Here is a 141,413-nt window from a genome sequence, read left to right on the forward strand (position 1 = left end):
GAGTGGGGGAGGGGGGAGGGAACACTGGGATGATCGACACGGGCCCTGGTCTGGGGGGCATGCCTGCTACCAGTGGTACCATAAGGCATGTACTCAAATATGATGGGTGTAAGATAGCTTGGGGAGATGGCGTGAGAAAGTGCTTGTGACACTACTGAAAAGGCATACGCAGTTGGTGCAGATGAAGGAGAACTTTCTGGAAGAGATTGCAGTTGAGCAAAGTTCAGGAAGGGTCTTTGTGAACTGGGAGGAGACTCTTAACTTGAAAGGGTTATAGGGTGAGGGGCTGGAAGGGAGGACTAATATGCTCTCATTTAAAATGTCAACCCTCTCGCTGTGACTTCACTTTTTCGCCAATGTCTTTCAACTGTCCTGACCCTTTAGGAAACGTCCCCAGCCAGTCACAATCATTGAAACTGCCTCATTATCACCTTTAAGAACTTGGCAAGATTTGAAGGGCTTTTGTTATTGTTGTTGGATATTTTTGTTTCCCATAAAAGCACATGATTTCAACCCAGATCTGTGTCCTTCCGTTGTTTGCAGAGTGAGTGGAAATGAGTGACATGGGAAGAGAGAGAATCATTTACATTTTTTCAGAATAAAAGAGTCTACAGAGCAGATCGCCCTTGGCCTCAGTTTCTCCTATAAAATAAGAAAAGTTGACGAGGTATCACCCAGATTGGTTCCTGCAGAACACAGGGCCCTGCAAGATGGTAGAGGATGGTCCCGCAACAAATAAGATTCTGTGATCATGGATTTGGTCTCTTTGACTAATCCCCAAAAAGCAGCCAGCTCAGCCAGCTTTATTTGTGAAGCAAGGAAATAAAGGCTTCTCTTTAAAAAAATTTTTTTTAAATCTATGATCACAAAATAATAACGATGATCGTCATAGTTCCTCATTATTAAGTACCAACAACGAGCCAAGGTCTATGCTGAGGACTTCACACCCACCATGTCATTTAAGCTCCTGTAACAACCCAGGAGGTAGCCATATTCTAATCTCCATCGCATAGATGAGGAAGCAGCTGTGAAGAGGATACATAATTACCGTGGTGAAGCCAGGAGCCAATTCCAGCCTGTCAGACTGGGGAGATCAGCTTGTCTCTCAGTCAGGATGTTTTCAGCTCCAAGTAAAGAGTGCCTTCTGAAAAGTGGCTTAAGCAACGAGAACACCCGATTATCTTGCACAACCGAGAGTCCAAGGTGCAGGGCTAGACAATTAAGCAGCTCAGGGATGCTATCAGGAGCCTAGGGTTTTTGCACCTCATCATTCCACCATCCTCAGAACATTGGTTTGTGTCCTCAGCTGTGACTCCTCACGTTTACGAAAGGCTGCTGTGGCTCCAGCCGTCATGTCCTCACACAACCACACCAAAAAACGGGAAAGAAATTTCCCTCTCAGTATCTCTTTTAATCAGAAAAACTTTCCCAGAAGTCCTCAGCAGACTTCTCCACAGGTCCCACTGGACGGAACTAGGGAATAGGCCCATGCATGACCTTGCTGCAAAGAAGTTGGGAAACTGAGTGGCATTTTCAGCCTCGACAGTGGGAGGCAGAAGCCCTACTGTTAAAGAACAGAAACAGGGCAGACAAGGACTAGCCTCTAGGTAAGTGGATCACAGTGTCTCTGCCACAGCTGCGTCCCTCCTATTAGAGATTCACGATGCACATAGCCAAAAGTCCTGCAGTACCCTTGTTTAATTCTTGCTTCATAAACTACTTTGACAAAACTGCTGAAGAAATGTTAAGACTCACTGGATTTCATTTATTCTAAAACACATATGTTTTTCACATTTTGACATCTCTGAAGATGAGATGTAGCTTGAAAGTGGCTCCTTTCCTGACCCCACATTCTGATTCTTCTAAGTAGCATCTCCACCATGGCCCCTCCAGACAGGCGGCTCAAATGTGGAAAAGGATACTCAACAATGTTCTTTTGCTCCCTGCCTATACACACACACCCAACAAATATTTCCTGATTCAGCATCTGCTGCCAGGCAGGAGCACTGAGGACCCAGCAGTGTGTGAGGCAGGTGTGAGCGCTCACGTAGCTCTGGTCTCGAGGAGAACACAGACTGCAAATAAATCAACAGAAAAGGAGATGGCAAAGGAAGATACCTGCTCCAGAGACAACAAATAGGGTGCTGGAGAGAGGAGCAGAAAGGAACGCACTTCGTATAGTCACTGAAGAATGAAAACAAAGCACCTAAGGGGAAAGTGTGGGTGGGAGCATTCTAGGCAGCGAGAACAGTATATGCAAAGGCCCTGGGGTGGGTAAGAGCTTGGTGTACTTGAGAACTAAAAGCGAAGACAGAGTGAAGCAAGGGAAGGGAAGAGTGATATTAGAGGAGGTAGGAAGGCAGGCAGGGACCAGAACATGCAGAGGGTCTAGAGGACACCTCTTATTCATTCAGACTTTGTGGACATTGTCTGGCTTGCACTGTGGTTGTTAGCATACTGGATACAGGCAGAATCACCCTAAGCCTTGTTTCCAAAGTGGGGTCCCCAGCCAGCAGCACTGGAGTCACCTGAGAGCTTATGAGAAATGCCTCACTCCCAACCTACTCAATTCACATCAGTATTTTAATAAGACCACCAGGTGATGCACACACATACTGAAGTTTCAGAAGCACTGCTCTAAGCCATTGTCCTTTGAGGGACAGACACATTTTGTGTCAGTCTTTCTGAACTTCTAGAAAGGAGCCAGCCCCTTCCCCATGCACATAACCTTTTTGGACACTGGGGGGCAACCTTACATTAATAAAACAGAACACAACTGGGGGGTGAGGCCCAGAAATCACAGAAGGTGAGAGCATAATGCCAATACAACGGCCACAGTTTGCAGCCAAGGAAACAGACCCACCGAGCATTTGAGCAGATAAGGACAAGCAGCCAGCTCTCCTGCACCCAGAGCCACTCGTCCTCACCAGGCACCTGGCGCAGAAACATGGGACCGTCTGTGGAAGGTGTCAGCAGCTGCAGCTAGCCACTGAACAGAGCCAAACGTGGAGCAGAAGAGCTTAAAATGCAAGGGGAACAAAACACTGCTAAAATTCATTGCAATTAACATCACAAAATTATGCCAACTCTGTTAATGCCCCATGTAGAATTAAGTTTGAAATGCTTCGTTCCACAGCAGACTTCGAGTTGCTAAAAACCTGACTGCACAATGATAAACACCTGCTTTTATGTACACAGCTATGAACTGCTGCCAAGCCATTCAAAAGCTCTGGAGCGAGACTCTAAACAAATAAAACCCAGAAGCCGTGAAGATGAGGGTCAGCCTCTCATTACCACCCAAGAGCCCACTTGCCTCTTCACTGGGCCTGGTCCAATTGTCACAGGGGCACAGGCAGGAGAAACCACAGACCTGCAGTCACCCCCATGGTGAGTCCCTGGAGCAAACCGGGGCCAAGTGTGCAGATGAGTCGGGTCCAAAAAGTAAGGTAACATCTGTGCCCACGACCAAAAGTGTTTCCCTTTAAGGGGGGAGCTATCCCAGTGTTTCCCAAATTTCAGTCCCTCAAACACTACCTTCACAACTTGCATAAGATTATTTATTCATTCAGTGCTATTTACATAATTTTTTTTCTATTAACTCATACCTGATATTTTTCTTTTAAGCAATATCAGTGAAAGTATGCATTTGTAAAGACTGGTTGTATGTTTTAAATACAAATTCAAACAAATTCATCACTCTTTAAATATGTTGTTGGCCTGTGTAACACCTGAGTTTAACCCGCATATTCAGCAACATATTCCCAAGAGTTCCACACACTGGGAAATGCTGTTCTCTTTGACAGAAGTCTTAGGGGAGGAGGAGACGAGTATTCCCTCAATTCCTTCATGCTGACGGGTCTTTGGGAAACCAAAGGGGAAAGTAGCTGAAGAGGCTGCAGAGAGAAGCGAACACAAGCTACTCTGACAATCACGCAGGACCTGGTTAACCCCGCCTATCTGGATGGTTCCTGGGGCATCACACCAACAGGGAGTCCCTGGGCCTTGCTCAGGTTCTCACTGGACACGGTGCCTTCCCTGCTGCTCTGGCTTGTAAAGCCTTTGCCTTCATAGGCACCACCCTGCGCTACAGCAGGGACATTATAGCACAGGGGCTAGACCAGCCTCACCATTTACCAGGCACAAGTTATGGGCTGAATTGTATCCCTCCCCCCACCCCCCAAATTCATTTTGAAGCCCTAACTCCCATTACTTTGGGATATGGCTGTATTTGGAAATAGGGCCTGTAAAGAGGCGATTAAGTTAAAATGAGGCCACTAGGATGGGCCTTAGTGCAATCTGACAGGTGTCCTTATAAGAGGAGGAGATTAGGAAACAGAGAGAAAGAGAGACACTGGGGGTGCCTGTGCACAGAGGAAAGACCATGCCAAGAGGCAGCAAGAGGCTGCCAAGTCAAGGAGAGAGGCCTCAAAGGAAACCAACCCTGCTGACACCTTGATCTTGGACTTCCAGCCTCCAGAACCGTGAGAAAATAAATTTCCATTGTTGAAGCCACCCAGTCTGTGCTATTTTATTATGACAACCCTAGCAAGCTAATACACTGGGTGCAATTAGACTTGCAAAATAGGAATCAGGGCACTGTTTCATAGGGCGGTGAGGACAGAATGCTGTGCTTCAGGGACAGGGGAGGTGTTTGTCTGACCCCTTAGCATCTCCCTCATTCTTAGGTCTGGTGGTTTACCCAGACTATCAGTGCCCCCTCGGGGCCAGTGCTGGAACTACAGGGAGAGAGACATGCCTCTCCCGCCCGCCATCGCCCCTGGAAAGGCATGCAGGCCTGGAGCAGTGCACCCCTTTCCCACAGGCTGGGAGAGACCACATGAAGATGCAGACGCAACAGAGGAAAGTGGAGTCCGAGATGGAGAGACAGTAGTGGCTGCTCTGTTTGCATTCCTGAGAATCTCAGCTTTCACCCCTTCAACTCCCCATTAACCTCAGAGCAAATAAATTTCCTTTCTGTTTAAGCTGCATTGAGTTGTGATTCTGTCACTTGCCACCAAGGAGTCGTGACAAACACACTGGCTCTCCCGAGTGAATTAATATTGACAGTGGAGTTTCGTATGTGTGCCTTTGCTCTCCGTGTGAGGAAGAGTGATGACAGTTTAAATAGGACAGACATCTGCAATTGAGGGGGCATCTGATGGGACGTGGGGCTCAACAGGGCAGCCAAGCAAACACATATGAAGGGGTCGAAATCTGCCTCAGTCAGTCCCTGCAAAGTATTTGCAGGGCCTGGACCCAAGGGTCTTTTTGTTCCTGAAGCCTTCTTGTGGATGAAGAGTGTGTTGTCATACAAAAGTGTGACACTGGGTCTTGCCACCTGGATCAGGAGAAATTATCCCAAGCAATGAGTCCTTCTGGCAAAATAACAGCACTATTGTACACACACACACACAATACCACCCCTAAACAGACTAGGTAACAGGAGCTGGAAACTGGCTAGCCCTCACATCTAAGAGTATCAGGTGTTCCTGCAGAGGAGGAACCTGGCAAAGCCTAAGGGTTCGATTTACACAAAGCTCCCTGCAGGGGGCAGCCTGGGTGCGTGGTTCTTAATATTCCCATAAGCATCTGATATCTGCAGAGGAAACCCACATTGAGTAGAATAGTAACGCACACTTCCGAGGGTGGGTCAGGCCCCATGCTAAGTGCTTTACATGTCTCATTTCATCCTCTGGGCACCACTTTTATCCTCTGTAAATAGTCTGTAAAATTTTAGTCCATTTTACAGACTACGAAATTGAACCTTTGATAAGTAGCTCATTCAAGGTTATTTTGTGTGTGTTTTTAAAGATTTTTTTATTGGGGAATTGGGGGATGGGAACAGCGCTGGGGAATTGGGGGAAGGGAAACAGACAAGTTGCTGTCCTTTTGTTCTTCAGTCTAATTGTAGAGGACGTTGCTTCACTGGTCCAAGTTGGCACCAACATTGCGCCGATGCAGGTCAGTTGCCGGCTTCTGGACGTCTGCTCAAGGGAGCTGCTGGCTACACACGGTAGCCCATGGCAACCCACTGCAGCAGGGGCTGCAGCCTATGCCGTCGCCGCAACTCACAGCAGCCCAGCTCCAGGTTGAGCTGTTGTTCAGCATCTTAGCTGTAGAGGGCAGTGTCACTGGCCCTCATATGTGGGATCTGAACCGGGGCCCTCTGGCATCCTAAGCCAGCTCCTAACCAACGCACCACTCGGTCAGCCCTCATTAAAGGTTTTATAGCTGTATGTGGCACCGCCTGAACTTGAACTCAGGGATGTCTCACCCCAAAGCCCATGCACTTGGCCACTGCACAACAACAGCCTACCTAAATAGAGGGATTTGGAGAGTGCTTCCTGTGTGCCAGGCAAGGCATCGAGCACTCTGCGTACATGGTCACATTTAAGCCTCACAACCACTGTGTCAGGGAGGTGTTATTAGCCCCGATTTTTAGATGAGGAATCTGGGGTTCAGAAAGGTTGACGATCATGCCCTTGACTGGGTATCAAACTCAGGCCTATCTTGTTGCAAAGTTGTGCTCTTCCCTAACGTGTGCCACAAACTAAGAGAGTGACACTTGTGGAAGCGGGAGTGTTGTTCTGGTGACATCAAGTCTGGGGTCTTGGAGCTCCGGGCAGCACTCCTGGTTCTACCACTAAGGTATTGTGTAATTTCAGGCTTACAGTTGGCCTCAGTTTCCTCATCTGACAAATGAAGGGAGCAGACTGGCTACTAATCTCTCAGGCTCCTCCCAGCAATCAAGTTTTTCTGGTTTTAGGTTTGAGAAACTCACTTTGGACCTCTGCAGCCTGGCATCCGCCTGCACCCTAGAGGTGAGATGGGGAATGCGGCCCAGCCTTACAGAAGAGAGTTAGACCATGCTGCAGTGTTCAGGGCTGGGCATCACCTCAGCCCTCAGGGTGGAGGTACCCACTCTGGACCGTCTCCCCAGAAGCCTTCATGGGTCTATAACTTCCCTCAGGTTTCCACATGGGGAGCCTGGAGCCCAGACTAAACCCACAGGGGAGTTTTAGTTGGCTCTTACAATGTTTAAAACAATTGGAATCAGTTACCAGTATTTTTAAATCAAAAGAGATTTTTACTAAATCTAGACTTATGGGTTCTCCTGATCATCTGGCCACGCCAGGCCCATGTTCTCATAGTCTACACTGGTCCAGGTTGCTGGCTACTGGCCTTTCAGATGGGACCAGAGTGCCCTGCTTTGCCACGGCCCCCAGTGCTCCCATGGCCAGCTCACACCACTGCCCCTGTCTGGACCTGCAGGTCTTCAGCCTGTGAACCTCGCTTAAGGAGCCAAGGGTGCTCTTTCCTTGAAGAAGGACCGAAAGGGAGGGGAGGACTTCATGCAGCATTTGAGCATAAAAACAAAAGCTCCTTTTCCTTCAGACACAACCAGTGCGCTGGGCTCTGCTGACTGCTGGTGCTAAGCCCTGCAGCCTGGGTGCCGGTAGGAGCCCTGGGGCCCTGGAACAGAAACTGAAGGTGCAACAAAAGGAGGGGTTTTCATCCATCTGTGAAACTCTCTCTCCTAGTAGTGGCCTCTCAGATCTCTATCTGCTTTCCGGGGTCCAGGGTGGACCAGCAGGCATGTGTCATTTCCCTGGAGAGGGGCTATAATAGCAACATTGTGCTGAGCGGAACAAGAGAGGTTTTCATCCAGCGATCAGCATTGAGCAGACATTCAAGCAAGGGGCTCTGGGGCTCACCCTGCACAAAGGAGCTCGGGAGAGGGGCCCTGAGCCAGGGAGAAGCCCAGTGGGCTGGGCTGCATGTCCACAGCAGCATGCAGTGGGGGTGGGAAGCACGGGAATTGTTCACAGAACACCTCATTGCAATCTCATTTCCCTCTACAAATAAGCAATCCCAGAGGCTCAAAGGGACCCTCATGACCATGCCCTCCTGAGTACTTGGGCATCTATTCACTGACTCGCCGTAAGATTTATTACCACTTACTAGGTGCTGGCGCTGCACTAAGGTTCTAGCAAGGAGTTAAGACACAGCACCCACCCTCACACTGCTTGCAATCAGGAGGCCAGGGAGCGGCAAGGAGAGAGGTAAGGAGGTAGTTCTGCACTGACTACCCAGTGGAAAAGCGACGAGTCCCGTAGTAACAGAGGCAGCTAAGAACCCAGATCTGAACCCCCATCTGTGGTTTTTCTTACTCTGGCCAAGGTCTCCTAAGATCGCTGCCTGTCTTCTCTGAGGCATGATGGCCGGGGGCTCAGCGAAGAAGGCACCACGCATACCATAATAAGGCATTTGGACTCTACGCTGAAGGCAAAGGGGGAGGCATCACATATTTTTAAGGGGGATCTGACTGGGATCATGGAATGGTCACTCTGGTGGCCAGGGTAGAAGCAGACCTGGGGTCAGTGTTAAGAGGCTAGGGGTATGTTTCTCTCACTGGGACAAAGAACCTTTAGCCTCCAAATTTTTCTTTCCCAGGGCTTCCCAGTTCCACCTGATAAGCGAAGAATGAGACTGGGGAGTATCATTTGTTTTCACAAGACTGGGAGCTTGGGAGTTGAAAGCTTTCTTCCTGGTATTGTTCCCTGGGACCGAATTTGATATCTTTTTACAGAGCTAAAAGCTCTTCACACAGAATTCTTTAGACAAGCACCAGGCAAACCTGGAAGGCTTAGTACTGAGCAAGGAGGAAAGGGAAGCATTGAGGCAGGTCCTACAAACCCTTTCCAGAGAGCTGCACTCAAAGCGGGAAATGGAGAGAGGAGGAGAAACCAGCCATCCACAGCCTCCCTCCCATCCTCTGCCCCGTGCTTCCCGCCCGACACTCCACGGTCCAGCCAAACCAAACGCACTGCAGACACTTCCTGCACTGCTCCACCTCTGTGCCTCTGCTCTCACTGCTTTCTCTGCCTGTCATGTTATCTCCCCATTGCAGGCTCATCCAAATGTCTGTCATCCAGTGCTGTCTCCATGATCGGTAAGAAATTCTTGCTTTGTCTTGACGAACTCCACAAGCACTTTATCTCCACTCTGGTGCTTGTCACATAATAATTTGCAATTAAATTATTCTGTATATATTTATCTCCTCTACTAGATTGTAGAGTCCTTTGAAGACAGAGATTATTCCTACCTTAGCATTTGTTCTCCCAACAGGAACTTGCACAGAGTGCAATAAATATTCCTAAGTGAACTAATGAAAAGTGGAGATAGTTTTTTAGGGTACCTATAGACCTCACTAGAGGGAAAATACATCTAAAAAGTACATAATTATTCCTTGTCTAAAACTCACAAGTAGCCTCCTCATCCATCAAATTCAGTTATCCTAACAACCAAGCTGCAGTCAATTTAGTCAACAGTGCCTCCTAGTGGACATGATGGATAATTATCTAAACCATAACCACTACACCTTCACAGCAACTTAGAACTGTGTACGTACCATGTTCGCCCATTTTTCCACCTTTCCCAAACTACAGCTCAGTTAATGCATTCCATAAACTCTTCTATAGATACATATAAATCCTCCTTAGCCCTTTTGGCTTTTCTGTCTGATAAACCTGCAAAGTCCTTGACAGTTTCTGAATGTCAATCTACCCAAGCCTCCCTCTATTCTTGCAGTAGTTATGTTCTCTATTTTGTTAATTATCTCAAATGAAATATTACATTTTTAAGAGTATGAATGGGCTAGCCTGGGCCTTTAACTACAATTTATAGCCTTGACTACAAGTGTTTCAGAGTTCAGTGAACTTTTGGAACTTCATCCACTTTGTAAATTGTGGGTTTGTCTGCTTTAGAATTTAAACTGACATTTTTAAATTGGAAAAGTGGGCAGGAACAAAGAGGAGTTTGGAAAATAATAATGGCTCCCATTTTTATAGCTATTTATGGTTTATGAAGTGGGTTTGTATCATCCTTTCATTTGCCCTCCGAGCAGCCCTGTGAGGTCAGCACGAGGTTTCCCCCAGCACAGATGAGCACGTAAGCCTCATTGGCTGAATATTATAAACTTATAAGGAGAGGAGCAAGAGCTCACACACAAGTCTGACCTAAATCCCATCGTTTTTCTCACTACACCACATTTCCTCTGAGTGCTCACACACAGGCACACTAAACAAAGTGCCCACGCAATTTCGCAAAGCCAGCGTTAATGTCTACCTGTCCATAACAGCAATGGAGAAAAAATCCCCGGTGCAGGAAAAAGTGCAGGATGCTCTTTCCCAGGCCCTTCTTTGACTCTCTGCCTTTGCACAAGTGCTCTTCCCAGTGCCAGGGTTCTAAGTGAATGAGAGGCCTGGTCAAAATAAAACCAAAAACGGGCCCATCTAGTTCACAGAGATACCCTAATAGGGTGAAAGAAGTTGACATCCTTCGTACAACTTAAAACCTAAATCCCATTCCTGGACCACACTGGCCATTGCAATCTTTTTTTCTACATCCTGCAATTATTTTAGGAAGAGCACACTTAGTACATCACACTGTATTTTGTATGCTAACAGTGTTCACTTCCTCAAATTTAACACTCCGTTTTGGCATTTCTTCACGTTTTATTGTAGTATACAGGGAACCGCAATGTCCAAAGCCATTGCCCACCTTTTAGCAGTCTTGTCTGTTTCTCCTTTCCCTAGGTGGTTTTCTTTTGTAAGATCTTTGTTTATTACTATTATTACTTCTCTCCTCTTTCACACCATTACTGACACTACCATAGCGCCGGGTCCACTGTCTGGCACTGGAAGGTGTTCAGGAAAGACCTGTCAGATGGAGACGATAAACCCAAAGCCAGGAAATGAGTGGCAGCTGCAAGGGAGAGGGGTTTTGATTACGCTGGAGAAAAACACGTTCTAACAGTCTGGGCAATCTGAAGATAGAGTGGGTTGGGAGGTGCGATAGTGAGCCCCCCATCATTAGCAGAGTGTAAGCAGAGCTGAACTTCGCCTTGATCCGGGCTGGGGTGGGACGCGCGGCCGCGGGAACGAACGCGTGTGAACCGGGAAGTGGGTCGTCCGGGCCCCAGCGGGAGGGGCGTCCAGGGCATGCGGAAGGCAGGGCGTGGCGCGGGCGTGTGCGGGACATGGGACACCGGCCCGCGGCCCAGGGGGCGAGGCGTGCTCCGGGTCTATTCCGGGAGCGGCGTGGAGGGGCGGGCGGGGGCGCAGGGCGAGCATCCTGTCTGGGGGAGGGGACGTGCGGAGGGAGCTCCCGTGGGGCGGACTGGAGAGCGCGGCGCGCCCGCCCGCTGCCAGCCCCTTCGGAGCCACCGCGCCCTGAGCCGCACGCCCCGGGGATCGGCCGGCGCCATGGACCGAGGCCGGGGTAAGAGGAGCCTCTGCGGCCGCACTTGTTGCTGCGCGGGGCGGGGAAGGGAGAACCGGGCGATCTGGAGGCCGGAGAGGAGAAAGAGAGGGACATGGGGCGGGAGCGGGGGGGGGGAGTGGAAGGCCCAGCGCTGTGTGTGCAGGTGCCTCCTGCCGCCGGGACAGCCCGTGTCTGTTAGTCCCTTATGTCCTGAGGCCGAGTGGCCTCCTGTGTGTAATCCAGAGTTTCATACACTCAGAGCCTTAACTTCATAAAAGAATCCCCCACAGGATTCCTGAGTCGGGCGAGCTCTCCCACCCCATTCCTCAGGAAGGGTACAATAGGGTTGACATGTTACGGTCCACAAACACCCCCACACGTGAAGCCCCCACTGTGCGCCTGCCGAGAAGCCCCAGGAGACTGAAGTCTGCAGCTGCCTAGAGCGCTGGGAGGAGGAGAAGCAGGCGTATGCGCGCGCGTGTGTGTGTGCGTGTGCGAGTGTGCGTGTGCGTGTGTGTCTGAGCCCTGGCTCTGTTCCTGACAAACTCTGTGACCTTAGCCCAGTCCCTTCTGCTCTCTGGGCTAGTGACAAAGTTGGACTAGATGATGGTCTCCCAGGCCCCTTCCTGCTTGAACTCTCAGGACATGAGTGTATTTGATAGAAATGTCACAGAAGTGGTGGGGGCTTGCAGAAATTGGAACTGACTTGAGAAAAAAGAGCAGCATTCATAGGGGCTGTGCTTAAAAAAAGGCCGGGACATCTCAAAGGCATGTGCCTGTAAGGAAGCGGCCTGCCTGGACATGGGGACAGTGTCTAAGGCTGCAACACCAGGGTCCTAACCCTTCACCCTGGGATCCAAAGAGATCACAAGTGCGAATGCACTTGATAAACTAGTGAGTGCTGTGCCAACAAAAGAAACACTCTTAATATTAATATTAATGGAAACTTCCTCCCTGTCCCTACAATAATCTTAACACCCTTCCTCCATCTCCCTGTTTGCTGTGCTGAGGCCCCAAGAGGGGAAAAGGGAGTGACCAAGGATGTGGAAGCAGGTAGGAGGGCACTGGGGGCAGAGATGCGTGCCCGCCCAGGTGTCAGGGTAACCTCCCCTACGCTCCCATTATAGATGTGCTGCAGGGGACTCCTGGCTCCCCATTCAAGATGCTGGGGACAGCCTCCCCACCCACCCCATCCCCGGGACAAAATAGTACATTCACCCTCTCCTTTCAGGGCCCAGGAGGGCAGGCAGAAGATGGAGGGGGCTTCTGTTTGGCTCTTTGGGGATTGAGAATGTGATTGTAAAGCAGTTGTCACCTGTTAGCTGACTCCGGGACAAGTTTGCCAAGAGTCCACACACTTGCCTAGGAGGGAAAAAAAAGAGAAAAGAGGTACCTCTAACGTCCCTCAGGCCCCTGTCCCCAACTCCCACATCATAAATCTAAAGCAGAGCACCGCCCCCTACCCCATGACCCCCCCCCAAGTTGTCAAATTCCACCCTGCTTGGTCCCCAGTAAAAAAGTCCATACCTGGCGACCCAGAATTATGGAAAGCAAACTATGTCCTCCTTAGACACACCAAAGGTGACAATAATGCACTTAGTTTTCAATACTTAATAACCGACACCTCACTTTAAAAGGCTGCCTCCGGAGCACTCTTCCTAGGAAGCCGGACTTCCCGGGAACCTGTTAGGACCCAGAATGTTCTAGGGCTCTGACTCTCTCCCCTACTGTAGGCTTCCCAGGCCTACTTTCCTTCTCCGTCACAATTCTTGTCACAATGTGCCATTACTCTAAGAGTTAGTTACCCAACTGCCTGATAGTGTCTACCTCCCCAGCCCCAGTGTAAGCTCTGGAAGGCTGGGAATGGGTCTGCGTGGTCACTGCCGACACAATGCCTGGCATACAGTAGGAGCTCACTAACAGTGGTTCAATTAGTTAACTAGTAATATGAAACACTTTATAGTGCACCTCAGGTTCATTGTAATGCTGATTTTTAAAAAAGGGGGAAAAAAGATGTTATTAAACCTTCACGTCAGAACAGCTCTTGGTGACTTGCAAAGGCTTTCTCAAACCCGAGCAAACTTGGATGGGCACACAGGACCAGTTTACCTGTCTAGATTCTTAGGCGTAGTTGTCTACTACGATAGAGTATTACAAACACTTTATGAATTAAAACATGGCTAGATTATTATTAGAATGTAAAACCTGTGTGTGTGTTTAAGATAAAACAGGACACCTGAAAAATCCTTCCAGCAGACGTTTCCTCTTGTATCCCTGGCCCCAGGTGGGTGTGTGCACTCCTCCGTTGTCAGGGAAGGATTCAGGGGTACAGGTCTCGTTTCCACCCCGTACTACTCTGTCGGGAGTGGGACGGTCAGGCCCAGGATACTGGGGAGGACACCACACTTCAGTATTAACAACAGTAAGAGCTGAAATCATCAAGCTCTTACCAGCCGCCAGGCACCATGCTCAGATTGTCACATGGCTTCTCTTGGAACAAAGGATGGCATGGGGGCTAGAGCAGGTACTATCATTAACCCTCACCTCACAGGAAAGCAGGCTTGACAGGTGGATTAGGTGCATTTGCCATAACAAAATTCCATAGGCTGGATGGCTTAAACAGCAAAAATTTATTTTCCTCACAGTCCAGGAGGCTAGAAGTCCTAAGATCAAGGAACCATCAAGGTTGGTTTCTGGTGAGACCTTTCTTCTGAGCTTGTAGACAGCCGCCTTCTCACTGTGTCCTTACGTGGCCTCTTCTCTGTGCACACATGGAGAGATCGCCAGTGTCTCTTCCTCTTCTTAAAAGGCCATCAGTCCTAGGGGATTAGGGCTCCACCCTTCTGACCTCGTTTAACCTTAAATACCTCCCTCAAGGCCCTGTCTCCAAATACAGTCACATTGCGGGGTAGGGCTTCAGCATATGAATTTGGTGGGGGATACAGTTCAGCCCATAACATCAGGGTTAGGTCACTGACATTAACTTGCACCTCCATGGTGGCAGGTGACCTACCCAAGCCCTAGAGCAGGGCCTGGATGTCAAATCTTCCTGCTCCAAGCCTGGGCGCTTCTACCATGCTGCAGCTGCACTGTTCAGATCATCGGTAGCAATTAAGCATCAAAGTCAACTCACTGGAGAATGGAAGCAAACCTGGGAAGTAGGATTTCTCTTCCAAAAGGATATGTGTCTTCCCGTGAGTAAAGCAGGATTCATAAGATGCAGTAACAGACTTAGAAACCACTTATGTATTATAATGAAATTCCTTCTAGCAGGATTTCCTGATCATGAATATCATACAAAGAGAATCAGCCATCAGTGAAGGTAACACCTTTGCTATAGACTAATATGGCTAATACACCACCTTCTACATGACAAGTAATTAACTATCCTCATTGAGGATACAATATGGATACTAATAATACCTATTTTGTGGGGGGTTGTAAATATGAAGGGCATGGAAAATACTTCAAACAACACCTAGCATGTGGGACCCACTCAGTAAGTGCTGGCTACTGTAATAATTACAATCGTTTAAAATAAGATTCAACCCAATAAAATTGTTTTATAGAACTTTGCTTGGTCCCTCCACAAGCTGGTCTGACTCTGATGACATTTTTTGAGTCCCTACGCTGTTTTAAATACTGAGCTAGACAGCTGTTGTACAACTCAAAGACGGCACCATGTCAGAACCTTCTCAGCATCTCGGAGCTCCTTCATGGTACTTGTCTCTTGGAAACCCATCTCTGACCTTCAATAACTGGACCGCTGGCTGACCTACATTTCTGAGTGACTGATAAAATACTAATACATATGCCAATGTGTCCATTTTCTCTTACTCTGTTTATTCATGCCTGCCGACTGTGGCTGTGTCTTCACAATTTTGCTTTTGTGAACGTTCCAGTTTTCTCAAGCCATCTTGTTTTTTAAAATCTTTGGTCTAAATTTTCTCTGATTTTTTTAAATATGCCTTTTTAATGGCCAAGGTTATATCTCATCTGCCTGGCTCCCATGAAGTCACTGATTTCCCTAAGATTCCTTTTCTTTCTACTTCACAACTCATTCTTTTTCAACTAGTTGGATTCATCCCAAGATGGGAGTTTCTTTTGCTGCATTCTATAATCTTTTGGAGCTCATATTGTCAATTGGGTGACTCAAGATATGATTTGAAGCTCTCCTTTTCATTAAATGAAAGCTTTATTGTTCAAGAGGTGATGGAAGAACGTATTCTCTGTCTTGCTCTCTGCTGGACCAGCTTTGAGGTCCATATTAGGAAAGCCACATCTTCTCCATCCATCGCTTCCACTGGCCAAGCAGCCTGTAGCTACACCTATGATGAGCTTGTCCCCACGGCTATGAATTCCCATACCTCTTCCCTGACATCCAAGTTCATTCTTTACTCCTCCTATCAGTCACTGACCTTCTGAAAGGAATGCTCACCTATACTCATCTTTTCCATCCAAACATGTCCCTTGAGGTCACCTTCGCCATCCTGGAAACTCAGCACAGCTGACTTGGTTCAGAGGATGGACAAACTGGGGTTGTGGTTTGACTGAAACTTTCTGGCTGTGTGATCCTGTGTGCGTATGAATTGGGTGAATTACTTAATTTCTCTGAATTTCAGTTTCATTTGGAGTATCATGGGGAAAGCTAGCACTTAGGAAACATTCAATAAATGACAGATGTTATATTTTTCAAATATAATTACTTGGATTTTAGCCACATTCTGCAATGGGTGTGTATAGTCCTAGGGGGCTATGGTATTCAACCTCACTCTTCCCTGTAGAAGCTTCTGGTCACTCACTGGGCTCCGCTTCCGTTTCCTTGTCCCACTCAGCCTCCATAGGGTTTGGTTCTCCATTTTAGTCAGGGTGTTTTCTGCCTCTCCCTCAAATATCAGTTTCAAACCCCCCTTCTCACGTGGGTGAGCACACTGCCAAGTAAGTTCCTCCCTCCCTACCCTCTGCCAAGAGCCTATCATTACTCCATTCTGATCTTTGTTTCAGAAAAACAATCCTGTTTTGGGACACCATCAGCTTCTCATACCCTTCTTACCCTTAAAAAAAAAAAAACTTGCAACTGAACACAAAATTAAACACGCAGATACACACACCCCTGCCACCCCTAAGCATTTTCCTCCTTCCTTTCCTGGCCAAATTTCTCGAATAAATGGTCAGCACTCGCAGCTTCCTTTTCCTTGCCACACACGTCTTTCGCTCCCTGCGGTCTCATTTCCAATCGTTCCTGCTGCTGAAAGCCCACCCTTAAGGGTTACAAGGCTTCCATTTTGTCTAATCTTTCACCTCTTCCAAGTCCCCAACAGAGACTTCTCTGGAGCTCGGTTGACCCTCCGCTTTTTTCCATATATATTCTTCCTTGCAGAGATGGGAAAGGCATGGATTTTGGAATCGAGTAAGCCTGGGTTAAATAACCACTGCTCCATCCCTCCAGGAAGGCTCTGCCATTGCCCAATCCCATTGTTATCCATGTCATGGCCTCTGCTTCTCCTGCCCTAAGGCAAGGGACCCCGCTAAGTCTTGTTCCCTCAGTCTGGAAAGCAGCAAGAATGACACCCAGCATTGGCAGACTGAAATGTGCTAATATTTGCCCAGCACCCAGCGCCTGGCCCATGGTGGGTGCTTACTCATTGCGGTGTCCCATCTCCCCCTTCGGCTCACTTGTTTCTTCTTCTTTTATGGCTCTTGCTCCCCTCGCCCCTTATCTCCCCACCACCTCAGCCCCCTCCCAACACTCACTCCTGTAAGGACCCAAGCTCCTCGAGGACTCGCAATGTCCATCTTCAGCCATGAGCCGGGCTCCACGGCTGCATTACCTCCTGCCTGTGGTACATTTCCATTCGGAGGTCAACTCAACCTCTCAGTGACCCAATTTTGAACTCATCTTACTCACCACCAAATCAGATGACCCTTCCTGTTTCTCTTTTTCTGTTAACAACACAGCCACGTGAGGAGCTGCTGAAGGAAATGGGGGTTTGTGAACGAGACTCCATCTGAAGGGGGGACATGGGATCAGTCCTGTAGAGGAGGTAACAGAAGGCTGTACCAGACGTTCAACAGAGGCCTAACTGGGCTCAGTCGAGAAACATACAAATGAAAAGTATCCGACAATAGAATTGGAGTTGCCCAGGACATCACCAAACGCAGGTTGAATGTCCGCAGATCAGAGAAGCCACAGAACGGCTCCTATGGGGACCACAGTAATACATAAGTTAAGAACAGCTGTCACTTGTAATGACTGTCGCTTAACACTCAAGATGTTTCCATAGACATGACCCTTTTGCAAATTATAGAGAACAGGACACCTAGGAGTGTATACTTCAACCTAAAGCATTCGTCTTTTATGTAAATACGCACTCTATCATAGATTTTAACAGAACTTATGAATTATCTCTGCGTGTTTATGAAATTTGGCAGAGGGACTGATGCAATTAAAGACAGTTATTTAAAAACTAGAGAGCTGATTCTGCTTAAACCCTTCAGGAGGCTACCGCTGTTCTTAAGAAATACACTGTAATTCTTGTGGTGGCCATCAAGGCCCTGCACTGTCTGCCACCAACTTACTTTGGGCCCCTGTCCCTTTCTTACTGTGGGCTGTCCTCACACTGGCCTTTGCACCCTCACTGGTTAACCCCTGCTCGTTATGCTTGGACATTACTGCTTCAGTGCGGTCTTTCCCAGGCTCCCAAGCTGCATCTCCGCTCTAAGGTGCTCCTACCATCGATTGCCATTTTCACAGTTACAATTAACCGTGTGATTGAAATGGGTGTTAGTGTGAGCTGGCCGAGGGCGGGGCCCTTCTCACCTGTTCACAGCTCTTTCCCCAGCACCTAGTGGAATGATCGGCACATAGTAGGTACTCACAAAATGTCTGTTGAGATGATGAATAAATGAAAGGGAAAAAACCACAAAATTCACAGAATGGAAGATGGATATGGCCACTTTCAGCTCCAGGGTTCTCCATCTCAATGATTCTCATTTTAGGGACAGAAACGTAGACTTCATTGTTATTCGTCACTTCATTGCCTTCATCCCTTATACAATAAAACTCCAAATCCTGCTGACTACTATTGAAAGTGATATCATGGATGGCTTCTTCTCCTGTATCCTGCCATCTCCTCCAGGAGCTTCCTCTTTCTACTCTCGCCTTCTCCTGCCTGCCTTAAGGACCTCTCCTACTGTCTCTAAAGCAGCGGTTCTCAACCTTCCTAATGCCGCGACCCCTTAATACAGTTCCTCGTGTTGTGGTGACCCCCAACCATAAAATTATTTTCGTTGCTACTCTATAACTGTCATTTTGCTACTGTGATGAATCGTAATGTAAATATCTTTTTGTTTTCCGATGGTCTTAGGCGACCCCTGTGAAAGGGTTGTTCGACCCCCAAAGGGGTCGCGACCCACAGGTTGAGAACCGCTGCTCTAAAGCAATGGTTCTCAAATCCAGCGGGGCTCAGAATCATCTCCTATGGAGCCTACAGAAAATATACCTCCTGAGATCTAATCAGTGGGTATGCAGTGAGGCTTGGGAATGTGTATTTTTTGCAAAGCTCCCAGGTGAGTCTGATGTGCTCACTGTTGTAATGCTCTGCTTTTAGGGGGACCCTTGACCCTGCCCAAATACCTTCTGGGATCCCCTGTTGCTGTCTCTAGCACTGCCTTTCATGCTTTTCAACCAAGTGGGACTCTAGGGTCTGGGTCTGTTACCCAGAGTAGCTGTCTAAAATGTCTCATCCTTTTTATCTTTTAAAAACCAAGCAAATTTTTCTAGTATAGTTCATAATATATCTGCACACACCCCTGCTCTCCAAAACTCTTTGTGCAGTGGACCTCCAGAGATGCACTGTGTTTCTCCAGGGGCTTTTCCTTCCCTCCTCCGCCCTGCACCCCGCCCCAGCCATGAATTCCCAGGGTACGTGAACTCTAGCCTGAGAAGACGAACCTCCAACAAGTGTCCCAGCACACAGTGCTAGGGTGGAAAGGATTTGGACATGGAAGCAGAAACCCCACACCCTGGCCCTGGCTCAGCCACGCGCTTCTGCAATATGAGAACATACATTTTTATAAAGCTTTTAACTTCTAGAAGCATTTTCACATTCTCCGGTTGTGTCCGTTTCAGCATAGTGTCAGGGATGTTGAGCTTCATTCAGAGCCTGGCAACGTCTGGTGATATACATGCTCTTCCTCAGCAGGCGTTCACTGGGGGGGTCACTATGGGCAAGAAGGAACATGGGTTCCATCCTTCTATGAGGGATGGATGTTTAGACAGAGAATTGACCACTAAAATTCTTTCTCTGGGGACCCTTCCAGCCCTGAGTTTCTCTTCTGTGGCTTCGCTCAACTCTGGCAAAATCCCTGTCAAGTGGACAGCTGAGACATTCTCCCCATTGGACAGATGCAAAAACTGAGGCTCAGAAAGAATGACTCTGCTATTCCTCCCCCCTGAAAGACACCACTCAGCATCACCCCTTGTGAAAACTCCTCTGCCACATCCACCCTTCAACCTTCTCTCTGACTTTTGAGTTACTTCCACCCTCCTCAGTCTTGGCTTTTATTATAGAAGATTTTATTGCACTAATTTAAATGCCTCCTCTATGTATATGTGAGTCCTGTGGTCTGAAGCTGTCTTTTCATCTCATTTCCAGTGTCTAACACATAGCAGATGTTTAATAATATTAGCCAACGAGCGCTTACCATGACTGAGGCAGTTTACATGTAGACATTGAGTCATTTAACCCTCTCAACAAGCATGAAGTTGATGCAGTTTAGCCTTCATGCCCATAAAATATGCCGTTAATTTTATTGGGGGAGAAATTCCACCCCAAAATGTTGCCTACAGCTACGAATTCAGAGTGTCTGTACAGTGTGTAGCTTCTATTTTCTAAAATCACAGCTAGGACATGTATATGAATTATATAAACATGATTTTGTATTAAAAGTTTTATAATTTATGGCAAAAAACGGTGCTATGGTAGGCTAATGAGTACAGTTCCTGTGGAGGAGTGTTTGTGGCTCAGGCCAGTGTGTGAATGCATAGACTTTTTGAAGTTTTTTACGTATTTGTGATATTTATCTTCCTTCAGCACTGCAATCTCACCCCCCAAGAGAATTCAATGGGAAAGTTTATCGTGACTTTGTCCTCTGTTGCATTTTAAAGTTATTTCCTGTTATTTATTTTCATTACATAATTCCAAATTTTATATATATACATATATATATATCCCCATTTTACAGGTGAAGAAACTGAGGGTTAAAAAGGCTGATTTACTTACGCAGCCCTGCCCTCCTCCAAATCTAAGTTCTTTACCACTGCTCTCCACTGGGCCTCCATGAATGTTGGAAAGTCATTCCCAGTTATATGAATGACTCGCTATATAAGCCACCAGGTAAAGATTTCAAGGTGGGGGGCAGGAAGGCTGGAGAGAAACAAAGGACAGAAAGGGGATCTGAACTATTCCAGGGGAGACCCCTCCTTCACGGAATGGTATGGCCAGGCAGCTGACTTGAGATTTGATTTCTTACCCTTTACACTCCTCCTGGAATTAACAAAGAGACTGCACCCCCGGAGGGCCCACGCAGGGTTTGTTCTCCATCTAAAATTCCATTCAGGGAATCCCAGCCACACCCCAAGTGGGGGTGGAGGTGCAGAGCCGGCCAGGCCAGATCCTTCTCCCTGACACAGCTGTCAGGCTGCAGCAGGGGCACAATGTGGCACCGCATTGCAGTCATTCCAGCTCTGGGGAATTTACTGACAGCATGTCCCACAGGAAGCAAGCTCGGGGCTTTTTATAGCCCTCTAAGAGCCTCGGGGAAAACTGATCTCCTGAGAGGGAGAAGTGGGGCACGTGCCTTTTCCAGGCGCCATTCCCCCAGCCTTGCAGTCCCAGGGTAAGGGTCATGGTTAAGTGAGCAGCGTGGAGGGGTGAAAGTGCGCTCGCTGCCCGGGACACTGGGATCCCAACCAAACCCAGTTCTTGGAATCCCCACCTTGGGCTTTAGTTTCTTCACCTGTCAGCTCGAAATATGATAGTGCAGGGATGTGCACACCTCAGCCCATGGACCAAATCCAGCCTGTCATCTCTTTTTTGTAAGTCAAGTTTTACTGGCACACAGCCATGCCCATTCATTATGTATTGTCTATGGCGGCTTTCTCACTACAAGGGCAGAGGTGAATAGTTGCAACAGAGGTTATATATGGCCTGCAAAGCCTAAAGTATGTGCTGTCTAGTCCTTCACTGAAAGAGTTTGCCAACCCCTGGATTAGGCTGCAGAGAGCTGGGAGTGTCCGCCTGTAGCACTGTGGTGAGAAGGATTCTGAGGGTGTGTCCAGACCGAGGAATGAAACGCTCTCCTTAGACCATGCAAGAGTGTGTGTTCAAGAGTAGTATTGGACAAATGCCATTTACCAGTGTTTTTCAAACTACTTTTAGCCCCAGAATCCTTTTGCAAACAAAATCTTAAGCAATAGAGCTGCTTTGGGTTAAGTAAGAGTGAGCACACAGAGAACAGCCCACTCCTACTTTCCTACTCCCAAGGCAGCCTCTTAGGAAACTACACAGATCCACACCTCCATCCGAGCAGCACTTGAAAACTACTTACCGAATCCTATACCCCTCATTTTACAACTGGGGAAACAAGCTCAGGGAGCGGCATCTTGCCTAAGGTCACATGATTGACTTCCAGGTGGTTTTCCACAGACCCGCTAAGTGGTCATGAGGTATCAGCAGAGGACAGACATACGAGTATCTCTGTTGGGGAGAAAACCTGTCCATTGGCTTTGAGGGCCTCAGAGCTGCCATTAGTGCATGGGTGACCATGACGTGTCCTCACTGACCCAGCAGCCCACTGGGTTCAGGGCTGGGACGTGGCCAGGACACACTGCTGATACCTGCCCATGCTTCACAGTGGTTTGGTCAAGGCTTGGGAGCCTTCTTTCTGAGACCAGAGCCAAAAGAAGAAAGTAAAAATTGAATTTGACGCTGTTTTTTCAATTTCATTGATACCAAGACATATTTTGTTAAAATCAGAACATATCTTACCATTGATATATTCATTTGTTCCTTTTTCTCTGTTTCTTTTTGTTCAAAAAGCTATTTTTTAGTAGATAAAACATCTTAAAATCAGTGACACCTTAGAATGGAGAAATTATGATAATTTATACTAAAGCTTTCTTTTGAAGATGGAATCAGATTTATTCATTTGTAGAATAAATATTTATTCTTCCTGCCCATTCTTGTTGAAGGGTTTGCTGAGAGCAGATCCAGCTGATATGAAACCAGGGGGAATTTTTTTTAGCTCCACTTGAACCAAGAAGAAAACTGATCTAGGAGTCTGCTGGGAAGCCAGAGAGACCGGTCACATTTCCTCACCTCCAGCCAGCAACCAGGTGCAGCTCTGAAGGGTTGCGGAGGGGAAGCTCAGGGTGCCTGCACCCTGGAATCCCCCAGTGAGGCAGGGAAATGAGACTTGGTCATCAGTGCCTGTGACATGAGGTCCTTTCTGGTCATCGTCCATCTAAAAGAATACATAAAGGACCAGAGGGCTCCAGGGACACTTTCTAGCCAGGAACCTCACACACGGGGGACGGCACTCCAGGTGGGAAAGATGGCAGAGTGGAAGGAAGAAAGAGGCACAGAAAATGTGCAGAGGCGCAAATCGGGTCAGCTTACCTACAGCCCAGATAAGGAAGTGGAGGTTAAATGGAACCTGGAGACCTTCCCGAGAGAGAGGGGCCTTATCCTCCAGGCCCCCAACTGGATGTGTCCCAGCCCCTGAGAGGCTGTGTTGCTGGAGATTTGTAACTAATAATAGAGGCAGCATAATGTGGGAGCTGAGTGCACTGGCTGTGGTGTCAGGTTGCCGGGTTTGAATCCCAGCTCTACTCCTTCCACTTAATCTCGAGTCTGAATTTCTTCAACTAAAAATGGAGATGACAGTCTCCTGTCCACCCATGGGGGATAATTGGGTTCATGCAAGGAAAGCACTCAGCACTCAGGAAGCATTCAACTGGGTGGGGGGAGCTAATGCTTAAAATACAGGTTGGTAAATGATCGCCTTTCTTAATGAATTAGAATGGAATCCAAGTTCTCTGTAACGCTTTCCACTGGCTTCTCCTCTCCTCCCCATCCCGGGAAGGGATGGAATTACAGAGGAATTGGGGATAAGCCACGGGGAGTGCATGCGGGGCTCTTTCATCCTGTGTCACAAAGGAAACTGGTGTTCAGCCCTGGGGAGCTCTTGATGGGGTGTGAGCAGGAGGGGGTTATGCTAAGTGTTGCCATTTGAGGGAATTATTAAAGCCAGCAGTGAGCTCAAGTCAGAGTGAGAAGGGAGAGATTGCAGAGGTGAGATTGCAAAAGAGCTGCAGCAGATACTACAGGTGAACAGCAGACTGTGTAAGATTAATTCACCTTCATGTTTCAGTTAAGACTAGGGAGACATAAACCTTCAAACTCTGTCCATTTTCAATAGTGCTCATTGTGCCCAATGGTTGGTCGAATGAGGCGAGCAGAGAAGACGTTGAGCTCTTCAAGACCCAAGACATTCATTCCCAGGACCTTCAACCATCATTTTCTTGGTCCCCATCCCTAGTCCTGGAGGAAGAAATCACCCCCAGGGTCTTCCCAAATCACCCCAGGGTGGCTGGGCTCCCCGAGGGGCTGGATTCCTGGGTGCCTGGCCCAGAGCCAAACCCCGGGTTAGCACTACAAGGCTTTTGCAGGCGAGGGGAAGGAAAGAAGGGAGGGAGGAAAAAGAAGGGACTTCCTACCCGGGCAGAAGTCAGGACAGCCATTCTGAGCCTAACCTTTAGCCTCCCACCTACCACATCTAGGCTAACCCCTGGGTGATGCTTGAATCCCCTGGGACTGCCAATATCAGTAGTAATAGCCAACCTTTACGGACGGACTGTGTGCTTGGCACAATGCTTAACACTCCGTACATTATCTCCGTTTCTGCTCACCACAACCTTCTGAGATGAGTGCTCTCGTTATCTGTGTCTCAGCTAGATGAGAAAACTGAGTTGACATCACCTGCCTGGGGTCGCTGGGCGAGGAAGGGCAAATCCAAGGGTTTTTTTCTCAGTGTTTTTCACCCCAGTCGTCTAGTGTCTCAACTACGCACTGTACTGATTCACCTCTTAGAAGGGACACCTGCCTCTCTTCTTAGTTCAGACTTCTGGAACATTCTTCTATACGATGAACCTAATACTGTGGTCTTGGAGCTGCCACTCCCTGGTCCGGGCCTGCCTTGCAGGACCCGCAGTGGCCCAGGGCACAAGCCTGCTCCACCCTCTTTGTCCCCCCACCCACTGGAGCCCTTCTGCTCTTGGAGACACTTGTCATAGGCAGGATTTACAGCCCCCTCCCTTGTCTGTGGGCTTTCCTCTGAACTCTGGGTTGTCTGTTAACCCCTCCCCAGTTACCTGTTATGTGCCCATTATTGTCCTGGGCACTGGGCAACAGTGGCAGATATTAAATCAGCCATCATCTCTGCCCTCACGGGTTCACAGTTTAATGGAGAAGGACATTGAACAAGTCATCTGCTCTGGAGGGCGTAACACGATGACCTCACCTGTCCAGGAAAGCAGGACAGACTTCCTGGAGCAAGCAGTATCTAAACTAACTCTCAAAGGATGAGTGGGCAATATCTGGGGAGTGGGGGAGATTTTAAATAACAGTCAACTTGATATGCATCAGAAACGGCTCTAAGCACTCTCTATAATACCTTACTGGATCTGCACAACAACCCTCTACAGTAGGTATTATTATCCCCATTTTGCAGATGAGGAGACACAGAGAAGTTAGGGAACTTGCCCTAGGTCACACAGATAGTAGTGGGTAGCAGTGGGAGGAAAACAAGCCATGCAGAGGAAATACCATGAACAAAGAGCACTGGGATAGGGTCTCAGATATTGAAAATAGGTAAGAAATAATAAAAATAACTGAACATAACAAAGATAAATATATACAATGTTCCTATCAGTGTAGCCTGAGGCATGTATTGATGATTTTCTGGTGGTTTTATCACACGGAGGTTTCTGTGGGCCGACTGTCAACGTAACTGTTTGGTCTCATCTCCTGAATCCTACACAGGTTCTGTTGTTTGAGGAGAGGAGGAACAGATGGCACATACACTATTAATCAAAATATACCAATTTACAAAACGTCAGGGTACAGAGTGCTCTCATTTTTCACAGACATTGTCAGATTTGAGTCTCACAACAGGCCTGAGAAGTAGGTAGGGGAGCTATCATCACCCTACTTGAACGTTAAGGAAATTGAGGCTCAGAGACATGAAGCAACTTGCCCAAGGCCACACAGCCACTAAGTGTGGAGCTGGGGCTTAAGCCCTAGGCTTTTGACTATGGCTCCTGTGTTTTCTCCTCTACACTGAAACACAGCATACAGTGGGAGCCAGAAATATTTAAAAATGGCACCTGTGACCTCCAAAAGTTCCTTATCCTCTCTAGGCCCCAGTTTCTTGTCAGTAAAAGTGGGATAAGAAGAGCCCCTACCATATAGGGTTGCTACAGAGATTAAATTAATAGACACAGAGAATATTCCTCGGTGGAAGATCACACAACACAATGAATAAATCCAATGACAAGCAATGATATGGATAAATCTTAGCAGTATAATAGTAAAGAAAAAAGTCACAAAAGATTACCTATAGCATTATACCCTTTTAATAAAAACAACTAAAAAACTTGTATGGGTACATCTAGTTGAAATGACATTATATACACGGGAAAGAAAGCAAGGATGTGAAGAATACAGCATTCAAGATGGCAGTTAGGTTAGGTGAGGGAGGCAGAAGTGTGGGCTCATAGTGGGATGTAAGATATGGTCCAGATCTTGGCTTTTGCTTTCAGTGGTAGATTCGTGGGTACTTGCTACAGTAGCAAAAATAACTGATTACATAAATAAATAGCTAAATGAAAGTGGAGTATGCACAGACCAATGATGACAATGTCTCATGAAGCAAGAATTACGATTAACCCAATTTTTGTCTACCAGAAATCCTATGTATAAAAAGAAATAAAAGTGTCAGGCACGGTGCCCAGCTTGCAGGAAGTGTTCAATAAATGTTCTCTGTCATTCTTGGAGATCCATTATTATCTGCTTATCTGCATACCCCTAGCCAGCCCTTCTCAATGTCTGCCCCAGGCTGTTGGTGAGATGGGTCCTTGAGCTCAAACTTCTCAGAAGCAGAAAGCCCAGCCCCATCTAGGCCTCTGGCCAGACACCCATCCTATGAACGCACACCAGTGGGGAACGGTCATGAGGTGCTCACTGCTGATTCTAGCAAGCTTTGGGGGTATGTAACCCCTGTTGGAAGAAGGCCAGAAGGTATTATAATGCAGCAATGGGAAACTTAGGCTCTAAAGTTAGGTCTACATTTGATTCTTGGTTCTCTTAACTACATGCCTTTAGACAAACAACTGTGCCTCTGTAAGCCTCATTTGCTTCATGTGTAAAACAGACGGTAAAAACTGTACCTACCTCACAAAGTCACTATAAGGATTAAATGAGGTAATCCATGCAAAATGCTTAGCACAACAGCTGGAACATCACTTAAGAGCTCAAAAATACTACCTGCTTTTATCATCGGGTATCCCAGGCCACTCCCTGAGACTGCTTCTGTTTCCTCAAGCTTTAGGTGAAGGAGATGGTGCAGACTACTAAAGACGGAAACAGCTGCCATCTTGTGTGTCGGGGGGGTGTGAATGTGTGTGTCACAGTTTTCCACTTCCTCCTGGAACCGTTTCCTTTGTGAGCTAAACAGGGAGGAATCTGCAGACAAAGGAACAATTCTGGGAGAGCCCCGTCCCACAGCCAAAAGTGATTTCCTTAGAAGTCAGTGGCTTGCCCTACCCCCTCCTGTCTGGAGATGGCTTGTTGAGAGGGACCTATGGCTTCCCTGGGGGCCCAGGGATGAGACACAAGGTGCCCAGAACAGAACGAGTGCTCTTCTGATGATGACAGGACCTGTGCAGAACTGCTGCTAGAAAAGCCATTAAGATGCAAGGCTTCGCTGAGCTGGATTCCTGGGAAGAGAGTCACCCAGAAACAACCCCATGACCCACTTCCCCACTGGCCTATGACCTCCCTGACCTCTGGCCTCCCTGTCTTCCTGAAATAACACTAGATCAAAGAATTGTGCTACTCTACCATCCCTAATAATAATCCCCACGGTTTACAAACTCTCCCAACCATTCCCATTTCCCCTGGCACAAATCTACACATGGGGATTCTGAACCCCTCATTACAGACGAAGAAAACAACGCTCAGAGGGGTTAAATGACTCCCCCCAAATCCTACACTAGTAAGTCAGAGGAGTTAGAACCCAAACCAGATCCTCTCGTGCCAAATCCCAAATCTTCCCACTCTTCTTTACCACCTCCCTTCCTCAGGGCTCTATGTTTCTGTCCCGCACGGAGTCAAACTTGTACTATTCTCTTCGGCATAAAGGATATTCGGTTTCCTGCCAGAGCTGTAATTAACACACACAAAAGCCTTCCAAGGTGACCTGGCTCCCCCTTGTCCTCCCTCACACCAGAGCTAAATTTAACTCCTGGAAAGCAGTCTGCACTGAGACATTGGCTTTGCAGCTGGGGATTCTTTGCTACTCTTTTTTCATTCCTTTCCAACCCGCATGAACCACGGTCTTCCCTGCACACTCTGGGACAACAGGAAGTGTTTGTTTTGGTGATTGACAATGCTAGTCCAACCAGTGTGGTCCCCTCCGATGTTCTGCACGCTGTATGGCCTTCACTTGGATTCAGAGCGAAGTGCTTGTAAATGCAGAGGAAGGAAGTGGGACATGCCCATGGCCCCAGATGGGTAGATATGCAGCAACTTGGAAGAGACTGTGGGCAGGGCAAGGGGAGAAGGGGCAATTCTTCTGGCCTCACCTGTGTGGCTGGGGGCCTCTCCACGGGTTAACCCAGAGCTGGACTTAGCACCCTGAAGGAGCACTGGTGGAGGCATCACTGAGTAGCTCCTTGGTATTCTCCCCATTCTGAAATCCTTAGTTCCCACACCTGCAAAATGGGGCTAGCCCACCTCATCATCAGACTGAAATTATATAAATAATACATGTAAATTTCCTAAAGCAGGGTATGACTTACATAATAGTAATGGAAGAGTAATGTAAATAGCTAACATTTACTGAGTACTTAGTATGTGCCAGGCACTGTTCTAGGCACATCCCCATCTATTAGGGCCCATTCCCATTGATGAGGTGATATGCTCATAGGTCACCAATGATGTATATGAGGCATGGGGCAGTTATGTAATTGTCCCAAAGGAGCACAGCTACGAAACGGGGAAATAGGACTTGAACTCAAGTAGTTTGGGTTGCTCAATATATGTGAGTTATGATTTCCCAACTTTTATGTTAAAATTAAAATTCAACAACTACAAAATGGGCATCACTAACTAAGGAGATGCCATGTTCACGCGAGGGATACAAGTTCAACCAAACAGGATTGGGGGAGCTTAGCCAAGTGAGAAATTGGGCTGCTGGTTCCTTTCGTTCCCCGCGGCTTTTTGTTATCTCTTTTTTTTTTTTCTTAAGCATCTTTTTTCTTTTTCTTAAGCATCTTTTTACTATGCTGAGCCACTATAGGGACAGATGTGGTCTTAAAATCACATTAGCTGTTGCACTTTCTCAGCTCTGAAGAAAAATTTGCTTCCAGAATCCATTCATTCCACAAATACTTAAGCACTTATCTGAGTCAGGCACTAGCAAAATCTGGCACTTTTCCTGTCCTCAGGGAGTTCAGGCTCATGTGGGGGAAACTGATGTTAATCAAAGAAATACTGAAGTAAACCTAACATTTCACCATGACAAGTCCCACAGGGAGAATGATGCTCTGATAGCTTAATAAACGGGGGAATGGATGTGGTCAAGAGGACGAGGAAAGCTTCCCTGAGGAAGTCACGCGTGAATTGAGAGCTGACGGGGGAGCATTAGTGGTGTCAGAAGGGAGTTCTGATAGGCAGAGGGAACAGTATATGCAAAAGCCCTGGGTTAAGAGGCTAAGGAACTGAGCACGAAGGCAGCCTGAAAGGGGTCTCTTTGGAAGGGCCTGCTGGTATTGGAAGGCACCAAGAAGGTTCCTCTTCCTTTCCTTCCCCCCACACAAACATTGAGGTAACCACCTGCCAGGTCTACTGCTTTCCTTTCAGGGTGGCATGCCTCCCCACTGCTATCATGGGGCATACCTCATTAATGTGCTACCTTGTTAAAATACAATATACAGAAAGTCATCTCTAAAATCATGATCAAAAAATTTTTAAGTAATATGCTGGTTGTTTCTCCACATCAGGAGCCTTTATGAAATGGAAATTAGGTTATTTTGCTATTTGGAAATGAGAAAGGAAATTTGAGTAAACCAAAAGAAAAATTGAAGGCCCTTCATAAAACCACATTCTGACAACTTCCTATTTTCCATCTTTAAATTGTGCTGGTTGCATTCCCCTCTGATTTTGAAAACAAAGAAGGATGAGTTATCTTTGTCCTAAAGAGGCTTGTCTCATGATGAGGTGGGGAGAGGACAAATTGTCTTGCCTCCTACTGCTTGGCAGTTAATGAAATTGTAACTTTCAAGCTGTTTCCAAGCATTTTTGTAAATTCCAGAGTCTAAAAGGTGACTAGAAATGAGATCAGAAGTCAAAGTACCCACTGGGCTGACCTGGTAGGAGCCAAAGCAGGGTTGTTATTCCTGTAGTTTGCTGAAGTTTAATTTATTCACTTCTCTTTTGTCATGGAAATTAGATGCATTACCTTTGAGAACTCTAAATATATCTGGCCTTCCCCACAGTAGAACCCAGACTGGCTGTGCAAAACGCCTTTTGTTTGAAGGTTTCACTCAGGCCCTATCAGGGATGTGGGCTAGGGCTGTGGACCTGGGCTTAATGTTTTCCTGTAGCTTAATTTCTGCTCTATACTTTTATATTTCAATTGGGGGGTGGGGAGGGAAGCAGAGAAAAAATTGATCTTAGCCTTAGCTGGGTATTCACCAGGAACAATAAGCACTTTGTGCTCTAATCTTAGATATATTTTTCAATAGGTTTCTCGTTTTATTTGGCAAACTTTTTTTGCATCCCAGAGAACAATTATCGCCCATCTTGGGTTTCTGTGCCTGTCTGTCCCACATAGTGAAAGATTGAAGACTTATAAACAATGATTAAACCATTTCCTCCTGGTTTTTTTTTCCCCTCATTGGAATCCACTGTACCTCCCTAAGGCTCAACTAAACCAAACAAGATCAATGAAATTTATTCATGCTTCTAAATAAACTTCAGACATAAAAGAGAGCCCTGTCCTGATGCCTCAGTCTGTCCTCACAGTGCAGAAATGAACTCGACCAGGAGCGAAGATGGGAGGGGGCGGGTTAGGAATTGGCGAAGGAGATCTTTCCCGGTGGCAGGGACAGGATTTCTGAGTTGCATTACTGCCCCTCCAGCTGGACGATGTTGTCCCCTCACCTGACATGAGGCGGGTCCTTAGAATGTGAGCACCCTAAGGGGAGCGGGTCCACTACCTCCTACTGCCTACCATAAGCACCCCACACTTAGGTGTCAGGCCCCGAACTGTGACCAGTCCACATGATGGGGCTTGCAGAGTCCCATGAGTCCTCCTGCCCCCAGATCCCCGCCTCCCTTGCGCCTGCCCCTGCACCTGTAACTGGAGGGCAGTCACATATGAACAGAGTACCTGTCAAGCGCCCTGAGCGCCGTTACGCATCGTTTCACTACATCTGCACAATGACCATGGGAAACAGCTACTCTTACTACCCACGCTGTTTGCAGAGAAAGAGCTGGAAGCTTAACACAGTTAAGACATTTCCCCAGGGGCCCACAGCTGGAACATGGCAGAGCTGGGAGCGGGGCTCAGGCTGTGCACAGCAGGTGCTTTCCTATGGCTCATCTAAGCATCAAGTTTTGTGTGAATTTAACACTCGATACTTGGATTTTCAATTGGTTGTGTGACCGTAACTCAGTCAAATAACCTCCTTGACCCTCCTCCCTTTCCACATCTTGACATTGGAGAGTTGGAATCGTATTCATTGAATTAGTGCTCGTTGGGCTTCTGCTATGATTGAGACACACAGGTCCCGTCCTCACGGAGCTTGTTACAACCACAGCGAATCTCCCGCTAAATACTACCGATCAATACTCCGGAGTCTGCAGTTCTGGGGCGTGTTAGGCGCAGGAGCAGCAGCAACAACACTCCAGCCCTCGCTGAGGGAGTACAGCCTTCAGGCAGCGCACCGTACTAAGTGCTTCGCAAGCATGACCCGACCTAGTTCTCCCGGCCTAGGCGGTTGGGATCCTATTATTCGCATTTTACAGATGAGGAAACCAGGGCTCAGTTCTCTAACGTGCCCATCTTTGTACAGCTCAGAAACGGCCGCACAGGAATTCTGATTCGCCGGGGTCTGACCCCAAAGCCCCATCACTGTGCCCCTCCCTCTGTGTCCTCCTTAGGGCTCTTATTCCCACCTCACCTCTCAGGTATTTCAGAACCGGATGTCTCATGATAATTTGTTGAGCAGCGAGGGAGGTCTTCCTGTGTTCCTTATGCTCACAGACATGCCCCGGAGTGTGTTTTCTGGTGGAGTATTTTTCAAAGATTGAGCTTTGGACTGTCTACATCAGATCAAATGTAGATTTCTGGGTCCCAGTACGGGGTCTACTGAATCAGACTCTCTGGATAGGAGGTCCAGGAATCTGCGTTTCCAACAAAACCCCTGGGAGAGTCTGATTCTTGCTAAAATTTGAGGCTGCGGGTCCTGGGATTATGTATGAGCCCAGGCAGAACCATTTGTCATATGCATTATACGCATATGAGTTCTCTACAAATTAAATTCTCTGGTGGTTTATATCCCTGTGGTTTGAATTCTCTGGAGTTAAAGACAAAGCTACCATCAAAGGCACTTCTGTATTCACTGCACCTGAAAGCTCGCTTTGGGGGGCAGCTCTGCATTGTCCTTGAAGCGCTGGCTGAAAGCTTTCCTGTATCCATGATGTGTAAGGTTCTCTCTGGGATGAGGTCCCGCTGTTAAGTCAGGTATATGCTTTGAGGCGCTTGTTTTTCTTCAATAAGATCTTCATAGTTAGGGCTCTGGAGTTCAAAGGGGCCAGTAGGCAGAGGCCCACTGAGCAGGAACTTCAGCTTCATAATTTCAGTCTCCCACCCACCCAGTGAAGGGACCCGCCCCCAGATCAGCAGCCCCGGTGAAGTCATAGCCCAGAGCCCTCAGCAGGAGGGCTTTGAGGAGCTGCCCACCCACTCCCAACCCTGGCCTGGCCTCTGCCGTTCTGAGCCAAAGTCTTCTGCTGGAAGATTCAGGGGCAGGGGGAAAAGCTTTGAAGTCAGACAGACCTGGGCTCAAGGCCCAGGCTTACTGCTTACTGGCTGAGGAACCTCACTTCTCCAAGCCTCTGTTTCCTCCCCTGTAGATAGCAGCACAATGTACCTCTTGTGCGGCGTATGAGGACCAAATGAGATGATGCACAAGCCCTGCCCAGCACACTGTAACTGCTCCGTTCCGGGGAAGTGTTCTTGCCCGTTCACTGCCTGCAAGCTGAGCTTTCCCCCATGGCTCACTCTCCCTCTGCCATGCTGCCAGCCAGCTCCTTGCAGGCTGCAGAAACCACCACCAGCACTGGGCAGCCCCTCATGCCCCATCTGCTCCACGCACATCACTCAGCTCCCTCCCTCTCCTTTGCACTGTTCGGACTTTTGTGATCACATCTCAGCTAAACAAAAAACACTTAGAAGTCAAGGTCCCATGTTAGGAACCCCATCAAAGACCAAGGGGGGAAACACAAAGGTGTTACAAAGCTTGTATACTATAGCTCATGTTTTTAAATGCAGAGAAGTCACTCACCACCTAGAAACAATTATGACACCCCTTAAATTAGAAGCAGAAGAGTTTTAGAAGCAGGAATGCTGCCACACGTGGCACTTGCTGATAGCAGCAAGAAGAAATCTTTGGAACCTCACAACAAAGAGAAAGAGAGGACAAAAAAGGAAGGGAGAGGCAGGGAGAGAAAAAGCGAGAGGCCGAGGGGACAACTGATAGGAAAGTTATTTATCAGTTAAAAGGAATAAAATACTGATTCATATTATGACATAGATGAACCTCGAAAACTCTATGCTACCTGAAAGGAACCAGTCACAGAAGGCCACACAGTATTGTTTTTCTTTAACTTAATATGAAATGGTCAGAATAGACAGATCCCTATAGACAATAAATAGATTAGCAGCTGCTTAGGGCTGAGGATGAGATGGGGAGTTGGGGCTAATGCAATTGTTTTAAAGTTGATTATGGTGATGGTCTCACAACTCTGTGAATATAATAAGAATGTACACCAATGAATGTACACTATAAAAAAAAATCCGAAAAGTTTAGCAATCTGAGGTCATTCATTGAAAGCAGTAATTCTCAGAAATGTGTGGTTGAGAATGGAGGATGCGTAGGAAGTCCCCAAAATGCTTTCAGAGCGTCCAGAAGGTAGAAAGTATGTAGCACAAGACCATTTATGGCTCCACAGTCTCACTCCCTCACTGGTGTACAGTGGAGTTTTCCCAGAGGCTACATGACCTGTGATGACGTGTAGCTCTGAAGGCTAATGGGATGTGTGCCTGTGTGTTCTTGTGTTTTAAATTTTTCTCAGGCTTAATTCTTAATACAGTCACTATTAGTAGATGTATCCCATATAAAACAAAAGCTCGTTGGGGTCCTCAATAATTTTTAAAAGCGTAAAGGAGCCCTGAGGCCAAAGTTTCAGGACCGCTGGTGGAGGGATAAACAGCCACGGGCACCCCACAGCCTTGACATTCCTGCGTGACACAGAGCACTGTCAGGAAGTTTCTAGTATGAACCATGACTGCAGGCCACAAGAAAGGCCCCGTGGCACCCTGCAGTGCCTGCCTTGTAGCATTTAGCATGGCCTCCCTTGTGAGTAATTACCCGTGTGTGTTTGGGGGGAAGGGGGGAATGCCCATTGGAATGGTATTTTATTCATTTTCTAATTCCTCCAAGTGGCACATAATTAGTGCCCAGTAAGTATTTTGGAATTGAGTTAACTGACTTTTGATGTGTCTGTTGAGGGTGCCAGAGAGGTGTGTGATTCCATTTGAAAACATTTCCTTCGCAACAGCTAAAACTTGGCTAAAATGATTTTAAATGATTTCCTACTTCAAAAAGGGACCCCTACACACACCCAATCCAGAAGCCTCCACCACGTGGCATTGCAAGGGTTCAGGCCCTAGAGGTAGCAGGGCCTCCAGCCCCATTCACCTGGACTCCGAGGTGAGCGGTGCCCCCTCAGTTGTGTAACTCAGCAGCTCCAGGAATCACACAAACCAGCAATCAACTTGTGCAACCACCTCATAGCTTCTGTATCTTCTAGAACACAGGAATTCCCAATAGGACCTACTCACAGATGTGCTGTGGGGATTAGATGTGACATTGCAAAGAAAGCCCCTCCCTCGGTGCCCCGAGGTAGAGAGAGCTCAGGAAGTGGTAGCCGTCAGTATCACCCTTGAGCTCATGTCCAACAAATTTGAGGTGATGATGGAATGCCACAGAGAGACCGCGATGTCACATTTTTCCAACAAGTACCACTACACCTAAGATTTCTATTTTTAAAAAAGTCCTGTGTGGTCATCTGTTTATTCCCTCTCTCATCAAACCCACATAGAGCACCCACACTGAGCAGGGCCCCAGGCTAGATGCGAAGGAAGCTAAGCTTCACATGCAGTCGACACCTTCTAGAGCCTCACAGCCTGCTGAGGGGGACAGACGCTCACAGAGATCCACACAGCACAGACCAGCGCGGTAGACACTGTAATGACAGTAACATAGGCTGACCTGGGGTGAGCCTTTACTATGTATGGGGCAAGGCGCTTTTTGTGCATGGCATAATTTATCTTCACAACAACCCTAAGAGGCAGGGACTGTTATTCCCCTCTGTTACAGAGGAGGAAGCTGAGTCGCAGGCTAAGTAACTTGCCAAAGGTCCCACAGCTAGCGAATGATGGAGCCTGCACTTGAACCCAGGTGGTCTGGCTCCAGGGCCGGTTGTCTTACGCGTGATGTTCTAGCCCCTCCAGACCCTGTAGCTACAAGTGAGAGTCTCACCGTTTCCTCAGGGGGGCCCAGGGTGGGGAGAGGCACATGGCACTGAGAGTCAAGACACTGGAGCTGACACCCTGGCTCTTCTACTTGCCTCTGTGGAACTTCAAGCAAGTTACTGATCTTCTCTGAGCCTTAGTTTCTTCATCTAAAAAGTAGGGGTGATCGTGGGACCTAACTCGAAACTTGTTGGTAGGACTGTATAAAATACTGCAAGGCAATGTGCTATGGTTAAAGGAACACAGGGAGCCGGGTCCAGCCAAGGCTCTGCTTGCTGTGTGACCCTGGAGAAGTTATTTAACCACTCTGAGCCATAGTTTCATTCTTGAGGTAATGGAGATGATAAAATGCTTGATATGAGATTTAAATAAGACTATAAGTAGGAAAGGGCTTAACACAACTCACAATAACTGCTCAGCACGGGTTAGCTTTTATTATTATGCACAGCAGGTAAATACTGCTACTGCTGTAATGAGGCTGGTCTTCAGCTCTAAGGCAAACCAAGTCCCTGTTACTGTTTGGGACAGGGACACATCGATGACATCATGGTCTTAGTATGCTTGTCTTTAAAGGATTCTGTGCTCTAGGATTTTGCGACCTCAGTGGGGTGTCAAACAGCAGCAGCAGCTGAGAGCTTGTCAGAAATGCAGACTCTCAGGTCCCACCCCAGACTCCTGAGTCAGAATCTGCACTTTGACAAAGTCCCCAGCTAATTGCTATTTACACTCGAGTTTGAAAAACAGTGGGAAGAAAGAATGGTGATGCTAGTTTTTGGCCTGGGGTGGGAAGGGTTAATGTTTAGTTTGGCTCCCACCAAGGCACCGGAAACAGAAGGTTCCAGAGATTGAAGTGACAGGAAGGCTCCCATCCTGCCTGTGTCCTGGATGGTCTGGGGCTTCAGCCTGGGACTTGCACTGAGCCTGGAGCTGCAGTGAGGAAGGACCCCTGGGCCTGCAAAGCAGAGGGCACAATGGGACAAGGAGGCCTTGGGGCCTCTGCTCAGGTTACCTGGGCTCAGAGTGGCCAGGGTGAGCCTGGGAGGGTCAGTGCTCAGGCCAAGGCTATATGAGCTCTGAGGCAGAGCGGGAAGGCCCAGAGGAATGTCACGGCTAAGCGAGCAGGGCTCTCCCAAGGGAGGCTGGGAAGCCAGCACTGGGACAGCTGTGTGAGGGCCTCTGAGGTCTCCCTCTGGTCCCTGCTCCCCTGGCCTCTGCTGGGTGGGGGCAGGGCCAGGATCCTGGAAGCAGAGCCATGACGGTGCTTCCTCCTCAGTGCTGGAGCAGCTGCTCCCCGAGCTCACGGGGCTGCTCAGCCTCCTGGACCATGAGTACCTCAGCGACACCACCCTGGAGAAGAAGATGGCCGTGGCTTCCATCCTGCAGAGCCTGCAGCCCCTCCCAGGTCAGCCATCAGCACTTTACCTGGAGCCCCTCAAGAACCTTCCGTAACTCCCCAGCCTGCGGGCAGGAGGAAGCTAAGCCTCAGAGCATGGCATTTAGCACTTTGCATGGTCCAGCCGGTGTCCTCATCCCCTTAGGCCCTTCTCCACCACAACCCTGGCTATGCTGTATGCACGCCTCCATCCTCAGCCCACTAACACACACACACACACACACACACACACGCGATGCACATGCCACACACCACACTCAACGCACACAACACGTCCTCACATGCATAGCACTTCCTTCCATAACAAATATACACTACATGACACACAACACACAGCATGCTCCTCACCAACAGCACGCACTCACACACACAGCACATGACACACATCTCATCTCACACCCCACTCTCACATAACGCACACTCACATACACATCATATACACATAGCATGCACACACACACAAAACACTCACACGCAGTCTGACATACATCAGATAGACACACAGCACATACACACACACTCCTTTACACAGATGCGTGCACGTGCGCACACACACCTTGGCGAGTTGCACACCCACCCCACATTGTTACTCACGCCCCTCCCTCTACTTCCTACAGCTTCTCTGCCTCATTGTCTGCCCAGCAGCAAAGCCTCCTCATCTGCTCCAGCCTTTTCTCTACACCCTAAGTCAACCCACGAAATGCTATGTGTAAATCAAGAGCTCAGTGAGCTCTAGAGAGCTGTGTCCGTGTCCCACTCTATTGGAGGGGTCTGAGCGCTGTGGTGGGAAGTCCTACTGGGTGCCTCTCTGAGCCTCACTTCCAGTGACAGATCAGGTTAATGTCTTCGGCTGCCCTCACAGGACAGTGCAGGGGGGATGAAAGGGGCAGCGGTTTGCAGACCGCTTACCCAAGGCCATCTCCTGGCTTTCTCCAGGGCATCTCTGTATTGCTTTCTCTACTGGGCTCTGGGCATCCTTTCACTTAAAGAAGGAGAGCCGCAGTAATGATGTAAACATGAACACAAAGCTGGAAAACCAGGGTAGTCGTTTCAGTTGTGCACGTGCTCTGCAAACAGTGTGTGCCTGTCCAGTGGGAGATGGATGTCTGCGTGGGGGTGGGGGAGACCTGGCCCCTCCTCAGTCAGCAGGTCTCCTCCGTCCTCACAGCAAAAGAAGTGTCCTACCTGTATGTGAACACAGCCGACCTCCACTCTGGGCCCAGCTTTGTGGAGTCCCTCTTTGAAGAATTTGGTAAGTGACCCTCTCCCAACCTCAGTCTGTGGAAGGGAATTACCTGCACCGGGAACCGGCTCCAACAGTACAACATGGAGTCATTTTAGGCAAGTCCCTGGGTCTCTCTGGGCCCTGCCAGGCCTGAAAGTCTAGTCAAAATCTCTACAGTTATGGGAAAATGATCCCCAAGATTTGAGGAGAGGGAGGCATGAATGCGCAGGCCAAAGAAGGTATGGACATAGGTCGCTGCGTTGCCTGCTCCTCGCATCCATGAGTGGTGGCACCAGGGACCCTGGGTTGAGCAGTCCAGCAGCTCAGCAGAATATGGAGCTGTGGTGGACTAGCGGTGGCACCACAGCTGTGGGAGCAGCTGGGCTGGGCTGCGTGCAGGGTGTGTGCAATGCCTGCTCTGCCTCCAGGGAAGGCAGCACTACTGCACACGGGGGAAAGCTGCGGGTCAGGAGAGAGAGGGGTAGGAGCTGACAGACTTGGGGGAGACACTGCACTCTCGTAACATAACCCTGAAAATTTCCAAAGCACTGGACCCACCATTATCTCGTTGCATCCTCTCGATAGCCCTGGGGGATAGACAAGGCCAGTTCACAGATGAAAAGACGGAGCCTGAGAGAGATGAAGTCATTTGCTCAGGGTTACTAACGGGGGAGGCGGTGGAGGCCTTCTGACCCCAAATCCAGCCCTCTTCCCGCTCTGCCGTGCTCATCCTCGGCTTTCTCCGCCCAATGGCCTGACGCCCCATAGACTGTGACCTGAGCGAACTTCGGGACATGCCAGAGGACGATGGGGATCCCGGCAAAGGAGCCAGCCCTGAGCCAGCCAAGAGCCCGTCTCCGAAACATGTGAGTCATGGCCTGGGTTCCTACATCCTCAGGCTCTCTGTCCCTCTGGAAGGGGCAAGGGAAGCGCTCCCCCCGATGCAGGGGATACTCCTGGCTGTGCAGGGCCCTTTCTCTCTTCTATGGGGTGGTAAAGGGCAGAGACAACACCACAAGAACATTTCAGTGACTCATCTCACTGTGCCCATGCTGAGCAGGGCTAATGTGGTGAACTGACCTGTCCCTGCAGGCTCAAAGGATGTCCCCACCCAAACTTCTGACTGCAATAATACAGGAGGAGTGATGAGGAAGACTCTGGGCCAGAAGTTGGGTGGCCTCTGCTCTCCTCCCTGCTGCTGTGTGGCCTTAGGAAAATCACTTCCCCTCTCTGAGCCTGAGTTTTTCACCTATAAAATGAAGGTTTGGATCATACGAGTATCTAGGGTTCCCAGGCTTGGGGCCGTGGAGTCAGGGCAAGGGACCCATAATCACATCAAGCATTTTCTGTTGACTATGTAATTCACTGTCCACATCACCATTGACACAGTACTAACTGCTGACCACTTGTTATGTCCTTTACATGCTCATAGCAGCTGAGTGAGGTTGGTAGAATTGTTATCCCCATTTAACAGGTAAGGAAACTAAGGCTCAGAGAGAGTAAGTGACATGTCAGTGTCCCACAACTAGCAAGTGACAGAGCTTAGCTGTAAAGCCAGGATTCCTAGCCTGAGAGTCTCAGCTCGTAGCCACAAGGTGATACTGCCTCACTAAATAATATGTCTCAGTCACTCATCCTGCTGTTCCTCACATGTTGGTAGATGTAGTGCAGACTACCGCAGGATTCATGGTAGCTTTGATGATTCTGCATGTGCTCAAGTGTATAACCACGTCTGTGTGGCAGTCCACAAAAGCAGACATCACAGAGGAGCCCTGATGCTTAAACAATTTGAATAAGAAATTTAGGACGAAATCGACTCTCAAGGTTTCCCACTCTGCCCTCTGCAAGTTTGTTAAAGCTATGGCTTCCCATTCAGAGACTGCCTTCTGGGAGCTCTTGCCTCGCTCTGCCCAGCCCCGTGGCCTTCTCAGTCTCACACAGCTCCTTCGTCCCCCTCCAGGCAGCCGACCTGCCCCCACCGCTCCCCAACAGGCCTCCACCGGAAGACTACTATGAGGAGGCCCTTCCCCTGGGGCCAGGCAAGGCCCCGGAGTACATCAGCTCCCACAGTAAGTTCTGGTCCCCCTGGGAGTCGGGGACAAGGGGGAGGAGGCTTCTCTCCTGACGCTCCGAGCTTGGCACCCACCCAGCCATGCCAGCCTCCTGGGGAGGAGCCGCCTGAGCACCTGGCCTCTTTAGTGACAGCCTGGGTGGGCCAGCGGGTGCGGTGGCCCTGGGGCTCAGGGACTTGGGTTCTAGTCCCAGTTCTGTGTGGCCCTGGACAATCCCCTTCCCCCCTCTGGGCTTCTGCTCCCCTACCCTTAAGATAAGAAAGGGGGCTAGACACACACTCGTAAATACGCTAGGATGGAGGCACACAGGTGACCGTACAGCACAGCTCCCAGCGTTGAAGCTGCCTCTAACCTAAGTGCTCCCTCTTCAGTGGGCTGGTGAAATCATTTGTGTTTCAGTAAAATCACATCTCACAGGTGGATTAGGCTATAAAGTCAAGGTGTCTGATACAAAAGCACGTGGTCAAAATCAGGTGGTCTTCAGAGTAGAGTGGGCACCCCAGGGGATTTGTGAGATGATGGTAGAAGCATTAGAAGCTTTATGTATATTTAGTTCAACACATCTTTTTAAAATTTCTGTGAATGTTTTATAGTATTCATAATCTAATAATAGCATACTGCTTGTAATTCGTTTATATACAATTGTATATGTACATCTATGTATACATAATATGTAATAATTATTTACATATAGAATGTATCCATTAAATAAATATATTTCATGATTATATTTTTACTGATAGGTGAGATAAAATAATTTAGAGGGCACTGGCACAAATTACCTTTGACAAATGTCTTAAATTGGCCACCAAGGAGAGTGTTTGATTTTGACCGTCTCATAATCAGTTTCCTCCAGTGATGCAACAGGCGGCTGTTCCTCTGAGGATCAGTTAAGTCACTGGCTTGGGTGTAGGGACTTAACATTCCCTACAAGAAACTATACGACGGTTTTTGGATGACCCAACATGGTAGCTGAACTTGTGTAAGGTAACGTTTGTGTACTGCTATCCTATCATTCGGCAACACAGTGGAATATTTTCCAGCCACAAAAAAATAAATAAATAAAATAGGCCTGTCTGTACTGATCAGAAGTGAATTCCAAGGTACATTCGTTGAAAAAAAATCAAACACAGAATACTGCATAGCATGACTCCACTTGTTTTTTAACAGGATACACACACGCACGTGCATTCATTTTTTAACAAGTTTTCTAGGGTACTAGAAACACTTACCACTACTTCCTCGTGGGAGAGGAATAGCAATCTGGGTGAAGGGAACTGCATTCCCGTTTGTACGCTTTTGTGCTGATTGTGTTTTCCACCATGGGCATATATATTTTTATTGTAGTGAAATACATGGAACATAAAATTAAGTATTTCAACCATTTTCAAGTATCTAATCGGTGGCATTTAGATCATGCACAGTGTTGTGCAGCCATCGCCACTGTCTAGTTCCCAGGCATGCCCCTCACCCCGGCAGGACACCCCAGACCAGTAAGCAGTCACTTCCTATTCCCCTCTCCCCAGGCACCTGCCAATCATCAGCCTGCGTTCTGTCTCTATGAATTTGCCTTTTCTGAACATTTCATATAATAGAGGCGTACAATATGTAGCCTTTTGCACTTGACCTTAGCCAAAAGCTGAGATGTGGGAACATGTGGCCTTTTGATTCAGGCTTATGTCACTTAGCATCATGTTTTCAAGGCTCGTTCATGTCACTGCATGTATCAGACTTCTTTCCTTTTTATGGCCAAATCATATTCCATTGTATGGATATACCGCCTTTTGTTTACCCATTCATCATTCGATGGACATTTGGGTAGTTTCCACCTTTGGGATAGTGTGGTGTATTATTATTATGATTACTAAACAAGTTAAAACAGAGTGAACTAGTGGGGCTGGACCACTAGATCAGTGGCTGTCTTCAGCCTTGATAGTCTTGGGATCGAATGTCACTGAAAGCAGCTTTTTGTATGTGGAGCAGGTGACTTTATTTTATCCACTTGAGGACAGTGGAGGAAGGAGGGGATAAAGTGCTGCTGGGCCCTGAACCCCAAGTCAAGACCCTCAGCTGGATGAGGCTCCTCCCCGAGCCCACTCCCCTTTTGGCTGGAGCAGAGAAGCTGCCTCCGGGAGCAGCAGGGGTCCTGGGCAGGAGGGAAGGGAGGGCCTCAGGAAGGGCCAGGGGTCTTGCCCAGGGAGAGAGTGCCAAGCCCATCAGGGAGCATCCTTCCTCTGCACACAGAGTCCAGCCCTGCCAAATGTCAGAGCACTGTGCCCCGGGTGCAAAGTCACACCTCCCCCTCCCCCACTCCTACCTCTGGCCCTGACTCCCCCAGTCCACCTCACCTGGCATGTCACCAGCACCTGAGGCCTCAGAGTGCCTGCTGGGAAAGGCTGGCTCTGAGTGAGCCTCACTTGGGAGATAGACCTGGATGTCCCAGTCGCTGAGAATTTCGGCGCTGCCATCCTCCGGAAACAGATGGACAATAGGGGCTGGAAGCCCAGAGCAGTGCTCTGAAGAACAGCGTGATGTGAGAGCAAGTTGGGCTGCGTGAAGGAAGGCTTCCTGGAGGTGGGGATGCGTCTCTATCTGCTAAGCTGGCAACCTCAGTTCTCACCCAGGCTCTGTCACTAGCAAATTGTACCTGGCCTCCGTTTTCCCATCTGTAAAATGAGGCTGATACCTACATCCCTGTATTATGGAAATCGAAGGAGACAATAATAATAATGATAGTTGGCATTTTTCTAGCACATTCTGCGTCATGCACTGTGCTGAGAGTTTATACGCATTATCTCACTAACCCAAGGTAGGAACCATTCATGTCACTTTAGGACGAAGGATCTGAAACTCAGAGAAACTGTTTTCTTTCCAAGGTCACTCAGCAAATGGTGGAGATAGATTTGAACCCAAATCTGATCAACCCCAAAGCACACACCCTTAGCCACTGAAATTCAGAATATGCTTCAGAGACCATCGACATCAACATAACCTTAACTATTAAAAAAAAATCCGATTCCTTGGAATTCAATTTATTTTCTATTTTTACATATGTTTTCAAATGTCCTACTAAATAGTTGGGGGGTTTTAGTGCACATTCCTCAGCCCAGCCCACACCAGTGAATCAGAATCTCTGGGGATACAGCCCAGGGATCTGCATTTTAAAAAGACCCTCCGTAATTCTGATGCAGGATAAAATCTGAGATACCCCAACCCCTGTACTGTGCTGCCCTCCCAGCCCCGAATGGGAATGTGTTGTGGAAATTCAGCATAGGCAGCCAGCTGTCGTGTTCACTTTTCTTTGCGTTATTATTACCTCCTCTAGTCTATTTCCTCCTTTGTAGTTTCAGAGGCTTAGGAGAAACACTTTGACACACAGAGGGAGCCGTATTAGGAATAAGCAGAAGGGATGACGTAGCAGAAAATGAGGCCAAGGCAGCGCAGGGAGGGGCTCTGGACCCAGGTGCTGGGACACCACTCTGTGCAGTACAGGGACCAAGCGGTGACCAAGACACACATCCACACACACCAATGCTCTGGGGACACTGAGGAGGGGCTGACCTCTCTCTGCCTGGGAAGGTTGGAGGAAAGATCTTTGAGCTGGGTCTCGAAGGGTGAGTAGGAGTTCGCTGGGAGAAAATAAGACAGCACAAGGAACAGCATGAACAAAGCCTGGAGGTGTGACAGGGCTCATCAGGGCAGTTCCTGGTTGACAGGAGCACAGAGGCATGTGGGATGCGAGCTATAGCAGAAGAGATGTAGAGAGGAGACCCCACACCCTGACCAAGGGGCTGCAGGGAGTGTCACTCTCTCTTCCCTGAGGAGGGGCACGGTATCCAGGGTCTTCCCCATCCCTGGCCCCTGGAATCTGCCTGCATTTCTCTAGAGCGCGGCTCTTTCTGCCCAACCCACAGATGGCTGCAGCCCAGCGCACTCCATTATGGACGGCTACTATGAGGACGCAGATAGCAGCTACCCTGCAACCAGGATGAACGGGGAGCTGAAGAACTCCTGTAAGTGCGTGGTGGGACTTCAGTCAGGCTCTGTCCTCGACAAGCAGGCCTTGGCCTGACCCTTGGCATGCACGTGCCCACCACCCCCTCACCCCCGTAGGTCACCATGGAGGCCCTGAAGCCCTAGTTTGCAGTGACCCTGGGGTTCAGTGGAAAGACCACTGGCACAGGAGTCAGGAGTTCCCGGCAGAGCCCTTGCCCTGACTCCTGGTGACTGACCTTAGACGAGTTGTTTATTCTCACCAAGCCTCATTTCCTTATGTATAAAATGGGGATTTGCTGGAGTGCTGTGACAGTGACCTGAGACAATGGATGTAAACATGATGGGATGGTGACAATCGCTGATGTTTACTGAACACTCACTGAATGCCAGACACTTGGCTAAACACTGCATTCACTGATCCTCACAACAGCCCGATTCGGTAGCTACTATGATTCATTACAACCATTTTCCAGATGAGGAAACTGGAGCTCAGAGAAGTGAAGTCACCAAGGTCGCAAAGCTAGTGGTAAATCTGTAAAACACAGCCCCCATGGGGGGCGGGGTTCGTCACTGCCATGATCACACCTCACACCCACCCCTTCATGGCCCCGGGACCCCAGAGCAGGGAGGCCTGCAGAGGGGTAAGAAGGTGCCTCCCGGGTAACGGCACAGTGGCAGGTCCTTTCCCATGGCGCCTGCAGACAATGACTCTGACGCGATGAGCAGCTCCTATGAGTCCTACGACGAGGAGGAGGAGGAAGGGAAGGGGCTGCAGCCCACACACCACTGGCCCTCAGAGGAGGCCTCCATGCACCTGGTGAGGGACTGCAGGATATGTGCCTTCCTGCTGCGGAAAAAGCGCTTCGGGCAGTGGGCCAAGCAGCTGACCGTCGTCAAGGAGGACCAGCTCCTGGTGAGTGCGTGCGGTCGTGTTCCTCTTGGCCTCATGTGGACTTGTGCGCGTGTGTGTGTAAGTCTGTGTGTGTGTGTGTGTGTGTGCGCGCACGGGCCCATCTGCATCAGTTCCTCTGGGCTCGCTTTGTGCACAGAGGCTCAAGGCCTGCTGCTTTGAAGATCGGCGCTCTCCCACAAGAGCATAATTTTTTTAAAAACTTGAAGACCTGATACTTGACCAAGTTTTTGTTTTGCCAGAGACAAATCTGTCGCTTCAAAACAATGTTTGTTGTTTTTCATTATGCAAGTAAATGTGTTTATTTATAAAACTAGAGAAAAACAAAATGAAAAATGATTTTTAAAAACACCACTTATGATCCCACTGACCAAGAGCTAACAACTATTAAGGTTTAATAGACATACGCGTATTTCCACCCTCATTTCCATACATCTGTCTTTTCTGAAACTAAGCCCACTCAGCACTTGCTTTCTTAAAGTTTTTTTTTCCTCAATTCGCCATCTCTCATCACTATTATTTCATAAACGAAAATGTAGCCTTAATTCCAAAGTAGGAGGATGGACATAATTTCAGAAAGAAGTAAGAGCCCTTTACCCAAAAATCTGCTGACAAGCCTTGCCTAACATATATCCATTTGAGACATCGTCTTTTCTCACCCTGGAGCAGTGAAAAGCTAATCCCAGGCCAGAATGAGTCCCAGGACATGACTTACTCTTCCCACTCCTTGTGCTTCTGTTATTTGTGATTTACTGCACTGGCTAGGACCTCCAGCCCAATGTAAATAGAAGTGGTAAGAGCAGGCATCCTGTCTCAGCCCAGAACTCAAAGCAACTTTTTTAGTAATTCACCAACAAGGCTGATATTTGCTGTGGGCTGTTTGTAGATGTTCCTTATCACATTAAGGAGGTCCCCTTCTATTCCTAGTTTGCTAAGAGTTTATGTTACAAATACGAGGTGTGATCAACAAAAAGGGTGAATGTTTAAATTTTTAAAAATTATTACAGTAAAAGACACATTGCCATGAAACGCCCTCAAAATACTCCCCCTCACTTAGAGCACACTTCTCCTATCATTCTTGCCACTTTTCGATGCAGTTCTGGAAGTTCTCCTTCGTGAGTATCTTACTTCATCCTCCATCATGACAACGGTCCATGTCACACATCGCTTCTGGTACAGCAATTTCTGTCAAATAAAAACATTGCGGTGTGTCCTCATCCACCTTATGTACCGGATCTGGCACCGTGTGACTTCTGGCTCTTCCCTAAAGTCAAAATGACCATGAAAGGTAAATGTTTTGAATCGATTCAGGATATCGAGGCAGCCACAACAGCGCAACTAAAGACATTCACTAAAGAGGACTTCCAGTACTGCTTCAGAAAGTGGCAAGAACGATGGGATAAGTGTGTTCAAAGCAAGACGGAGTATTTTGAGGGGGATTAATGGGAATGTATCCTTTACTGTAATAATTTTTTTCAATTTAAACATTCACCATACTTTTGATCACACCTCGTAGGTGCAGAATTTTATCGCATACTTTTTCTGCTCCTATTAAGTGGTTTGTCTCCTTTTTTCTGTTAGTATGATGAATGACATGGTTGGTTTTGAATGCTAACCCACTCTTACATTCCTAGAATAGACACCACTTGGTCCGATGCAGTATGCTTTCTATGTCTGGATTCTATTTGTTAGTATTTTGTTTAGGGCCTTTGCAACCATTATAGGAAGAGATTAGCCAATAAATTTTCCTTTTTTGTAATGACATTGTCAGTTTCTGGTCTCACGGTAATGCTGGCTTCATAGTAAGTACTGGGAAGTGAGAAGCATTATTGATAAACTATTGACTTCCCAAGCCCAACCCTCTCTCTGCTAGAATTCCCACTCCCATACTCCATCCCAGTAGCCCATTAGTAGCAGGGAGCTGACTTCCTCTCAAGCCAGCATGTTTCTTCTCTTTAAGAGTTCTTTACACTAGAATGGTTCTCTAGACTAGAATTGTCTTCCTAGTGTTGTGCTAAACTCTACCTTTTCCTAATAGGTAGCTGTGCCCCGGAGGGCACCTCGTTAGTGCTTGAGGATGAAGGTCACTTAAAGATACCCCCTCCCAGGCTTCTCTTCTCTGGGGTGAACAGCCACGGTGCCTGTCTTCATGCAGTGCCCACAGTTGAGCTGGGTGGGAGAGGTCTCCGTGGGATGCATCGAGCTCCCCCAAGCCTTTGTGCGAGCGTGTCCCCTCCTCCACCCTCCACTCCAGGAGGCCCTGACCTCTTCTGTCCCTACCCAGTGTTACAAAAGCTCCAAGGACCGGCAGCCACATCTCAGGCTGGCACTGGATATCTGCAACGTCATCTACGTGCCCAAGGACAGCCGGCACAAGAGGCATGAGCTGCGCTTCTCCCAGGGGGCTACTGAGGTCTTGGTGCTAGCGCTGCAGAGCCGGGAGCAGGCGGAGGAGTGGCTGAAGGTACAGCGGCCTGTGCTCTCCTGCCGCCTTCCCTCCCTTACTCTACTTCCCAGGCCCGGCACTAAGTGGGGCAGGCTCCTGTCCCGGAAAGAACAGGCTTTGCTCAAGGGAGGGGGGGTCCATGCCTGTGCACGGCTAGGGCTTAGGTATGGAAATGGGCCTCGGACATCTCCAGGAGACAGGCAGACCTCAGGCTGGAGGCCTCTATCCCGCCTCGTTATTTCAATCCCCTTTCTAACATCTCTCCTGTGGGCGTGTTCAGCCTGCATTTGTACACCTCCTAGAATGGGGAGCTTAATTTCTATGAAGGAAAGCTGATTTTATCATTAGATAAGCTAATCCTTTTTTTTCTTTTTTTTTAGCTGAGCCATCCTACCTTTTTTTTCTTTTAAAAAAGGAAAAATCCTTCCTTGTAACATCCACCTGTGGTCCAACTTCTGCATCCTGAAGCTACACAGAACAGTTAGTGTTACTGTGTATTGAACGCTTACTTTATGCCATGCATTGTGCTAAGAGTTTACATATATGGCCTCATTTACTCTCCACAATGGGACTATCATTGTTCCCGTTTTACAGATGAGGAAACTGAGGCACAGAGAACATATGTGACTTGCCATAGGTCATATATGACCTTTCATTGGGACCAGGATGAGAAGCTAATAAGGAAATCTACTCCAAATGCCATAGGCAGGGCGGCATACTGATGAGGGAGGACTCTGGTGAAACAGACTTGAGTTCAAGTTCCAGGCCTAAGAGGCTGTGTGATCTGCAAGTGACTTTGCCTCTCTGTGCCTGTTTCCTCCTCTATAAAATGCATCTTGTAAGGATTCTAAAGAGCACTGGACATAGTGCCTGCCAGGCAGTAAGTGCTTAGTAACCATCAGTGATTACTGCGCAATGACTGTGGAGCCCACCCCCAGTTCCTTAGAGGGGCCCCCCAGCCCTGCACCCTGCCTCTGTTGCACTGTGACACCTTTCTCCAGCTATGATCTTCCTGCTGGAACAAAGAAACCAAGCCCCTCCCTCCCTATCCTCCCTCCCTTCCTGTGATAACCAGCTCTCTCACTGGAATGTTTAGTGTTTCTCATTACTGCCTTTGTCTCAGGAAGGGAAGGAAGGGAGAGAACCTGCCTGCTGAGGCAGCCTCTCCCCTTCAAGAGGCCCAGTGGGTCTGAGAAAGGAGCCCTAGACCCTGAGTTAAGAGGCCTGTCCTGACATCCAGTCCTGGGAGGCCATTAGCCCAGAGGTTAAGGGCAGGCAACCATGGCTCCGCCTCTTGGAAGCTCATCATCCTAATCTGTAATTTAGGGACCACAGTCATCCCTGCCCCACAAGGCTGCTGTGGGGCTACAATGAGATATTCCATGGAAGGCCACCTGACAGGTGAACCACAAATGGTGGTGGTTATTTCATGATCTGGATGCTTCTGCTGTGTGACCTTGGATGGTTGAGTAAATGCTTTGGAGCCTCAGTTTTCACATCTCTAAAATGGAGGGGATAAACTTGGCTGCCTCACAGGCTGTTGTAAAGGTCCAATACAGTCACAGAAGCGAGTTGCTCACCCTTGTGCAGGGTGTCCCTGTTCACATGGCCCCTCACACCTCTCATCTCACTGGTCCTCAGACAAATAAATCCAATAAAGTTATAACCCATGTTACAGATGGGGACATTGGGGCCCAGAGAAGGAAAGTGGCTTTTCTCAAGGCCACACAACTAATCAGCAATGGAGCCAGGTCTAGAAGCCAAGCCTCTTGGTTCCAAGCCCCACATCTTTTCAATTCAAGGGACTACAAGAGAAAGCCTTTTTAAATGCTGCTGTGCCCCATGCATGTGGCAGGAGGCCACATCAACCCATCTCTTCTGTCCAGTGGTCCTAACCCCTCTGCTCAATGGCCCTGACTGCACAGGCCCCATTCTTCCTTCTGCCTCCACAGCATCCTTGCCCACCTGCTCACACCTGTGCATTCTCTTCACAGGTCATCCGAGAGGTGAGCAAGCCCGTCATAGGGGCCGAGGGGACGGACATGCCCAGATCCCCAGTCCTCCTGTGCAAACTGGACCTGGACAAGGTACATCTGTCTCCATGAGGTCTCCCTGGCCAAGGCAGCAGGGACTCAGCACGGGCTCTGCCCTGGGGACACTCTCAGACTGGTGGTGAAGTAGGCGCCCGCAGTGGTGTCGAATAAGCCATGAGTGTCCAGCACAGAGCTGGCACAACAGTAGGTGCTCAGTAAATTTCTACTGAATGAATGAATGCCCATGTCCAAGGTGCAGTAGAAGCCAGAGGTGGGCGTCAATACCCATGCCAGGTCAAAAGTGGTCATGTTTGAATGGACCCATGAAAAGTAAATTGTATTTGTCAATCAGAAGAGGAGTGTGCCCCCCGGGACACGAGTGAAGCACTCATTTAGTAGCTAGCTGGTCAGGCCGTTGGCAAGCATATGCTAGTGCCTATGCTTTGCCTGGTGCTGTGGGTGAGACGGGGACTCAGCCCCAAACCCTAGGGGAGGCCTGAGATTCTCATACATGGGCTCTGCGCGATATAATAAAGGCGAGTGGTCACAGAATACAGCTGTGTGGCCAGTGCTGTTCTACGTGCTTCACATGTCTTACCGATTTAATTTCTACAACTCTGATGAATTACACTTTCCGATGAGGAAGCGAGGCGCAGAGAGATTTACACGAAGTCACATAGTTAATAAGAAACAGTTAGGATTTACATCAGGCAGCCTGACTCTCGATGACTTTGCAACCTTGCCTCTCAAGGGGGCATCCTGTGCGCCACTCAACAAGTCCTGAGCGAGCATCCGCGTGTGGTGCAGCAGGCGCTGCGCTGGGCCCCGGGCGCAAGGGCACAATCGTAACACAAACAGATACAACCGGTGCCCATAGTTTAGCTTCTTAAAGTGAGAGGTGTTAGAAATGACAGTCCGCTGACCGCGTAATTTCACTTGAGCTCCCTGGTGTCTCACAGCAGCCCACTGAGAAAACTATGATTCAGGAGAGAAAGCCAGGCCTTGTGGGAGATGAAAGGATTGTCCCCCGTTCCCACAGCGAGTAGGTGGCACTGGAGATGTGATTTCTCCCAGCACAGTCACAGAAGCGCGTCCCTCGCCCTTGGGCAGGGTGTCCCAGTTCCATCCGTCTACTCCGCGCCATCTCCCACAGCACCTAGTAGGCACTTAATTGACCTGCCGGGACTATTTTGAAAATACCAGCTCATCTCCTTTTCTCCATCCTCACTATCATCCTGGCTCATCTCGTCACTGAGTCTCATCTTGCCCAGGATGACACTCTCTGAAGTAGTTCTTTTCCTTTGTCTCACTCCCTCTCGCCAAGTCCTCCATGATGCCACTGGAGGAAACTGGTTGCATAACATTAGCTTCCCACTTAAAAATCTTCCCAGCTTCCTGTCACATGCTAAATGTGACCCAAACTACAAAGACATTTATCTCAACGTGTTATAATTAATTGCCTCACTCCCCAAATCGACTGTATCATGAAGACACAGCCATCCTAAGTCATCCTTGTCCCCGTCCCCCCCCCCTTCACACACACACCTGGTACATGATAGTTGCTGACAAATATTTGTTCGCTAGTCCAAGGGTCTAGTGCAAGGGTCAGGGGGAGGCTGAACCAACAAAGGGAACTTCCGAGGGTGCCCTCTGATGTGGGGCTGTCTGTGTTCCCCCCAGAGACTGTCCCAAGAGAAGCAGACCTCAGATTCCGACAGCCTGGGCATGGGCGACCACTGTTCTACCCTTGGCCGCCGGGAGACCTGTGAACATGGTAGGAGCCTCTGGGGGCTCAGGCAAAGGATGCCAGAGCTGGGACGGGCCTTGCCACAAGCACTCAGTGTAGAGCAGGTCCTGAGAGAGGTGACTGGCCCACCCACACCTGGAGCTGCAGGCCAGGCCCTGTGTGCAGGCTGCAAGGACCCCTGGGAAGGCTAGGAACGGGGGGATCTGGGACTTGGGGCTCCCTTCCCTCCCCTGACCCATCTCTGCAGCAACAGGCAAAGGGAAGAAGAGCAGCCTGGCGGAGCTGAAGGGTTCGATGAGCAGGGCTGCAGGCCGCAAGATCACCCGCATCATCAGCTTCTCCAAGAGGAAGGCGCTGGCGGATGACCTGCAAACGTCCTCCGCTGAGGAGGAGGTCCCGTGCTGTGGTGGGTACCAGGCATGCAAAGGAGGAGAATGCAGGCCCTGTTGACGCGGGCCCTCGGGGCCAAGCCAGGAGACCCTCCAGGCCCATCCACCTTGTCCCCAGGGCAGAGGAGAAAATGCTCCCACTGGCTAGCTAACCCCCATCCCATCCATGCCCTTCCATCACTTCTCTACCATGAGGCCCCCGAGGCTCAGCAGAAGGAAAAGCCAACTGACTCCCATATTTCTGTGCTTCCTGCGACCTTAACTTCAACCTTAACCCTACCTGTCTCTGGGCCTCGATTTCTTTCCCTATGATGAGAGAAGAGTATCTTATTTCCCAGCATATAACATGTCAGGTGTGTGAGTTACCACCCAGTCTTACAAGGAAATGTTTTGGATAAAAACATTTTAGTACTTTTCATTATAAATGCAAGCATTCAATGTGAGTTAAAAGTGGTTTGGAAGGGAAAACATTATTCTGTTCATTTAAATGCAGTGTTCCATGTACTGGAATTCAATAGAAAATCATATATTTTAGATATGCAGTAATACCCTAACCCTGAAAGAATATTATAAAGGCACACGGCTATCCCGAAGTATTTTGTAAGCAGTGGATCAGTTCATGTTATGGTAAAAAATAAATAAATTTAAATCTAAAATGTTAAGAGGGTACCTCACTCGTTTTATAATTCTTTATCTTGGTTAGATGTTTTTGTTACCATATGCTGCCACCAGGGGTCAGCATCATCCATTATTTTCTGTCTTTCAGTAATAGTTTTGGTATTTTAAGGGGAGGCAAGGCAAGAGAGGGAGAGTTGTGTCTTCTATTCATTCTGTATAGGAGTTCCTGCCCTTTTCATCAAGCTTGGTATGGTCCAAAGGCTGTGTGGCAATGTAGAAAGGTAATGATTATCAGTCCCATTTCATTGATAGGCAACGGCAGCCCAGAGAGAGAAGAGGAGGCCTGAGGTCACAGGCCAGGAGAGAGCTGATCCGGGACCCAGAAGGCCTTCTTTCTAGCTAGCGCTTTGTCCCTGGGGTACAGACCCATGCACCCCAACCTGCATCCCCCATCTGGGGTTTCCTCAGGGCTGGGCTGTCGGGAAATCACATCGCACTCTACCCTTCCCAGGCTATCTGAACGTGCTGGTGAACCATGGCTGGAAGGAACGCTGGTGCCGCCTGAAGTGCAACACTCTGTATTTCCACAAGGACCGCACAGACCTCAGGACCCACGTGAACGCCATCGCCCTCCGAGGCTGTGAGGTGGTCCCAGGCTTTGGGCCCAGACACCCATTCGCCTTCAGGATCCTGCGCAAGCGGCAGGAGGTTGCCATCTTGGAGGTGAGAGGAGAGAATCCAGGCTGTCCTTGGCGGTGGGAGCTGAAGGGAGCTCAGGCCTAGATGCTGGCCTTTGTCTTGGGGGCCTTGCGACTGACAATACAGGGACTGAGAAAGAAGGAAAAGTAAGCCAACTGCTGCCGAGTGATGTACGGCTGCCAGTTAACGTCCAGAGCACCCTCTTAAATTTGAATTTCAGATAAAAAGACAAATAATGTTTTTAAGACAAGTATAGCCCATGCAATATTTGGGACATACATATGCTAAAAAGTTTTTACTGTCTACCTGAAATTCGGATTTAACAGAGCATTCTGTTTTTTATTTGCTAAATCTGGCAACCCTAGAGCCAAGGTTTATTTTTTTCTCCCTTATCTTAAAACCCAAAGCCTGACAGTATCTAGTGTAATCTAACCCAGACTTGATTCTAAAATCCCCTGTAACCTTCCCACCAGTGGCCTTCACCTCAGATAAACCACTGCCCCTTCCACTGAGCACCTCACATTTTTAGAAAGGTTTTTCTCTATGTTGAGATGAAATCTTTAAACTCCATAAAGCTGGTAAGCCTGTTCTGCATACTTTTGTTTTTCCAGAACCCAGCATGACGTCCAGCACAGACTAAGGGCTCAATGAACAGTTGTTGGACAAATGGCTGAATGAATATGTGATTTTATTTTAACTATTCGTTGTCGGCCCTACCCAGTGGCACAAGCCATCCTCTCTGAGGTCATTCAGAGTACCTGAATCTCCTTTCTACATGTCAATCCCTCGGCTATTTAGACTTTACAATGTGAACACTAGCGGGAAACATAAATAACGACCCCCTCACATTACAGACAGGAAACCGAGGCCAGGGCAGTCGAGCGCTTTGTTCAAAGCCCCACAGAGGGTCAGTGGCCGCTTGGTCTTACCCTGAAACTAAACCTCAGCCTCTTGGTCTGGTTTTCTGTGCCCAGTACCCACTGCCTCTCTCAGTTTACATTTCAAGAAATATTAACCTCAGTAACTCACTTTTATTTTTGATAGTTTGAGATGGGTCCATTACTTCTGTTCAATTATACACAGAGCCTTCTGGGGGAAAGTATCCTGCCTTTATTCAAGTTTAGCATTTGCAGGCTAGGTTGATTTTTATCATAATGCTCTTTAAATGAGGACCAACGTAAGCATGTTTAGTTGACCAACAACTTCTTGGAGTTTTTCCTACAAACAATACTATAAATAATTGGCGAGGATAATATAAAAAAACATTGAGTTATGTGAGAAATAGCCTCTTCTAATAAAAAGTAAGTATTTTTAAGGAATATTCAGGGAACACCCAAATGTTTTCACATCTGAAGTTCAGGAAGGCTCTGAGGATAGTGAGCAGAGACCTGACTATAGGGGAAAGTGGGAGCCACTTGGATTTCTGGATGTGTATTCTTGTTCCTCTTGGACCCCTAAGTGTTGGGTACATAACAGGCGCTATATGAATATGGGTTTGGCCGAAGTAGGCAGGGAGCCAGAGGCCCCGACGGTGCCAAAGTGAACTGGCTTGTGCCTCCTCTCCCTCAGGCAAGCTGCTCAGAGGACATGGGCCGCTGGCTTGGGCTGCTGTTGGTGGAGATGGGCTCCAAAGTCACCCCCGAGGCGCTGCACTATGACTACGTGGACGTGGAGACCTTAACCAGCATCATCAGTGCGGGGCGCAACTCCTTCCTGTAAGAGTCAGCGCCCCACAGCCCTCCGCTACTCAGGGCTTTCCTGTCTCAGCTTCCTCTCAGAGTCTCTGAGACCAGCCTCCGGCACTAGGAGGGAAGGGAGGAAGGACTGCGGAGGCTTCTACTCCTTCGGGAAGTCAGAGTGCGTGGCTTCCTCCTCCAGCAGGCAGGCGTGAGCTGTCTACAGGAGGTAGCCCAGACCAGGGTCAGGGGAAGCTGTGGACGAAATGCACAAAAGTGGAAAAGCCCTTTTGCTCAGTGCCCTGGGGTTTGCTCTCATGCCGCGGAACCTTCGGTTCTCACACACTTGAGCATCTGGGCAAACACAGGGCTGGTATGTGGAGTTCAGCGCTAGAAAAGCTGGGTTCGAGTCAAGCTTTATCACCACCAACAACTTGGGCTGGGTGCTTGCCAGCTTGGAGCCTCTGTTTTCTCACTGATAACATGGAGGTGATGAATTACCTGTTTCCGGGCTTGTTGTGAGAATCACATGGGTCCCTGCCTGTAAAGCCCTGAACACAGCAATGGCCCAGTGCTGCCTGGAACAGTTGCTGTTACTAACCTTCCAATGTGCGTTATGAACTGCTGCCAGAATCGAATGAGAGACTGGACAGGAAAGCACTGTAAGCTGCAAAGTGCCATCGTCATTGTACCTTGTATTTCTAGATATGCAAGATCCTGCCAGGACCAGTGGCCCGAGCCCCGTATCTATGATGATGTTCCTTATGAAAAGATGCAGGTATGGTCCCTTGGGACTGCCCAGGAACGTGGCAAAGGCCACTTCTTAGCGCTCCCTCTGTCTCCCTTAACAGCAGGGATATGTTCTGAGAAACGTGCCGTTAGGCGATCTCATTGTTGTGAGAACATCACAGAGTCCACGTACACAACCATAGATGGTACAGCCTACCGCACACCTGGCTATATGGTGTATCCTACGGATCCTAGGCTACAAACCTGTACAACATGCCAATGTACAAAGCAACACGACATTATATCAAGCACAAGAGAGAATGATGCAACCAAGAGACGCAGTAAACACGAGATGGATGAGGCTGCTCCAGGTGGAACGTGGCATATTGTTTCACAGCAAACTTCTTTTTTATGAGTAGAAGGCGCACTCTAAAATAATGATAAAAAGTATAATATAGTATAGTATAGTATAGTATATACATAAACCATTAACAGTGGATGATTATCAAGTATGATGTACTGTACATAACGTTATGTGCGGTCCTTTTATATGACCGGCAGTGCAGTAGGTTTGCTTATCACCACAAACTCGTGAGTAATGCACTGCAGTGTAACATAACAACAGCTACGACATCCCTAGGCAATAGGGATTTTTCAGCTCTGTTATAATCGTAGGGGCCACTACTGTACATGCCTTGACAGAAACATCACTATGCAGTTCTCCTTTTTCCCTTTGCCTCAGAGAGATCATTTTCATTTAACCAGCAGCTGGAAGGGGAGGGAGGACCCTTCTTATCACAGACTGTGGCGCAGGAGGTTGGATGGTACAGCGGACAGCTCCCAGATTAGGAAGAAGGGCTCTGTACACTCCAGTCTGAGCAAGGTGCTGGATTCGGCACCCATTTAAGGCTCTGTGAACTAATGCTGCTGATTCAGTGGTATCTTGGGAGTTCAGGGGGGGACACTAACAGAAGGCCACCCCCATAGGCCTTTACCTGGTGGCTTCTACAGTCAGGACTTCAGCTCCCAGGACACAATCTCCCTGTCTTGCGTGCTAAACCAAGGAGATGCCAGCTCATTAATTTACAGTGAAACCTCTATAGCCATCACACGACCTGGACTGCTCCTGGCCTGCTCTATGCCTTCTCTTCCCACAGGAGAGCCAGAGAGCCACACTGTGATCAGACCCTGGTGGGTGGATCAGGCCTTACAACTACAGGAGAGAGAGAGAGGGAATCAAACTGCCAAGGAAAACCTGCCTTGAGCTGTGCTAGATGATATTCTGAGCTTGCACCTCTAGGACCCCCGTTTAGAAACTTCCCCCGTCATCCTGTTTACATGGCCTTTCTTCAGACTCAGATGAACCAGTGGATGCAGCTTGAGATCTTTCTCAGTTGCAGAGTTTAGCAGCAAGACAACTTAGTACTTAAGGACGCAAGCTTTGGACTCAGGGCTCAATCTGAGCTACCTTGGGCTTCACTCCTCTGATCCTCACTTCCTGGATTCAAATGGATATGATAAAACCTACCTGATTGGGCGACTGCAAGAACTAAATAAATATTTTATGGAAAGCACTTAGCACAGAGCCTGGACATTGGAAGGTCTTACACAGAAAAGTACAAGTGAATCCTACTGCTCTTACTAATATCATTATTATATTACATTATTATCACATTCCTCTCACAGTTTTCTGACCTTTACAGGAATTTGAGTGTTCTTAATACTCCTCATGCACAAAGGCAGAGTACGTCTAAATTATGTAACATCTACCATTGGCTGATCGCACCCATGACTTTTTTTTTTTAAATAATTCAGAAATTTGAAGGATACTTTGAAATGAGATAAGGACAAAAATACCTGTGATAAATCAAGTATGGTGACTCACAATCTTTTAAGACGTCTTAATTTTCCTCTCAGCAGATATTCCAATTTAGGGTTGCCTTCTGCTGCCCCCCACAGGAAGGCATGAGGCTCAAATGATAACACTGCTAATGAAAATGGTATATAAACTGTTGAGGGCTGCACAAGTCTAAACATATAAGGCCAAGATCTCAGAGGCCCCACAGCACTCATCCACCGAGCACAGACCCTCCACTGATAACTCGGAGCCTACCTGGACTTCATCTCCTTCTTCCATCTCCCACTCAGGACGAGGAGCCGGAACGTCCCACGGGGGCCCAGGTGAAGCGCCATGCCTCCTCCTGCAGTGAGATGTCCCACCGAGTGGATCCACAGGTCAAAGTCAAGCGCCATGCCTCCAGTGAGTTCTGTGTGGGGTGGGGAGAGAAGGGAACAGTCCATGAGGGGTGGGAGTCTCAAACTCAGATTCCTCCAGGGATCAGGCAGGTAAAGACATGAGTGAAATGAGGTGTAAGAAAACATTCTCCCATAAGAAAAATGACATCACAAGCACACTGCTAAAGGGCACCTAGCGTGTGGCCTCCGAGGAGAAATGACAGGAGTGGGGTGTGGGGGATTGAGTGCTCAGGCTCCTACTGTAGGAATGGCCGCCACTCAGCTCTGCTGATGGCCCCACGCTGCAGTGCCAGCCCAGATCTGCCAATTATTCCAGAGAGACCAGAAAGCTAGACTTTATATAAAATTTACTTATTTTTTTTAATATTAGCAACTAATTTTTTTTAATGTAAGGCCAAATATATATACATACATATATATTTAAATATTTATAAAGTTCATCCTCAAGCTGTGTCTGTTCCAGTGGCTAACAATTTATAATTTCTGATCTGGGGGTAGTAAGTGGAGAACTGAACTCCTCCAAATTACCCTTGAGGCAGCTGCCGCCAAAGGTGTGGCTCACCTCTCTGTCCCCGTCCCAGCTCTGCCTGGCGGGGGGCTTAGTTAATTGCCTGATGGCCACACTGCACAACAATGACTAAGAATGCCAGACAACTCTGTGGTACATTCTGTTTGATTTTCAAAGCTAACCTCTGCTCCTGTGTGATGTATCCTTATGAGCAAGCCAACTTCCCGTTGATAGCATGTTCCAAGAGTCTTTTACTTGTTGCTTTACATTTCTTCCCCCTGCACCTGAACAAAGTCAAATTCTATTCTTTGCTTTTGGAAGATTTATTTTTTAAAATACTTTTTAAAATTATAACTCCACTTCGCTAGTATAGATAATCTGTTCTGGGGGTCAGGAGACCCATATTCCATTCCTAACTTGATCAGTAAATGACTATGTATCTTTGGAGAAGTCCCTTCCCCTTTCTCGATCTGAGTTTTTCCCTCTGAACAATTAGCAGATTGTTGTGTAACATTCCGTACACTCTACTCTCAAGGGCACTGCAAATACTGGGACTTATGGAATGCCCGTTTTAAAATGGAAAACAAAACTGAAAGAAGCATGCAAGATTAAAGAAATCACAAAATGTGTTTTTAAAAAGCCTAACAACAAAGATAAAAGCAGACACTTCCTTCAAATCAAATCTTATGTTGAAGCGCAGTTATAAAAGATATAAAAGTGGAGCTGCTCTGGTTGGGATCAGGAGGTCCACCTGACCTACCCTTTGCCCCACATAATAGTAGCCTGTTAGCCATCCCTGTGAAATCATAGGGCTCCTTGCAGGGCAGCTGGAAACCATAGATCTCCTCCAACCACGTTTTTCAGAGGAATAAACTGAAGAAAATAAAAGAGAAGGGTCTTCCCCGCAATCATGTATTAATTACCTACTGCTATATAACAAATTACCCAAAATGTAATAGCTCAAAAAAATAAGCATGTGTTATGTCACTGATTCTGTAGGTCAGGAATCCTGGAGCAGCTTAGTTAGGTAGCTCTGGCTAAGGTCTTTAGTGAGGTTGCAGTTGAGATGTCACACAGTCATCCATGCGAGGCGAAGCAAATCAGGAAGACCAGAGGTTGGTCCCACCCAGCACCTTGCTCAAAAAGCAGGATTGTCACGCCAAGAGAAGTGACAGGTCCCACCCCTAGATCCAGAACAGTGACTCAGAGATTTTGCCCAGGGTAAAAGGCAGGCCATAGAACAGAGAACTCCAAAGCTCTCCCTCTAAAGAACTAACTTTAGTTGGAATGGACTGTGGGTAAATTCAAGCCTAGGGTACTCTGAGAAACAATGGAGATTTGGTGGTAACCAAGGAAGGAGGCTAGTAGTCCCACGAGCAAACTAAACCATAGGTCAGCTAGTTCATCAGAGAGAACCAGGGAAAGAGACAGCTAAGAAGAGCCCTCCTGGGGTCAGAAAAAGACTGACCTCAAAAGATTGGCCTCAGAGATTACTCCGTAAAGGGGCTGAATTAATTTGATCGGACCCTGGAGCAACTGATACCCCAGGACATTGTCAAAAACAACAGAGCCATCCACTAACAATTAGAGGAGCCTACCAGCTCTGTGTGATACCAACAGAGGCAGAGAGCTGAACAGAGAGATCAGAGAGAGAGTCCGAGCCCTGTTAAGACCACTGTCCTCTCAGGGTGACTTTACCCAGGCCCAAGGTCGCACCCACTGAGAAGCCGCATCGGAAGCTTCACACTACCGGGGGAAATGGACTTCACTGAACAAGCCAGCTAAGTCACTAAACAAACAACCCAGGGGTCGGGGGATCAGTATCCAGAGATGCTACAATGTATTTATATAAAATGTCTAACTTTCAGACAAAAAATATGAAACATGAAAGTGTGACCCATACAGAGCAGAAAAAAAAAGAATAAAGAATAATGAACAGAGCATCAGAGAAATGCAGGACACCATTAGCACAATAACATATGCACAAAGGGAGTCCCAGGAGATGACAAAAAGGAGCATAAAAAATATTAAAAGACATAATAATGGCTGAACACTTGCCAAATTTATTGAAAAACATTAATTTATACATCCAGGATACCAGTGACGTTCAAGTAGGATAAAGGCAAAGAGATCCACAAAAGACACATCATGGTCAAAATCCTAAAGCCAGATAAGGAGAAAACCTCAAAAGCAGAAGACAAAATAGATTCATCACTTATAAAAGATCCCCAATAAGATTAAAGGCTGAGTTATCAGAACAACGGTGGCTTTTCCCCTAACGTCACCTGGAATATTATTCAGCAATAAAAAGGAATGATGTACTGATATATACTACAGTAGTACATTAGTCACATTAGTAACTTGAACACTAAACATTCCTTCCCCTCCCACCCCCCACTATGGAAGCCCGGATTTTTCTGGAAGGTGCTTGGGCAGTCTGAAGCAAATATTTTATCAATAATACTATGAGACCCACAGAATTATAGCTCCTTAAAACAATCTTGGTTACTCCTTCACCACGTGTTACGGGGTGGGGGCGTGGGGGTGTATAAAACAAGCTGCTCTCCATGGTGCTGACAGATTAAGGCAAACAAGGGCACTGGCTCCCAAAGTTGAGTCCACTCGCTGGTTCAGTCCCTTAGGAAGTTTTCGTTCATCTGCAGTGAAATGAGAAAAATAAGTACAGTGCATGAAGTTTCTCATAAAGCTAAATCTATTCAATGTAAATAACTATTCTATTCTGCACCTGTGTCCTTCCATCTCGGGGGATGTTAAAATATTGTTTATTTTATAAAATATTGGGAATAATAGATGGTAGTTGGGGTTTTTAAGGTCGTTAGCTGATATAATATGTTGACACCCCTTTCCTGGTCTACACTTTTTTTTTTACGAGTCTACAAAGTCCAAAATTCTGGGAGCCACCTCCCCTGAGATGCCATTGTACATCTGGGAAGTTGGGGGAGGTATGGGACCCCTTCTCTGTCCTCCCTGCTTCATTTATGATCTGGCTTGAATTGCAGGGTAACTGTGGCAGGAACTGATTTTTGCATGGTCACTGGGTAACTACGTGCGACCCCTACAGGAACTGGAGTGTCAAGACCCACAGTTATCAGCAAATCATGGGAATCACTCCATACCCCACCAACTTACAAAGGAGCGTGTATGGGTGTCTGTAGTAACAAAATAAATAAAACTTTCCCTGCCAGGCTGGACTATGGCCTTTCCCTAGCTAAGCAGTATTGCATGGCATGAACCCTAAAGCTATTGTAGATGGACATAGGTTCAAACCAAGGCTCTGCCATCATTAGCAACCTAACCTCTCTGTTCCTCTTTCCTCAACAATAAAATAGAGCTAATAATACTAAGTTTTTATGAGGATTAAATGGAAATGCATATAAGTGACCTAGCATGTCATAAATACTCAATAATTATTTTTGCTATAATTACTTGTGGTTTTTGTCCATCATCATAGTGTAGAGCCCATCGTAGACTACTGGGTTCCTCCCTTCCCCCACCCATTTCCCAGCAATGAAATGGGCAGTGCCTGACTTTAGCTCAAGGTCTCGATTCTCTATGGATCTGAGTTATATTTCCCTGTCTCCTTGTCTTATATACACCTGAGAGTTGACTTTTAAAGCCCAAGTGTGTTACACATTACAAAATTTGTTTTACATTATTATTATAATCTAACATTTATGAAGCACTAACTGTTTGCCAGGTACTATATACTAAGTACTTTTCATGAATTATCTCATTTAAACCCTACTACAACGCTAATAGGTAAATTTGATCAATATCCACATTTACAAATGAGGAAACTAGAGCTGAGGAGGAAGGCACAACACCACCACCATTCACTTTGGCCTGATGTCACACAAGCAGTAAAGGGGAAAAGAGAAGGCAAACCTTGGTCTAGCTGGTTCCAAGGCCTTTGCTCCTCGTCTCTGTGCTCTACTACCTCCCCTTTGCTCCTTGTTTCCTTAGAGTAGTCACACTAAGTATATCTAGAGCTATAGATCCAAATATCCCCATTTTGTAGATGGAGAAGTTGAGGCTGAGAAAGAAGCTAACACCACCCAAATATCCTTATCAGAGGTAAGAACTGAGTGCCTTTTCCTGCCTCGCATCTCCATAGGTGCCAATCAATACAAGTACGGTAAGAACCGAGCTGAGGAGGATGCCCGGAGGTACCTGGTAGAAAAAGAGAAGCTGGAGAAAGAGAAAGAGATGATCCGCACAGAGCTGATGGCACTGCGGCAGGAAAAGAGGGAGCTGAAGGATGCCATTCGGAACAACCCAGGTACCTGCGTGAGTGTGGTCCTAAGCGCCCCCGGGGCTCAACCTTGACATGTCCCCTACCTTTGGTCACCTAGTTTCTTACCCAGGATAGGGGAGTTTCTCCTTCCCTTCCTCTTCCCCCCTCCTCCTCCTCATCACCCCTCCTGACTAATGAAGTACTATCAATTTAATAACTGCTTTGGGGGTAAAGGGATGAAAAAGCATCACAAAAATGTGGTAAGATGCAATTTGATATTAGAAATGTTAAAATGTGAAGAACAGAGTGTGCCTTAGAATCAAGGACATAAGAAATCATTGTGAACCTCACATTAATTCATTCACAGACAGATGCTGAGCACCTGACTGTGTGAGACACTGGCCCAGGTGCTGGGAATGATGGATAAGTGATGCTCTGCCAGCATCCTCTTCTGAAATCTAGGGGGCCATGACTTCTATTGGCCCTGCCCGCTCTAGGCTCTTCTGCTGTTTGCTTTGAATTCTGTCTATAGCTGTAGTTCAGCATGCTTTCGGTACTGTGTGAGACAGGTGCTGGGAATGATGGACAGTGCCCGGTACATAGCAAGCATTCATGAAGTATTTACTGAATGAAAAAATGGATGAATGAAAGGAATCCATGATTTAAAAAAAAAACAAAACCTCCAGGGTTTGCTTCTCTCTTAGAGCAAACAGTGGAACTAATTTTTAAAACTAGAAAGGCCCAGCACAGCTCTTGGCATAAAAAAAGTTCTAATATAGGTTTGCTGGGTTAAACTGAATAAACAGCAAAATCCTCGTAGGAAACCCTGGTCAATGTTAAGCCCTGTGTTATGACTCTTGATTACAAGTAACAGAAACCAAAGTTAAACTGGCTTAGAAATGAAAACAAGGAAAATGTAATTGAAAAAAATTAAACTACCAGCTATCGTGAAGTCCAGGGACTTAAATGATGTCACCAGGATGCATATTTCTCTAATTTTTGCTTCTGTCTTCCTCAACATTGGTTTAATTCTCTCTCATGGTGGCAAAATGGCTGCACAGCTCCAGCCCTCACCCAACCCTGTCAGCCACCCCAGCAGAGAGAACTTCTCTTCCCAGTGGCCCCCACAAACACCTCAGGATTCACTCTGACCAGCTTTGATCCCTAAACAAATCGCTGTGACCAGAAAATGAGATATGATTATGGGCCACGACTAAGTCATGTGCCAACCCTTTGAACTAGGAATGAGATCAGCCCCATCCAAATGATAGAGAATGAGAGAGGAAAGGCGCTTTTCCAGTGGAAAGTCAGGGTTCTGTATTCAGAAGATGGGGAAATGGGTATTGGGCAGGTAAAAACCACACTACCTAGCTGGAACCCCAGGCCCAAAGTCCATCTCTTAACCAGGACTGAGGACCGGAAAGGCCCCCCAGCAGGGGCACACTAGGGCCTGAGGCCCTGCCCAACTCCTTGAGGCTTCAGGCCAGCATCAGCTCTTTCTCATCAATGTCGTTGAACACAGGAGCAAAGGTAAAGGTTCTAGAGGAGGCCGTGGCCAGCCTGGAAGCTCAGTGTCGGACAAAGGAGGAACGCCGGATCGACCTGGAGCTGAGGCTGGTGGCCGTGAAGGAGCGCTTACAGCAGTCCCTGGCAGGGGGCCCGGCCCTGGGGCTCTCCGTGAGCAGCAAGAACAAGAGTGTGGTGAGTCCACTCCCTGCTGCTGCTTCGTGCCCTCACACGCTGCAGACCTTGAGCATTCTTTGGGGCTGGGAGTTGTGCTCATTTACAAATAACAAAGCAGGCCCTAAGGGACACGCCATAGGCGGCACAGCTAGGAAGCGGACTCTTGGAGCAAGCTCTCTGGCCTGTGTTCTCTCCACTGACGCAACCCCATTTGACTTTGTATCCTTAATGTGATCTGAGAAGTGGCCCTGTGATTACTGGTAATAATGACTACCATATGTTGAATAACAAACTGGTGTGGATCAATTACCACGGGCCAGTGCAGACGCTTAACCTGTATTATCTCACGTAGTCCTCACAGCAGTCCTGTGAGGTAGTACTGTGTGTATTCACCCTGTTTGACAGACAAGGAAACTGAGGTTCAGAGATGTTGAGCGACTTGCTCAAGGTCACTCAGTTAAGTGGGAGACAGGATCCCAAACCCAGGAAGTCTGACTCCAGGCCCTGCTTTCACCACCTTGCACATGCCCTCTCCTAGGATGCCCAGTGTACCAGGCCCAGTCCCCAGGGCTTGGCATCCGTTATCTCTAACATTCCCAGCGACCCTGCAAGGTGGATCCTCTCATCTTCAATGAGATTTCCTCGGGGAGAACTTCACTGACCTCAGTCTATATCAGTGTCTCAACCTCAGCGCTCTTGATATTGGGGAACAATAATTCTTGTTTATTAAGGGATTGCCGTGCACATTATAGGATGTTTAGCAGCATCCCTAGCCTCTACCCACTAGATGCGAGTAGCGCCACGCCCCCAGTTTTGTCTTCGAACATTTCCAAATGTCTCTGGGAAGGCAAAATCGCCCCCATGTGGGAACCACTGAGCTAAATTACCAACAGCTCCATCTGTTATTCTTCCTCTTTTACACTTAACCACAATTTTTCCGTATATATTTGTCTCATTACTTGTCTAATGTCTATCTCCTCAATTAAATGGTATTTTTAAGAATTGGACTATATCTATTTTGTCATTATAGCTCTTTACAGAGTTCAAAAAATAGGAGTGCAATAAATGTTTGTCGAATGAATGTTATACTTGCTTCCAGACAAGGAAATTGAGACTCAGAGAGATTAAATAACTTGTCTGACAAGTGTGAGTTGTCATGGAGAACCATAATCTTATTGTTTGTTGTCGAAGTTCACATTGCCTGGTCAGACCACACCCCATGATTGGGAAGCTAGAGCTGTTTTTTCCACCCTGCACTTCCTCTCCAGGGGCTGGTTTCCACCTCATTTACAGATGAAGAGCTTAAGGGCCGGGGAAAGAACAACTTCACAGTCACAGAGGGCTGGTGCACACAGCTGCTTCCTCCCACCAGCATGCCTTGACGTTCACTTTCTAGGAGACTTTTCCCTCCACTTTTGTTCCTTTTCACGGCATTTGGAGATAAAGAGAAGTCTTCTCTAAATTCCCTGCAGGCTTACCTGTTAATATGTCATACTTAAGGAGCTATATCCAATAAGGTGCTAAATAATCAACTGGAAATTTTAAGGGGTGAAGGCAGTATGGAAATTAGAAGGAATACAGGAGAGAGGGTAAGAGATAGCACTGTGGGGTTTGAATCCCAACTCTCCCTCTCACCAGCCACGTGACCTTGAGCAGTGACTTGACCTTCCCATTTTTCTAATTTGGAAAATAAGATAACTGATAGTACCTACTTCCCAGACTTGTTAAGGCTATGTGAGCTAATCCACATAATGCCAGGTACATAGTGAGGGTGCAGTCATTTTAGCTGCCGTTACCTTTATTCCAAGGCCCTTAACTGTCTTCCTCCCCTCACCCTGTCTGATGTTGGCAAGTTTGCATAGTACCTTCTATTTGCATTCTTTTGAGGGCAAACCAGGGGTAGGTAGCCAGCACTAGACGCACCTATGTAATTATTTGTCATCAACAGGAAACTGCAAATAAACCCCAGAACAATGCCTCAGAACAACCTGTCCCTGTCAACTGTGTTTCTGAGCTGAGGAAGAGGAGCCCGTCCATCGTAACCTCCAACCAAGGAAGGGTGCTACAAAAGGCCAAGGTAAGCAATGGCTCAGCTAATCAAAATTCAGAGATCTGGCAGCCTCCTTTCTATGGAAACTCACTAAGAACCAAAGACGTCAGCTAATGAGAAAGGCAAAGAATTGCCAGTATATCCATGCAATAAAACTCATGAGCTTTGCTCAGAGGGGAAGACCCTCAGCTCTCATTCAGAACCTATTTACTCCATCTTAACACCTAGTTCTAGCAATCTCTGCCTTCAGAGCCTACACCATGTTTTGAGAAAAGAAAGGCCCGTGTCATAGGTAAGGAAACTGAAGATCAGGGAGTGAAGATTCGCCCAAGGTTATACAGGGCACCATTGCAAGAGCTGCCTTGAAAACCCACCTCTTCCAATTCTAAGTCCAGGACTCAGTCCATAATATGGGTCCACAGTCCTGTGTCTGAAACTCCTGGGGCCAGCTGTGTTTCAGAATGTACTGAATTTTAGAAAGGTAATATGGTGCATATATTATATATGATGAAAAACCCCAGCAAGTTCTCAGGAGGTACCCTGTAGGCAAACACATTAATAATTCTATAGAAAAACACATAACTATTCATACCATGTGGAATAAATAGATGATAAACATCAGTTCAGGTCAGGTTTTGCCACCAAACGAATTGGTACCAAAACACTTGAGAAAAATTTTGGTTTCAGAGCTTTCTGGGTTTCAAAATTGCAGGTAAGAAAGTGTGATCTTGAAAAACAAATACCTGAGCATTATAGAAGTAACCAGCCAGAAGCCAGATCATCTAGACCAGATATCAGCAAACTTTTTCTGTAAACGGCCAGACAATAAACATTTGAGGTTTGTGAACCACTTCACTCTGCCACTGCAGCAGGAAAGCAGCCACAGATGATATGTAAGCAAATGATGAACATGGCTGCGTCCCAATAACACATTATTTATGGGCACTGAGATTTGAATTTCATATAATTTTCACATCACAAAAAATTATTCTTTCGATTTTTTTTCAAACATTTAAAAACGTGAAAACCATTCTTAGCTGATGGATCACACACATCTCTGGGCCACTGCATGTTTTCATACAAACATGATCCTTTTGATCCTTGTAGGCCATTGCAAAAACTTTGGAATTTTTTCTAATATAATAGAAAGTCATTGTCAAGTGTTTTTGGGGTTTTTTTGGTTTTTTTGTTTGTTTTTAAAATTTTTTATTGGGGGACTGGGGGATGGGAACAGCACTGGAGAATTGGGGGAAGGGGAACAGACAAGTTGTTGTCCTTTTGTTCTTCAGTCTAGTTGTGGAGGATGTTGCTTCACTGGTCCAAGTTGGCACCATCACTGCGCTCTTCCCGGGCGAGACAGATCAGTAGCCGGCTTCTGGACGGCCGCTCACTGTGGCTGCTGGCCGCTCATGCTGGCTACTAGCTACACACGGTAGCCTATAGCAACCCACAGGGGCTGCAGCCTACGCCATTGCCGGCGACTCAGGGCAGCCCAGCTCCAGGTTGAGCTGTTGTTCAGTATCTTAGCTGTAGAGGGCAGTGTCACTGGCCCTCATATGTGGGATCCAAACCAGGGCCCTCTGGCATTCCAAGCCAGCTCTTAACCAACGCACCACTTGGCCAGCCCCATTGTCAAGTTTTGAGCCAGGAATGTGGGGATATGAATTACATTTTGAAAAGACCATTCTGGCTACTATGTTGAGAATGCACAAGGAGATAAGAGACCAGTTAGAAATAGATGAGGAAGGGCCAGCTGACTGGCTTAGTTGGTTAAGAGCTTGCACAAGAGTGTGAGCTCTGAGCAATAGGGTCACCGGTTCGATTCCCACATGGGCCTGAGCTGAGCTGCCACTTAGCTGCCAACAGGTGGCAGGATGGCTCAGCGAAAGAAAAGAAAGAAAGAGAGAAAGAGAGAGAGAGAGAGAGAGAGAGAGAGAGAGAGAGAGAGAGAGAGAGAGAAAGGGATGAGAAAGGTTTAATGGAGGTGATATGAAGTGGCTGGCTTTGGAGGTAGAGCCAAAGGATTTGCCAATGAGGATGTAGAGAATGAGGAAAACAAAGGAATCAAGGATGACTCCTAGGTCACTGCCCTGAGCAACTGTGGTTCAGGTGGCAAAGACTGGGAGAGGAGTAGGTTGGGACTGAAGAACCCTCCCAACCAAGAATTTTCTTACCACCACGTTCTACCCTGGTTCACACCATCACCTCCGGGGCTGGCTAGACACCCATGCATCATTTATGCGTCAACAGCCATCCACCATTGGCCATGACTTCAGTTTACCTCTCAGATGAACTCCTGGAAGCCCCAAGAGAAGGCAAGGACCCCAGTGGGCTGCCTGCCCTCACCCTCCTCACCAGACGGCTTTGGCTTCTCTCCCACCCTCCTCCTACCCCACCCCAAGGTCCTGTGAAACAGCACTGCGGTCCCCACTCCCCTCCTCCTTCTGGGCCTCAGTTTTCTTGTCTGAGAAAGACAAATTTTGTGAGGTTTGAGCCCCCTTAGAGATGAGACCCACTGTAGAGAAATGATTTAGCCACAGCCAAAGGGGAGCAGGACAAGGACCTATGGCTCTCTAATATGGTCCGTGGAGATTTTTCTATAATGAGGTGCAGTGGAATGTTTGTATCCTGCAAGTCACACAGACTACTCACCAAACTGATTTGTCTTCTCTTTCTGTACTTCAGGAATGGGAAATGAAGAAGACCTAGAAAGAGGATGAGGATTTTATCCAAAGAAAATATGAGCTTGTCCATCTAAGGCGGAAATGCTTTTTTCACAAAGAGACATCAGAAGACTGGAAGTAGCCCCCACTTTCTGGGGCACCCAAAAGACCAGCCTTTATTGTCTGCATGAGAGGGGGAATAGGGAGGGAAGACATAGGAAGAAGGAAATGGAGGGCATCCCCATATAACTTTACAGAGGGTGGAAAGTGGGAGTGGAGGGAGACAGAAATCCGCTCAGTTGTAAAAGTTTTGTTAAACGTCTTTGCCTTCCCTTCTGAAGAAGAAATGAAAGCATATGTGAATAAGCCACCCATCCCATTCTCAGCATCCCTGTCCCGTCCTTCAGGCAAAGGAAGGCAGTGCTAAAGCACCAGTGGTGCGCATAGAGACAAGACTTGATCATCTGATCACATTTGTGCCCACTGGATTCATGTTGGGCAATACTGAGAGCCTCTGGGCAAGATAAACAGGCTTAAAAATCAACAGAATTACCCCTGCTTGCATAAAAGTGAATGAAAGCTATACAGAACATGTAAACTCTACAAGCATTCCTCATCTGCTTAGGCAGATGCAGCTACCAGAACCCCAGATTTGAACTGTTTTCAAATCTGAGATCTGCCTATGGAGCAGGCAAAGAGGTTCAGCAGGTGACATATTTCAAGCTCCGAGTGATACTCAGTGACAGGAGCATAGATTTCTAATGTCCACAAGATATCGCAGGCTTTGTAGGGTGGGGTCATTTGCTGTCAGTCATGTCCTTTACCTATTTTTATGACACTCAAGCTCCAGGAGCTATGGTTAACAATCTAAGTGACACTCTTTGTGTTTATCCTTATCTTGCTCTCAGAGGCCCACCAGTCTGCCCTTCCATATCGGCTATGAAGTAAAACTATCAGGGAGAACCAAGAGACGGTGGCTCATTTCTGCAGCATGAGTGCCTTTTACAAACACTTGATACTTGTATAGAGGAGCAAGGACCTCAAATGCTGGACAGTCTCCTTACTGTGCCACTCGCTACTTTTTCAACACTGCAGGCACTTTATAAGTCTTTGCCACATTTCCCTCCAATAAAGATAAAACCATTTAACTACATGAGCTTAGAGGTTAGCTCAAGGGGAGAGAAGGGAAATCCCAGAATAACCTCTGGACACTTTGTTAGAGGCTTCACATACTTTACCCTGCCTAAGGCTTTACATACTTGAGCCTCATCCGAAAGTTTCCACCTCTGAGAGAGCTGGAGACGAGAGCAAGAAAAATAACCTGCCCAGAAGCGCCTAGCTGGTCAGTGGCGGAGCATAAGGCTTAGGGCTGATGAGCCTCGATCCAGACAGGGCTGGGTTGGAGCCCTGCCTCTGCCACTTAACAGCTGTGACTTTGGGAATGTCACTTGCCCTCTCTCGTTCTTGTTTTCCTTACCTATGAAAACCTGGCTAACAATTGTACTTTCCTCCCAAAACTGTTGGGGGAATTCAATGAGATAACAATACATGGGAAGCATCTCACACAGTATCCAAGAAATAGTAAATGCCCAGTCAATAGTGGTTCTTATTACTAACTAGATAAGAAATGTCTGACTCAAAATCCTGTGTCCCTTCCACTGGAGAAGAAATGACTTTTATATGGTAATTACAACCACCAAAAGCTATAAGGCAACCAATCCGTAATGGACAGTTTTCATCCAGATTCTACCTGTCTTCATTGACAAAGGTGCTCACCTAATCTGGATTGTCAATGTTCTTTTTTAAATGTGGATCCTGGAATGTCACCTAACAACCCAACTGTATCTTCATTCTTTCCCATGTTATTTTGAGGCTAAGTGTCTTTTTCCACCAACAGATGTTAGACCCTTTGAGAGGTGGGACCCTAGGAAATTAATAATTAACATTTATTGAGCACTCACCAGGTATCAGGCACTATGTGAGCCAGGGCCAGCTTCACAGGCAGGCAACCATGTACAGTCATGCTTAGTATGGCCCTGTGCTTGGTTGATTGCTCTGCTGTTGCCCTATTAATAAGTTTAGAACAAGGGGCTCCACATTTTCCTTTTTCCTTTTAAATTACATAGCAGGTCCTAGTGCTAACTACTTGCTTTTCTAGGCATTATCCCTTTAGTTTTCATTCAAGCTCTGTGAGATTGGTTCTCTTACCCTAGTTTTCACAGTTCAGGAAATGGAAGCCCAGAGAGGTTAGGTAACCTGCCCAAGCCCACAGTTAGCAAGTGGTGGAGCCAGCACTTGAATACAGTAAGTGTGACCTCAGAGCCCCTCTTCTTAGTTCCAAGCCTCTGTTTCATCCCCTTGCACTGCGACACTCAGAAGCACACTAGCACTTAATAGATGAATAAATGGATGCATATATGCAGCACATTTGGTAAGTTGGACAGCTAAGAGAGGTGTAAAGAAAACAGCTAAAGCATGGATGCCAGTTCTTGCTTGTTCGGTTGTTTTTCAAAGTATAGGCTCATGGGTCTGAGGTGGACTTGAAGTTCCATCCTTCCCAACACTACCACGTGTTTGGACTATCAGATTTGTAGTGTCAGTGGATCCTCTGTGGGGGACCTTGAGCAGGTTCACCAACCTCTCAGCCTCAATTTTCTCATATGTAAAAGTGTATCATAATCCCTCCTTAAATTACGTTGCTCTTCTCTTAAGACCAAAAAGAAACATGATGTGTTGGCTATAACACATCTGAACTGGGCCTTGGATAGCATACAAACATGCAAAAGACTTCCAGCTCTGACCTCACGGAACTCATAGACAAGCAGAGAGAAAATCTTACCCAAATAGCTACAATACAAGCAAGCCATGTTATGGTGAAGATTCAGAATGATGAAGGCACACTTTTTTTGTTTTGTTTTGTTTTGACCTTAGAGACAATCCAGTAACTAGTCTGGCAACTCCAAGTACCCTCAACCCCAATCACCAGTCCATCCTCATATTGTGTCAGCTTTCCATACTAAGTCTCTCTAGAATTCATCCACTTCTTCCCATCTCCACTGACTCCATCCAACTTCATTAATTCATTCAACAAATTTTATTGAGCACTTACTATGTGCACCTACTGTACTAGATGTCAGAAATCACAACTGTGAACAAGGCAGACACCCTCATGAAACACTCTAGCTGGGAGAACCAACAAAAAGAAAATGAAACAAATGAAATACTAAGATGAAAACAAAAATGTGCTGGACGCACCTGAAATAGTAACTACCTCAGATAGGGTGATTACAAAAGTCTTTATGGAGGTGACCCCGGGACCCTTGCATGGACTTTTCCAACAGCTTGTCTCCCTACCTATTTCCTCACAGCCTGCAATCTCTTCTCTATAGCAAAATGACTCCCTTAAACATGTGAAGGCTTTGAAACATGTTCCCATCTCAACCAAAATAAGACTGAAGTTCATTCAACAAAAAATTTTGAACTATATTAGGGCACTGTTCATTGAAAATGAAGACAAAAAAAAAAAATCTCTGCCCTAACGGAACTCCCATTTTAGTGAGGGGAAATGAGAAAATTGGAGGAAAAAAGGTAGGGAAGAGTGATTGGGGGAGGGGGTCAGGCTCCTAATTTTTAAAAATCCCTGATGTAATGTTGCCCCTCTTTCTCCACTATCTCATCTACTCATTCATCAGCTTTCAGTTCAAATATTATTTCCTTTAGGAAAACTCCCCACACTCGGCCATATTGTAGTCTATGCTTCCGCAGTACCATGCCCCTCACCTTTAAACCTCGGTCCTATTTTTTACCTTTTTATTGCGTTTGTATTTGTTTGTTGTTTATAACTTCACATAAGCTCCACGAGAGCACAGTTGGGAACCCCTTTGCTCACCGCATAGTCCAGAGCTAGCAACGAACCTACATCGTGATAGAAACACATCCTATGCGCTGAATACACTGAGGACCGGAAGTGTTGCGCTCCGAAACACAAGCACGGTGCGCAAGGGAAACCGGAAGTGCAGCATTCGCAGCCCTGAGGAAGAGACGCTCGCGAAGGCTGCCGGGAAGCGTGGTTTTCTAAGTGAGCGTATTTCGTCCTTGCAGCAAGTGCGCGTGCGCTGCCTCCGTCAGCGTAGGTCCGGAACATGGCGGCGCGTGCCTTGTGGGCGGTCCGGCAAACTGTGCAGCGCCTCTTGGCCTCGAATGCGGCGTCGGATGGCAGGTAAGAAAGCGAGGCAGGCCGCGGGTCGGGGACGTGAGGACAATGCCGGAAGAGCGAGCTAGGGGCCGTTGTGGGCGAGAGGCCCCATTAAGCCTCGGCGGCCAGGATCAGGCGCTCACGGCCCCATTTTACAGAGGGGCAAACTGAGGCCCACAGCGGCGCGTCTTTGCCAGGCGGGGGAAAGTGGGAAGGTCCGAGGTCACGTCCTCGGAAGTGGGACGGCTCTTAAGCCCCGAGCATAGATCCAATTGGGTAGGTACTTCTTCCCGCCCCTTCTTCCCAGCTGTGGTGTCTGAAGGTAAATTAGATTCTCTCACCTGATTCCTGTGTTACTTGAAACCAGTCTGTTCCCCATTATCCGGGTTTCACTTTACCTGTCGGAAAAAAAAGAGGGCATTGGGCTTGGCCTCTCCCCGCAAGACCCTTTCACCTACTTTGGGGAGTCTGTGAAGTTGCAGTTGCTGCTGTTATCCATCGGCCGCGGCAGTTTTTATTGACCACTGGTCATTTCGATTGCAAAACTATGGGTAGTTCTTTTTATTATCCTCGGGAAACTGAGGTTCGGAAAAGTTGGATAACTTCTTGGAATAATACTCGGGACATGATGGAACCCAGATTGGAAACCAGCCAGAGCTCCAGAATGAGAGCTTTTAATTAGTGAGCAGTGTTAATTCTCAGGAACAATTCCCTGTTGACTATTCCTGGGAAAGAAGAAAATAGCTGAGTAGACGGGTGGGTAAGGTTCGACCTCTGAAATGTAAAATTAAGCCGCGGGAATCCGAGAATGACTGTATGCATAACTGTTTGTCACCTTTTTACCCTACACCTGACATAGCACCCCGCCCTAACACCTGGATTGGAGGGTAAATTTAGGGATTTCACCTTTTTTTTTTTTAATCACTGTTACTTTATTGTAAGTCTTTTTGGCAGTTTGTGATGTAGGGAAGTGACCAGAAGAAAAATTGCCCCTTCTGATAAAATTTCCCTCCACTCCAGTAGTAAAGCAGTAGGAATTGAAGGGATGGGCCACTACTGTCCTCTGTTTCACAACTTGGGCTTTGGTCATTATCCCTTTAAGCTGGCCCTGAGAATATTCTGACTTAATTTCTATTGGATAAATGTGGTTTTTTTTTAGGAAGAAGGAGATATTTCACCCTGTGTGATTTGCCCCAGATCTGTAGTGACCCTGTTTTCTGAACCAAAAATTTTGGACCATATGTATAACCTGACACCAGATCATAATCAGTGAATTCAGGACTGGCCTGGAAAGTCAGAGATAAAAGTTGTGTTGCCCACACCTTATACTGATTGTTCCCTCATCCCTTTCTTGAGGCAAACTCCTTTACCATCTTTAAACCTTTGCTCAGATGTCACCTCAATAAGCACCTTTCAATATATGCCAGTTTATATAAACACACTATTTTTTAAAGAGCTTTTATACTCACAAATTGATTTTCTTGATGACTTCACGTCAAATTATGAGGATCCAGGAGGTGTATTGGAAACTTCATTGAAGGGGAGGGGTCAGATCCAAGATCTACAAACTAGCCCACGCTCCAAATGTTTTTCTGTGTAAACTGAACTAAATGTCAGACATTTTAGCTGTACAGAAATTGTAGATTATAAACATAATTGAATACAAAGATCTGTTTTATTCACCTGTTGATAATTCACAGTCCATATACATAGTGTTTTATACATATTTAATTGACTTGATTTTACGTATTGATGAGTTACCATCTCAGAGTTTTTCTTATTCAGCACAGATTCTCTTCTCTAAAAGCCTTATTTATAGCTTGCAATCAAGAAGGTTTAGAATTCTAGGCCTAACCCCAGTTTGATAAAGTCCCTTTACTTGGCTTTATTTTCCCCACCTATATAATGAAGGATTGAACTAGAACTGTATGGCTTTGTGTTTTGAATTCTGCCCGCTGATATTGCCCCGCTGGCTCTAGGGATCAGAACTTGGTTTTGTCTTGCTGACTTTTGTGTCCCCACTTCTGGCTATCTCTGTTTCCTGGTGATCAGTCTCCTGGCTCAACCGAATACCAGCTGTGTGATTTGAGCAAGTCTTAATCCTCTCTGAGCCTCAGTTTTCTCATCTGTAAAATAGGGGTGATAATATTTATCTCAAGTATTGTGAAATGAAAAGATAACTTAAGTAAAACCCTGAAACCACTGTCTGGTACTTAGAAAGCACTTTTTAACTGTTCATATTGTTACTGTGACTGAAAGTACGTTGTCTAAAGTTCAATCTGGAAACTTCCTAGTCTCTGAACTTTGTTGTCACTTTGGCTGTTTATGATGGCATTTCTTCATTATGCGCCACCTCCCTCCCACTTTAGGGGATGTCTGCGTTCTTTCAGCACTGCCACCCAGAGAACTGCTGGTGAGGACTGCAGTTCTGAGGACCCTCCTGATGAGCTTGGGCCCTCTCTTGCAGAAAGAGCCTTAAAGCTAAAAGCTGTTAAACTAGAGAAGGAAGTCCAGGACTTAACAGTGAGTAGATTTCATATTATCTGTTCTTCACATTCTCTCTCTGGTTTAAATATCCAAGTAACGTTTTTTATGTCACATTTTTAAAGTAAGTTTCCTCTAATTGGCTGTTTACCTCTCACCCCAGTTCCACTCTCTTGCTAGGTATACTATGCAAAATCTGTCGTAGTTCAAAAATAGCACCGCGTAAGGATAGTCATCTCTTTCAGCTCCCTGTTGTGTTACAGTACTTAGATATCTGGTATTTTGGTAACTTCAAAGGAGGTGCAGTGAGTGTCTGGCATGTGGTAGACACTCAATAAATATTTGTTCAATGAATGAGATCATTTATCATTTTACTCTGCTGATCAGATTACATTTGGCAAACTTTCCTGTACTGGGTTGATAGACACACTTTGAGGAAGATAGATGTTAGAGTAATTACACAGTAAGACCACCCAGAATGGTAAGGAGATTGGAACGCATGTTTTATGAGAGCAGTTAAAAGAACCAGGGATTATAAGAGTGAAAGAGAAAAAGACTAAAGGGGCTGAAATAATTGCCTTCAAATAGATGACACACTTTTAAAGCGTACTCTTGGTTGTCCTAGAGTTCAATTCAATGAACAAAAGTTGGAGGGTGGTAGTGTTGGCTGACTATGAAAAAGAAAGCTTTTTATCAAGATGAGCTTCAAAACTGTCGTTAGAGTGTTCAAACTAGCAGGCTAAGTGGCAGCCTTTCGAGGCGCTTGTAAAGAGTAGGTTCCTGCTTTGGGGATCTGGAGTAGCTGATCTAAGATTCCTACAACTCTACTCATTTTTTTCAACTTAAAAACCTATCACAAGGGTAAAATTTGTAAAGTAAGCAAAAACATTGTTTCCTACCAAAAGGCATTTGTTTTCTCATCATTTTGACTTGGCTTTTGATGGTTCAGGTGAGATACCAGAGAGCTGTAGCTGATGGTGAAAACATAAGAAGGCGAACCCAGAGATGTGTGGAAGACGCTAAGATATTTGGTGAGAGATTCAGTTACAATAAAAAATACCCTTTACTTCAAGGCCACTTACTAACAGTTCTTCAAACTGAACATATTGAAAACGCTTCTGGATCTTTAACTGATCCCTCCCCTCCTCCATTCTTCCCAAAGGCTTTCCATGCTGCTTATAGGGAATGTTCTCAAGTGAACCATTTGCTAAAATAATGCTGCTCTCTGTTTTGACCGAACCTTTGTTATCTTATTTTTCAAGCATGTACATTTAACATTTTAGTGCTTATACAGACAGTTCTGTTTAACTCATTAACCAACAAGTGAATCATTTAAGTGTTCAGAGGAGAATCCAAAAAGCAGACACACACAGGCAAAAGGAATGCTGAAACTTGCTTCCTAGAAGCAAAATTGGCCTGTATCTATCTATAGTGCAATAATCAATTGTATCTCTACCAGACAATTTTTACTATTGTGGACAAGAATTATTTGTGCACTTTCAGTACTCCACAATTTCCTAAGTTATAAAATAACTCAAAGACAACAGCTTGGGTCATATGGAAATAGATAACCCTGAAGGCTGTGCTGGATCACATCTATTTTTATGATAAGGGACGTCACCATTACAGATGTCTATAACACCAATGCCCTGGTAGGGGCTGGTGGGGGCAGAGGACTTTGTTCATCTGGCTTTGATCCAGCAACAGCTTTAAGGCCCTGTCCCAGACGCGTGCCATCTCAACTGTACTCAGAGGTAAAAAGAAAGGTCAGTCACAGGCAAGCAATAAAAGCAATGACAGGAAGGAGTGACTGACAGGAGAGCAGTCATCATCATGCTATAGCCTTTAAAAGCATTCTACTTTTCTCATATTTCCCTGCTCACTGAGCAATCTTCAATTTTCTAAGTATTTCTGGCCACAAGGGAGAAATGACCCAAGGAAAGGACTTATATGGCATGTTTTGCTAGACACATCTTGCTCTGTAAACAAATAAATTAGACTATCTTAAATTCTTTTGAGTTTACTTAATATGTACTTGTTTCCGAAGACCGTTTTAATACTTAAGGAATTAAGCCAGTTCTTAACTCAAAGCTTGACTTCTCATAAGCCAATTCACCCTGCTCCCCTCAAGCAGGCAGGAAGTCTTCCCCAGTTATCACAATTTCTCTATCTGCTACAAAAATTCCCTGTAGCTTAGAGGTCAGCCAGATTTTTCTGTACAGAGCCATAAGTAAATTATTTGAGGTTTTGCAGGACAAGAAGTAAAATCAAAGATTTTATGTAGGTGGTTATATAACAAAAGAGAAAATAATTTTCCACTTATTTTTAATGATGAAATGCAGAACTGTATTAAGAATTAAGAGACGACAGGCTTGGCTCGCAGGCTGCGGTTTGCTAGGCCCTGATCATTGGAAATTAGAGACTAAAACTTGGATGAAATTATTAGGGATACAATTTGAGGGTCAGTACTTAGCTGATACTTGAAGCCTTGAAACATGGGCACCTACAGCACTGAATGAAAAGCAGAAGGCTATGCCAAAGCACGGGTTGGACAGGATAGGAATGAAGTGAATCTGTGCACAAACAGATAAAAATCCAGAGACCAGGAAGTAGTGTGATACCGGGAAAGAATAATAGATTAGGGGTCAGGAGACAATGGACTCATGTCTACATCTATCACAAATTCACTTTTCCCGGCATTTTCCTTCTAAGTGTAACGAAAATACAATGCTCCATATTAAATTGTGAGCACAGCAAGTAACCACAGATTTTGCCCCATGAAATACTAATATCTTGTCCCTATTGAGAATGCATGCCTCAGCAAACTGAGACAGGCAGGAATTTTCAAAATGTATGTAACTCAATGCTAAAAATAAATAGCAACAGAAGTATGAGAAGCATAAAAATGGTCAAGTTTTTAAAGAACAGGTTCCCGAGCCTATTGTATATAGTCTTTCCTAGTTCTTGGGCTCTGACCATCTTCCCCGTTTCCTAGTAGGCTTCCTAGTCATGTGCCTTCCAGTAGAATTTGGCTTGTCAGTTGGGTTGGTAATCATTGATGATGGTCCCCGAGTCCTGTGTGGCGATCTTTCCACTTCCTGGGGTACCCAGTATACTAGCTGCCTATCTGGGCCTTCCCCAAATACAGAGTCATTTTCTCACAAATAATGACAGTATCTGGCTTTTCTGTAGGAATTCAGAGTTTCTGTAAGGACCTGGTGGAGGTGGCAGACATTTTGGAGAAGACTACAGAATGCATTTCTGAAGAAGCAGAGCCTGGCGACCAGAAGCTCACCTTGGAGAAGATCTTCCGAGGGTTGTCCCTTTTAGAAGCAAAGCTGAAAAGTGTGTTTGCCAAGCATGGCCTGGAGAAGATGACACCCATTGGTGACAAATACGACCCTCATGAGCATGAACTCATCTGTCATGTGCCAGCTGATGTTGGGGTGCAACCTGGCACCGTTGCATTAGTAAGGCAAGATGGCTACAAGCTTCATGGCCGCACCATTAGACTCGCCCAGGTGGAAGTGGCAGTAGAGTCTCAGAGAAGACTGTGAATGGGCCATGCGGAACTGAATGTTCTTCCGGAGTGCAGCCACCTGTGTTTCTTTTATTTATTAAACTAGGTTTATATTGTACATGAGGTACTTCATGTGACCTGTTTTGGATTTAGTCATATTGGCTTTATTTCTAAGATACTCTGTTGATTTAATGGGACCTGTTTGGTCTCATCAAAAGTCTTGCCATTGGGCATTTGAACAATGTGACAAGTGTTCCTATGGCCTTTATCAAAATATGTTTAAGAAAATTATTTTTTAAATGAGTACTCTGATGACTTTCAATCCAAAATCTTTCTAAAAGGTGGAAATGAGTATATGTTTATATATTTTCAACTAATTATTCCTTTCAAATAGTCTCTATAACAGGAATTGTATAGGATCTTGTATTTTGTGGGAAAAGGGGTTGGTTCAACATTTGGGTGCTTAGACGATAAAGCTTTATAGCTGTATGAATTTAGATCATTGGGTTAATGTTTATACACACAGATTTTTCGGGACTTTGCCTTTTTATTTCGTTTTCCAGATAGCCATTTTTTGTCCTTGTAGTCCCTGCCCGGTAGATTTCATATTCACACTCATTGCCCCTTTCCCATTCCTGTTTATGAGAGCTGAAGGCCCAGGTAAAACTTGGAAGGCAGAGAATATCGAGAAATTTGAGAGACCTGGGTCCTAGAAACCACGTGCTTTCGTTGCTGAGTTACCTTCAACTTATTTTCAGCCTCCTTGGTATATAATCATTTCATGGACACTGAAGCAGCTAATGACCCAGATTGGTCTATATAGGTGATTTACCTACAACTTCTCTTTCTACCAGCCCTGAAATTCTCTGCCATTTTGTCAAATTTGTCTTATGATCCTTTGTTAGATTATGGGGGAATGTGGTCCAGACAAAAAAGGTCCATGTTTTCTCATTTCATTTAGTTAAGTTGAATTTTTTTTTTCCTTTAGTTGGAGCTCACAAATCACTACCTCTTACATTGACAAGCTTTGTTTCCTAGTTTTTATATCTGTCTTAATGTCACAGGTGTGTAAACATCTCACTCCCCTTTTATGTATTGACCTAGCGATAATGAGTCTATGTGTTCATTTTTTATTCTTTCAGTCTTGCTTCATATAGCTGGTGTTCTATAAAAGATTTGTTCAATAAATGAGTTAGTGAATGAATGATGCATCAGACTTTAGAAAGTAGGTCACTTATGGCTATTTTAATATTAGAAGAGGCCTTAATGATGGTCCCATCTCACCCGTTCTGCTGCTTCTGAAGTATGAAAACAGTCTTTTTAGAATTGAATTCAAAGAAACGAAATCTCTAAAACCTAGTGAACTAAATTTCAGTGAGAACTTGAATAAGGAACAACTAGATATTAACTTCAATCATTTGAGACTCAACAGTACTTTAATGAACATGCAAAGATGTCCCCAGCAGACAATTAAATGTTAGCTGTCCAGATTGCATAGGTTTAGGTTTAAGTTAGTTTCCCATAAAATAAGTCCATTTCTACTGGAACTCTGTGACTCCTTTCAGTGTGGAGTGCTAAAAGTTATTCTCTTAGACCTCACATATAATTCTAGGACACTACACAGATCAGTATCAATTAAGCCATCCCCCAGTGGGCCCTACCCCCTCCACCAGAATTAGACACTTAAAAAACATATATATGTATATATGTTTTTCAAATGCAAATAAAACACTGGTGGTAAGATTTTTAAACCAGAACCTCTTCTGTCATTCTAAATGCATACTGTAAGTTTAATGAGCAGATTTCACAATAGGAATTTGTCTTTTTTTTTTTTTTTTTTGCCTGGATTACTTTGAGATAGACAGATGGTGACAACAAGAAAATGAGCCAGTTCTAATTACCCGTGTGTTCTTGGATTACTAGCTGTCATTACCAGTGTGTTAGAATAACCATAGTTTTAGATATGGAATGTTCTGATTACTTGAAGTTTTCTAATATTGCTTGCAACCTGTTTTAGCAAATAGATTGAGAATAATTTTAGATTATTTTATTCAGTAGTTTTGCAGATTTAAAAGATTGAGCTATAACAGTGACAATCTCAAAAAGGTGTGAAGGGCTTTGGGGAGTTCGAGCAGCAAAGTAGAGCATAGACTTGAACACGAATCCCAGTTCTGTCACCCGTGTGACCTTGGGCCCCAGTCGTTCCACCCTTCTGAGCCTGCTTCCTTCTTTGTAAAATGGTTATAATTCTCTCACAATATTGTGAGGATTAAATGAAATGTATAAATTGCCTATTACACTAGGGCCTCAAATATTTTTGTTGCTTTTTATTATACACATTGTTTTTCCTATGTTTTTATAGCTGCCTAATGTCTAGGAAAAGGGGAAGACTGGTTAAGAGATGCTTAACTATTAAACCTTATAAGCTAATCAGAGTGACTTATTTTCCTTCCAGCTTCTGGTTGTTTGGGTTCTGCGTTTTTGTTGGTGTTGTTTTTATTTTTTTAAACCATAAGCAAGAAATATACATTTTTATACTGAAAGAGCAAAAACATTTGTGTCAATGCTCTGAATTATTTTCATCTTGATGGTAAAATGAAAAGACGTTGGCTTGCAGAGGATATGTAAGGAAGCTTTGGCCCACTTGAAGAGGGGATCTTGGTGTTTCTGTACTTGGGTTCTACAAATCTTACAGATTTTCCTCACTGCCATAAAGGAATCGGTAACTTATTTGGTGCTTTCGTGGCAAAGGATTTGATAAGTGAATAAGGGTTCTTAAACACTAAAGCAAAATCAAATGGGGAAAACTCAAAATGATATGTGATATTCAGAAATAATAAAACCCCACTTGAAATAACTGCAGTTCATTTGTTTCGTGTCTTTGTTTGCCTAATTCATACTGTATATTAACATGCTATAGTTACTGCATTGACTGCTGACTCACCTTGTTGCTCAGTGGTGATAGCTTGAGATTTCACAGCAGCCCAGCCAAATGGATGTAGTGTAGGCATTCCACATTCAGCTCCAGTGTTGAAGTCTTTATTTTGCTTTCTTCTGATTCCTATGTGTTTCTTAGATCTGGACTCCTCTGTTCTTGCCTTCCTTTCTGGAATTGCCTTATTTTCTTGTGCTTACTTCCTGATTCTAATTGTCTTATCTGCTTTAACCACTTCACTTGAACTGCTGGAATTCTGACCATCCTCTCAACCAGATTACTGACCCGTGGCCTTGTTCTGACATGTCCTTCCAATCTTTGCCTGGCCTCCTTATCTTTACCTCTGCTCAGCTGGCTTCTACATACCCAGCATCCTGGCTGAGTGGCCCTCTTTGGAGCCAGCTTTTCCTGCAGTTTAGCTTTGCATTTTCATTGCTTTTCCAATCTTGCCTATACACGTTGGCTCCATAATCCATTGTTCCCGTATTCCCAGTGGTAGTAAGTATATTCTTGTGCCTATGCGCTCAGACTTGGTCCACATTCTCAGTTTCACTGTGGAGGTTTTAAAACATGGCTCCAAATCTCCTTGAATCTGTACTTTGAGATTGACTAATAGAATATAGTGGAAATGACACTGCCAGTTTGTAGACACAAACCTTCCTGTCTCTAGATGCTTACTTTTGGAACCCAGCCACCAAACCAACAGCAAGCTGAAGCAGCTTATGGAGGGAAACAGGGCCCTGGCTACGCTTTCAGCTAACAGCCAGCATCATGCCAGCCATCTCAATGAGACATCTTGAAGGTGGAGCAGCTCCACCTGACACCACATGAAACAGATAGCTGATCTCACAACCCTGCCCAAAGTGCAGATTTTAGAGCAAATCAATGATGATTACTTTTAGCCACTAAGTTTTGGGGGTAGTTTGTTATGCAGCAATAGATAACTGATACAGTCACCCAACCTCACTGCCAATCTTACTAGTTAATTGTTTTGTACCTCAGCCACTAGAACTATGCCTCTGCCTTTCTTCTTACAGCTCTTTTGAATTCATCCTATAACTTTGATGTACTTAAACCCTGCCAATGTGTTAGCAGGATTGGAAGAGCTTCCTAACCAGAAAACAACTCTAGGTTCTAGAGTTACCAAAGAACTTAAAAGCAAAGTCAAGAAGCTGAATTTTAAAGGTGACATAATTTACCCTACAAAAAGTCTGCACAATTGGATTAAGTCAGCACATAAGACAACTTTGCACAAAGTTTCAATGTTTTGTTTTTTAAAAAAATGAAAGTATTTTGAGTCATTGAGAATTTTAAGTTTTTTAAAATATATTTGGTTCTAGAAATGATAGAAAATAAAAATTGGTACAGTTATGTCACAGACCCTTGGAAAGGTGTATTGATTCTCACACCAGAGAAAAGTTTTATGCAATGCCAAAAACGGAAATACCTAGGCTGTTGGTGACAAAGTTAATGCTGCTGATAGGAGGAACCCTTGTACAAGTTTCAAGTTTTCTTCTCTGCTGTCATTTATTTTGGGGCAAATATCAGTCCAGTGGAAAGAGTTCTGAACATAAAAAAGGCACCTAGAGTAAAAATAGAATTGAGAATAATTTGAGAACTTGAAAGATTTTGCATTCTGACATAAACATCACCAAAAGTTTTGTTTTGGAGGTTTGTTTTTTTTTGTTGTCGTTTTGTTTTTTAAGATTATGAGGAATGCATGTTCATCTACACCTTCACTACTAATCCAGTTTGACCCTGTTAAATTCAGAGTCACAAAGCTGATTCAGGACCCCTGCTATATGCTCTTACTATTCTCTGAATCCCTTCTGTTTCTTAGCCACAATCTGACTGAATAAATATGGATTTTACTTCATCCTGAAACTCATCCCCAACTTTATTTTCTGCTAGAGGAAATCTGTCTTTCATTGTGGTAAACTAGTCCCACTAACTAGTCTTGTTTTCTTTGGGAGTGAAAATGGGAGTTTATCCCTTCTTACCTTTCCTCCCCTTAAGAGTGGAAGAAACCCTTTCGGTTTTTAAAGCAGAGAAAGCAGAGATATAAAATGTATGTAGAAACTGCAAATAAACGAAAGTAACAGCTGTCTCGGAAGCATCTGGCCTAGTTTCAGTATATGCATGGAGTAACCCTGGCTGCATGCTTGGTCAGCAATTTCCAGCACTTGGCAGACACTGCCAAGCGTTTTCACATTCCGTATCTCATGTGATGGTCACAACCAACCACCTAAAAAGGTACAGCAGGGAAAGTGAATGAGGCACAGCGTAGGCACGTTACAGAGCTAGTAACTCTCAGCGGTTGGACTTGATCCGAGGTCATCAAAGCTTCATTTCTCTTCCATCCATCTCCTGGCTGCTGGGCCCTGGTCCTGATGCTGAGCACCCGAAGCGCGCACACCTGCGCCGGAGCAAGACAAGCCAGCCAATGAAGACCCCGTATCCAGGAGGCGGGACGGGGGAACTGCCAGTGACAGAGCCTGCCCAGAGAGAGATGCAGCTAATGAGGGCCTCGTGCTGGAGAGAGACGGCTACTCGTCCAATGAGAGGCAGTGAGCAGCGAGGCTGGAAGGCGGAACGGCCAGTGGAGCTCCGGGGCGGGGCGGCGAGCCCAGCGCCAACGCGCGAGCACCGGATCTCCGGCGTGCTACCCTGGTCGCCGCCCGCCATGGCCCGTGCAGCCCGGCTCCTGGCCGCGCTGGCCGCGCTCCTCGCTGCCGCCGCTACAGGCGGAGACGCCCGGCCCAGCAAAATCGGTGCGGGAAGCACGGGATGGGGTTCTGAATTGGGGAGGGCTGCGCGGGAAAAGTGTTCTCAGCCGGCAGCTGCTGAGTGGGGGATGGGGAAGGCAGCTGGGCGAGGGAGGGGTCCTCGGGAGAGGAACTGGATGGAGTAGAGGTGAAGGGCTGCGAACGGGCCAGGAAGGGACCGCAGTAGGCAGGGTGCTGATGCGGGGGCTGGTAGGGGCATGGTTCGAGGACTGCCTGGGGCGGAAAAGGGGCTTGGGACAGAATTGGCCGCTGATCTCATCAAAAGATCCAGAAGCATTGAGCATCTGCCATGGACTTGGCTCTTTGCCCGGTGCCCCGATGATGGAGAGAACAGGGTCTGGGCGATTGTCATTCACAAGTGTAGGCAGCAGGCATGGTTCTCTGTACTTCCTTTATGGAGAAGACTGCACAGTACAGGGAAGTTAGTGCTAAGACTGTAAGTACCCTGATATAGAGGAAGGGCACTTCACCTCAACCTTTGATGGTTCTGGGCGGGCCTTGGAGGGCTTCTTGGAAGTACCGTCTAAGCCAGAACCTCAGGGAGAGCAGGAGACAGCCCTAGTGGAGACAGAACCCATGGTAGGTCTGCTGGAGATAGGTTTGCTGAGTGACAAGAGTGGGGAACTTTCAACAGCAGTCATTTTATGTATTTGTTGTTGTTCATTCCAGTATTTTGTTTTGAAAAATTTAGAACTTACACCAAAGTTGAAAGAATTATGCAGTGATCACCTGTATGTCTTCGACCTGGATTTTGCCGTTAACAAACTGCTACTGTGCTTGCCTTATCACATACCTGTCCCACATCCATTAATCCATCTTACGTTTTAAGGGATTTCAAAGTAAATTGCAAACATCAGGACACTTTGCTAAATACTCCATCGTGCATTTCATTGACTAGCGTTCCATAGTTGTTCAGTTTTTTTTCTTTTATCAATTGTCATTTTAACTCAGCATAACTCAAAGATTTTTCACATTCCCCCACATATAAAATTTCCATACGCAGAGATATTGGGCTTCTGGTGTAAGGAAGTAGGAATTTCTACTCCACTCGTCTGCCCTCTGTGCACCCCATATTGCAGGGAGGAATGCCCACGGCAGCACCACAGACTCATTAGGGTCAGCACAGTGCTAAGCCTTCTTGGGTTACAAAACTACAGCTCAGGCCACAAAGGGTTAAGACAGACTGAAGCGTGCCAAAAATCAGTTTGGGACTGAGAGTTTAGGGTTTTCAGAGGAAAGAGAATCTTGAGGGCCAGGGCGGCCAGAGAAGACCTCATGGAGAAAGTGGACTTTGAGCCAGGCTTTGAAGGATGGGGAAGAATTAGGCAAGACTGTGTCTGGAGTTGCCAGGTACTCCCCAGTTTCTTGGGAATGGGCAACAGAGCAGGACACTTCCCGCTGACCGCTGGAAGACTCAGAGCCTCCTCCCAGCCCTATTTCTAACAATGCAGAGCTTGCTGCCTTCTTCATTCCAGCTAGTCCTGCCTACCTCCCTCCACGGGTCATCTAGAGCAGGACACTTTGCAATGCCAAGCTACGCTGTAGCTTCCTGATTGTCCTCAGCCCTCTGACAAGAGCCTCTGTCTGCCCTTGGTGGTTTGGACTCTACCCACAGTGAGCATGAGGAGCTTCCTTTTAGGATGGTTTAACCCTCAGACTGCTGCGGGATCAAATCTGAACACCTCAGTGTGGCATTGGACCCTTTAAATCCCCGAGTTCCACACACTGCCCTGCACATGCTCTTCTCTCTGTGGAGAATGTGTTACTGCTCACGGGCAAAGCCGATTGCCCTCCAGGGTCCTGATCAAATGTTCCCTCTCTTGTGAAACCTGTGTTACCCCACCCTTGGGCAGAGCTCATTGCTTCCTCCTCAAGATTCCCTGGAACTGTTGTCCTATTTAGTCACACATTGTCATAGCTGATTGTGCATGAGTCTGTCTGCCACACCCTGCCTGGGCTCAGGAGGCCTTGGTTGATTCATTGTGTGCCCCAGCACATCTTACCGTAGACCTGAGAGTCAGTTCATGGGTGTTGAGTGAGCTAGTTCTCAGTGAGGTGAGGTCTTCTGCTTCCCTGTAGCCCTTGGGCAGCTTCCAGGCCTTGTGATATCAATTTCTCTGGAAAAATGGGTAATTGGGGGCTCTGTCGCAAATGGAGGGGAGGGGAGCACACTGGTTTAAAAAGGTTAATGGCGTTCTTGGAAGTGGCTTTGTAAACACTGAGAAGGAGGAAGTGGTTTGTTTTTTCAAGGTGCAAGAAATATTTAATGAATCTACTGCCTGCCAGGATCTGGGGGCAGAGTGACCTGCTCTTAGCCCTTAAACAGACCATTTACGTAGACTGTGCTGAGGACCAGGCCAGGGGTAAGGAGGATGTGATGTGGAAATATGCAGGAGGGACGCCTGAGTCGTCTTATATGGGTTAGGCGAGCCAAGCAATGACATGAGAGCCATAGAAGTCAGCGAGGCAAAGGGTGACAGTGCATTTCTGACAGAAGGAGCACCGCAGGCCAAGGCACAGGCGTGAGAGAGCAAAGTCACGTGCTCCACAGCCAAAGAAGCCGAGACACAAAAAAGTGGATTGCGAGGGTGGGGCAGGCAGTGGAGTGGAATAAGTAAGTGGAAGCCAGATCATAAATAACCTTGCATTTGTGCCTTCTTGACAGGAGTTGGTGGTGGTCTTAGGGTCCAGGAAGGACAAATCACACTAGATTTATCTCATTTTCTTTTTGGATAGAGTTACTAGACAGTTAGATGAAAGGAAGCCATTTCTCAGGCACATGGACAAAAGTGGTGGGAGGTGTGGCAGGCCAGTTCAGTAGCTTCACAACTACTCTACTGTCCTCTCACAGTCCCATTTTGTATTAGTATCTAGAGGAGTATCTGTCTGGATAATGGTTCCCTGCAGCATCTCACAGCCCTGTCCAGTGACATGTTTTTATCAGTGACTTGGATGAGAAAACTGATGGCATATGAACCAAGTTTGCGAATAACAGGAAGGCAGAAAATGTAGGAAAGACAGTGGATGATAAGACCGAAAAAGACCTCGACAAGCTGAAACTTCATAACAAGAGTCCAAACCAGAGTGGAGTGCCCTATATGGTAATGAGCAACCTGTCACAGGGTGCATTCCAGTCTTGGCGAACACAGATGTAGAAATGATTTAAGTGTCTGGTGATAGGTTGTCTTAGACCAAGAGTTGGCTGACTTGAGTAAAGGATCAGAGAGTAAATATTTTAGACTTTGCAGGCATACAATCTCTGTTGCAATTACTCTCCCTCACATGAAAGCAGCCAGTGACAATAAGCTAAAGAAAGGGTTTGGCTTCGTCCTAAAGAACTTTGTTAGGTATCTGGCTAGATTTGGCCCGTGGACTGTATTTTGCCAACCCTTGGATTAAGGAGTGGTTCCAAACACTGATCTACCTAACATCATCTGCCAGTGACCAGGTTTTCATAGTGAAATAAAAATAGGGACAGTGTAATGAGTTTTGTATTCAACTAAATTCATTCTCTTTAAGTGATCATCCTAAATTTTGAGATTCCTGCTTTTGGTTGCTAATGTGGTTTTCTTTATAAAATGTGGGTTCCTGTAGATGGCAATTTTCAGATTGTCCTTTGCTCTTTATTAATAGCTTTAATAAAACGTATAGACTGCAGATTCCCTTTTTGAGATGTTCTAAGCCTATGAAATGCAAGTGCCTGGGAACCACCGGCCCAGGAGATTGCCCAGGTGGGACCTGCGGTCTCATGTCCATGCTCTGTCTCTCTCCTTGCCTGTCTCCTGGGCCTGCTGACAGCCGTGGTCGGGGCCGGAATCGGGGGCTCTGCCGTGACCCATTTCCTGCAGCAACACTTTGGCCCCCGAGTACAGATCGATGTGTTCGAGAAGGGGACAGTGGGCGGCCGCTTGGCCACCATCTCGGTCAATAAGCAGCACTACGAGAGCGGGGCCGCCTCCTTCCACTCCCTGAGCCTGCACATGCAGGGCTTCGTCAAGCACCTGGGTGAGTGCACCGTCCTGACACCCCGTCGTCCAGCCCCCAGGGCTGGAGGCAGCCATCAGCCCTTCCCAGAATACCCTGATGGTCAAGGCCGGAAGGCCGTGTAGCCTAATCTCCTTTCACAGATGGAGCAGCTGAGATCAGAGAGGGGAAGGAACTTGCCGAGGTTACACAGTGAGTTAGTCGCAGAGCCGGAATTAGAATTCAGGTTTGACTCCCAGGCCAGTTTCTTTCCCTTTCACTTTGGTGCCTTTTAATTATCATAATCGTAATGGCTTCCACATGCTGTGTGTGCTGGCCAAGTAACTGGCATCCTTGTAGGTGGTGTGCAGACATTACCTCTAACCCCCCTTACAAGCATGCAGGATGGGGGTTATATTCCCTCCTGGGGAAACTGAGGCTCAGAAAATGTATATACCTCGGCTAAGGCCATGCAGCTAATAAGTGAGAGAGCTTGGATTCAATCCCAGCAGCATTTATCAAAACCACAAATATGTATACTGTTTGACAGAGATTGCACTTCTCAGGTGTATTTGCACATGTGCAAATTAGCACACACACAGGGTTACTCATAGCAGTATGTGTAATAGCAAAAGATTGAAAATATCCTACGTGCCCGCCCTCTAGGATCTGAGATTAAATAAGTTATTGTTTAAGTACACAGACTGTTCAGCAGCCAGATGAGAAAGTCCTTTATACCCAGGGATAGAACAGTCTCTAAGACACAACATGTCAGTAAGGTCCAGACCAGTGTATAATACTGGAGGTGGGGGAAGAATAACTCATAGAGTTATACACACTTATGAGTGTTTGTACAAAATATATGTGGAAGGACGCCGAAGGAAGGAATTTACTGGTTGCCTCTGGGTAGGGGAACTTCGTGACTCAGGGACAGGAATGGGAGGGAAAGCAACAAAAACCAATGACAGGATAGGTCCTATAACCTCTAAGCCTTGGTGTCCACATCTTTGACTGAGGGTGCTAACACCTATCCTGCCTCTTCCCAGGCTGTGAGAGGATGGCGTGAGATGCACAAGTCCCAGTGCTCTGTAAGTTGCAGAGTGGATAGTGACGAGGACTGTGATTCTTTCCATGTGGTCCTAGTGCCCAGGGCTGCCATGCCAGAGCAGGCCCGCAGCTGTCCACCCCTGGACATGCTGGGATGACATCTGAATTTCCCTCACTATGGCTGAGTGGATCCCTGTTGCAAAAAAAATGTAAAATGGTACATTATTTTAATTTTCATCTCCTTATTGATTAACCAGGCCAGACATTCCCCCAGTGCATTCGTTTTCTAAACAAGCAGCACAGATGAGCAAACCATCGTGTTGATAGTGAGCCAGTCCATCTGCATCCTTCAGGAAGGCCCTGAGTTTCAGCTTCAGGCAGCTAGGTCTTGTGGAGGGCCCTCCGAAGGGGACCTGAAGGGCTCCTCCTTGTCTCCTCAGGGCTGAAACACCGGCGAGAGGTGGTGGGCAGGAGCGCCATCTTCGGCGGGGAGAACTTCGTGCTGGAGGAGACTGACTGGTACCTGCTGAACCTCTTCCGCCTGTGGTGGCACTACGGCATCAGCTTCCTGAGACTGCAGATGTGGGTGGAGGAGGTCATGGAGAAGTTTATGAGGTAGGGCTAGGTGGAGCTGTGGGGTTTCCAGAGGGAGAGAGAAAGAGGTGGGGAAGGACCCAGCTTGCCTGTACATTGTCGAAAAGGAAAAGGTACTTGCTGGGTGTGAAAACAGCACCCTTCAGTCCAGGTCCCAAGCAAGCCCCCAGCATGAGGAATGGACTGACTCGGTGCAGACATGGTTTCTGGTATTCTCACACTAGCATTCTCTTTCCCTCCGCTGAGCGAAGCGTGGGCTGTAAACTCAGGCATCTAAAAGGGCCGACCTGGGATATGCAGAAACCAGGTGGGAGAGAAGGGTAGGGAGTGGGGCGCCCTGAAGAGCAAGGCCACATCAGAAGGGGACAGCCAGCACTCTGCTCGAGCCCGTGGTGGCCGCCTGGGAATGCCATCTTCATGTGGCTAGATCTTCCAGTTTTTTCAGAAGAAGCCCGAGATTCAGAGTTACATGTGAAATCCAGTTTTTCAATGTGTGCCACCAACTCCTAAGCCAAATGAAACACCCCTGTAGGCCACATGCAGCCTGTGGGTCATCCCTTTACAATCTGCTGTCCCTCAGTTTTCTCACCTAGAACAAGCACCTTCACCCTTCTCTCCTCCTTAGGTGCTCACCCCTTCCCCATCACCTCCAAATAGTGACAAGTGGCCTGTTGGCACTCCGTCCACGTCTCACAATCTGCTCACTTGCCAGGCTGGCACTCCAGCTGTCCCTCCAATGTCCCTCCTGCGGGTTCCCCCTGCTTCCTGACCCAGATGGAAAGGCTCCCGTGGTAGGCACTCAAGTGTGGCCTCCAGGCCTCCTTCCTGGTCTCTGGTGCTTTTCCACTCTTTCTACTTTCATAACTATGCTTTTCATGGTACTTCTTCATATTCTCCAGGTGGCCTGCAAAGGTTATGTCCTTACCACGCCTCTCTCATATTTTTTTCCCTTGTCAATTATATCCAAGCCTACAAAGCTGCATTCTCCCATTTGCGGGAGGTGACTTCTACCTGTCATCCTGTTTCCCCTTAAGTTCCAGACCCACATTTCTAACTGCTTTCTGGACACCTCCATCTGGGTGTCCCGTTGAGAACCAAACTCAACATGTTCACACAGCAGCCCAAGCAAAGGCAACATTTGAAAGGCCAGCAATCCGTCAGCACATGGTTGCAGGCAAATGCGAGTGCCTGAGACTGGGGGAGTTGTGGAGGGAGGGACAAGACATGAGCTCGGTAGGCGTCCTGTTGGATCAAGCCAGAGGATCCTGCGGGCTGGGCGAACAGAGAAGGCAACAACATTGGCATGAGGCAGCCGCCATCACACCCAATGTGGTGCTAGAAGCCAGGACAGAGCTGAAGCTGCTGAAGAGGGGATGTGTCAGTGGGGCTATGGCCTATTGCCTGGCAGGCCCTGCTGGATGAGAAGAGACCGAAGCCCTCAGGCAGGGAGTTTGGCTCAGAGGGCTTCTGTAACTCATTCAGCAGAGCCACAATGTGAAGTCTAGTGGGATTCCGTGTATTCATTGTTCCATCTAGGTGGGTCAGGCCCACCACAGCCAGCGAACAGGCCCAGGGGGGTGTAACCAGCCTCCTCTCCCCACCTCTACGTGGAGAGGAGGGTGGGTTCCCGCTGGGCCTCCCAGGCGCAGTGATCCAGTAGCAGGTGGTCAGCCCACAGGCCTTTCTGCACAAGGGCTCTAGCTCTGCGTGTTTCCCAGGATCTATAAGTACCAGGCCCATGGTTACGCCTTCTCCGGCGTGGAGGAGCTGCTCTACTCACTGGGGGAGTCCAGCTTCATCAACATGACCCAGCGCTCCGTGGCCGAGTCCCTGCTCCAGGTGGGCGTCACACAACGCTTTATCGACGACATCGTCTCCGCCGTCCTCCGGGCCAGCTACGGCCAGTCGGCAGCAATGCCCGCCTTTGCTGGTGAGCCTACGGCCCTCAGCCTGCCCACCTGCCCTTCCCTGGTCCATGGTGCCAGGATGGGCTGGGCTCCCCGTAATCACCTCACATTGACCTGGCTCTAGACAGTTGCCTCAGCACTTTGTTGCCCCAGCCCCGTGTGATTCTGGCATCACTCCTCCAAGCTGGCAAGAGAGAGTACTTACTATCACAGGTGGTGAAAGTGAGGCTCAGAGCTCAGGTCCAGTGTGTTTCTACCACCCCTGACTGGATTGGTTTGAAGAACTGCCCTGTGGGGGCCTCTGGGCCCTGGGTGCACCTCACCTGGATGACTGCAACTCTCCAACCAGGTCTGCCCAGCCCACCCCTTACCCGCTGCCCCCTATAGGCTATTCTCAATACATCTGCTGTATGATCTTTTTAAAACGAAAGATAGATCATGTCAGACCTGAGTGTAAAACTCTATAAGGGTTCCCACTTTTCTTCAAGTAAAACCCAGAGTCCTCCCAGTGGCCTGCAAGGCCCTCCATGGTCCAGGCCCCACCCCTCTCCCCACTCACTCACCCCAGTCCAGCCACTCGGGCCTCCTTGCCATGTCTCCAGTGTTCCAGGTGTGTCCCCATTTTAGGGCTTTGTGTGGCCATGCTCTGCCTGGAACATTCTACTTTGAGACGCAGTCATGGTCAACTCCCCATAGCATGTCTTTGTGAGTTACCTTTTAATTGAAGCTGCCCTACCTCCCAGTTTTAAATGACACCCTACCCCCTCCTCTTGCCCTCAACAGTCCCAGTCCCCCTACCCTGCAGGTGTCATCTTCTAGCCGACTATTAAATTGACTTATTTTATTGGGCTGTCGGGAAAATCATGACGTAATTTTTTCTATGTTTCGCATTCCAAAAATGCGTCATGACTTTTCCGACAACCAGTATCTCCTCCCACTAGAATGTATGCTTTCCAAGGGCAGGAATCTCTGTCTCCCTTGTTGACGGATGTACCCCAAACACTTAGAACAGTGCCTGGATGATTGTAGGCACTCAGGCCATTTTGTTGGATAAATGAATGAAAAGACTTATAATGAACAAGCACCTCCCATGTACCCAGGATACTGTTCACCTGGCTCTTGGCGCAGCTATTCCTTCCCAGCCCTCAGATTCTGCCTCAGTGGGGCTTCCCTGATCACTCTTTAGTATGTCATGTGTATCCTTCAAAATATAGTGTATATACCACACAATTCACCCATTTAAAGTGCACAGTTCAGTGGTTTTGAGTATATTCACAGAGTTGTGCATCTGTCACCACAATTTTAGAACATTTTCATTGCCCCCAAAAGAAACCACATCCCTTTAGCCATCACCTCCCCCAAACCCCCCAGCTCTCCAGCCCTAGGAAGACACATGTCTGTTCTGTGTTTCTATGAACTTGCCCATTCTGGGCAGCCTGTATAAATAGAATCATACAGTCTGTGGTCTTTTGTAGCTGGCTGTCACATGGAGCATGTTTTCACTTTATAGCATTGTGAATTTTGTTGTAATTATTTGTGTGTGTGTGTGTGTGTGTGTGTGTGTGTGTGTTGCCTCTCGGTGCCCGTGGTTGGGAGGAGTCTTGGTCTGGAAGGGAGGCCCAGGTAGGATGGTGGTGGATTCTTCAGCCCCACTGCCCAGTAGTTCTGAGAGCCCACTGGCTACCTTTCCCCTTCGCCCAGGAGCCATGGCACTAGCCGGAGCCCAAGGCATCCTGTGGTCTGTGGAAGGAGGCAACAAGCTGGTTTGTTCCGGTCTACTGAAGCTCTCTAAGGCCAACGTGATCCATGCCACGGTGACCTCTGTGGCCCTGCAGCAGAAAGGTGAGTGGACAGAGCAGGGAGTATGGCCACTCCCTAGACGGTGAACACTTCCATCTCTTCTGTCCCTAAACCCCAGTCTGGGATCTTCCTGGAAGGATTCCAAAAAACCAGTGGGAAGCCCCAGCACTGCAGAGTGACACCAGAGGGCACTGTTGTCCCAATTCAAATGGCAGAGCCAGAAACCTGAGATTTACATTAATCTAGGCCCATTTGTTTGACCACTGAGGATTTAGAGCCACAGTCAGCTGCAGAGGCAGTGCCAGAGCTCAGATCTCCTAACTCCCAGTGCAGTGCTCACCCTGCAGCCACACCAGCATGGAGCAATGAGGACCCACCTCTGGACAGCCCGGCTGCACGTAGGGTCTCATACCCTGAATGCTCAGCCCCAGATGGCAGACCAGTGGATAGAAGCCACAAAGTAAGTTGACTTTTGTGCTGTCTTCTCTCTCCTTCCAGAAGGGAAACCCTTGTACCTGATAGAGTATGAGAACAAGGCAGGCACTGGCTCCGACTTCTATGACATAGTGGTCATTGCCACCCCCCTGCACCTGGACAACAGCAGCACCATCACCTTTGAAGGCTTCGACCCGCCCATTGATGTCGTCCAGGACTCTTTCCAGCCCACCATCATCTCCTTGGTCCATGGCTACCTCAACTCTTCCTACTTCGGTTTCCCCGACCCTAAGCTTTTCCCCTTCGCCAATATCCTTACCACAGATTTCCCCACCTTCTTCTGTGCCCTGGACAACATCTGTCCTGTCAACATCTCAGCCAACTTCCGGCGGAAACAGCCTCAGGACGCAGCGGTTTGGCGAGTCCAGTCCCCCAAGCCCCTCCTTCGGTCCCAGCTGAAGACCCTCTTCCGCTCCTATTATTCAGTGCAGACAGCCGAGTGGCAGGCCCACCCTCTCCACAGTTCCCGCACCACCCTCCCACGGTTCGCACTTCACGACCAACTCTTCCACCTCAATGCCCTGGAGTGGGCAGCCAGCTCTGTCGAGGTGATGGCTGTAGCTGCCAAGAACGTGGCCCTGCTGGCTTACAACCGCTGGTACCAGGACCTAGACAAAATTGACCAAAAGGATTTGATGCACAAGGTAAAGACTGAACTGTGAGGCCTCCAGGGCAAGCCTCGGAACTTTCATCCCCTCCTGAAAGGGGGTCACCCCCCACAGCGCCCAAGACTGCAACAGCCGCACTCGTCTGCCAACCCTCTTTCTGACGCCTTGTGTGTCTAGTGTCTCCTCCCTCCAGCGTGGGTGCAAGTGGCCTGCTCTCTGCCTCTCCATCTTAAAGATTCTCAGAGTGGGGCTGTTTCTTTTTAAGGGAGAGAGTCAGAGAGGGGAAGGAAATTCAAGCTAGTGTATTCATTTTATTTATTTTTTTAAAGAAGAAATAAAAACCTTCAGCTGCTTTTGAGTTGTTTTTCTAACTAGGAGACAGGGATAAATATGGGAGGGACTGTAAGAGAACTCCGAATCTAATTTTTTATTGTGTTTTACTACCTACTCCCAAAATGTAACTGAAGCAACACAAACAGCGAAACATAGCCCAATGGTTACAAATAAAGCAGAAAGGAAGATCAGAAAACAGAAGGCATGGTAATAGCTCCTAACTGTCGGTTTGCTAGATCTGTTGTACCTAGTTAAGAACGTACAAGACACTATCCAAGCTTCTCAACAACACCACATGCTGGGGGGAGATGACTGGTAGGACCCAGGGAAGAGAGGGTAACCCCAGCAGAGCTGCCTGTGTAGCCCCGAGCTTCCTGGCAACCAGTAGAAAAGGGGAAGCATGCCAGGCCTTCAGAAGTGGAAAACTTTCCCTTGGAACCTGGAGGAATTAGCCATTCTGTCCACTATGTAAGGGTTTAGGAGTAATATGATGATCTGTCTTGCAAAGAGACAGGTTCCCAGATGGGGGAGGGCCTTCATATCTCACCCCCAGACATTCACCTCAGCAGAGTAAAGGAGGAAAATAAGGTGTCAGGATAGAGTTCTTTAGAGGTTAACCTGATTTAGATGCCCAAGTCTCACCTAGACCTGCTAAATCCGGCTCTGGGGTTGGGCCCTAGAAGATACAACACTGCCAAATGACACCGACATTGGGACTTGCCTCACAGGAACAGCCCCAGAAGTCATTCAGCTAATTTCTATCTCTTTGCGGAGATGGAGATAAAAGCCCAAGGTGAGGAAGTAACTTGCCCAAGGTCTCTTGGTGAATTTATAGAACAGAGCTTAAATCGAGCTTCTCCTTAAAATTAGCATGCGGCAAGATACCCTTCGAGTAGGGGGAGGCCAAACTGGCTTTGAAGTTGTTTTTACCATGCCAAGGTGATGGTACTGAAAGATGGTGCCTTTGAAGTGCGAGAAGCATGTACTTGTTGGTTATTATAGGAATCGTGAAACTGACACATCAGTAAGAATGCTTTCGGTTGAAGTGGTAGAAAACCAAACCCAGACTGGCTTACGCAATAAAAGCGTTTTATTGTTTATCTTAAAAGTCCAGGCACAGGGCACTGTGCAGTGCTAGCACTATGACTTCTCATGGTCAAGGACGGCTTCCAACATCTCCCAGGGTGAGAGGCTTCTCCCACGACCTCTGAACCAAATTCTGGGCTCTGGGCCAGATAGGTCCCTGCTGAACCAATTCCTCTGGCCAAGTGACTGCCACATGTTGATTGGCTTAACACACAGCTACTGGACCAGGGATGTGATTAGGCTGATTGGCGTAGAACAGTCAGGTCCCACCCCTGGAACAGAGGTGGTTTCATCCAAACTACAAGGTCAGGGGGTGGAAAGGGTGTTGGAGAGACGCACAATGTCAGCCACACTCAGGATAGGGGCGGTACCCTCCCCCTCCTCTCAAGTCCAGTGAAATCAATGTGTAATGGTATCCTTTCATGGTCTGTGTTTGAAATGATGCTACAGGCTGTCATGATGTAACTGATGACCATTGGTATTGGGCCATAGAACCGAGGCCAATACCAAATTTGTCCCTGATAACCACCCCTCCTTTGCATCCCTAAGGATGTGCACGGAAGAGGCAAACCAACTCAGTTACCCTTGATCCCCAGTGGTTGGCCGGGGCTTTGGCTCCAGGCCCCAGCCTGGCTGCAGTGGAGCTGGCTGGTTCTTCAGAAACTTCCTTTATCTGGGTAGGCAGGTCTGAACAGCTCGGAAGCAAATCGGGCCAAAATGCCTACACTGCCTGCTTCCCCAAGCCCACACCTGAGAGCCGGATCTTACCACTTCCCTGTCTGCAAGAAAAGGCCACAGATTCCTGAAGACAATGGAGAGGAGCATGGGACCCAGCAGGAAGGCTTTGCTCCCAGGCCCACCCTAGCCTTCTCAGGCTAGGACAGAAGCCCCCAAGGGCCCACAGCCCCCTGGGAGAAGAGAGAGTGTTTGCAAAGACAAAGGGAGACCTATAACCTGCCAAACAAAACAGGAAAGAGGCCACACTCACCCTCAACAGTCCTGGGGGCAGTGTAGTACCCATTTAGAACTCGCAGGAACTCCACCCCTAGAGCAGATGACCCAAGCAAGATTTCAGCACTTTGGGGGCAGTGGGGCTGTGGAGGGTAGAATGAAGGATCAGTGAAGAATGGCGGGGAGGGAAGAATGCCTTGCTCCTGACCTTCTTTTGAAGAAGCAACAGAGGAAGCTGGCGCAGACCTTGAATTCCCTCTAGAGGCCTCTGTGCATGAATGCATGTATTCATTCATTCACCAAGCCCGGCACTCCTTTTTGGCACCTGACACTGTGCTAGGTGCTGGGGATGCCGCTCTGAAGGATGCAGATGAGGCCCCTATTCTGACGGAATGGGGGTTTCTCACCAGACAGTGGAAAACGTGAAGCACACACGTTTAAACTCAGACCAAAGGGCGTTCCTCTCCTGCTGCCTTTAAACCAGGAGACTGGGAAGGGCCAGCTGCCAGCCCAGTTCTCACAAGACCAAGCTCCTGAGTTGGTAAAACTGCCAAAGACCCGGAGAGCCCTAAATCCCATCTGCTGATAATCACGGATAAGAAAACTGAAGCCCAGAAAAAGGAAAAGGCAACATTTCTATCAAACTAATAAACTAACCGGCGTTTATAGAGGATCTCTGTCTGTCCGATGCTCTGGTAGGGAGTTAAGACAGCCCATCCCACCAGATGAGGAGTTTCCACATCCAATCTCTGTGCCCCAGGGCACCAGGGGTCTCCACCCAAGACTAGAGCACCCCTTGTGCTGCTCGAATCTTCCCACGCCCTAACCCCACAAAAAGGCTGGGAAGGCTGTGGGTCCCTCATATGCGGCTGAAGCCCTACAGCCTGGAGAGCAGGCTGTGAGGGCCTCAGAGGCAAGTAAACCCCAGGGAGGACAAGCGGCTGCTGAAGGCATCAGCTTGGGCTGGCACAAGAAGTCTATTTTCCATGTATCTGGAACCAGGCCGAAGCTTCCTGGGGTAATTTTAACCAGTATCCACTCTAGAACAATACCAAAAAAGGTAAGTTACTTACCATCCCAGACAGACACATACCTAACCAATGCCCTTGCATGAATTAGACCCTTCAAACATTCAGAGCTAAAGCTGCTTTAAGCACTGAAGTTAGAGCAGCCAAGTAAAGAATTCCTATATTGGCTGTTGGCCCTCTGATGGAAATTAACTCTAACGTGACAGCTATTCTTACCCTCAGAAAAAAGCTTGAGCCCCTCAGCTGTCCTGGGGGAGGGAAGGTATTTTTAGACCTACGAGCAGCTGATTCAGGATTTGTTGCAGGGGCTAGGAGGGTAGGAGGATTATATTGCAAGGGGCTTATCAGGGGTGTGGAGTTAGCATCCAGGGGGTCCGAGTCAGCAAGGGCTCTACGACAAGTCAGTCCACACTGCCTTTTTAATCAACAAAGTGTCTTGCTATAAGCCAGAGGTTCTTGAAGTGTGGTTCCCAGACCAGCAGCAGCACCCCCTGGGAACCACTGTATCAAAAATGTGAGTCTCAGCCCCCACCTCAAACCCACTGAATCAGACCACTGCATGGGGGCACCTAGCAATCTGTGTTTTAACAAGCACTCCGGATGACTCTGGTGCTAACTCAAGTTGGAGAATCACTGATATTCAGCAAACAACCTAACCAGACCCCCTTGTGGATAAAGTTGGATGAAAAAAATGATCTACATTTGGTGCTTCTCAGCTCTTGAGTGTTTGTTCAAAGGCAGGGATCCCCAGCCCAGAAAAATGCATTCCCATGTGAAAATTTCAGAGGTTTGCTGGCCCAGATTAAAAACCCCTGCTCTTTGGAAACCCAAAGTCTCTTCTCTGAGTCTGAGGCTCACCTACAGAAAATCTGGGAGTTGAAAGTGGCCTTATAGATTATCTAATCCACCCAAAGTAGGAATCTGTTCCCCAGTATTCTTAAGAGACTCAGCTTTAGTGGGACCCTTCAGAGATAGAGAGCTCACTGCTTCCAACGAGCTTATTTGCAATAGTCCTTGACTTAATTGGGGAGAGTTACGACTTGGTCACTCCTATATAGGTTTACACCAACCAAGTTCCAATAACATGATTAAAATAAAGCTTATAAACCCAAAATTTAGGACAGTATGTGACTGTCCTAAACGTAGAAATGAATGCAGTATTTTTTTTTAATAACCTATCTCAGTGTCAGAGAACTCTGAGTGATGGAATATCCTCCTTTATATTGATCCGAAATCTCCCTCCCAGGAACCGCCTAGGCCCACCCTGGTTTTGGCTTTGAAGCCACAAGGACCAAACCCAGGGTCTTGCTGTAGGAAAGACAGCGTTTACTTTTCACTGGCCTCGCGCGGCATGGGAGTGCAGGGAGGCCGGTCTCGGGCTGCCCGCAGGCTCTAGGCCTGGGCGGTTCAGAAGATGCAGGTACAGCCCACAGCGATGGTCTCCATGACCGCGCGCTGGCGACAGGGCCCGGTGCGCGGCGGCAGCGGGCAGAGGCGGCGGCGCACAGGCACCTGGCTGAACACCGGCACGCTCACCATGCTGCGGTCCTCCTGCATGGTGAAGGGGTTCACGCAGCCCAGACACAGGCACCGCGCCTCCGGCAGGTCGGCAGGGATGCGGCTGGGGTCATGATTGATGCTGCGGGAAGGCAAGAGAGAACGCAGGGCAGAAGGGGATCGGGGAAAGAGCAAATCAGTGTCCACGCCCCTGCTTTTCCTAACCTGAGTTTTCATTCCCACAGCAAGTCTGTGCTCTGCTGGAGGAAGGACAGTAATCAACTCCGTGTTCTAGGAGAGAAAACAGATCTTGGAAGGCAAGTCAGGTGCCCCAAGGTTATCCAGGTTCAAGGTCCCGGGTCAGTCTCCCCATTTCTCTTTTTTCATCCAGCAAGATGCCCATCCTGGTACTAGTTGGTGCTGTGCGGTTGCAAAGAAGCTACAGACCCTCTGTTTCCCCCACCGTGCCACCTTGTTTACAGTCTTGAGAAACTTAATCCAGGGGAAATAATATATGAGTACATTGATGCCTGATCCCCACTGGAAAAGGCATCCGGAGGCCTGGGGTCTATTCTGACTTAGTTTCTATTCATGCAACAAATGTTTTCCACACACCACCATGTGAGTGAGTCTGTCCTGGGCGTTAGGTGCTCACTGGCGGACAACACAGGAGGGTTCCCTCCTAGAGCTAGAGTGCAGGGACTTGCTTTGTGACCTTCCCTGGGCTGTGCCTCGGTTTTCTCCCTTGCTAAATGTGGAGGGTGAACTTGACTTGTGGACCTGCAGCAGCAGCCATCATCTGGGGGCTTGTTCAAAATGTGGAATCTCATCCCTCCCCCCCGCCACCACCCTCACCCCCCCCAACCTCCTGAAGCAGAACCTGCACTGTTATAAGATCGCCAAGGAAGTCGAGGGTGCAGTAAAGCGAGAAGCCCAGCTTTGGAGGAATTATGGGGACCCTTCCAATTGCCACATTCCAGAGATGGTAGCCACTAACGGCATGTGGCTTTTTAAATTTAAATTAATCAAAATTAGCTCCTCAGTTGCTCTAACCACATTTCAGGCACTCAGTAGCCACAGGAGCCTGCTGGCTACCATGCGGGACTTTACATTATCACCCAAAGTTCCACTGAGCATGCTATTCTTGAGTCTCAGGACAGAAGTTGTGTGACTAAAAGACCTTCGGTTTGGGTTTGTGAGTGAAGACCCTTCAGAGTTAGTTTATTTCTTCATTATTCATTCAACACATATATATGTGGTCCCTACTGTGTGCCAGGTTCTATGTGAGGAAGTGGAGCTACAACCAAGGTGAGACACCACCCCCATCACCGAGGGGCAGCAGGTTGTGACCCCCAAGCCTGGCTGTGCATCCTGATGTGGAGATGGGCCTCAGCCCTGGAGGTTTGACTGGGTGGGCATGAGAATCCTTAGATGACTCTGACACAGGCATTGGGAAGGTCCTAGTCTGGCATGAGACAGATTTGGGCACAGCCAGCTCAAAACTGACTACAAGCGCGATAACCGAGGCATGTGTGCACGGCACCCCAAGCTGAAGGAAGTGACATTTGGAGAAGGCCTTGCAGGCGCTTCAGCAGGGACTTGATAACAGCAGTGCTCTACATGAATGTACCATTTAACAAGCCTGTGAAGTAGTTACTGCTGTCACCTCCATTTACAGTTGAAGAAACTGAGGTTCAGAGAGGCTAAACAACGTGCCCAAAGCCACACAGCAAGTAAGAAGCAGAGCCAGGATTCAAACCCAGGCATTCTGGCCTCCGCATAACAAGGTCTTACCTATTACAATGACAGGGACAGTGGGCAAGTTGCCCCCACACTCCCAGCACGCAGCTTGCCCATGGCTGCCCAGCCCGGCCTACCTGTAGCCCCAGGGTGACAGGCTCCTCTTGTTAGACAGCCACAGCTGCAGGTTGACCTCACACTTCCGCCTTGCCGCCTCGGAGCTGTTTCTCAGCTGGGCCACCATCTCCCCAAGGTTCCTTTCGTATTCCTCCATGCGAGCATATGGCTTCGCTCGTGATACCAGGTCCAGTGGCATCTGATGAGGCCCAGGGGCCAGGGTCCCAGGCCGCCCTTGCCCCTTCCTCTTGCTTTTGGGGTTCCTGGGCTGGCCCAGCCCCAGGAAGATGGAGATGATGAGAAGAAACAGCTGGGGAGGAAGACCACCGGTCAAAGGGGAGAGAGCCAGATCTCCATCTGGGCCCAGGGAGGGGAGAGGGAAGAGGAAAGGCCTTCTGGGGGCAACGCTCACCTGCCATACCCCGGCCTGGTCCCACCAGCCCACCACATGTGTACCGACACTTGTATGTACCATGCTCATCGCTAAGTCCTGTCTGTTGCACCTCTGAAAAATCTCCCCACCCATCATGCACTTCGCTCTCTCTGCACCATCATCCTCACTTCCTTAGACAGGTCTACAGCCTCTTACCTTGTCTTCCCAAATCCCCCCCTGGCTCCTTCCAATCAATTCGCCACACCAGGGCTAAGAACAGCTGTTTGAAATGCAAACCTGATCATGTCGTCTTCCCCTGGGACTGAGCTCTCCCTCCTCAAATCATTCCTGGCTTCCTCTCATACCTGTGTTTCAGCCTCTGGCCTTCTTTCAGTCCCTTGCTCTCACCACGCTCCTTCCTGCCACAGGGGCTTCGAACAGGCTGCTACCCGGGGAGCCCTGCCTCTCCTCACCTTCTAAACTCCTCTCGCCCCTCCAGTGTCACTTCCTTAGGGGTGCCTTTGTGGACCTTCTTGGGCTCTCAACACCACATGCTTCTTGTGTGAATACAGTCTTCCAGTGTGTATGTGTGATTCTTTTATAGTCTGTCCCCCACTAAGCACAGACTCCAGGTAGGCAGGCATTGCGTCAGTTTCCACACACTGTCTTACTCCTGTGTCTGAGTGAATGTATGGCTGTCACCATCCCTGCCTGCTGTAGCTTATAGTCTGGGAGAAAGAACAGATGGTGAACAAGAAAACAAGCACCTAATCTCACTAGAGACAAGTGCAATGTTGGGACCGCGCAGCGCCTTGTTAGAGAAGAGCAGGGCCACCCGCTTAGCGGTGGCAATGGAGGGGTCCCTTCAAGCCTTTCTGGGGAGCAGACAAGTCAGGTGAGGTTTGAAGGGTAAGAGGGAGGCAGATGTGGGCAGAAGGAGTCTAAACATCTTACAGGAAGGGGGAACAGCGTGAGTGGAGGTTTGAGCTGGTTAAGAGCTTTGCTGAAAGGAAATAGGCTGAAATAGAGTGTGCGGGAAGAGGGAGCATGAGATGAAGTTGGGGAGATGGACAGGTCTCGGCCAAGGATCCCTGCTGGACTCCATGACACCTGTGCTCCCCTCTTGCATCCCCCTAACCCTCTGTCTGCTCCACCCTCACCCACTCCACATCTATTCCTCACCCACTCGTATCCACCCTCACCCGCCGCCATCCACTTCTCCCCCCAGAACCAGAAGTGTCAGGAAAGCCTCTGGCTCACACAGGAGAGGACCCAGAGGCCCGGCAAAACCCAGACTCCTCAGGAAGGCTGGGAGAGAAGGGTCAGGATTTAGGTGAGGGCCGGGGCTGGCCAGAAGGGAGGAAACTTCAGGGGGAGTTTTATCTCCTCATTGAATCTAGCCAGGCTCCTACCTGTCCTGTGTTCCGCATCCCACCACCAGCATGGAATGTACCCTGGGTACCAGGTATCCAGGCTACCCAGCAAGTCTTGACCCTTGGAAACAAGTTTCAGCGTAGCCCCTCCTGGCAGAGCCATTTCCTGGTGCAAAATCCGTGACAGAGATTCACATTGCTAAATTCTTCTATTTTGGTCCTAGATTCCAGGGCAGAAAATGTTCTCCCTAACAATAGGCTTTCTTATCTCATCTGAGCTTCTCACTTGCTGTTCTTAAATTCTGGTTCTTCACTCAGAGAAACCCAGAGTAGAATGAAAATCCCCCTTCCCTCATGTTACAGATGGCGAACAGAGACACAGAAGGACTTGCCCAAGGTCACACAGCCTGGCTCTCAGGACCCAGGCACTCTTTGGAAAAACCCCGATCATTGAGTTTGCCAGAATCTCCCCAGATGCCTTTGGCCTGAAAAGGCTTCAGTGGGGATGGGCCGAGCCCAGTTCAGGAGCCTGAGCTACTGGCCATGGCTGCACGATCTGAGACCAGTCTGTTTCTCTCTAGTCCTGGGGGAGAGGACAGAGGGAGAACTTGATTCTGCAGATTCCAAGCCAAACAGAGGCAGCCATTAATCAATAGTAAAGAAGTAACGAAACACTCAGGCCCCCAAAAGGGGTGGGGGTAGGGTGGGGAAGCGCCACGTACCAGGTTGTACGACCAGTCCATTCCGACGAGCCAGGCGATGGGCCTGCAGCTGCTGCCCGCCTGGATCCCCAGATGCCTCCGCCAAGAGAATGGCAGCAACAGGATGGAGCAAAGCAATTATAGCTCATCAGGGGGCTGCTGGGGGTGGGTGGGCTCGTCATCGGCTGGGAGCCTTGGGCCCCCAGCTGGCTGGGCCTGGCGCAGTGGCAGGCGGTGAGGGGCGTGGGGGCAGGCCAGGAGCTGGGCCGAGGTGCCCAGGGGCTGTTGACTGAGGGACAATGCCCTGTGTGTCTGGCGGGGCTCTGGCGGGTGGCACCTCCGCCTGTGGCCTGCGGCCTGCCGGCCGGCCAGCACCCACAGAGCCAGCTAAGACAATCAGCTTCGTTTGCTTTGGGGATGGCAAGGGGGTGAGGGCAGAGGAGGGACAGACTGTCCGTTGGTCAGGAGAGCAAATGTTCTCGGAGTGAGCTGGCCAGGAGCAGGATACAGGCTCCATCTCCCAGGGAAACAGCCTCAGGCACGCCGGCCTCAGCCAGTCTCAGGTGAGCTCAACCGTTCTTAATGACCAGAGTCTCACTTCCTTAGTAGGCAGGCGGGCGGGGAAACTGAGGCTGAGCAGGAAGGGACTTGTCCAAGATTACACAGTGAGTTACAGATGACCGACCTGGGCTTCATACCTGGTCCTGTGCGGGGCTCTATCTATCCACCAGCCCAGGCTGTTTTTCTTGGGATATTTTCTGTGCAATTTTGGCCTGCTGGGAACATTTTTCTGAATCTCTATTCTCACGTGGGCCAAGTTTCAGACCCATGAAGGCTTCATAGCTGGTTGCTTTGACCTTCCTGATACAGTGCTCCCCCTCGCATAAAGAAGGTCTCCATTTCAGGGGTCTGGCCTTGTGTGGCTGTCTGTGACTTTGATTCTCTCTCAGCCTCAGTTTCCTTCTCTGTAAAATGGGTGTCATGTCCAGGAAGCAACAGTGGCCTGGCCCATTTCTCACAGAAATCTTTCCGAGTCTCAGTTCCCACATCCCTTGAATGAGGATCATCAGAGCACCCACCTTTGAAGGGCGTTATAAGGAGTGAAGGAAATAGCCCATGTTAAACAGTTGGCACAGTGCCTGGCACATAGTAACTGCTCAATAAACACTTAACTGTCTATTATGAAAATTACTATAAAATAATTTTATAATTTTTTTTATAAACGTTAGCTGTTCTAATTATTAGCCTTAGAGCTAGCACAGCTGGCATTGCCCAACCACGTCTTCTTTCTACCCTCTCGGGCCCACCCTCCTGGCTGAGAGAGTTCTGGGCTTCTTCGCAGGCTCCGGCGACAATTTTGTGAGCTCAGGTGACCCCAAGGTCTGTGTGTCCTGGAATCACATGCTGAACTGACCAGCCCCACTGGCCGAGGTCTCTCACTCAAGGGAACAGCCGAGCTGATTGTGAGCAAGCACGTCCACCCAGGAAGGCGGAGGAGGGAATGGAAGGGAGCCTGGGGAGGGCAGAGGAGGGACACTGTGACCAGACACCCAGGACAGCACTGTCTTGCTGAGGGCCACTCTTGGCCATTTACAGGAATCGGCCGAGGGAAAGAACACGGGGTGCAAGGCACTCCTGAATGTCACAAGATTAATCTGTCAGGGGCAGGTTTCCACAGCGTAACTGAGATGCTGGCTGAGGCTCGAGCTCATTGAGAGATACCACCATATTTGGTCAAATACTAGACAGGGCTCTATTCTATCGCTGGAAACTCCAGAGGGAGGGGAACTCTGAAAATACCTCCTCAGGCAACAAGGGCCCCCACTCCCACCCCAGGCTGTCCCAGCCCCACTGCCACTGTCCTTTGAACCGGTGAAACAGGCAGTGTAAGGGGGCGAAGGATGGGGGCGGCCTGGTTATATTCTGGCGGCCTTATTGCTGCCCCTCTGCTGTTGCTGGCCATGGAGTCCGAAGGATATGCAGCTGAGGGGACCCCTCCCTGCCTCCACAGAAAGGTGGGGGAATTAAAGATGGGGCTGCAGGAGGTTCTTCTGCTTTCAAGGGCCCCTGAAACCACCAGACTTTCCTCATTGTTTCCGTCTCCCAAAGACAAGAATTATCAGCTTCACCAGTTTCCATCCTCGGTGCTTGTCGATATACATCCCACCGCCCTGGCACCAGAGTTCTGATGTAGCAGGCTCTGGAATCGGTACTTTAACAAGACCCATCTGTAAAGTACAGCAGAGGGAATATAGTCAACAATATTGTAATAACTATGTATAGTGTCAGGTGGGTACTGGACTTATTGGGGGGATCACTTCGTAAGTTATATAAATGTCTAACCACAATGCTGTACACCTGAAACTAATATAACATTGAATGTCAACTGGAATTGAAAAATTAAAAAATAACTAAAAAATAAATAAAATAAAAAGGCCAGTCTGGGAGCCACAGGGGTTGTCACCCATCATCTACCTCATTCCCCTGTTTTAGTACAACGAGACCAGGGCCCAGTTAGGGACAAGCCTTACCCAAGCTCACACAGAATGTTAGTGCCAGGGCTGGGTAAATCTGGTTTGAGCACAACTTAGTCCCTTAATTCTTACCACCCTTCCCCAAAACTTTATACATATAGCTCTGGGCCGGGCTGGGCCTCTGTGCTGGTCTGCAGGGGGCCCAGAAGCCAGGCCAGTTGTTCCGGGGACCCCAGGCCCCTCCCAAGGAGGAGGGGGATCTGTGGGGTACCTAGGCAGGAGCTGTGGAGAGGCAAGTATGGGCTTAGTGACCATCACTGGATTTCCTATTCTTGGCCAGCTCAGGCTGGGAAGGAGGCCCCTTTCTCCAGTCTTGGTTTTTAGAAAGCACTGAAGGGTCACCTGCCTTCAGGAACATCCTGAGTGCAAATTCTGACAGACCACCATGGGACCCAACCCCACAGGTCAGAGCCAGGCCTGAGAGGGAGGCACAGCAACCTGGGCTTCGGGGGCTTCTGCCCCACAGCAAAGTTGGGGTCCTTAGCCTTTACACACGGGAAGTGGTTGGTATACATGAAGGAGGGAATTGGGGATAGGCTGGAGAGCAAGGAGCCGGGGTGGTTACCCTTAGCTCTGGCTTCAGGCCTGGCCAGGAGCAGTGACTGCGATCACCACCAGGTGGCACCACCAGAAAGCCAGACATCCTGAAAAGCGTGGCAAACGCTGATGCAACATACACGCCAGCCACTTCTGTTCTCTGGAATGGGCCCTGGGGCTGAAAATGAGGGGACTGGGTAAGTGGGTGCAGGTCCTGTACCTGCCCCTAGCTGCCCAAGTGACCCTATTATTAATGAGGGCCAGTGCCCAGGACATCTTCCACAGACAGGAATGGCACAGCGAGCCAGGAGGAGGGCTGCTATCTGCTGTGTGAGTGATCCCCTTCACTTAGAGCACCTACTATGTGCTAGCCTCTAGGTATTGAGCACCTGGACATGGTAATTTTCAGAAAATTAGTAATAATAATAGCTGCTACTTAATATCTACTTAATGACTGCCAGACATTGTGCTAAGTCCTTCCTGTCCATTGTTTCATTAAATCCTCCCAACCACTGTGTGGTGAGGTCCTAATTTATCCCAAATCTAGAATGTGGGAAACTGAGGTTTAGGGAGCCAAAGCCATAGAGAATTCAAAGCAAGTTTGTCTGGTTCCTGCACGTGCTGTTCCCTGCAGTGGGGGAAGGAGAAGAGCATTGCAGCCAGGACAGGAGGGGGAATGTCCAGCTGTTCACTTGGTCATCGAAGGGGGGGTCTATGCTTGCCTCAGCCTCATCCTGATATCCTCAAAGAAACTGGACCCTGCATATTGCGGAGGTCACTGAACCCAATCCCAAACAAGAGTCCCCAAGGGGGACCTGAGAGCTCCCAGGGTGTGGGCACAGCACCCAGCAATGTTTCTGACATACAGTAGGCATTCATTAGATATTTGATGCATTGACTCAAACCAGCTGTCTGCCATACAGGGTGATAATGCTGGGAGGCCAGAGCAGCAGGGACCCGGAGGAGGAGGTGCAGCCCACAGGCTAAGGGTTCAGACTCCAAAGGTTGACAGATCTGAGTTCTAATCCTGCTTCTACCAGTTCACAGCTGCGTGACCTTGAGGAAGTTACTTGACTTCTCTGAGCTTTAGTTTCTCCTGCACAGTGGAGATGATAATAACTTGGCTCTCAGTGGATTGTTGTGAGGATCAAATGAGATGATGCACGTTCATGCACTAAGCAGGGTGCCTGACAAAAGTAAGCGCTCAATGAATGAACGGTAACAGCAATTGTCACTGTTCTTGTTAAAACAAGTTTCGAGTTGGACCTTCGGGGATATTTCTGGAGTATTCCTAGGCGTCGTTAGATGAAGACAAGAACCAGCAGAAGAATGCAGAGGCCCTGTTCCCAGTGGGCCCACCCTGGAGCCTCAGCTAGGCCGGGAGGACTGAGGGATTCAGGCTAAAGGCCTGTCCAAGCGGACCCAGTAAGGTTGGGGGAGGCAGGAGGAGACTGGCCGGCGCCTCTGCTGCAAGATGGAGGGGGGCTGTGGCCAGGAGGACGCATCCTCCACAGGAGGTCTTGGCTCTCCTGCCATGCTGCCCACCCCACCCTCCACCCTCCCGGGTAGGAGTCCTTCTCCCAGGCCCATATTTGCACAAATGCCTGCCTCACTGCTCACTCCAGAGCCCCAGCCAAGAGGCACTATTTTAAGCTCCCTGGACGGGAACACTGTTGGTGGGAACAGACCCAGCCAGCAAGCTCCCAGTTCTCAAAAAAGGGAAAGGCCTGGGTGAATGGACTGCCCCTGGGATGTGCAGAGGGGCCGCCACATCCACATGACCCTTTGCCCAGGCTAGGGGCCAATGTCCCCTCTCCCACAGGGGGCAGTCAAGGAAGTGTGAGTTGGGGTAAGATTCGAAGAGGTACACTGGTGCTTGGGGACTGGGTGATCGATGCCTCCCTTCTGCCCAGCGTCCAGTCTTGAAAACACTGAGTTTGTTTCTGGGCTGCATATGAACTTCACACTGTACCTAGTCTCTTGTTAGCGCTTGCCACCCACAGAACCTCAGAGCTGGGGGATATCTTGTGTAGCTCCTACCAGAGTAGGAACCCCTTGTAGAGCACATTTGCTGGATACCTCCAGCATGGGGAGGCCATTTCTCTTTGAGGACACACATCCCACGTGTTAAAGCTCTAGTTGTTGAAATTGTAATTATAATTATAAAAGTTGTTTCTTTCATGACGTTGCAGTCCCCTCCTGTGATGCAATATGGTATCGTGGGAGACTGAGGACTTCAGAAACGGTGGTTGGACACTTGCTATGCCCCTACTTATGTGACCATGTCCACTTTTTCTAACCTCAGTCAGCCTCAGTTTCCTCGTAGGGTTGTTAAAATGGATTTACCATAAAAATTATGATTTGCCTGGCACACAACTGGTATTTAATAACATTTGGCAAGTTCAGGCTGTTTTTATTGCAATTTGGTTGGTTTTGTGTGTATCTATTTATTGCACGGTGTTTTTGCGGGTGTGTGTGCTATTTTTGCTTTTGATTGTGAAGGCCCCGCACAGACTAAAATTTAAAGCACAGACTTTGCACACAATCACTGGGTATTCGATGTGACCTGATCTCTCTGAGCCCGTGTCCTCCTTAAAAGGAGGGGGGATTTAACAAGATAATACATGCAAAGTGCCTATCACAGGGAGGTGCTCCATGAATGGCCCTACTATTATTTTGTTGTACACGTTGCTTTTAGCTCTGCTCCATCAGGTCGCACAGAACAAGTCTAGGCAGCTCTCTTCTGGAACTTTCTAACTGCAAGATCTCAGTAGCAGAATGGATTGCCCGGGGAAAGAGAGAGCTCCCCATCAGCCAAGGCGTTTTAGCGGAGGCCAGACCAGTCGGGAGTGCTGTAAAGGACACTGAAGAAGAGGAAAGGGTTGGGTTTGCGGGGCTTTAATAAATAGTTCCTTTGCAGCCTTGAGAGGTTCCAATCTTATGTCCAATGTCTCAGACTCCCATATGGGGCTGTCCTGCCTGCCTTGATTGCCCAGACCTGGGGCAGGAAGGAGCCCAAGAGAGCCCATGGGAGACATGAAATAAACAGCCTGTCCCCAGGGCAGACGGAGGCCTGCGGGGGAGAGGGAGGGTGTCTGCTCACCGGCATATCCTTCCCTCAGTCCCTGGGGATGTTTATACTCTGGTCAGAGTTTACAGGACGTCTGGATTTACAAGATCCAGAGTTCTGGCTTTCCCCCCAGAGCTGTCAGCCCCTCCGTTTGGAGGGTGGGACTGCATCTATTTTGAGTGGGAGGTTCCATCCTCCATCAGGAGCAGGAAGAGGGTTCAGCATGAGAAACGTTCTCTTCAGACCCCAGAGTGTAGACCCTGGTGGAGGAAGACGCCTGGGCTGTGGGGGATGGGAAAAGAAAGGGGCTGGTGTCTTCGGGCTATTTATAAGACAGGGGGAGAGGAGTAGGGAGCAGGGGAGAAGGGACTTCCTTTGCCACTTGGGTTCAAAGGTCTGTTCCCCTGAACAAAGCTAAAAATGGATGGTACTTATCAGTCTGCCTTACATATGGGTTTCTGTCATTGCCTCAGATCGTGCCGTTTTTATTGTGCTTGTTTTGGTGTATATCTGTGTGAGTGTGAATTTGTGGACCGTGTCTTGTATGTGTGTGTTTTGTTTTGTTGTGGTTTTGAAGTCATCAGGCGGAAACTTTTGCAGGCAGCGAACTTGTCTTATTTACACATGTGTTTCTCAGTGCCTGGTTCGGGGGCCTGTGACCAGAACAGGACTTGCTGAAGGAACAAAAAAAACCCTGAGAGCTACTCACTACCCACGACTTGGGGGACAGGCAGCGAATCTGAGATGCATCAAGTCACACTTCAGCAAGGAGCCTTGGTGGCCACAGCCAAGCAAGGCCTATGACCCATCTTGCCTCCCCCCAGAAAATGGCCTCAAAAACTTACAGGTTCTTAGGGCTACAGTGCATCCCAACCCGGGCCTCCCTGCAGAAGCTTGTTCTGTGGCCTGAACCTTGACCTGAAGCTGTTAGGAGGTGATCTTGAGAAACTGCCCTGGGTGGTGGCTGAAATATCTTGCCCAAGTTGCTCTGTAAGTTTCTATGAACTGTGACCTTCAAGGTATGGGCAGGGAGATGCCTTGAGAGTTTCTGAGGAGGGTTCATTCACTGCATTTGACAAATAGACGTTGGGCATCTGCTATATGCCAGGCACTGTGCCAGGCACCGAGCATACATCAGTGCACAGCTGAAACAGTTCCTGAGCTTATGTTCTTATAGTGGACGGCAGCTAGTGGACAATATTGATACTTCAGGACCTGCATACAGTTTAGGGACTCTTGCTGGGCCCCTCTCTTCTCAGTCTCTTACACCTCCTGCATCCGTGGGAACTGCCTCATCTCCCGGGAAGCCCATGACCTCAGCCCTCAGGGCATGTGGACGAAGGTGCAATGTCTCCAGGATGTGATATCTTGCCAAATTTCCAGTGGAAGTTCGGTTCTCATAAATATTGTATTTGTGAAGAAAGAGGAAGAAATAGCTAACGTGGAGTCTGACCGTTTCCAAAAGCCTGGTTTCCAGGAATGAAGCCTCTATAATTGTTCTAATGTTAGAAGACAGTTTCAAGGTTTCTGGCTCTGGGAGACAGAGGTGGCCCAGTCCAAGGACCCAGGCAGAGGCTGCCGATCATTGCCTGTTGGTAAGAGTGATACTTCTTGTGTGTGTAGTTTACAAAGCACTTGTATATTGTGGCTTTATTTACTCCCTGTATCAATCCCATGTGAATATAAAGATTTTTATAAAAGAGGAAATTGAGGCCCAGGGAAAAAAAATAACCTTCCCATGGTCGTAGAGTGTGGAGAAAGGAGCGGAGCTTAGGATGAAAGCCTGAGTCCCTGAGGCCACTTTTGACCTACCACCCACCCTAACCTTTGCCTCAGCTTAGGAAATGAGCATTGGAACTAGGCAATGATTAGAGGTGAGCGCCCCTCTCATTAGGCAGCTACATAAAGTGCCAAAGGCCATCCAAATTATTTCTGAACTGGCCTGGTTGTGCTCTATGGACAAACCTATACTGGAGGGATATATGTCTGGTGAGAGGGCTTGGTACCAGGGGGACATGTTTTCTGAGTCAGCTCTAGAGAGAATTCAAGAGTCATGCTGACCCTAATCTCACTCTCCCCGGTAGTATGATCTTAGAAAAGTTGGGATGGTTTGGCTCTTCATTCTGGTGATCACATAGCTATGTCCATAATTTTTTTTCTTCCATATTGGGATTACCTTGCATTCTATCCTATTCTCTCAACCACAGAGCTGGCTCTGTCTTGGCCTTGTCATTCTGGAATCACTTAAAAACCTTCTTATGTTTCATAGCATTTCTTAGAGTCTCAGGTCCAATGGGACCTTACTGGTCATTTTACTAGCTCCTCAGTGATACTCCTATTAAATACTCCCGAGTCTCTTATTAGTCTCTCCTTGTTTTAAATATCCACCGCCTGGCTCTTTCCATCTGCTGATGACAAATTTGCTCTTTGAGAACACACAGAGCAAAGCTGCTCTCTCTGCCCGATGACAAGGAGTATCAGTCAGGATGGGCCACATTGTGCTGCAATAACAAACAGCCCCTAAATCTTGGAGGCTTAGCCCAGCAAAGATGTCTTTCTCATAAGTCCTGTATAGTCTACCAGGGAATGCTCTGTTCATCAGAGTCACTCAGGGACACGGAGTGATGGAAGCTTCATTATAACACTCACTTCCACAAGCACCACAACAGGATGAGAGATTTGTAGGCAGAGGATTTGCAGAGGCCAAGCATGGGTTCTGGAGTCTCTGTTCCAACCATTTATTTCCTTCAGGCAAATTCTTTCATCTCTTTAAGTGCCAGCTTCTTATCTGTAAAATGAGGATGATGAGATGTGCTGTGAGGTTAACTGAGAGGATGGATATGAGCCCTGAGCACAGAGTCTGGTTCATAGAAAGAACTCAGTAAATGTCAGTTATTATGACATTAACATAATGTTAATATTATGATGTTAACTTAATAGCAGCTACTGTCTCTAGACAGCACAACCCTGGCTCTGTCCACTGCCCCTCAGGTTGACCAGTTTGAATTCCTTCGAAGAGTGAAGGGGTTCTTTTTTTTTTTTCCCCAGAAGTCATTTTCAGATTATTTTGTGTACATTTTATCTCATAAGAGAGGCCCTTAAGCATTCAAAGCGGAGGAAGAAAAAGGTATATCTTGCCAACCCCAAGCTAGATTTATTCAGCTCAAGGTTCATTACCAAGTCCTTTTGTGGAATCCAGAGAAGGGAGGTCAAATTTGGAGAAGAGTCCTTGCTTGAGACAAAACCCAATCGTAGGAGAGACATAGGAGTCAAACTGCAGAATGTCAGAGCTAGAAGGGACTTTTTGAACAAGCAAGTCTCACCATCCCTTCTCTTTTCCAGATAGAGAAACACAAGTCCAGAGAGGGAAAGAAACTGATATAATGGCACACAGCAATTCAGGGTCAGAGTCGGGGCAGAACCCACTTCCTTTAATCCCAGTCTTGGGACTTTCCACACACCACATAAGGGGACAGCATTCTTCACCACTGGGATAGGGCGAGGCAGGGTAGGGGGTAGGGGGAATCTCCTTGGAATTATGTCTTGTCCTCAACTCACAGAGTTGTATTCTAGCAGAGTTGTAAAGTTAAGAACTTTATAAACATTACCTTATTAAGGCTTCTTGGAAACCCAAAGTCACAGCTCCTCTGGGTCATGGGACATGCGTTGATCATCTAATGAACAAACAGAGGGTAACATTACATTTTTTCACTTCGTTTAGGAAACCTGGCTTCTAATTATAGGGTTTGTTTAACAATCCTGGGTGGTTTACAAAGGCTTGGAGTCAGCCTGCAGTCCTGAGGGCTGGCTGAGGAGTGTCAGATGGGAAGACATGAGCAGGGGGTGGGGGCAGGGAGGCAGGGAGGGGACACCTCAGCAACAAAGGGGAGAGATGGGCAAGCAAAAGGCAACTTAAGCCAAGGCCTAGAGGGGATATTACTTTCCTTAATCCCACCAACCAGGTTGCTCCCAGTTGGAAAGTATCTCCAGCAACACCCCTGTGTTACCATAACCTTCTCACACACGGGCAATGGATATGAATTTGCTCCATGGCAAGCAGACGAAACAGTGATCACATTACTCTTGGGTTCTCTGTCAAACTGAACCCCCTGCAATAGCAATCATTATTAGCACATGCCCCCTCCCCATCCCTGCGGGAAAATGGACTAGGGGCTGGCTGGATCTCCACGTTTATTTAAATAAATAAATTTTTAAGTAATTTATTTTTAAAACTAAATCTCTATAAATTCTGTAAAGTGTTATTATACTAATATATTACCTAAACACACACAAAAATAATAGAAATTAGAAGAGATAGAAGTAAAACTAGAAGTCTCTAATATTATATATAACTATATTATATAACTAAGTCCCTATAGTTAAGCTCATTATCTTAAGAGGCAAGGGGTTATCTAAGAGGACTCTGGGGATGGGGAATGGATCCTTATGAAGCTGAAAGGCCCCCGCCACTCATGCAGCCCAAATTGGGGTACAGGTACCTTGCCAATCTACTCCTAAGCCAGGATATTTAGGGTCCAGCCCATCCACCATGCAGCCATGGCCCCTCCTCACTCAGGGCTCCAGTGCAAGCTCAGCCCAAGCCCCTGCCACTGAAGGAAACCCCCACCCCAAAACCTTCCCAACGCCCCATGTCTCCCAAATCTCCCAGCACCTCAATTTCTGAGTTAGCACATGTGCTCATGTACACACACGAACACACACACACACACACACACACACACACAGCCCTCTAAGTCTCTTGGACAACCTGGCTTTGTGCTTTCTTGAAGCTAGGTCTGTGGTTTCCAAAGTGGGGTGTGATTCCAGGCTTAGGAAAAATATTAGGGACTTCTATTTTTACTTCTATCTTTTCTAATTTCTATTTTTTTTATTTGTGTATCTGCTCTCGTCAGTCCTGTACTCCTCCCAGGTTCCCATCCTCTTCCTCTCACTGCCCCGGGCTTCCTGGAGAGACTAAAAGGCCTCTCATTCATGGCTGACGGGAGGACGTATTGGTTCCAGCCTCTGTGGGGAACAGAGGACTATATATATATATATATATATATATATATATATATATATATATATATATATAATCAGAATCACAAATGCATAAGACCTGTGAGACAACAACTGCTCTTCTAGGCCTTCATGCAACAGAGACACCCCCACGTGCAAGCAAACAGGTACCAGGTCAGGCTTTGCAGCATCGCTGATAATAGGAAAGGATTAGAAACCCACTAAGTGCTCATCCATACATTCATACAGGACTGGTGGCCTGAATCATGGCACCGGTAGGACATAGCCCACTATATAATGATAGGCTGCAATACCTGAGATACATTATTAAGTAAATGAAGTAAGGTTCAGAACAGTGTAAACAATACGCTCCTATGTGCAAAGAAAAGAAAGACATGCGAGGGCCATGTATGTGCATACGCTAGCATTTGGTTGGACTGTCTCTGGAAGTATACACAAAAAATTGGTAGCAGAGATTTCCTCTGGGGAGGGGAAGTGGGTGAATAAGTGGGTGGGTTTGGGAGGAAGCTTACTGGTCCTAGTACACCATTTATACCTTTTTGATGGTGACAATATGCAGATATTATCTATATAAATAATAAATACTATTTTTAAATAAAAAAAAATAAATATTTGTTACTGTATGATGTGGATCATTTCATTCCTTCTCCTTCTCTCTCCTCTGGGCTGGGTCCAGGAGGCCTCACCTTTATGAGTCAACAAAATCACCCAAAGGTGCGTCAGGTCTCACCCCTCCGAGGTGGGGACAGTCGCCTCAGAGTGTGTGATTGTTTCCTGCCCCTCAGTAGCAAGTTGTCCAACCCCACTATTGTACAAACGGAAAAACTGAGGCCCAGTTTGGAGAAATCGGTTACTCAATGTCCCCCAGTCTGAAGTGGCAGGAAATTGGTCATGGTTAGGAGAAGACAATTAACTTTAAAAAAACAAAAAAACAAAAAACCCAGGATAGCAAGAGAAAAATAAACAAATTTGGATGGGACAGTATCATGGAAAAAAGTAATGAAGTTAGTTACCAGCGTGTGGCACAAGGCTCTAGAGTGTGGTCACAGCTGTGAGCACTGCCGTGTTTGTTGAATGAATGATGGATGGCACCGGACTTTCTGTCAGCGGGTTTTGATTACTGTGGCTGTCACCACATGAGTAAAGGAGAGGGTCAGGGCTCTGACTCCCATCTCCTGAGGGCAGTGCCATTTCTAGTACACCAAGTTCATGTGCTCAGTAGTGTGAGGTTTTGCCAGTTGCAAAATGACCAGAGGTGGGGCGGCAAGTAGAAGGTGTTGGATTTAGGAGGGGGACTTGGTGGATTGGCAGAGCATCCATTCTAACCTACTCCTAGAGTGCCTTCGTTACCGCAGGGTCTAATAAGCTAAAAATATTTCCCAGACGTCCTAGGGCCCTGGATGGAGGTCATAGTCCTGCCTCTTCCTTGTAGCTGACATCAAGCACCACCAGACTGGTTTTTCCTCAGCAATGTTCCACTACTTGTGTTATAGGCTGAATTGTATCCCTTTTACCCCCACCCCGAATTCATATGTTGAAGTTCTAACCCCAACATCTCAGAATTTGACCTTATTTGGACATAGGGCTTTTGCAGATGTGATTAGTTAAGATGAGGCCATACAGATGTAGGGTGGACCTTAACCCAATACGGCTGGTATGCTTATAAAAAGGGGAAATTTGGAGACAGACACACAGGTCGTGAACATAAAGGCAAGCAGCAGGATGATGCATCTACAAGCCAAGGATTGCCAAAGATTGCCAGCAAACCACCAGGAGCTACAAGAGAGGCCTGCAAACAGACTCTCCTCACAGCCTCAGAAGGAACCCACCCTGCCAACACCTTGATCTTGGACTTCTAGCCTCCAGAACTGGGAGACAACACATTGCTGTTGTTTAAGCCACCCAGTCTGTGGTACTTTGTGACAGCAGCCCTAAGAAACTAATATAGAGCCATCGCTGGCTTTGTGGGTATCCAAGGGGCAGAGGTGAGAGAGGCTTCCTGACCCCTGCACTCAACACAATGGTATGCTCTCAAGTCAACAACGGAGCTGCCCTTTCTGATGCTGGCACTTCTGATGGCAGCAGAGGCAGCAGCGGCCCTGGAGGGACAGCTCTGTGATGTGGTCAATCGACTCATTTCCAGGGCCCTGCTTACAGCTTCTCCAGCCTTCCCGACAATTGTGTAAGCACTTAATTCCCTATAGTAAATCCCTTTCTTCTTAAATAACAGGAATGGTTTCCTACAACTGAACCCTGACTGGTCCCGCTTCATGGAACATTTAACACCGTGTTACATTTTCAATTTTGCACGCTTGTGAGAATACGCAAGCTCTAACACAAAATAAGTTGTGAAGGACCTGTTATATGTCCTTTTTAAAGTGATAATTGCCTTTTCTTCTGACAGTGAAAACAACAAATGCTCAGTGTAAATGAGGAAAAATTCAAATACAGAAAACCATAACAAAGTAAGCCAGAATCATCCAAATTCCCACATTCTTTCAAACATCTCACAGTGCATTTTCGCATACATGTGTAATCACATGCACATGCGTATGTGTTACTGGGGTGTTCCTTTGCACAGTTCAGGGTGCCATTATTGTGGCCCAGTTAGCCCCAAGAGTTTAGATATTCAAGGCCCATATGCTGGTACCAACAGGAGGTCAGACATGCAATGCAGCCGCTCTTTCCAAGGCTTGTACCACCTCCATCTCATGCATGCAATGTCCAGCCCCATCTGATGCTGTGTCAATGCACTGACTGTGGTAGGACATGGATGTCCAGGCAAAAGCTGGCTTAGCTGAGTCCTGTCCCAAGGTGTGGATCAAGTTCACAACTCCCAAAGCAGCCATGGAGGTGGAAGATAATATGCTCCTTCAATAGGGAACGCTCCAACCCAGGGTCCTTCAACGCAAGCTATCCCACTTCCTATTAGCATTCAAATGCCAGGGGGTCACAGAGATTTGGACTGTGCATGCCATTGTTCTCTCCCCCACCAACAGTCTTCCCTGGTGATCAGTACAAAAATTTTGTTACATCCTTCTAACCGGACAATGCCTTTCTCAGACATACTCCCTTCAGGCATCCACAGTGACCTGTCCTGGCCCGTCTGTGCAGTAGACTAAGGGTCAGACAAACTCAACCTCCAGCAGGGCACCTGGCTCTCTCCACACTTACCCCCCAACGCAGACAAATCATTTTTTTTAAATTATGGTAAAAGATACATAACATAAAATTGACCATTTTATCCACTTTTAAAGTGTACAAGTAAGTGGCATGAAGTACATTTAGTGTTATGCAACCATCATAACTACCCATTTCCAGAACGTTTTCATCATCTCAAATAGGAACTTTATTTCCGTTAAACAGTAACTCCCCCTCCCCCTCCCCTTAGCTCCTGGCAAGCACTATTCTATTTCCTGTCTCTATGAATTTGTCTGTTCTAGCTACCTCATACAAGTGGAATCATACAGTGATTTTGTGTCTGACTTATTTCACTTAGCATGTTTTCAAGGTTCATACATGTTGTTGCACGTACCAGAATTTAATTCCTTTTTAAAGCTGAATAATATTCTATTGTATATACGTACCACATTTTGTTCATCCAGTCACTCATTGATGGGCCCTTGGGTTGTTTTCACTTTTTAGCTATTGTGTACAATGCTGCTATGAACATCAGCATACAAGCATCTAAGTATCTAGGAGGTTCTTCTTCTTTTATTATTATTATTATTAATTATCATTACCTTCCTAATGGATTTGAAGTGGCATCTCATTGTAATTTTGCAGACGCACCATTTTACTTAAATAAAATTATACGATACACCTTCTTCTGTGACATGATTTTCAATCTCATTAATATTTTGTGAACAGCTTTCTGTAGAATGATGGTTTTGAAAAATTGGTTTGATTATAGTTATAAGCGTTTCTTCACTAATTGACTAATTGACCTCTTAGAGTCAAATTAAATCAATGAAACAAAAAAGCCTTATGCTCATCAAAGAAATCATATGGAGCTTGATTTGTAATTCAGGGTTTTATGGTCCTTTCCAATACATAAGTATCTCCCACGGATCACCTCTGCGCTGTGCCTTTGGGTCGAATCAGTGTGAAGTTAGGGGGTTAGAGACAGGTTGGGGGTGAGAACATGAAGTGTGAGATAAAGTTCATAGGATCTCAGTGCCAGAAGGGACTTGCACGTTGTCTCCAGCTTCTGTTTGCCATCCTTTAGTAACAGAGAGCTCACAACCTGACCAAGATAGCCCTTTAGCCCATCGCATCCTTGAGTGGCTCCACTGACTTACAAAGTCCTTCTTTTTATTTTTGAGAGTTACAAATTTCCTTTTTTTTTAGTTTAATTAAATGTATTGAGGTAACGCGGGTTAATAACATTATATAAAAGTTTCAGCTACATAATTCTAGAATACAACATCTATATATGATACTGTGTGCTCACCACCCTCAAAGTCCTTCTTAGGTAGATCTAAATTCCATCCCCTTGAAGGTTCCAATTGCTCCGACTCAGCCTCTTCCTTGATCACCTGCAGAGGGGAGGCAGCTCTCCCAGGCCCCATGAGTCCCCCCGTTTTCCAGGCCCCTCACCCTTCCGGGTTCCCTTGCGCTTGACTGCACACACCCTCCAAGGACACAGAACTCACCAAACATGCTCTCATACCCAGCTCCTTATGAGAGCCCTCCCAAGATGCCTTACTCACACATACTAAGTCAGAGTATCAATGACCTGTTCCCTCTGGGAGTAGAGGGATTTGCCACAGTCTGGAAAGAAAAGCCACTTCACACAGTGATTAATAAACATAAAGCTCTCATAACTCCCAAGAGAGGGTATGGGAGGAAATAGAGATGGCTTTGAAAATGTTTGGGACAGATTTGTGGAGACTGAGTCACAAACGGCTACCATTTAGTTAGCCTTTTGAGATATTTTGGTGCCGGGACACCTCCTCTCCTAGGATGTCCTAGGACCTGTCTCCAGGTCACTTCAGTTCCTTGCCTTGACTTCTGGTAATGAATTTTCTGATAACTTGGCCTACTGGTGCTTAGCCAGGCACAGAGTTCTTGGGTATTGAAATGGTGGCTCTGACTGCAACTTTCGCTGGTAGTTTTTCTGTTTTTCTTTTCTGTTGTGATGAAAAAATCTCTGATGCTTAGACAGTAGGAGAACTAACAGAAGCATAACTTAGGTTTCACTGTCTCTAGAGTGGATTTTCCATCATTTTGATGGTTCTATTGGGCTGGCTTTATCTTTGTCCTGGGACTGTTGGTGGTGCTTGGAGCCCTGAGCATGGATGGGGAGTGAGGGTTACAAGCCTTCCCTGCTCACCGTCTTACACCCCAGGGGTGGGTTTATGAATGGAATCCACCTTCTTGGCTCAGGAAGGAAGGGGATGACATGAATGGTGAGTCTGCTATGTGTCAGCTCTGACAGCACAATACTTAATAATATCTATCATTCACTGAGCACTTACTCTGAGGCTGGCCCTGGGCTAACCGCTTCATAAGCATGGTCTCACTTCATCTTCACAACAATCCTGGGAGGCAGATGCTGTTTCTCACTCTATTCTACAGAAGAGGAAAGTGAGCTTCCCAGACACTAAGTAACTTTCCCAAGTCCCCCGTCTACCCCGTGGGCAGTGGCAGAGCCCCTGCCTGACCCAACCCCACGATAGCAGGGGCTGCCCCACCTGACCTTATTATCCCCATTTCACAGAGGAGGAAGGCGAGGCTCAGAGCAGCAGTCAAATAACTGCATCCAGACCTCACAGCTAGGAAGAAGCAAGGCTGTAACAAGCACACAGGCACCCCGACATCAAGAGAATGATTTCCTCAGAAAGAAAGAAGCGTGTGTGAAAATGGTCCTGTTGAACTGGGAGCCTGGTAAGGTCAGAGGCGGTGTCGGGTTCAGCATCCCACACCCCTCAGGGTCACCCACCAGCCCTACACAGGATGGCACAAGGGAATCCTGAGGAGGGATGGGGCCACTAGGGGTCTGGGGGACTGTGAATAGAAATGTGAACGGAGCTAGCTGCGGCCAGCCAGCCTGGCCATAGAAAGGAAGCTCTCAGCCACAAAGGGAAGGGATGAGGTGGCATCTCTCAGTGCAGGGCACAGCTGGCCACTGGGAGGAGCCCTCTGCTGGCCTCAAAGCAGCCTCAGCAAACACTACGTCTTTCTGGCCGTTCTGTACCAGCATTGTGTGAGGCCTCAGGACACAGACCCGGGGAGTCATCCTTTCCTGGAAAAGCTAGACAATGAGCAACTAAACCAGTAGATAAGTAAAATAAGAACAGTGTGTGGAAGTCCTGGAGGCCAAAAATCGGGGAGCGGTAGAGAATAATCCAGTAGCCAAGCAAGGCCGAGACGGGAAGCAGGAGAAGGAACCAACTATGGGAAGCTCTGGGAGAAGGGCATTTTGGGGCAGAAAGAACGGCAAGTGCAAAGGCCCTGAGGTATGAAAAGTGCTCAAGTATCTCTAGGGGGCCAATGTGGCTGAAGCATAATGAAAAAGGAGAAGTGTGGCGAGAGACAGGCATCTCTCACAACCAGGACTGCAGGGGAAAGCAACTGTCCAGCGCCGGCCTGCCCGGCACCCTCACCTCCCTACTTCTGGTAACACAAGACCCAAGGCCATAACGGTCCAAAAGGAAACTGACATCCAACTGCCTGGGTCCAATACTGCTTTGTCCACTTACTGGACAAGGGGCATCTAAAGATTCAAGCTCCTGCCCAATGGCAGCCCCCTGTTTGACTGAAGCGGGCCAACGCCCCACCCACCCCCACCTCCTTTGCACAATCATGGGGTTGGCCTCCTGGGGGTCCCCACTTTCAGGAGAGAGGATCTGCTTCCTCACGGTCCCCTGCCCCTTGCCATTCCCGCCACCCCCTGGGCCCCAGGAGCCAGGATGGGTGGCTTTCCTGAAAAGCCAGAAGGTTCCCAGAAAACCTCAGAACTCCCACTCCAGCCTTGGGACACCGTGGCTGGAGAAGAGGAAGGAAATTCTCACACACAGCTTGCTCTCAGGGATTTGCTCATGTTCCCAGGCTGACAACTGGCAACCCTCAGACCTCTCCTCCACCCCCTTCCTCCTCCTCCTCCTCCTCCTCCTCCTCTCCCTGCCTCCCTCTCTCCCCCAGCCCCCCTTCTTGGGCTTAATGATTTCCACATGGGCCTCTGGCAGCTGGAGCCAAGCCTCCCAGCATTGTCTGAAATCTCCAAATTTAGAAGAAATATGAAAATTGTCAACCACTCCTTCCTTAGGGGGTAAAAGCAACATTCGGCACTGGGGGCAGGTCAAGGCGAGGCGGTCACGTGGCAAGCGCCTGGGCCAATGGGGGGCCCTAAGAGGACTCGGCACCCGCCTCGCCCCAACACTGGGCTTGCCTCTTCAGCTCTTATAAGGTAAAAGGCAGAGGGGCCTCTGCAGCCAGGGAGCAGCAAGCAAGGGGCTAAGGGGAGGGGATCCCAGTGCCAGCTGTTTAAAAATGCCCCTGTGGCACTGAGGGGTGCCAGAGGCCCAGTCAAGTTAGTTGAGAATCAGTGACACCCACTATCATCCCCCAAATGGGCTGGCCCCCATTTCCAGGCTGCAAGGAGCCACTGATGGACCAGACACCAGGAGAGGTAAGAACCAGTGGCAGACGTGGGGTCTGTGATCGAGGGTCCTCTGCGGCATCCTCCCCAGGGGGATGCTGTGTCTGGAGGGCTGGTCCTGTTCTCTTGCCAACCCACTCTGTGCCTTCTGCCTCTCTGGGCCTCAGTTTCCCCATTTGTACAGGGGCTGGACTCAATGATCTCTAAGCACCCTTCCTTCCCTGACCGGATGTGCAAAGTCCGTGGTCCTATTGGCTTCGGGGACTTCTTGTGGCTGTGATTTAATGGGGGGGGGGGAACAGAGCGAGTGGGCAGTGTTCACGTCCTGCCGGTCTGAGCTTTACCCTGTGCCCGAGTCTGGCCCATCTCCCTGGCTTCTCTGTAGACAGTGCTTCTTCCGTGTTCTATCAGGTTTGATTTTACAATTCCAAGAGCCTGAGGCTCCTGGCAAGGAACACTGTTTTCAAGTAACAGTTTTAAGAAGCAAATCTGGAGGAAAAGCAATGTCAGCTCAGGCTCCAGCAGACAAGCAAGCAGACAGGCGGGAAGGCCGGGGTATTGGCTGGGCCCCGGGCAGTGGGAATGGGCACCCTGGTTAGGGGAGGGGGCCTGGGCCCCAGCCTCAGCTCTACCCCTCACTGCTTGGCCCTGTGACCTTGGGCAGGCACCCTGCCCTCTCTGGCCTGCCGTTTCCCACCTGTATCATGAAGCTGTTGAACGACATAGTCTCCACGCAGGATGTGGCTTCTGAGCCTAAAGGGCAGCCAGTGTCGGGAACTTTCCGAGAAGTCGCTGAGCTGAGCCTGCCCTTTGACCACAGGCTTAGAGTCCAAGCAGGCACACGTAGTCCGTGGGAGCATTTGGAGGTTGAGTCTCAAGTCATGCAAAGGAGCTAAAGGGGCTCTGGCTGCACAAAGGCCAGTCCGCACTCCTGAGGCCTCAGGAAGAGCCTGGCCCCAATTACACAGCCTCTGTTGGGGAAGGTGCTGGTCTCTGGATCCGGACCTCAGAGTGGGATGCGGATGGAAGAGGCAGCAGGGGGCTTCGAGCGGGTGAAGTGGTGGGGCTGAGGAGGGCAGGAGACTCGATGGGCATCATGGGAGGCAGGGCTGGGGTCAGGGCTGGAAGATGTGTAGGCCACATTGCTCTTCTGAGCAAGCTCTGGCCACATCTGGGGTCCAGAATAGACACACTGTCCAGCACCGGCCTGCCCGGCACCCTCACCTCCCTACTTCTGGTTACACAAGACCCAAGGCCATAAATGGTCCAAAAGGAGACTCTGGAATCCAACTGCCTGGGGTCCAGTCCTGTTTTGTTTACTTACTGGGCAAGTGACCCTAGGCAAGTCACCTGCCATCTCTCAGCTGTAGCTCTCTTCTATAAAATGGGTATGGTTTTGGTTCTGACCTCACTTGGTTGTCATGAGGATGAGGGATATTTGCATGTAAGAGCAGGATACATGGGGCTGGTGTGACGTTACAGGTAAGACCCTACTCGTCTTGTGGGGCAGATGACCTTAGCAGTGTTTAGAGAGAAGCGGGAATGAGACCCGGCCGGGGAGCGCCCAAATTTGCTGAAGAGAGAACAGGATCTGGAAAGAGGCAGAGGGAGTGAGTTCAGAGGTTGGGGGTTAAGGAACACAGAACAGAGATCAGTTTGAGATGCCTAGAGGGCTTGGTGAGGTCTCCTTTCCTGCAACTATAGGTCGTTGCGTGGGCAACGTGTCCCAAAGAGGGGTCCCCGAACCACTGCACGCTCATCTACTGATAGGAAATCGGGGTGGGGGGGGCGCCAGGAACCTGCATTATAAGCGCCCCAGAACATTCCCATGCACATGGAGTTTTGAGAATGCTGTGCTGTCATTGTTACTTTGTGAGGGGTGAAAAAGATAACTATTGCATTGTTTTGTACAATAATAATAATTATTGTACTGAAACTAATAATAATAATAATAATAATTGTACTGAAAATAATAATAATAATAATTGTACTGAAAATAATAATAATAATAATAATAATAATAATAATAAAAAGAATGCTGTGCTGTCAAGCAGCCTGGGATCTTTGCAAACACAGCCAAGGCCACTGGATCCCCAGAAAGAGAGCCCTGCTCTAGGTCACACAGAGAGCTGGTGGCAGAGCTGAAACAGAACCAGCCTCTATGCCCAGCCTGGGGCTCCCTACAGTGGTGTGAACAGGAGAATTAGATTGTGATTATGATGGTCCAGGCACTGAATAAGGTGAATTAATTCATCTAACCCTCACGACAACGCTGTGAGATAGATGCAATTATTATCCCCATTGTACAGGTGAGGAAACTGAGACACAGAGAGGTTAAGTATCTTGCCTAAGGTCACACAGTCCAAACAGTTAAGCCTGGACATTTTATGTGTGCCAGCTGCCCCAGGGGTCTCACCCTAGGGGTCTCTCACCTCCTGCCCTGCCCCTCTGCCACCAAGCCTGACCTTGAACCCAAGTCTTCTAGTTCCAAGGCCACTGCCCTCCCTTCAGCCGCACTGCTGCCCAGGATGAGAAGGAACCTGCTTGTCACTGGTCCATAGGCGCCATCCATCCTGCAGCTCTTTGGGCAAAGTCAGCCCTTTCCCAGCCTGGTCCTTTATGGGAAAGAGCTGACACATATGGCTTGGAGGAATAGAAAGTTCTAGGTCCAGTGCTGCCACAGAACCTCGGAGCTATGTCTGACTCCCCATCTGAGCCCTGAGGGGCCGGAGGAGATGGTCTCCAAGGTGCTCACCTCAGGGCTGCACTTGGGCTCTGCCTCAACTGCCATTTTCCTACTAAACAATCCCTGGGGCTCAGGGCAATGGGGTCATGCAAAGAACCGTGATAACGGCTTTTTCCGATTATTGTTATCATGACCATTTTTGTCCACATCTCCTGGTGCACATGAGCCAGAGTTTCCCCAGGGTTTATACCTAGAGAGAGAGGGATTTCTGGGTCCTGGGGTCCATGCCAGTCAACTTCACAGGGGAGTACCAAGTTATTTTCCAAAGTGGCTGAACCAAGTGACACTCCCACCGGCAGTGTAGCACCATCCCCTTCCTTGACAACACTTGAAGATTTCTTAAAGCATATACGTTACACACTATGCTTTGTAGCTATCAAATTTGTGTAATAGAAAAAATGTAAAGAAGAAACAAAAATGCCGCTACACTCCTGTCCACGTGGGTATCTAGAAACTTGCCCACATGCACCAAGTGCAGAGTGCGCTGAAGGCCCTGGGGTGGCAGTGGGCACTGGCTGTGTAGCCCTCCCCCAGCCCAGCAGTGTGCTGTGGCCATCGTCCAATCAGAGGTCGCCTGTGGGATGATCTGCAGGAATTCAGGGGAAAGAGCCCGTGGCTGCCGCCTCCTAAGGGCCTGTCTAGACAGGCCCCGTGGGGCTTCACCACACATTACCAGAACCAGACCCTCCCCTCTTGCAAAAGAGGCTTGTTGGTGGCGATGCTTCACCACCAGAAACCTTTTCTCCAATTTAAAACATGCTTTAATGCACAGCATGAATCACCCGCTATCGTGGCCCACGGAGACCAACTCACTCAGGCCCCTTTTGTTCGGGTGAGGAAATGGAGGCTGACTCGGGAGCCAGGGAGCTTTCAGATGTGGGGTGCATCCCTGTGCCCAGACGATGAGGTGACCAGGCGGAGGTCAGAGTGCCGCTCGAGTGGGACTAAGACGCAGTAAGCTGGTGGCTAAAGGGGCCGGATGGGAGTCAGGCTGCCTGGGTCTGAATCTCAGATCTACCTCGTAGCAACTGTGTGGCCCTGGACATGATAAGAATGCCTGTCTCGTTAGGTTACTGAGCTGTCTGGATGAAATGCGTTAAAACTCATAAAGCCCTCAGAACAGTGACTGGCCCATAGTAAACGCTCAATAAAAAAAATAAGTGCAAAAATGGGACTACTAAAGGAAAGGCGGAGGTACTGGAGCAGGCCTCAGCTTCCCTTTCCACCTGGGGGATAAACTCTTCTTTCAAAATAACATCTGCCACATATTAACTCTCGCCAAGCGCCCTGCCTTTTTGCCCAGCATTCTCTGAGGTAAGTACCATTATCCGTCTGGGAATCCAGAGGCTCAGAGAAGTGTAATCTTTTGCCCAAAGTCACACAGTTGGTAAGAGGCCAAGCTGGGGATCAAACCCAAGTCTAGCTCACTACAGAAGCCATGTGCTTGCACCCTGGCACCACCCCCATGAGTCTGGGCGCAAGAACCAGCTCTGGTTCTACCCTGCCTAGCGGGACCAACTCTTGGTGTTTGGGGGTGCCATTGAAGCCTGATGCTTCTTTCTAGATTAGGCACTGTTATCATAAAGGAATAGAAAGAGCAGCCCCCCTCCCACCCCCATACCTGCTCAGGGGCAAAAATTCAGACCCTGGCAAAACAATCCTTCTCTCTAATGAGCAGCCCTTAGTGCAGCTGAGAACCCTGAGGGCCCCATCACTCCTGAGCTGCCCCTTGCCTGGCACAGCCCATCAGAGATTTAAGGAAGGGGCAGTCAGCTAGGCCAAGGATGGAGGACGCAGCCGCACCCCGGCTCCTCCCCAAGAGCCTATACTAGCCACAAGCCTCGGTCTCCTCCTCAAAGACCCAAGCCCTAGTCCAAGGGAGACGGAAAAGCCCCACACTAGAGAACACACTGGACTCTGCAAGCTTCCCGGGGACACTGCTCAGTTGCCACTAGTTTCGGCCCCATACCCTCCGTCCTCTCCTTCAGAGAAACAGGAATGGAGTGAAGTGTCCAGAGGGAGGCTGGCACCTCGGGATGGCATCCTTAGGGGCCATGACACCGCCCCTGTCTGGGCTGCTGGGCTCAGAGGCCACTGGTCAGTCTGCCTGGAGCCTGCCAGACCTCAGGCATGTGACCCAACAACCCCGCTGAGTCCAAGGGCGTCTGCTAAGATAAGCAGAACAAGACGAGAAGAAAGAGAAAGAACAGACATCGACTCTGGGCCTAGTTCTGCAGTCAGTATCCTAGGGTATGCTCCTCTGTTCCTCTGAGACCTTCAGCCTGTGCTGTTGCATGATATGGGATGGAAGGGGGACAGCTCAGGTCATCCCAGGTATGACAGTAGATGTCCAGACTCCCAGGGAGGAAAAACCTGGCGTAGGGATGGTCAAGGTAGCAGGGGGCACACTTTGGATAGACAGAGAAGAAAGGAGAAGCCATTCCAGGTGGAGAGCTCTGTGTACAAAGGTACAGAGGCAGGACTGAAAAGACTTCTTCAGGAGAACAGCAAGTAAGCCTGTTTGGCTGGAACTGTGGGTGGGTCTAGAAGCTCCGTGAGGTTTGAGCCTGACAAAACCAGAAAGGCCTGGTGGGTGAAGGGCTTTGATAGCCGGAAACTAAAGCATCACATGGTGGGAAAGGTCTCCCTTGGTATCTATCTCTGGGAGAGTGTCCCTTTCTTTAACCTGTTTGTCCCCTTCCCCAAAACACCAGCAGGCAGAGAGCCCCCGTGCACGGGAGAGATCTGGGGATTTGGGCATTGGTGCCTGAGAAGCCAAGTAACAGAACAGGAGACCTTGGGTAGGATCAGGGGTAGGAAGCCCGAAGGCTGCATCACCATCTTCAAGCCTTTGAAGAGATTTCTGAAGAATAAGAACTTGTTCTTCACAGCCCCAAAGGACAGGGAGTGCCGCCCCAGAGAGGCAGATGTCAATGAGATATTAAGAAGGAGTCCCCTTCTTAGAGTCTTATCTAAAGAGAGGCAGGTACCTGGGAAGCAGTGAGCCCCTCATCACCAGCGGTATACAAGTTTAACAGCTACCCTGTAGACAGAAGTCAAACATTAGAGGAGCTTGGGCTTCAGGCCTTTCCCACAACCAGCCTGGGACTTTACCTCACAGCCGTAGATGCCTTGGGATAATCTTATGGGGCTGAACCCCCCCTGCTGCCTGAATGTCAGATTCCCAGCTAGGCATGACATCAGTTCTGCCCTGACTTCACACAAGGGCCTCTAGGGACACCCCCCTCCCTCCTACTTCCTTTCACCCTACTGTTGCCTTCTGCCCTTCCCAAGGAACACCAGGCCTGACCAGAGAGACCTAGAGCCTTGTTGTGAGACCGGGTCCCTGGGGAACATTCACCAGATGGCCTTCCACCCAGCAGGAATGAGGCAGAGGGGACCAGGATCCCTGGGAGCCCTGTTCACACGCCCCAGATAGTCTACATGGAAATTCCAGGAGGGTCACAGGGAAGCTTCCAATTTAGAACAACATGCTTTATTTCTATCTCCCTTTCTTTTCTGTTCCTCCTTTCCCCCCAGCAGTGGGTGCGGGTATCACAGGAGGCTGGAAGAGGAAAGCAAACCTCTTCATTGGGCAGAGTCACCAAAAGACCGGGTATGGAGAGATGGGGGAGCGGGGAAGAGAACCAGGCAGGGCCTGGGGAGGTGGACAGCCATGTGGGATAGGGCAGAGGAAAGGGCAAAGTCAAGAGACTAGCAAGTCCTGCAGGTCCTGGAGGACGGGCATGAACTTCGACCAGGCCAACAGGCATTCCTGGATGCTCAAGACCAGAGCTACCTAAGCTCTGGATTCAAGTTGAGGTCAGAAACAGCCCAGGTTCCCAGGGTGGACAGAGGGTCTTGGCATTGAGGCTTCCAGGAAGCTTGGGCATTGAGTCCCCACCTCAGGAGACTGTAAAGCTACGGAGGACGGCTACATCCATCTCGCTCACTCTGGTGAACCTGGTCCATGCTTAATGAGCTTTTCTGCTGTTGAATCCTAAACTCATAGTGTCAGTCCTGTTAGAGCTGAGGGGACCTGCAAGAGCACCAGGGCCATCTCCTCATGATATAGATGCAGAACCCAAGGCCAACAACAGGGAGAGACCTGCCCAGGACCACATTGCCCGAGTGGCCATTCAGCCATGCATCTTTCTTTGCTTATTCCCTGCCTTCTAGCCAGAGATGGAGATTAGGGCGGGGAACAGAGGAAAGGTGGGTGTCCTGCCAGGACATAACTGTCTTTAAGAGGTAGTCAGAAAATGAAGGCATATCTTGAGTTCTGGCAGCTCTGCCCAGGAAGGTCCTTTTCCTGGCCAGAGATGGCCCCCAAAGTTGTCAACTGCTGTGGATGGGAGGCATCCTGTAGAGGAGGGAGGGGAAGCCCTTGATTCTTGGCCCTTCCCCAGCTCTCCACATGACTTTGAGCATGGTCTTGAGCATAAGGCCCTCTCTAGCCTCAGTGTCCAGTGAGGGGCTGGGCCCAATCAGCTTGGACCGTCGGAGATTCCACCCATGATCTACCTCAGTCTCCTGTGGGACCGGCCTCCTCTCTCTCTGTCTTGGTTCATCTTAGCTTTTGCCTCAGCACAGGAAGTAGGCCAGGCACAGGAAGAAAACAGCAGCCTGCAGAATGCCCTCTGCCTGGGAGCAGCATCCTCTATGCCCAAGCTCTGCTTCTCAGCCTGGAATTCCCAGAGAGGCAAAAATCTGGGAAGGCCCATCAGAGCATCCCAGTGAGGGCATCTGAGACCAGAGAGGTTCAGCAGATTGCTGAAGGTCACACAGAAAATCATGCTCACACTGGGAGTGGGCCTTGGGTCGGCTTGCTCTCTCCACTGACCACACTGTCCTCCAAAATAATGGGCATGTAAGCCATCTTCATGTGGACCCAGGTACCAGTTGGCCTTGACACCTCAAACTCTCACGTGGGGAGCCTATAATCTCTTCCGCTCTCTGGGACTCAGGTTCTTCTCATAAAACAGAGAGATGGGGTAGACCAGATATCTCTTAGGAGCCCTTCCACCCCAACACTGGGGCTCCAGGGTTGCCACCCCAGCCCTTTCTTCACAGGGGGTGGGGCCACCCAGGCCAGGCAATCCCACCAAGTCACAGCCCCCACCCAGCCCTGTCCCACCCGACCCCAGGGCTGGGCCTCATCCAGAACTACAAGCTCCAACCCAGCTCCCTCTGGAGGATCTGGAATTTTCTTACCATAAAAGGGCAAGCGTGCCTCTCTCAGTCCCTGCTGCCAGCCCCGCTGGGGGAAAGGCTGAGCTATTTTTAGAAAACTCAAGCGTTTGCTCCTGAACTCAAGATGGAGCCTGTACCAGGGAGCCCCCTCCCCATGTCCCTCGCCCACCTTCTCTTCCTCTTCCTCCTTCTTCACCCATTGCCTTCTCTTCCTTCCCCTTCCCTTCTTCTCTCACTCCTCTCTTTCTTGCTCTCACTATCACTCAGTTAGTCTTTGTTCTCTCTCTCTCCTCACTTTTCTCTTCTCCTTCCCAGTCACTTCTCCCCAAATCTTCTCAGAGTCAGCTTCCTACCCCCATTCCCTCCCCAGATCTTGTTTTTGGTGGTTGGAGAAAGTAACACATCTGCACCCCCACTCTCTTCTTAAACACTATTTACAACATAAATTCCAAACATCCGCCATCTGGTTCTAGGAAGGGCCAAAAGATATTTAGAAAAGGAAGTCATGATTATTCCATGTTCAAAGCCAAAGGAACTTAAAGGTTCTCCCCCTCTCCTGCCTTCCTCTGGGGCCTCTTTGTTAAGATCTGACCCATTAGGACCCCTCAGTGAGTAGAAGGGATCAGTCCCAGCTGGACCTCTGACTGACTGCATCGCTTTGGGCTCCTTGCTTCTCCTCTCTGTGCCTCAGTCTCCTCATCTGAACAACGGGTGAGAGACCAGGGTGCCTCCAGCACTAATGCTCTGAGACTTCAAGTCCTGCTGTAGAAAATCCACCTGGTCCAGGTCTCTGAGGCCTGCTTTAGGCTGTGCTGTAGGGGTAGGACGGGGGCAAGGGGAGTGAGAGGCAGCTGGAGAGGCTCAGCCTCAATCCTTGCTGCCCCGTGTCTGTGTGTCTGTCTGTGTGTCTGTCTGTCTTTCTGTCTGTCTCTCTCCCCCCCCCCATGCAGATCTATGCAGACCATTTACCTTCCTTCACACTGACTGTCATACCAGGGGGGTGAGGTGGGGTCCAACCATCCCCCGTTATCTGACCCTGGGAGGACTCTGGACACCATGGAGTCCCGTCCTCTCTCCACCATCATGGTGAGGCACCGAGTGGAGAAGACACTTGTCTGTAATCACACAGCATGTCTACAGGAGACCTGGTGCCTAACATTCTGCTCTTCCCATCCAACACATTTCAAAAGAAACCAACATTTGTGTTACCCAGAAGGCATCGCGCAGTCCCAGTAAACTGGGACTCTGAAGGTCCCAGTTCTTTGCAAAGTGGACAGTACAGAGGAAAAACAAATTCCTTTATCGTGATGTTTTTTGGTTTTCGGTTTTGTTTTTTTAACAAACAAACAGCATGGGAGGGAGAAATACTGTGGTAAAGAAGCATAACAACAACGAAGATGAGAAGTCCCTTTGCTCCTGGAGACATGTGATCCTTGCCAGGGCACACGTGGCCTCCACTTCTACTGAAAACACCTTCTCTGTTGACAAACGCCTTTCCAAACAGACTAGCACACACCTGACAAAATGCCATAAGATACTGATTCAGGTTGTCGCTCTATAAAAACAGTGCCAGGGAGAGTCTGGTCTTACAGGGGAGCCGTGGAGATACATGGGGGGCTCCCTGGAGCCAGTTCTGATCCTGACACTTCCTAGCTGTGAGACCTGGAGGGAGTAACCTCTGAGAGCCTGTTTCCTCATCTGAAAAGTGAGGATAAGAATGGTACCTAACTCATATCTCAGTGTGAGGATCAGATGAGAAAACTGATGTAAAATAAAGCACTGAGAAAGTGTGGAGCACATCGAAAGCACCCAATGAGTTAGCTGTCACACCCGGTGTTACCTAGTATTTAATTACAGCAAGTCCCAATGTAAGCCTGATACAGGTGGTCACTGTTATCATTGTCACTGTTTTCCCAGTTTTCTGTTCTCACTGGAAGGACAGGGTGTGATGGGGAGTCCTGGGGATGCTGGTCTCTCCCCTCCCCACCCCCCACCATCCTGGAGCCCCAGCTACTCCAGCAGGGCTTTGGATTCTAGGTTGGGCAGGTCTGGCCTCTTTTCTTTCCCCCTGTGCCCTTTTTCCTGCATCGCTCTTATTTCCGTCTCAAACTATGTTCCCAGGGCTTGCTCAAAAGTCCCCAGCAGCAAGCTTCCCTGGGGAGGAAGTGGGGATCGTGTGAGGCTGGTGAACTCAGCTGGGGTGTTAAGGGGGTGGGAGGGCACTCTGGGAACAGAGGCCCAGAGAAGCCACACACAGGGGGGACATGGAAAGGGCCCCGCTCGGTGGCCCCCACCCTGGCTTCTATGTCTTCTCTGGGTGTTTCTTCGGGCCTCTGCCTCATCCTTTCTGCTTCTCCTCCTCCTGCATCTGGGCCTCACTGTGGGCCCAGCCCCGTACGTATGGTGGAAATGACAGCCATTGATTGTGGGCTGACTATGTTCCAGCAACTGTGCTTGCACTTGACATTTGACCTTTACACACAACTGGGAGGTCGGAAGCCAAGGTCCAGAGAGGTGAAGCCACCAGGGCTAGATCACACAGCTCGAAAGTGCTAGGGTGAGATTCCAAAGCAGGTCTGCCTGGCTCCGGGGCCTGTGTCTTCTCTGTTCTTTCCAAACGTGGTGGGAACCCTAGGGCCCTGGAGCCCAAGGAGGGCCCAGGCTGTCATAGGTGAGCATGTGTCAGGGAGCCGAGGAGGGAGCACAGTGGGCAAGGAAGCCCCCGTAGAAAGAGCCAGTGTGGGTGTGGATGTGTGAGCCAGCGCGGAGCCCAAGCCTCCCTCCCACTGCAGTACCATCTGGCTCACAGATGTGGCCCGGTCCCAGACCCTTGCGTTTCTTGGAAATGAGCAAGGCCAGGAGAGGGCAGAGGGGCTTTTGCAACGACCGTGATGATGTGAGCTTTGTTTAGTGGTCATCCATCCGGCCACTGCCCAAGTCCAGGAGACAGCTGGATGGAGCATGAGCGGCCCTGGGTTCCAGCTGGCTTTTGATGCTCACCAGCGGATGAGCCTGGGTACGTAGAAGAGCCTCTTTGAAGCTCAGTAAGTGGGGAAGTGACCCCTACCTCCAGCGGTGGCTGTGAATGTGTCTGGAGTTATGGAAGGGAACTTTTTGCGGCTGAAAACCTTGCGCAGCTGGAAGCAGTCGCAGGTGGCCCCAGGGCTGTCCCTTCCGTCTTGGCTACCATGTAAGCCCCAGGTTTTGAACTATCCCTACATGGCTCTTTTCCAATGAGTGAGGCTAGAAGTGGGGTCAGAGGAGCCTCTCGGAAATTTCTTTCCAGACCTGTTCTTTTGCTGATAGAGCTTGGGTTTGCTCAGAGTAGGGGAGCCCCTCTATCACATGGACCTTGGAGCTGCTCAATAGGCCCCTTTTGAAAGCCAGGCAAGCGAAGCCTGAATAATGGCTGCCTAAGGGCCTGAGGAGCAGACCCTTTGAGACCTGGAAAATCTCAGCAGGTTCAGCCTGAGGCTTCCGAGGATCCAGCAGCACCCCAGGCCTATCCTCAACCCTCGGAGCCTGGCAGCCCAGTCCGGACCTACAAAGGCCAGAGCTCCGGTCACAGGGCACCCCAGCATCCTCTGATAGGTGGTAGCTTTGTTCCTTTCAGGCAAGGGCACTGGCTGTTGGGAGCCATCCCTACAGCCCTGACATTGGAGGAGCAAGCACACCAGAGAGGGGCCTTCTGAGGACCAGGGGAGGGCAGGCAGCAGGGACCCTGGACACAACTGCGTGTCTGCCACCTCCTCGCATCCAGCACCCACCCCGCCCCACTGAAAGCTCCTGCACTAACCTCAGTCCCACAGGACACACTCCCAAGCCCAACCCTGAGAATGACGAAGAAACCAGACCTCAAAATGGGAAGAGTTGAAGGAAGGCCCCTGCTGATTGAAGAGGTGCAGGCAATTCGGGGCTGCTGGATCTCGGCGGTAGGTGAAAACAAGTGAGGCCAAAGGAGGGAAAACCAACCCGGGGCCAAGAATCCACCCACCCCATGTTCCCTACAAACTAGCAGTGCAAAGCCTGTGTGCTCCAGAGAATACAGGACACAGAGGAACGATAGAGAATGATGCTAATCTTCCCTGGGAAGGAGTAAACAGGGTCAGACTCTAGAAACAGGTAGGTATACCTGGGGTTGTGGGAGCCTGGTGATAACAGAACCAGCTCGCAGGGTTTCCAGAGGGTCCATGAGGTCAGGTGTGTGCCCAGGTGCAGAATGGTTGGCACATGGTAAAACTCAAGAAACTGTAGCAGTTGTTTTTACCATCTCGTTCTTCCCACTCTTGCCAGTTTTTAGTTCCCTGCGTGTGGAGCAGGCAGGATGACATAATGGCTCCATAAGACAGGCGGACACACTGAGGCCCAGGGAGGTAAAGAAACTCAGAGTGGCGCGGTCAGTTGCAGAGAGGAGCTCTGGCCCCCGAGCTCATGAGGATGGAAAAAGTGGACGAAGACTTGGAGGCGAGCAGAGGAGGCAGCGCTCCAGCAAGGAGCTGACACTCCGGGAACATGTGACGAAGCCCAGGCCTGGTTTACATAACGCAGCACACCTGTTCACCTCTGCATGCCCCACACGTGTGTGCAAACGTGCGGCCCAGCACAGCGCACACCCAACCCGCTCTCTCTAGACAGCGAGCCTCAGAGGCTGGGTCTAAACAAATTGGATTAGGAGGGCTGCAGGCGCCTTCTCCCTGTGACTGTCCCTCTCAGACACTGAGCAGGCCAGCAGAGCTGCCAGCTGTGGTGTCTCCGCCATGCTGACAGTCCTCGCCCCCGCCCCCCTCGAGCCGCCCCCGGGCCCCAGGAAGAGGGCCAGGGTCTGAGAGGATGCCACAATGATGGATGGGCTGAGGAGGTTCCAGGGCTAGCTCAAGAGCACACAGGATGTTAGCGCTTGTGCGAGGCTCGTTTCTGAGCTGTTCCCAGCAACCTACCCCCGCCTCCCCTCCCCTCAAAGCCTCTCCCACGGTCACTGCTGCCAGAGCCTAGAGCCCAGGCCCCAAGCAAATCCATCCTCCTCTCAGCCCCACAGCTGGGCTGAGTCAGGACTGGTCAGCTCAGGGGACAATGGCCTGGAGATGAGACACAGGCAGGCACTTGAGAGGGAAGAAGGAACTTGTGAACAGAAAGACAACGCCACCATCAAGGTGGCATTTCAGCGCTTTCTCCTCTATTGTTGCGTTTAATCCTCAAAATGTGCCTGGGAGTTAGGAGATTGTACCCATAGCACAGATGTGACTACTGAGATTCATTTAGTCAGTGACTCTACAACTCCCTTTCCTGAGCCCTGAGCCTGTTCGGGGTGCTAGGGATACCGAGATGAATGCTTAGCGCCTTTGCCCCCGCTGCTCTGCCTCCTTTGGACTGGACCACTGGGCACTGGGGCTCCCCGTTCTTCCACGGGGAGCAGCTCCAACAGAACCCCTTTTCCATACTACACACATGAGTGGTTGGATATTATCACCAAGAGAGACCTTAGCAATTTTCCCATTCAAAGCCCAGACCCTGAATCCAGACAGCCCCAATTTCAACTCCTGCTTTGCTCCCTTTCATCAGGATAGCTGTGGTCCAATTAGCCTCTCCAAGCCTGCTTTTTCTTGTGTGAAATAGGGGTACAAAAGCTCTCACCTCAGGGGGCTGACTGTGAAGCTTACTTAGGATTTTCCACACCCTCTATTTTCACAGGTAGAAACAGAGGCTAGAAGAAGGGGCTTGGCCACCGTCATGCCGTGAGTTGGGGGTTAAGTCGATACCAGATGGATACCCTTTCTCCTCACGCCTTGTCCCAATATAAATCCCCCACCTGCTCTATCCCAAGCCGCCCAGGGCCACGACAAGGGGCCAGGTTGTACAGGGGACGACAGGGGCATGTCCTGGGTGCTGCCCTCCACCTTCAGCCCTCCCACAACCTCTGCAGCCCCCAAGTCCCAGGTGACCACCAGTGGCCCCCAGATTTCAGTGGCAGTGGAAGGTGGGGAGTGCAGCCCCCAGCTCCCAGCCCAGAGCAGCCTGGCCATATAAGGGAAGGAGCCCGGGAGGCCTCCGGGCTCAGGCCTGGCGAGAAAACCCAGACAGCCACTGTTTATTTTCTCCGTCCCAGCCCCCAGGAGCTTACGGACAGAACACAGAGTCTCCCCCAGGCTCAGTGACATTTCCTGAAGAGAGTGGGGAACACGGAAGGGAAAGCAGCCCATCCTCGGGGAGTTACCACCCAGACTGCTGACAGCCAGCACCAGGTAAGATGCTGCCAGGTAAGATGCTGAGGCCACCTGTTCAACGGACTCCTTTCACAGAAAGGGAAACAGAGCCGGGCCGCAGAGAAGGGAAGCACCTGTGAGAAGTGATCTCACTGATCGGTGATAGAACCTGAGTCTCCCCAGTGACCCCATCCCCTGACTGAGGACCCAGAGTGAGAAGGAGCCTCTCGTGGGGTAATGGAATAAAAGGGCTGCCAAACCCCTTCTCTGTGAGGTCCTCATTTGAAGGAGACCAGGGGTCAGGGGCAGCGCAGCAGGTACCCAAGGCTCAAGGGAAGAGCTCCGGGCCAGAAAGCCAGGTCCTCCTAGCCCAGCCGCACCACCACCTCCTCAAGAAAGCTCTCCCCCCCCCCAAAAAAAAATCTGTTTTGGGCCGGCCGAGTGGCGCGATGGTTAAGAACTCGCTTGGGATGCCAGAGGGCCCCAATTCGGATCCCACATGTGAGGGCCAGTGACGCTGCCCTCTAAAAAAAAAAAAAAAAGCTCTCCCCGCTTTCTCCCGGGGCAGCAACCTCTTTGTCCTCTAAGTCCTTTCTGGGGCTCTCTTGTGCCACCTGGGCCTGTCCTCTATTTGCCTTGCCCGGGGCATTCTCCTTTCATTTCAGCCTGACTGCCCTCCTCCAGGGCAAGGATCACATCAGGTTCAGTCTGTCTCCCCTCAGCTTGTCTGTAGAAGATGTACCCAGTTTGCTGAATGGACAGGTGAAATGGTAAGATCCTGTCTCAAACCCAAAGGATTGGATAATTGGTCAGGGGGTGAGGCGCTGGGCATCGAGTTTAAAAATGAGGGCCCTGGGGCCAGCTGTTCCGAGTTAGGAGTCCCAGTTTAGCTCCCAGCTCCCTGCCCTTGGAAAATTCCCTTCCCAGGGCACCTTGGGGATGCATGGGGATTAGCACAATTAAAACATTTAGTACGTGACCGTTCTTAGTACGGTCAGCGCCACTGTGATTGTTGTAGATAGAAAGGACGAGAAGTAGGCAGCCTATGGCCACAGAGGAGATGGAGGCACAGCCCCTCCCCTGGTCAGAGGCCGCGCCTCAACCTGCTCTCCCTGCGTCAGAGCCTCTCCCCAGGAGCGTGGGACAGCTGCCATCTACTTCCTGTGTCTACACCCAGGAGAGCTGCTATCTTTGAGGCCATATTCTGAGCCCAGTGGGACAGTGGGCTGTGCTGGAAATAGTCCTTGGCTCCCCCAGTTCAAGCTGGGTTGTGACCTGGAACCGTCCCCTCCCCATCCCTGGCCCTCCATATAGGGGTGATAACCACCCTGCCAGCCTTCACCAGCTGTTCTGACGATGTGGCAGGACTGCAGTCCCTCAGCTACCCCCTTTTTTATTTTTGCCATATCTGCAAACAATTATAAAAGCTTAAAATGTAAGATGAGCTGTTGTTAGTACCTAAATGTACATCGTTCCTATAAGTGCAAAACTGTAACACTGTCCGTAATTGGGAGATGAGGGTGAGAAGACAGACAGTAAAAATGTGTTTTTACCCTTTTCCCTGGTACTGTGGCTTGAGAGGCCCTGGGCCTGGGGCCTGAGGGAGCAAAGAAGGATCTAGAAAAGTGTCAGAGACAAGAGAGCACCAAACTGAGGCTTTCTCCCCGCTGGTAAACAGGACTGAGAGCAAACCGGCAGACTTGAGATACTCTGTCTTCCAAAGTTAGTTAGTGCCGAGGCCACAGAATCCCCCAGATCACTCGCTCCCTGCGCTGCTCGTGGCAAGTCAAAGATGAGCAGGGTGACAGGGCTTCAGAAACAGCGACACACCAAGGAACGCAGGGGCTGGACTTATCTGCCAGGGTCCAGATAGCCGATGATCACTTTTGCAGAACAACCCTCCCTGGCTTCTTACTGAAACCGGCATGTGGGCCAGGTGACCTTTTTCTCTTGCAGCGCTGGTGGGGGCCGTCTGAGACAGGAGTAGACAGGCTCTAGGCTGTCCAGCCCCCCCCCCCCAAGGCGGGGACTGATGTTGCAATCACTCCCTATCCAAATGCAGTTTAGAAAAAGTTCCTACAAGATTTCCATGTTAGAAGAAGGCAGTTCTTTGGTTGGAAAAGCCTCAGAAAAGGGCTGCCCCCTCAATGGGCCGTGAGGACTAACCTTCCCCAAGTGACAGACCAGGGGACAAGGGCCTGATTTCAGATTTCTCCTGCAGGCATAGGAGACACTTTATTTTCAAGAAGGTATGTGTTTTTCCTGCTCACTCCTAACCCTTCAAACATCCCTGAAAGTACGTTTTATCTGACATCAAGGCCACCATAGTGGGCATCCAACAAAGCAGGAGGGTCCTCTGGGCGTGCCCTGAGGCCGTGAGGAGCAGGCGTGAAGGGGGACTCTGCCTGCTTACTCAGGCCTAAAGAGGAGAATGAATTAACTACATGGCCGTTCAATCATCCACCAAATGGCACGCATGCGCCCTTCATCGTGTAGAAAGGCCTCAGCAGGGCCCAGGGACACCTCCGAGTTAACAAGATGTAGGTGCTGTCCCCAGGGAACTGGAGATCCAGCCCAGTCAGAACAGATGCAAATAGCTCTGACACTAGAGAGAGTGAGATTGAGGAAAGTGATCCAGCCATTCAATCCATGCTTCAGGGCGTCTACACTGCCTGGCGCTGCTTTCAGCGGGAGTACAGGTGATAGGGTCCCTTCCCTTGTGGGTGGATCATGCAGTCCACAAGTGGAAGTGGCCTTAAACAAAAACTGCTGTGGTAAAGGATTAGAAAGAGGGCACGGGATGTTTAAGGATATGACCAGGGTGTCCTGATGTCTGAGGAAGTCGGGGAATGCCTTCCGGAAGAAGTGGCCATTTGCGTGAATACTAAGCACATGAAGGGAAGCAGCATGGCAGCTGGGAGCCTAAGGGCGTGGGTGCAAGGCTCCCTGGAGGAGTGGAAGGATGGGGCAGTGGCCCAAGAGGAAGAGGTTGGCTGCAGCCAAATGGAACTGGCACCATAGCCTTCGGTGAGGGTTTCAGAGTCTAGCCGGAGGGCAATGGAAGCCCTTTCTGGATTTAAGGAGGAGAGAGAGGTGACCATATTTGCATTTTATGAAATCACTCTGGGAGGATGTCTGGGAGGGATGGGTGGGACATCCAGGGGTGGTGGTGGGGGGCAGGGTTGGAAGAAGGGAGACCAGGTAGGAGGCCGAGGCAAACGTTTGATGGCATAAAATATCAAGTTCCATGAATGCGCTCTTTGGCTGGGATGCACCAAGCATAAAAGAGGGGCTTGGGGTCAGCATATTAGATGCCTCTCATTGAAATGGCTAGAATAGGCAGCTCTATAGAGACAGAATGTGGTCCACTCAGAGCCAGGGCTGATGGGGAGCTGGGAGGCTCTGACTGGTAAGAAGTTTCTTTTTGGAGGGATGAAACTTTCGAAAACTGGTCGTGGCAATGGTTGCATAACTTTGTGACTATAACAAAACCCACTTCACTGTACACTTTAAATGGGGCGGCGGGGCAGTGGGAGTAGCTCCATAAAGCTCTTTCTTTAAAAAAGAAAAGGGAGGTTGAGGTTTGGTCCCAGAGGACTCAAATGCCAGGCTGAGGATGGGACACACAGACAGGTAGCCACAGCCATCTCTGGGGCAGGAGCTGGATGGTGGAGCGGAGGTCCCCCTAATGCCCCTCTCCTGCCTAGGCTGGACTCCCTGCCGTCGGGTCCTGGCGCAGAGCCACGTGGCGCCCTGTCTCCCAGCCTGAGGTGCAGTGCTGCATCTCTGGTCAGTTGGGAGTCTGAGATGAAGCACTGTAGCTCAGGAAGGGAGAAGCTGTTCTGCGGCCGGCGGCCTGGAAGCGGTAAGTGGGGGTGGTGCTTGCGGGCACCTGGAAAGATGGGGGCATTTCCGGGCGCCATACGGTCAGCGGCTTGTGCTGAAGTTCCAGGACTTAAGTCCTACCCGTGCCACCATGTGCTTCGTGATTCTGGGCAAGTCCTGACTCCTCTGTGCCCTGCAGCCTGTCTGTCTGTGTGTCTGTCTGTAAAATGAGGTGTCGGAGCATTCAGGGGTGGCCGTTCCCCAGCATCCTCCTCGGCTTCCTCCGTCTGAGCCCACAGCGGACACTGCAAATCTGTCAAGGTGTCCACTCTTGAAGCACTCAGATGCAGC

The 141,413-nt window shown here is 48.5% G+C and overlaps 5 protein-coding genes and 2 long non-coding RNA genes across 22 annotated transcripts in view; 5 read left to right on the forward strand and 2 right to left on the reverse strand.

Annotated features, from left to right (window-relative positions):
- ABLIM3 (actin binding LIM protein family member 3) overlaps positions 1-517 on the forward strand; it is a 105,034-nt gene extending 104,517 nt beyond the window's left edge. For all 9 annotated transcript variants that reach the window (XM_019624419.1, XM_019624422.1, XM_019624423.1 and 6 more), the window contains one exon: positions 1-517. This exon is cut by the window's left edge and continues 1,593 nt beyond it. The gene's annotated coding sequence lies outside the window, so the exon portion shown is untranslated.
- Positions 518-11,122: 10,605 nt separating this feature from the next.
- On the forward strand, positions 11,123-69,914 carry AFAP1L1 (actin filament associated protein 1 like 1). Of its 4 annotated transcripts, none has more exons than XM_019624436.1 (19): positions 11,123-11,283; positions 36,707-36,835; positions 37,995-38,078; positions 38,820-38,917; positions 40,012-40,120; positions 44,038-44,136; positions 44,821-45,032; positions 47,314-47,493; positions 49,470-49,562; positions 51,189-51,282; positions 51,503-51,661; positions 52,774-52,985; positions 54,531-54,676; positions 55,343-55,415; positions 57,515-57,626; positions 62,266-62,430; positions 63,908-64,086; positions 66,017-66,145; positions 68,804-69,914. In XM_019624436.1, the coding sequence occupies exons 1-19, from the start codon at positions 11,268-11,270 to the stop codon at positions 68,825-68,827; spliced, it is 2,313 nt and encodes a 770-aa protein (XP_019479981.1). In that variant the 5' UTR covers positions 11,123-11,267; the 3' UTR covers positions 68,828-69,914. The 4 variants fall into 4 exon arrangements, with proteins under 4 accessions (XP_019479981.1, XP_019479983.1, XP_019479982.1 ...); XM_019624437.1 differs by lacking the exon at positions 11,123-11,283 and adding an exon at positions 36,312-36,462 and having other exon boundaries at positions 49,470-49,481; XM_019624435.1 differs by lacking the exon at positions 11,123-11,283 and adding an exon at positions 36,314-36,462.
- On the reverse strand, positions 57,543-72,673 carry LOC109371750 (uncharacterized). Of its 3 annotated transcripts, none has more exons than XR_002121921.1 (3): positions 72,588-72,673; positions 68,771-68,823; positions 57,543-57,633 (listed from the first exon to the last, which is right to left on the reverse strand). It is a non-coding gene; the product is annotated as an uncharacterized LOC109371750 (long non-coding RNA). The 3 variants fall into 3 exon arrangements; XR_002121920.1 differs by lacking the exon at positions 57,543-57,633 and adding an exon at positions 60,171-60,787; XR_002121922.1 differs by lacking the exon at positions 57,543-57,633 and adding an exon at positions 68,070-68,414.
- Positions 72,674-72,825: 152 nt separating this feature from the next.
- On the forward strand, positions 72,826-81,842 carry GRPEL2 (GrpE like 2, mitochondrial). The gene is made up of 4 exons (XM_019624439.1): positions 72,826-73,000; positions 75,346-75,499; positions 76,410-76,491; positions 78,653-81,842. Exons 1-4 carry the CDS (start codon positions 72,924-72,926, stop codon positions 79,015-79,017), a joined length of 678 nt encoding a protein of 225 aa, XP_019479984.1. The 5' UTR covers positions 72,826-72,923; the 3' UTR covers positions 79,018-81,842.
- Positions 81,843-84,539: 2,697 nt separating this feature from the next.
- On the forward strand, positions 84,540-95,570 carry PCYOX1L (prenylcysteine oxidase 1 like). The gene is made up of 6 exons (XM_019624403.1): positions 84,540-84,686; positions 88,500-88,706; positions 90,152-90,326; positions 92,024-92,235; positions 93,914-94,054; positions 94,511-95,570. Exons 1-6 carry the CDS (start codon positions 84,599-84,601, stop codon positions 95,167-95,169), a joined length of 1,482 nt encoding a protein of 493 aa, XP_019479948.1. The 5' UTR covers positions 84,540-84,598; the 3' UTR covers positions 95,170-95,570.
- Positions 95,571-99,828: 4,258 nt separating this feature from the next.
- Positions 99,829-103,769, reverse strand: IL17B (interleukin 17B). 2 transcript variants are annotated; one of them, XM_019624408.1, is made up of 3 exons: positions 103,653-103,769; positions 101,888-102,177; positions 99,829-100,152 (listed from the first exon to the last, which is right to left on the reverse strand). In XM_019624408.1, the coding sequence occupies exons 1-3, from the start codon at positions 103,668-103,670 to the stop codon at positions 99,921-99,923; spliced, it is 540 nt and encodes a 179-aa protein (XP_019479953.1). In that variant the 5' UTR covers positions 103,671-103,769; the 3' UTR covers positions 99,829-99,920. The 2 variants fall into 2 exon arrangements, with proteins under 2 accessions (XP_019479953.1, XP_019479954.1); XM_019624409.1 differs by lacking the exon at positions 103,653-103,769 and adding an exon at positions 103,195-103,237.
- Positions 103,770-122,940: 19,171 nt separating this feature from the next.
- On the forward strand, positions 122,941-140,380 carry LOC109371752 (uncharacterized). 2 transcript variants are annotated; one of them, XR_002121923.1, is made up of 3 exons: positions 122,941-123,128; positions 134,839-137,276; positions 137,903-140,380. It is a non-coding gene; the product is annotated as an uncharacterized LOC109371752 (long non-coding RNA). The 2 variants fall into 2 exon arrangements; XR_002121924.1 differs by lacking the exon at positions 122,941-123,128 and having other exon boundaries at positions 131,313-136,769; positions 137,141-137,276.
- The last annotated feature ends 1,033 nt before the right edge of the window (positions 140,381-141,413 follow it).

The sequence above is a fragment of the Hipposideros armiger genome, unplaced genomic scaffold, assembly GCF_001890085.2.
Source record: "Hipposideros armiger isolate ML-2016 unplaced genomic scaffold, ASM189008v1 scaffold_590, whole genome shotgun sequence".
NCBI classification, from domain to species: Eukaryota; Metazoa; Chordata; class Mammalia; order Chiroptera; family Hipposideridae; genus Hipposideros; species Hipposideros armiger.

Bases quoted from the DNA above. Each gene is read 5' to 3' on its own strand.
- AFAP1L1 (XM_019624435.1), top strand. From the start codon at position 36,405: ATGGGACAAGGAGGCCTTGGGGCCTCTGCTCAGGTTACCTGGGCTCAG. The intron at 51,662-52,773 runs GTGGGTACCAGG...TACCCTTCCCAG, and splicing joins GGAGGAGGTCCCGTGCTGTG to GCTATCTGAACGTGCTGGTG. The intron at 57,627-62,265 runs GTGAGTTCTGTG...GCATCTCCATAG, and splicing joins AGTCAAGCGCCATGCCTCCA to GTGCCAATCAATACAAGTAC.
- GRPEL2 (XM_019624439.1), top strand. From the start codon at position 72,924: ATGGCGGCGCGTGCCTTGTGGGCGGTCCGGCAAACTGTGCAGCGCCTC. The intron at 75,500-76,409 runs GTGAGTAGATTT...TTGATGGTTCAG, and splicing joins AGGAAGTCCAGGACTTAACA to GTGAGATACCAGAGAGCTGT. The intron at 76,492-78,652 runs GTGAGAGATTCA...GCTTTTCTGTAG, and splicing joins GGAAGACGCTAAGATATTTG to GAATTCAGAGTTTCTGTAAG.
- PCYOX1L (XM_019624403.1), top strand. From the start codon at position 84,599: ATGGCCCGTGCAGCCCGGCTCCTGGCCGCGCTGGCCGCGCTCCTCGCT. The intron at 84,687-88,499 runs GTGCGGGAAGCA...GCCTGCTGACAG, and splicing joins CGCCCGGCCCAGCAAAATCG to CCGTGGTCGGGGCCGGAATC. The intron at 90,327-92,023 runs GTAGGGCTAGGT...CGTGTTTCCCAG, and splicing joins GTCATGGAGAAGTTTATGAG to GATCTATAAGTACCAGGCCC.
- IL17B (XM_019624408.1), bottom strand. The intron at 100,153-101,887 runs GTAGGCCGGGCT...GCCTTCCCGCAG, and splicing joins CTGTCACCCTGGGGCTACAG to CATCAATCATGACCCCAGCC.